The sequence below is a fragment of the Thalassophryne amazonica genome, chromosome 5, assembly GCF_902500255.1.
Source record: "Thalassophryne amazonica chromosome 5, fThaAma1.1, whole genome shotgun sequence".
Taxonomy (NCBI): Eukaryota; Metazoa; Chordata; class Actinopteri; order Batrachoidiformes; family Batrachoididae; genus Thalassophryne; species Thalassophryne amazonica.
Genome location: NC_047107.1, coordinates 7,401,614 through 7,545,792, shown reverse-complemented (window position 1 = coordinate 7,545,792; position 144,179 = coordinate 7,401,614). Strand labels below are relative to the sequence as shown.

Genomic DNA, 144,179 nt, shown 5'->3' with positions numbered 1-144,179 from the left:
GCAGTTCTCGGCATGTATAACAGCATCATTAGCATAGCAGTGAAAGGTAATCCCAAAATGCCGCAATATGTGCCTACCTCAGTAATGGGTCTCACGTCAACAGCAGGGTGTAGTGGCTTGGTTAAGGCATGCTTGGATATGTTTAACCTAATGTTTTCTATTTTCTTCTCGAAGTAATATAGGAAATCTTGTACTGTAAAAGGAGAGCGAACTACGGGTGGTTGTCCATGTATAAGTGCTGCCACCGTGTCGAACAAGAACTTTGAGTTATGCTTGTTTTTGTTGATCAAATCAGAGTAGTAGGTCTGCTTTGTAGCCAGTAGTGCGTGCTTATAGTCTAAGACAGCATCATGCCAGGCAAGGTGGGATACTTCTAATTTTGAACCACGCCATTTCTCTTCTCGACCTCTAGCCTTATGCTTGAGGTAACGCAAGTAATCATTGAAACAAGGCGACTGTTTTTTGGGGATGTCGTTTTAACAAGGGTGGCGCAATCATGTCGAGTGTAGTTTTGAGCACTGAGTTTAAATTATCCACAAGACTGTCTACTGATTGGGTATTTGCCAAACATGAAGCTAAGGTATCAGGCAGTCTAGCTTCAAGTTCAGTCATAGTTGAGGAGTTGATGCATTGCCGTAGTGATAAATGAGGTTGTTGTTTCACTAAACACGGCAGTGAAACTGTGAACCTAATAAGTAAGTGATCAGAGAACACCGATGCAAGAGGCATGATGTCAATATTCATGACAGCAATACCACGTGCGAGAACCAAATCCACAGTATTTTCACTAATGTGCGTCGACTCCTGAATGCATTCCTGAAATCCTAAAGCCTCCACAATTTCCATAAATGATTTGCAGAAGGGATCAGAAGGCTTATTTATATGAATGTTAAAGTCACAAATAATCAGAATGTTATCTGCACGAGTTGACAAGTTAGAGATGTACGCATCAAATTCATCTCAAAATTCAGAGTATGAGCCAGGGGGCCTATATACAGTGATAAAATAAAATGGCTGATTTTTATTCTTCTGACCTTGGCAATAACTAGCATCATGGGCAGAGCGGAGAATCAGATGCTCAAACGAGTTATATTTGTGACCCCCAACAGCAAATAAGCTAAACCTAGATTTATAAATAAGAACAACACCCCCGCCTTGCTTCACACCATGTGGGACGTGACTAAATGTGTATGCTAGTGGGCAGGCCTCATTTAAGGGAAGGACAGCTGTAGGTTTAAGCCAGGTTTCACATCACTCAATCATATCTAAGTGATGATCCATAATTAGATCATTAATCAACAATGGTTTTGAGGATAGTGACCACAGTGGGGTTGACAGTTGGACTGTTTGGATTTAGGGGTGGCTCCAGAGCAGCATATATAAGATGCCTGGAATTAGGTTTAGGTTTGACATATCCCACGCGGGTTATAGGTAACAGACATGAAATCTTTGATAATGCTGAAACAGCCAACGGGCCATCCTCAATTTCAACATCATCCAATGTAGTAATGGTATTAAGTTTGCAGAGCATATCCCTCTATGAGTTTTATGGACACATCTACAGAAGCAGGCCACAGTCTCAACTTGTAGAATTTTCCTCCCTGGCAGATAAACTGCACTATCACCATAATGGATTTTCTGCACTAATTTCTCCACTAAGCTAATGGATTCCACACTCACGTTTGTCATAAACCTTTCAAGGTCTCTATTCACCTGCTTCACAGCCTGCTGTAAAATCCTAATGTTACCCTCCCTGTAGAGCTCTGTCTATGGTCGCAGACAAGATGGCAGTGCCTTCCCCAGTAGGATAAAGTCCGTCCGGTATCAGCAAGCCACGGCAGCCCCACAACGAAGGCCACTTATCAATAAAACTAAAGCCTTGCTGTCTACAAAATTGTGCTAGCCACCTATTTAATGATAACCACCTATTTAACGATGAGAGGAAGAATTTGAAGCCTACCTGTAGCGGCTCGAACTATTCTTCATGGCAAACAGACGGAAGTATGGTGATGAAAAGTCAAAAGCAGTGTTTTTGACAGTCGTTGGAAAATGGAACCACACCCTTCTAATGAAAGCCATCTGCATGTACTATGAAGGGGAGACTCAGGAGTTTCTTTGTGGGACAAGCGGTGCTTGTAAAGCCGCGGTCCCACCGAATAATGAAGGATGAATAAGGAGCCACGCACCGTTTTTTTTGTTTTTTGTTTCGTGAGCTATCGTGGTAGTATAGTGGCTCAGAGTGGCTCTTATAGGCATTATCTTCGGTTAACGAGGCTCCTTTCTGAGCGTGTTGCTAATTTCAAGATGTTCAAAATTTAGCAACAACAACGTGGCGCAGTTTGTGTTCGAGTTACTGCGATGGCATAGAGGGATTTGCGTGGTGCTTACGAGTCTGCAAAAAGTCCATAATCCGTGCGCCTGGCACCTTCGCAGGACCTGAGAGGCTATTTTTGGAACAGCTCTCCTCTTGCGCATACAATTCCACCTGCTCTGTGCGCTGGACTCTATATAAAATAATTATTTTGTAGTGGATTAATCATTTTCTGCCAAACATTGGATGCTGAAAACACCTCTTCTAGAATCAGAGGACTGTTTCATCTGGACACTTTTTTTTCCGTCTCTTTCCTGCTCCATGTGGAATGTATTTTGAACAGCTTAAGGTAATTATTTTTAATGTTTTTTTATAGCTTGATAAAACAGTTCCTTGCTGTAAACGTATGTCTGTATGTTGATGTCTGTTGTATGTAAAAGTATGTTGATTTAATATCTTGTTAATGGATCACTGTGTGTGCGCACTGAGGCAGGACCTGAGAGGCTATTTTTGGAGCGGCTCTCAATTGTGCACACAATTCCACCTACTCTGTGTGCTGGACTCTACATAAAATAATTATTTTGTAGCGGATTAATCATTTTTGCCAAACATTGGATGCTGAAAACACCTCTTCTAGAATCAGCGGACTGTTTCATCTGGAAGCTTTTTTTATAGCTTGATAAAACAGTTTCTTGCTGTAAAAGTATGTCTGTATGTTGATGTCTGTTGTATGTAAAAGTATGTTGATTTAATATCTTGTTAATGGATCACATGTGCTCCGCTGTGTGACGCAGTGACTCTTCATCACGCTTCAAACGAGCATTTAGGCAGAACGCCAGCTCACAAAAGAGTGTGATATTTCAGTCAATATTGGATGAACACAAAGTTAAAATTTGGGTGACTGCGTGAAAGTGGATGTGTGTTTAAAGCCATGCCCGGAAGCGAACATTTGCAAACATCAAACAAATGTTCATAGAATGTTTGTTTACTGTTCAGCAAGTTTGCGAACGTTCATTTAATGTTTGTGATGTTTGTCTAATGTTTGCATGGAAGCAAACATTAGACAAACATGTAAGGAAACATTTGCAAAAATCAATCAAGTGTTCATAGAATGTATGCTTAATGTTCAACATTCACATAATGTTCATGTTGTATGTGTAAAGCTTGCCTCTAAATAAAAGTGTGTGTGTGTGTGTGTATATATATATATATATAATTTCACATTATAGGAAAACATTAAATATAATTTACTGCCTACAGAAAGTTAATGTTGGACTCCACTTAAATTATGTGTGCAAACATAGGTAGAATGAACAATAGGAAATAATTTAAGCAGTCTACCATGGTAACCAAGAATTTGTCGACTTGTGATTTATTCAGGCCTACTGAATATACTGTATAATTTCAAGATTACTGTAATAAACTGACAGAGCTAACTCTGAAACATGTCTTGGTGCAACTTGCATAAACATGCACTCTGTTAATTGGAATATTAATTTTTGCAAAATAATTTACATCACTACAGACTGTGATTGTCAGCTACCAAAATATGTTTTTTATGGAAACAGACTGCAATGGCAGCTTATTATCCAGACGTCCCACAGACCTGAGTTACATACATTTTGCCAAATTTAAAAAAGCATATCTTAAATAAGGAAAAATACATTAAAGGTATTAAAAATTGATTTACAAAATAATGTTTTCAACATGCATGAGCAGGAAGCATTTACATTTAAATAAAACAGCTCACAGACAATATTTTTTACTGGTCACTTCACAACTTGCAGTTCAAACATGTTTTTAAACAAACACGCTGAACATGAGATGAATAGTCACACACGTTACAGTGGCAGAAATCAACTAGATTTCACATTTCCAGAATGAACATTTGTCCAGGGTTTAGTGTTTCGCTCAGGCCTCATTTGAGGATGACTTCATGTCACAGTCGAACAGTGTTTGGTGGGAATTGTTACCACATAATTGTTACAACATATTTCTTGCTTTCTGATTCCTTTATTTAGGCTGCTTAATTCATGTTTGCAGTGAGGCATGATATTATAATTATCCAGGGTAAAACACGTACATTGTACACAGTATAATTGTAAGACCTGGATACAATCATTTCTGTATGTAAAATGCAACATAAAAATAATAATAATAATAAAAAAGCATCAGTGATCATTGTGTATAATTTCCTGTAATCACATTATACATTCAAGTATTGCCAATTAAGTTAACAAATTTGTAGCATAAGTGTTTGGTTCCTTCGTGGTTAAAGGTAAAGGCAGAGCAGGTTTATCAGCTCAGAGAAATGCTGTCTCACAAAACTACTGTAATAATTGGGTCAGAACGTCTGAAGCACTATAGTGCTTTATTTTAAAACATGTTTGACCAACATTATCAGAGGATACAATTCAAATGAATTCATTTTATTTAAAGTAGTTTGTGTACATAGATCTATTTATTATTAAATTATTTTGTTAACAATATACTTGCTGCTTCACAGTTGCTTGCAGTGCTGCTCACGCACCAGTTGGTGGCAGTAGTGCACTGAGTTGGGTTAAAACCCGCTGTTTAACAGAGCAGAAGAAGAAGACTTAGCTGAGTTACAGCACTCAACTCTGTTCTGTTTTAGCAAATAAAAGTTTGTGTTCCACAAGTTAATTTTCCTGTTCAGTCTCTATACTGTGATTAAGAGACCACTGAGAGCAGAAGAGGAGACTAACGCCGGCCGTTCGTCGACTGGGATTCCTCACAAAGAACCACCACATAGCTACCCATGAGGTAGCAGCTAGCTTCAAATGGCTGGGCCTTTGTGCCGTGATATCGATGCTGTGAATATCAAAAGAAGGTAACAGATCCTGATGTGAGCACAAATTTGTTTTAGCCAGAAATAACAAAACTTGCTTGAAGCTTGATTATGCCAGCCATAGATGAATGGGAACCAAACCAACACATTTTTGACTAGCATGGAGCTAACGTTAGCCACAGTGAGGCACAGGCCTAATTAATATTTTTACTAAAACATGAGTAAAATATATACTCTCTTTTATTAGGTGTTGACGCATTTGAAGTTTAAGTAATGTCAGTGCCCAGAAAGAGACTTTATGAAGATAAGCTTGTGATAATATTTTTGGATTATTGCTTGTTTCCCCCCAACAGCAACCATGCCGGCTGCCATAAGAGTTGTTGAATCAGTGAATCCTCCATCTGATCAGTGGGTTGAGTGTGTGCCTGCAGTTGATTCACATCAGCCAGATTATCCCGAGATTTGTACTATAATGGTTAAATAAGATTGTATAGTGTTTTGTGCCAGTAGATTCTAAAATTCATGTTCAGCAAGCAAAATATTCAAACATTTCTGGCAAGAAATACTCTGTTCTATTTGGGATATAATTTGAAAATAGAGTAAAATCTGTCAGTAATGAAGTTGTATATGCTAACTTTCCTTCCTTAAAGAAATAACTTACAGGCCCTGTTACTCAATAAACATATTTATTTATTGCTGATATAAAGTTTAAGAATTTCTTATATAAAAAATTTTGTGTCCATTGCATAATGTTTCATTTGCATAGTGTGCATACTGTCTATGGTACCATACACTTGAAACATAAGGACTTCTATGATGTACTACTGAGGTTTCCACCTTATCTGTGGTGGAAAAACTGACCTGTGCCAACAAAAAAATTAATTTTTGTAGATTCTTTTGGAATAGGCCTGAGTAAGCACCAGAATGCATTTGAGATTTCACATTTTTCTGGGGGACAACCACCAGACCCCGCCAGGGCCTTGTCAAGATCTTTCAAGTTTTTTTTTCCATAGCTCACTTTCATCACTCAGTTCATTCACAGATTTGTCCGTGCTCATGATGAAAGGCATCAACAGCATTGGCTTAATCATTTGTGAAGCATAGGAGTTAATAAAAAAGTGGGAACTTTAGGTTTAATTATTATTTCTCGAAGATTTATTCTTATTTTGTCTGAACATCTTTTGGAGTAGTGTCGGTGGTATGCCATGTAAGAAATCTTTTGTTGAAAATTTTTCATTTTATGTGCTTTTTTTTTTTTTTTTTTTGAGCATGTTTAATTCTGTAAAGATAAATTCCATCATTGTTTTTTCCATTTCAAAAGTTTCTGCATTATTTTATATGTGAATTCCATAAATACATTGCAAGTTACTATTTGAATAAAACCTGTTGAATTTTAAAACATTTATAAAGTTTGTTTTACGTCTTTTAGTTCTCAATAGTAAAAATCACAAAATTGTAGATATATTGAGCAAGAACATTGCACGAACATCATATGAACAAAAAATGAGGACACGTAATGTTAACATTTGAACGTTCTACAAATGTTCATTTAATGTTCTGGTTCAACTGTTCATATGTTTGTGAACATTTGTATAATGTTCATTGAATGTTTGCATGCAAACATTACCTGTCCTCATTTTTTGTTCATATGATGTTCATGCTATGTTTGCAAACGTTCTCATGCAAATGTTCAATGAACATTCAAAGAATGTTCAGTTTCCGGGTAGGTGGAAGATGACGCCAGTGGAGCAGCTAAGAGCAGGAGCTGTGCGGCAACACAGGTGGACAGCACGCAAAAGACCAATTTTGAAGACATAACACAAAGTTAAAAGTTGTATCATGATAACTTGTAAGCTGCGGAAGAAATGAATTTTTTATTTTTTTTTGAAAATGATCCACAGGTGTATATAATAAAACGGCCACCTCATTCTGTATGCAGAACGGCACCGCGCGCAAAAGAGCACTTTTGCAGAAGTAAACAGATGAACACAAAGTTAAAAGTGGATTAATGTTGTAAAAATGATTGTTTAAAGCCAAGGAAAAAAATGCCAGCAAGCCACGGATGGAAAGGAAGCCACTTAGAAAGAGCACAGAAGTCCATGAAAGGACAACAGCAGCGTGCATGCAAAAGAGCGATTTTGCAGAAATAAAGTTTTGTGTGTTTAAAGTGCAGAAGAAAAACCAGAGAGCCACAGAGCCAGCGAGGATCACAGAGGCGGCTCTCCAGGAACCCGTGGTTCGGGTCTAGCTGGTCTGGTGCATTACAGGTGGACAGCAGCCTGGCGCACAGCGCACAACTGTGGAACTGCTGGAATGTCTGTTTTTGGACTGCGTTTAAAAAAAAAAAGAAGGGACATCTTTAAATGCTGCTGTGAATCTGAATTGAAAACCCACACTTTGAAGGGACCAGGTGTGGGAGGGCTGGAGGTTTGGACCAAACTCATGCCTAAATGTGCGCCAACATGGCACTACATGGATTAGTGTGGCTGATGCGAGCCATTCAAGGCTGCAATGACAGGTCGGTCATGGCTCACTAGAGGCTGCTGCGCGGCACATGCGGGGTACAGAGAGTCACATAGGGGCACCTTCATAGTGGATACGTGATAGATCAAAACGTGGGTCATTCTTCGAATAATCACCCACACCCATGCGTGGCTCCTTCTTCAGCCTTCATTATTCGGTGGGACCGAGGCTTAAGAAACTACAGGGGAGAAGAGAAATGGGCGGATGGTGAAATTACCCAGGATTTGGGTCCTGTTACATATTTGGTGTCTGTTAAATGGAACTTGTGTCAAAAGACATGTGAATCAATTGTTGGAGGAAAAGAAAAAGAATGCAAATCAAGACATTGTCACTGATGTTGATGATTATTATATCCGCCAAGGATATAATATGAGCTTCGCACCGCTCATGGTACACTGAGTCCCAAACAGGAAGTGCCAGATTTCGAGTCCACAGTTGAGCAGGAAATGTCGAATGTTGAACACTTCCTGGATCAACACTTCCTAGATTGACATTAGACGGGATCTCATGGAATCTCACGGGAATTCTGTGGCAGGTTCAGACTGAAACAGGAAGTGCCAAATTTTGAGCCCACAGTGAATCAGGAAATGCCAAATGTTGAACACTTCCTGGCATGGGTGTAGGTGGGTTGCACTCACTGATCTCTATATAACACTGGGTCGCTCATTGGCCAATATTTTTGAAGCAAATCGGCCGCCATATTACCACTCCAATGTCCCGCTCCTGAACACTCTTTTCTATTGATCTTTAATGAGGCACACACAACTTTATTCTTTGTAATTTTGTTAAAAAGTACCTTCATGTGCACCTATAAACTGTGCAAATCGCCAGATCAAAGGCTGTGGACGAACATTTCACCTGTGAGTATGATTGAAATGGGAAGTAATGAACAATAATTTGAAGACTTCTATCCCTAATTCCAGCATATAGGCAAAGATAATAATAAGTGGCTTATTAACTCACCATGTGCAGCCACATGTTGTGTTTTGTGTTAGATAAACTATGTTAAGACATTTACAAGGTCTATTAGAAAAGAAACCGACAGTTTTATTTTTTTTAAAAACTATATGGATTTGAATCACGTGATTACATCAGCCAAGCTTGAACCCTCATGCGCATGCATGAGTTTTTTCACGCCTGTCGGTGACGTCATTCGCCTGTGAGCGCGCCTTGTGAAAGGAGTGGTCCAGCCCCCTCATTGGATTTTCATTGTGTGAGAAGTTGCTGAGAGACTGGCGCTGTGCTTGATCAAAATTTTTTCAAGAACTGTGAGGCACATCCGAGTGGAGACCATTCGAGAAATTCAGCTCGTTTTCAGTGTAAATTTTAATGGCTGATGAGAGATTTTGGATTGTTTCTATTGCTGTACGGACTTCCCACGGAGTGGGACGTCGCGCAGCGCTCCGAGGCGACGTCGTCATCCTGTTTCAAGCTGAAAACCTCCAAATTTAAGCCTCTGTTGACCCAGGATGTCGTGAGAACATTTTACTCTTTTCAAATCATGACAACAAAAACTACCCAAATGAACCTGATCAAAAGTTTACATACCCCTGTTCTTAATACCGTGTACTGCCTGTCTTTTGTGGTAGTTGTGGACGAGGCTCTCTGAGGGTAAATCTGCCACTGAATGTTTTGGACTTTATTTACATCAATTATGAAGAAATACAAACAATATGGCACTCTATGTTAAATCTGCATGGACAGTTCTTAAAAAGTGAGTGACTGTGCAAGAAGAGTGAGGAAAGCCACCAAGTCACCCACACAACCCAGAAGAAGTTATAGGCTTATGTGGCTGTGATTGGAGAAATTATGCACAGTGCAAGCTTTGCATTTTGTATCATCAGTTATCCATCTTCATGATGAATTGGTATAGAGGAGGATTTTCTTAAAAAGAAGACCTGAAATTTTAGCTACAAATTGCCAGAAGATACATGTGAGATGCAAGCCTGGATTTGATCTGTTTTGGTGAAAGAAAATCCTTCTGTGCTCTACTCCACTATGAAGCTAAGAGTAGTGATGCAAAATGCAAAGCTTGCACTGTGCACAATTTCTCCAACCACAGCCACATAAACCTATAACTTCTCCTGAGTTGTCTGGCTATGTTGGTGGCTTTTCCTTGTAAATCACTGCAGAGGTGTTATCAGGTTGTGAAAACAGCGTTTTCAGTTTTTGAAGTGTTTTTCAGTAGCTTTTGCATAATATATGATAGACATGTTAGATTTACACAGAAATGAAGCTGTTTTGGAGCAGATTCTACCATGTTGGATTTGCAGCCAAAGAGAGACCAGACGTCAAGGTGCCTCTCTACTGTGACTGGCTGTCACCCCCCACCAAAAAAAAACTGATTTGCAAGACTGATAGTTTTTCAAACCTGTAATCTGGGTCAGGAAAAAGTTCTGGATGGTCCTGTCTATACTTCTTTGATTCTGCTCGGACAGGACATGTTCAGATTATGGCACAATTGTAGAAATGATGGTAGTACTGTCCATTGATGTGATATTTATTGCAGCCGCCATGACAACTCCGTAAATTTGTGGCACGTCCCTGGCAAGGCTGCCTTTGACGGTTCCTGACTTGTCCTGACTGCCAAAGATAAACAGGAGCCGTAGCGTTCAAGCAGCCCCTGACAATGATTGTTACTGTATCCTTCCCTTGTTCCATTCCAGGGGTGTATGCAGTTAAGGTATTGATTAGGGCACTCCTCTGGTGCCTGGTTCCCTTGTCCTCGCCATCAAGTCTGTCATTAGCACTCTTGAGCTGCAAGTTGAAAATGTCCTTTGTTAGTCACAAGCAATTATATATATTTTCCTGTTCAGATACTGCATAATTTGAGAGGCATGGTCATAACTGGTATTCAACTCAACACCTTATTGGACAGGCCCTATATTTTTAACAAGCTGTTTATATTGCTTCCAGAATTTTCTCAATTTAGTTATCAATTAGGTATACCACACAGGTGAAAGCAGATCAGACAAAAATGATTAATCCTCTGTACCCACTGCTATTTGTGTCAAGGGCCTTCCACACCGCATGCTTTGCAAGCATCAGAGGCACCACAAATCGGTCTAAAAAGCATTATTTTCAATGAAACGCGTTGCTTTTTAGAGGCGTCTGAAGCGTCGCATCAAAAGCTGAGCTAAACCAACGCTTCTGCCGGGAGTGTGCGCATTCCTGCTTGTCAACAGGCTGACGTGGTCAAAGTTCAACCCAATCCAACTTTTGCCGCTCTGAACTGTGACAAAATTTCACACTGTCCAATAGAAACAACGTGTCGGGTCCAAACATGGAAGACTAGTGGCAGAAACCACTGATCTCTACAAAACAGAAAGGTGTCACAGGACTGCTCATTTATACAGAGCAGTTTTCTGAAGAAAAATCCTTGCAAATGTTTTTTTAAACCTCAAAATTAATTTGATTGCTGTATTAAAGCTTTTTCGTGGTTCATCGACGCACATACAACATGGCGATCACTCAGCTTTCCTCTGGGAAAAAAAAAAAATCTGAGCGAAAGTCTCCGCCTCCTTGCCGCATGCAACACGTCGGGGGTGTGGGAGGCATTGACGTGACGTGTTGCTTGATGCGTATAAAGCATGCAATTTGAAAGGACTTTTAGTTACCATATTTCCATAAATGCAACATGTTTCATAATACTGTGTAAAAAATGAAACAGCAAAACTTTAAAGTGATGAGGATCTAACAAACAGAAAACAGATTAACTCACTTCTTTGAGTGACTTTACTGGTAGGCCCGTTACTTCCAGGCACTGCTTGTAATTGGTTCAAGCCCACACTTCTGGTTTAGCTGGCCATTCTTTGGATAATCGTCTCAGCAGGGTCCACATTGTTCTCTCTCCTGGTATGTCTGGGAACCGACACTTTCAGGGACGGTCAAAGGATGCAGTGCATCAACTTTGTCATTCAGCTGTTTGATACTGTGAATGATGTCATTCTGCTTCTCCTGGAACACAAAATGTATATATATCCATATGTTAAAACCTTAATAAAGTTCTCACTTTACATTAAATCCTATGCTTCACAAATGATTAAGTCAATGCTGTTGACCTTTCATCATGAGCTCTCTTCCACAGCATGTCTTTTTCCTGGTTCTCTCCCTCAGCCCCAACCAGTCCCAGCAGAAGACTGCCCCTCCCTGAGCCTGGTTCTGCTGGAGGTTTCTTCCTGTTAAAAGGGAGTTTTTCCTTCCCACTGTCGCCAAGTGCTTGCTCACAGGGGGTCGTTTTGACCATTGGGGTTTTTCCATAATTATTGTATGGCCTTGCCTTACAATATAAAGCGCCTTGGGGAAGCTGTTTGTTTTGATTTGGCGCTATATAAATAAAATTGATTTGAATTGATGAGCACAGACAAATCTGTGAATGAACTGAGTGATGAAAGTAAGTAGGTAAGTAAGTCCCTTCGGCTGCTCCCTTGTTTGCACTCGGGGTCGCCACAGCAAATCTGAGGTGGATCTGCATGTTGAATTGGCATAGGTTTTATGCCGATGCCCTTCCTGACGCAACTCTACAGTACGTGGAGAAATGTGGCAGGCGTGGGATTTGAACCCGGAACCTTCTGCACTGAAAGCAAGCGCATTAACCACTTGGCCACCACCCCTGTCTCTAACTGAGTGATGAAAGTGGGCCATGAAAAAAAACAAAACAAAAAAAAAAATAAAAACTTGAAAGATATTGGCAAGGCCGTGCCGGGGTCTGGTGGGTGTCCCCCAGAAAAATGTGAAATCTCAAATGCATTCTGGTTAGGGCTGTAGCTATCGATTATTTTAGTAGTCAAGTATTCTATCGATTATTCTGGCAATTAATCGATAAAAAGTACTTTTGCGTTTTAAACAACATCAATAGTCCAGGGCTGTCCATAAGCAATGGCACAATGTCACTGCGCCAAAGTGTTGGCAATTTGCTGAAATGGCAATGGGATGTGCCTTCTATTTTGTTTTCTCCAATTTGTAAAAATTAACCATTTAAGGTTTTTTTTTTTAATAAAGGTTGATGACTGGGTCCCTGCGTGATTTTTTTTATCCCTCTTTCTCTTCACCAGATGCATTTCAGCTGGGGGTTGAACATGCAAGCATCGCAGTCAGTTTTTTTATTATTATTATTTTATTTAAGTTACCGTGTTTGCGAAGTGTTGTGTGTCCCAAAAACGCAAAAATTAAAAAGTCACACTCAGTGTGAGTCTGAGGGAAACACAGAAGAAAGAGTGGACTTCTGCTGTTTGCGGGGACAGAGCTGTGACTTGCCCGGTCTGAGAGCTCCTCACACTGGGCAGAGAGACGGCAGCCAGCCGCCAGGTCAATAGTCCCTCCCCACGTAGAGCAGACCGTATGTTTTTTAAAAATAGACAAACACACTGCTTTGCTTTAAATGCACAGTAAGTCTATTTCAGATGATCAGCGTGAACCATCTTTGCAGCGCCACACACAGGTCTAGCATATGTACTACAACGTTAAACGAAGCTTCGAGGCACAGAATTTGCCTCAAACACTTTTTTTGTAATCGAATTATTTGAGTTACTCGACTCATCATTTCAGCCCTAATTCTGATGCTTTCTCAGGTCTATTTACCGACCAAAAGAATCTCCAAAAAAAAATAAAATAAATAAAATAATTTTTGTTTGGACAGATCACTTTTTCCACCCCAGATAAGGTGGTAAACCTCAGTAGTATAGCATAGAAGTCCTTCTGTTTCAAGTGTATGGTACCATAGACAGTATGCACACACTATGCAAATGAAACATTATGCAAGGCACATAGAAATTGAGTTTTTATAAAAGGAATTCTGTAACTTTCTATCAGAAAGAAATAAACATGTTTATTAAGTAACAGGGCCTGTAAATTATTTCTTTAAATAAGGAAAGTTAGTATATACACAACTTCATTACTGGCAGATTTTACTGTATTTTCAAATTATATCCCAAATAGAACAGAATATTTCTTGTCAGAAATTTTGAATATTTTGCTTGCTGAATGTGAATTTTTAGAATCTACTGGCACAAGATACTGTACAATCTTATTTAACCATTATAGTACAAACCTCTGGATAAGGATCAGCCTGATGTGAATCAACTGCAGGCACGTGCTCAACCGACTGGTCAGATGGAGGATTCAGTGATTTAACAACTCTTAAGGCAGCCGGCATGGTTGCTGTTGGGGAGACAAATAATCTGAAAATATTATCATAAACTTAACTTCATAAAGTCTCTTTCTGGGCACTGACATTACTTAAACTTTAATTGCATCAACACCTAGGAAAAGACAGAGTATATATTTTAGTCATGGTCATAAAAAGTTACGTATATTTTAAATTTAGAATTTATTTAACCAAATTAGTCCCTTTGAGATCGAGACCTCTTTTATAAGTGACCTGGACAATTATAAAGTTTCAAATTCACCCAACCTGCATGTCCTTGGAAGTGAGATAGCCACCTTATCGACACCTTTATGCTTCTGGCTTAATATCAGAATAAATTAAAACATGGACAAAATATGAATTAGGCCTGTGCCTCTCTGTGGCTAACATTAGCTCCGTGCTAGTCAAAAATGTGTTGGTTTGGTTCCCATTAGTCCATGTCTGGCATAATCAAGCTTCAAGCAAGTTCTGTCTTTTCGGGCTAAAATGGGTTTGTGCTCACATCAGGGTCCATTACCTTAAAGTCTTTTGATAGTCACAGCGTCGTGATGACCGTAGGAAGGCCCCGGTGTCGTGGTCTGAGTTTGCACCGGTCTCATTTTACCACGCGCATGCGCAAATTGATTTTTTTTCGCTGTCAACTTCCGGGAGGTCTAGAATTACCATTTCTTGGGGCGATCTTCAACTGAGCAGACGTATTTTGAAACACACACTTTTGATTCAGAAAAGTTGAAGTGGGACTATATTTGTGATCGATTTATTTTTTTTTTTAATTACCATTTCTTGCGGCGATCTTCAATATGGAGGAGGAATCACTTGTTTCCGAGCCTCAAAATGAATGTCAGGAAAACGCACACCCCAAAGAAGAGCGAAACCAGCGATTTTCAACATTCAGGAAAAAAATGTCCCAACTGATAGTCTTCCTACAGACTGGGAAGTACTCCAGTGATACAGACAAAAAAAACCATCGCAACATCAGGAACCAGTCCAAGAAGCACGTTTGGGATGAAGACAGTAAGTACATATCTTTTTGTTTACTTCTTGTGGAATGGTACAATACACGAACTGTAATCCACCTGTATGATAGTATTTACCACCGACAATTGAACAACCAAGCTGTTATTAATTTGCCAATATTTTCAAGAATAATGCCTGTAGATTCTCTTAAGCAAGTACATATTGTTTATCATGGAAATATAGACCTGGAATGGACGTGCGCACCTCAATCTATTAGCGTCGCTCGGGACAGGAAGGCGCCATTACTAAGGGTGGAGATGTGCCGATCATCAGTAATAAACTGACGGCTTTTTTTGCACTAGCGTCGCTATTTCTTAATGGATTTTAATAAATGTAGGCTTTTTTAAAGCCATTTGAAAGCTCTTTCCATTGAACCTATGCATGTGTGGGTGAAAAAAAAAAAACTTATGTAAAATGCAGAAATTTGGGGAAATTATGACAAACTGTGCTGCTTTTCTCACCCTATTGTCGCTATTTGTTAACAGATTTTAATAAAAGTAGGGTTGTTTTAAAGTCCTTTAATTGCTCTTTCTAATGAACCCATACTTGTCTGGGTAGAAAAAAAATGTTTTATGTAAAGTGTGGAAAATTGGGGAAAAATATGCCATTCTGTTCATTTACTGTGATGTTTTTTTTTTCCTTTCATCATAATTCTTGATGGATTTTTATAAATGAAGCCTTGTAAGTTGTATTCAAGCTGATTAAAAGCTCTAATGAACCCATACATGCCTGGACAAAAAATCCTTATGTATTAAAATATAAATCTGAAGTATGCCTTGCCATTGTGCTCATTTACCTTGCTGCTTTTTCCACTGTAATATTATTGCTAGTCTTTTAATTGCTAGTCTTTTAATGACAACAACATATATATGAGTATAAAGTAGATATAAAGCCATTCAGAATTTATGACTTTTGACCCTCAGTCAGGGTAAAAAGTACCTCCTCCATCCCCTCCAACCACACTGTTAAAATTTAAATGCCACCTGTGACCACCATGAACACATCATATTAAACAACAATTGCAAGTATATAGACATGAATATATTTAAACATTTTTGTTTCCATATTTGTATGCATGTGAACGCAGCTTAGTGAAAAGAACTTATGGCGCTGAGTTATAGTCTCAGTATATTGATATTAAATTGCGACATAACGACTTTAAAATAGACATTTGTTTTACATAATTACATTAAGGCTCTTGTACAGTTCATTTTAGTATTCGAGAATTTGTTTTTGTAGTTGGTGCAATTGATGGTGAAGCTCTGGCTGCCTTTTTTCCCCTCATTTCGATTCTGTTTAACTGGCTCAAGGTGCTCTCTCCACCCTTAGTAACGCCGCTAGTCACGTGACGTCCATTCTAGTCTCTATTTTCATGTTGTTTATGGGCACCCCTACACCAACTTTGCCACTGATCAACTTTGTCCACATACGAGCTGGACTGCCTAACTCCGCAAGGACATAATTTCGCCATGAGCCTGTTTTCCTTTAGATTGTAGAATGAGATTGAATTTCATGTCATCTGGGTAATATATTTTAATTTATAATAAGTGTTTAATGTCATAGACATTTCAGAGATTTTGTATTGAGAATTACTAGTTTCGCTTTTAATTTATGATTATGTCTCACTCTATTTTATGATTATGTCTTTGCAGAAAAAGAGGTGTACTACATTGGCCTGAAAGGAGACTGCAGGAAGAAAGTGCTGACTGAGGTTGCCGAAGTTATCGAAGTCTTCCAGCAGTATCATTCATCACAAATGGGCGGCCACAGTGGTGTCAACAACACTTTAGCCAAGATATCCCAGTATTATTGGTGGAACGGGATGAAAGAAGATGTCCAGGAATATGTAAGCATTTAGTTTGATTTAGTTTTTTTCCACAAACTAAGTTTAAATTATCTATTATCAATGCTTGTTTCTGGGTAATATATTTCAAATTCTAATGAATATTTTATGTTCTAGACATTTCAAAGATTTTATTTAAGAATTGCTAATTTTACTTTGTGCAAGTTTGAGAATTTATTATGCTCATACTCATATGTTTAATTTGTTCCTCCTCATATGATTGGTGTCAGAGTGATGTGCATGGAAAAAAGGAACTACCAACTAGATACGTCATTGCAAATATCAATGTTTATTAGTATTCTTCTGATTTGGGTTGATTTTACTTGGGGAAGTTGTTGATGTGACTTTGTCAGAGTATGAGAGGTTATTGTACTTATGCATGTTTTATTTATATTTTTAAGGTTTCTTCATGTGATCGGTGTCAGCGATTTGAGAAGCTCAAGACCAAGCCCCCGAGTTACAAACCATCAAAGTCAGTGAGGCACTCGAACTCGTTGGAATGGATCTCATAGGTAAATATTTTTGATATAGATAATCAACGAAGATTTATGATCAGCATAGAAACTGTCAAAATCTGTGAATTTATGAAAAAAAAAAAATGGTTGTAACTCGCATCACTGTAAAGTTGAACTAAGATATAATGTGACACCCTCTCATATTATAAATAATAGTTTTTGTGTTGTGTGGGCCGCCAGAAGAGGAGGTACTGCTGGCCCACCACCAGAGGGCGCCCTGCCTGAAGTGCGGGCTTCAGGCACGAGAGGTCGCTGCCGCCACGGACACAGCCGGGGGTGACAGCTGTCACCCATCTTCACTTCATCATACTACTCCATAAACCCGGACGTCATCTCCACCTCGTTGCTGAGAAATCTTCGACCTGTTAAGGTATAACTCTCAGCCGTTATTGTGCCGAACGCACGTAATCTGTTCTTGAGACTTTTGCAGACTTACCTGGTGATTACTCGCAGCTGGAGCTGGGGTTTGCGGATTGCGGAGGAGTTGACGCTCTTCACTCCTCACATGAAACTCGATAAGTAGTCATTCAGGCGCTGCACGTTACTATGTTACTGTGTTTGAGATGGAGGTAGAATCTCCACCATTGTTGTTACTGGGTGTACACACACCCACATATTATTGTTTCTGCTACTCGCCAGCAGTACCAGATCCGACACTCGGAGACGGTGGCCACCTGGGGACTCGGGACTTGGCGGCTCCAGTATTCTCCAGGTTCGGTGGCGGAGGAAATCGTGTGGTTCCGGTTCTTCTCAGGACAGATGTCTTCTATCCTCGAGCCTGCCCACACGTCATCTTTGTGGATTGACTGTTGGCAAAATTCTGTAGTCCTCTGTATTGTGGTTGTGCTCATTCACAACAGTAAAGTGTTCATATTCGACTCTTTCATTGTCCGTTCATTTACGCCCCCTGTTGTGGGTCTGTGTCACTACACTTTCCCAACATTTTGCATAATTCGAATTTGACAAATTGTATATATATGAGACATAAAATTCTATTCTATATTTCAGGTCCCCTGCCTACTACAGACACATTGTACAAGTATGTGCTCACCTTCACAGATTATTACACCAAGTTTGTGGACTTTTTCCCCCTGAAGAACAAGTCAGCCGAGGGTGTAGCTGCGTGTCTGAAGACATTTGTTTGCAGGTAATTATTATACAGTGTGTGCATGGCAGTGGTGGGCACGGTTCCGATAATCTGATAACAGATCGAAGATAGTGTTTTCATTCTCGGCTTATCTTTATAGATATCTTTAAAAACCATTATCGGATTATCTTCCGATGAATTTTTGTCTGATAACTTTTAGACCGATAATGTAGTAAACAAAGCTGAACAGCAGCAAACATTTTTAAAATTGAAAATCAGTTGAGCACCTTACCTGATGAAAGTTTCCTAACAGATATATGGTTCCACCCTCTGCAAACAGAAGACAGGTGCTTCTATGAAGAACTACACTATCCTCTGCAGACAAAGAAAAAACTGATTTTTAAGAAAAAAAAAATAATTTTCTTTAACACCATACTGATACACTGGCAATATCACCCAAGTCATCCAGAGGCATACATTTTTAACTTATGGTTCCAATTTTAACCAAACTAATTTTGGACAAGTTATTTAAAATTACTGTCATGTCTGAAGTTTTATAAAGTGAAAATAACAGATATGTTTTAGTTTTAAAGTAATGTGCTAATTTGTAAGGTTTTAGTGTGGACATGCTGTGCCGAGCAGTGCATTATGGGTAGGATTAGTACGTTCACAACAGGACAAATGCATTTCAGACACTCTGTTCAGGCTCCACGGACAACAGCATTAAACTCTAGTGCCTAAAACTCTCGTGAATATATTCTCTGGGTTTATAGATGGTATTGTATTTGCATTTGTTAAATTCCACGCATCTTAAATGTCGCAGCAGACATGGATTATCTGGAATTTTGTTTTGGAAAGATTTCAAGGCCTCTACTGCTATCTACTGGCCAGTAGTGTTCATGGCAGTATTCGCCCTGAAGATGAGAAGACACTGTATATTTTTAATCACAAGTTAAGTTTTTTCAAACTTAATTTACAAAAACTCTCAATAGGAGACATCAAATTTTAAAAACAATACGACAAAAAAAAAAATACAAGACAGCTCTGCAGTGTTTGCACATGCACAGTGCGAGCGGTTGGATGCTTGTTGCCCCTCAGCAGCAGGAAACCCTCTCGACGGCCAACCAGAATAATATCAAACAGGTTTGATTTTCATTCGACCATACGATCAGCAATCAGGAGGTGGTCGTGAAATGTTAAACGCAGCTTGTTAGTCCACGTACAATACACAATGCAGGAAGCGCGATTAACCTGAAACTCCGTCCAAAAAATTCTCACATGAATAAAAAAAAAAAATCATCTGAACACTCTCACATTCTCTCCACATGCAAAACATGTTGTGATGACACTTCCAGGGCTCTGTAAAAATGCCTGTTTTTACAAATAAAAAATGGAATATTTTACAAAAGCACATCTGTAAACACCAACACACGACACACGTCACATTAACATGTTGGTTTACATAGTGAATGACTGAACCAATCAGTGTTTAGCAGAGGCACATTTACCCAGAATCCTTTGCGATTTGTCTGTGTTTGTTACAAAACCTCAGAATTAGTGCATTATTCAACATTAAAAGATATGTTATATTTTAACTTTGTACAAATGACAGAATTGACATTAATGGAGTTATTCTATCAGTATTCATTTTATTTATACACCAAACCATAAGTCAGTATGACTTTATTTTCCAAGACCTCCGCCTGACCGGAGCGTTGTGAGTGGTAGAGAGTTGGTCTTGGTGACTGTTCTCAGCTTGCCTCTGCACTGTAAGCTGTAAATAAGAGCTTCCAGCAGGAGGCAGGATGTTCAAACATAGAAGTGCGTGCTCATTGTTTGGGTCTGCTGTTGCTTTGATGTTTCCAGAAGCGATCGTGGTGTTAAAACTCAAATTCAGTTTATTAGTAGGTGCAAATATACTAGAAACAATACTGGAATTTATCGGTTATATGTAACTTCCGATAAATTTTTGGGTGGTTTATCTTTATCAAAGATAACTTTTCAGTTATCTGATTATCTGTTATTGAAGATAATTTTTTGGTTAGCTGTGCCCACCACTGGTGCATGGAAACTCGTTTGAGAATGTAATGGTCAAAGCAGCAAATATTTAGCTCTACTAGAAATTGGTCACTCTAGCAGTCTTGTGTTCATGGAATATTATCTTGAGACTTTTATTTACAGGTAATCAATATTTTATGTATAAAATTTGCTTAGTCCAGAATTACTATAAAATCTAGAATTGTGTTTATGCATAATTATCTCAAGACATTTGTTCACAGGTAATATTATGCATACAAGTTTGCTTGTCCAGGATTATTATAAAATGAATAGACGTGTATTTTATTTTTCTTTGTATTAATGCGATTTTTGCTTATTTGTGTCATTTTAGATGGGGTGCTCCACAGAGATTACTGTCTGACCAGGGTCGTGAGTTCGTATCCCAGATAAACAACGAGGTCTGCAAAGTTTTCAACATCAAGTGATCTGTAACCAGTGCGTATCACCCACAGATGAATGGCTTGGACGAGCAGACGAATTAAACACTGAAGGCCCAACTTGCCAAGCTGGTGAATGACCACCAGTCCGATTGGGACGCATACCTGGAAGAAGTCGCGTACTCGATTCGCACCCAGAAACAAGGCTCTACCAAGTACACCCCGTTCTTTTTGATGTTTGGTCGCCACCCTTGCCCCCCTATGGAAGTAATAAAATATCCTATGATGCATTGAGAAATCAGCAATGGATAAATTATCACAAGGCAGCTAGTCAAAGCATTTTTCAGACATGTTAAATGACCAAGACTAAATAATGTTTTTTGGAAAGATTATGCCCTACAGTTATTCAATAATACTTGTTTATATGTTTCTCATTCTCGATAACAAACTGCTTTTTTTTTGTCAGCTCGGCACTGATGATCCATCTGTTGAGCTGCCAGTGGTCGATGACATGGAGATAGAGAAAATGGTGGCCAAGAAGAGCAGCATCATGTCTTCCACGAAAGAGCATGTAAGAAAGCTAACAAAGAAATTAATTTCACCATGGACAAAGTTTTATCAATCTTTACATTTGGTTTACTTGATTTTACTTACCATAAAGGTTCAGCTGCAATCTGAGGAAGATATTTCTACCTCTGCTTCCAGAGAATGGAAAGAATCAATGTTCTAAGATGTGACTGTTGAATGTTTGTGTGTGTGTGTGTGTGTGTGTGTGTGTGTGTGTGTGTGTGTGTGTGTGTGTGTGTGTGTGTGTGTGTGTGTGTGTGTGTGTGTGTATATATATATATATATTAAGCACCATGAACAAGATGACATATAGAACAAGAAGATATATATGTGTGTGTGTGTGTGTGTGTGTGTGTGTGTGTGTGTGTGTGTGTGTGTGTGTGTGTGTGTGTGTGTGTGTGTGTATATATATATATATATTAAGCATCACGAACAAGATGACATATAGAACAAGAAGATATATATGTGTGTGTGTGTGTGTGTGTGTGTCTGATACAGGTGCTTAAGAATGTTGACAGAGCACAGGAGAAGCAGAAAGAGCACTTTGCCCGACGAAAATCCAAAGGTGTAAAATCTTTCACGTTCAGCGTTGGAGACACCGTCCTTCGTCGTGTAATGAAGAACCTGAGCCGCAAGGGGGGAAAGACTGAACCTTTGTGGACTGGTCCCTACAGGTATGTTGTTGAAACTTATTTGGAAAAAGAGGATACAGTGAAATGTTTACTATTTTTACTATTTACTTCTGTTTTTAGTCTAATTTAACAGTAACGTGTTCACGATTTTTATTGATGGATTTCTTCTATTTTGTATTCCTGAAAATAAATGTTTAGGTCACATTGCAAAATGCAATTATTATGTGTCTGGATTATTTTAATACCAGTTCATTTACTGTGTTTTTAGTCTATTTTATTTGGCAAATTTCATCACTCATGCCTAATTGAACAGTAACATTTTCACTATTTTTATTATTGTATTTCTTCTATTTTGTATTTCTGAACAAAATCGATTATTTAGTTCAGATTGGAAAATGTTATGTTTAAGTTCACATTAATTTTTTACAGCATCCTGGAGATCGATTCAAACCAGAGAGTCCAGCTTAAGCCCTTTGCTCCAGACTTCAAACAGACAGCTGGCTCGATGATGAGCAGATAGACCACGCCCAGGCAATGTTAGCCGAAAGTTTCCCCGCAATCAGTGGATTTCAAGCAATCTGTGTTTTTGAGCCAGCTGCAAGCCAGAATGTCGGCAAGCTGAACACAGACTTCGTCCAGGTTCTCAACATATCTCGAAATCACTGGGTCACCCTGAGCAATCTTGGCCAAGCTGATCACAACGTGATCGTGATTTATGACTCTTTGAACAGTTCTCTCCCCCTTGATTCCAGGGGTAAGGTTTTGAGGCAGATTGCATGCATGATTCATGCAAAAGAGCCACACGTGTGTATTCGGTGGGTAGACATAAAGAGACAGACTGGCTCGGATGACTGCGGTCTCTTCGCAATTGCATGTGCCACTGCTCTTTGCCACGGCCTTGCGCCACAAGACTGTGACTGGGACCAGCATATGATGCGCCAACATCTCGCTGTTTCAGACAAGATGTCCTGCTCCCCTTCCCTGATGCCCCGAAGCCCCGTACCCACCAGTCCTTCACACCATGAATATTTTGACATCTTCTGTCATTGCCACATGCCATATGACCCAAAACGCTTCATGGTGCAATGTGACCTGTGCGATGACTGGTTTCACCGACAATGTGAAACAGTGCCCAGAATAGTGCAGAAAAACACCCCATTCTTCTGCAAGGGATGTCGCCCTCAGGGACACAAACTTCTCGCGGATGATTTTGTCGATAGACTTTAGATATTTTTTATGTTCCCTGTTTTGTAATATGTTTTTTTGGTAATTTTTTTTTTTGCAATTTTTTTTGTAAACTTGGTATTTATATAATGTGCAATGATTCCTTGGTAGGGTGAATAGGGTGAATTTGATTTTATTATTATATGTGTAGTTGAAATCATTTGTATATGCAGCCTCAAATGTTTTGAAATTTGTATATAGCTTGGTGTTCATGCGAGTTTTATTGTTTCTTGTTGCTATTAGTAAATGTGTGAATCAATCAATCAATCAATCAATTTTTTTATATAGCGCCAAATCACAACAAACAGTTGCCCCAAGGCGCTTTATATTGTAAGGCAAGGCCATACAATAATTATGTAAAACCCCAACGGTCAAAACGACCCCTGTGAGCAAGCACTTGGCTACAGTGGGAAGGAAAAATAAAGATAATATGAATAAAGATAATAAAAAATTTATCCCACTCTGATTTTGTTCTTCTATCAAGGATAATAAACTTTAAATCAAGTTTCTCATTATTAAGGGATCCAAAATGATTTCATGCCTGGCTGGTTAATTAGAATAGATTTTTGCAGATCAAATCCTAAGCAAAATATCACATTGTGTGATAAATTCAGACCTGCATGCTGCCAAACTAATCAGTGTGATAATCAACTCAATATTCATTTATATATGAAACTGAAGGCTCCATTTGGGTATCAAACACAACAATAAATCTCCTATTATAATGCTATGGTAAATCCAGACTTGCCTGGTAAAATCAGACCAAGCTGATAAAATCAGTCTGGTTAACTAATCAGTGAGACAATCAATTCAAAATTTGTTTATTTATGAAGTTGAAGGATCCATTTGGGGATCAAACACAAAAATAAATTTGTTGTTCTGGTAAATTCAGAATTGCCTGGTAAATTTATACCAGCCTGGTAAAATCAGACCAAGCTGGTAAAATCAGTCTGGTTAACTAATCAGTGAGATAATCAATTCAAAATTTGTTTATTTATGAAGTTGAAGGATCCATTTGGGGATCAAACACAAAAATAAATTTTTTGTTCTGGTAAATTCAGACTTACCTGGTAAATTTATACCAACCTGGTAAAATCAGACCAACCTGGTAAAATCAGACCAACCTGGTAAAATCAGACTGGTTACTCATTATACTGAGTTATACAAATCATTTTTACAGTGTTAATGGGTTCATTTCAAATACAGAAATCCCATACTATGTTGCCCTGGTAAGTTCAGACTGGTATATATAGTCTAAGCTGGTAAATTCAGACTTGCAGGCTGGAAATTTCAGAATAGCTAGGTAACTAGTAACCAGAATTATAATGGTTAAATCAATAAGCATCAATATAAAGTGACAGGATTTACTTGTGGTTCCAAAAAATTATTTAATATATTTGCTTGGCAAATTTGGCCCAGGGTCAATAACACACAAGTCTCAATATACCAAGATGGTAAAATCAGACTGGTGGTAAGTTCAGACTGTGGCTGCTACAGTCTCATTTTACCTGGTAAATTCAGAGTGGTGGTAATCTCAGACCGTGACACCGGCATTTGAAGCTAGCTGCTAACTCGTGGTAGCTTTGTGTTGGTTTTCTGTGATCCAGTCGATGATCTTCCAGCGTTAGTCTCCTCTTCTGCTCTCAGTGGTCAAAGTATAGAGACTAAACAGGCAAATTAACGTCTTGAACATAAACTTTTATTTGCCAAAAGAGAAAGGAGAGCATGCAGCGCTGTTAGTTAGCTAAGTCTTCTGCTAAACCATCATCATCATCATCATCATCTTCTTCTTCTTCTTCTTCTTCTTCTAATAGATTCTGGCAGGCTATACGCTGGCGTAGCATAATGCTGCCCCCCACAGTTAATAGTTAAATACTTTATCTTATGTTAGTAAGTCTTCTTCTTCTTCTCTTCTTTGTTAAACAGCGGGTTTTAACCCAACTCGGTGCACTACTGCCACCAACTGTTTGGTGGAGAGCACTGCAAGCTTCTTTTTTTTTTTGTCTATGAGCTGTTTCATTTAAATGTCAATGTTTCCTGCTCATGCATGTTGAAAACATCATTTTGTAAATCAATTTTTAATAACTTTAATGTATTTTCCTTATTTCCAAAAATGCTAAAGATATGCTTTTAGAAAATTTGGCAAAATGTATGTAACTCAGTTCTGTGGGACTTCTGGATAATAAGCTGCCATTGCAATCTGTTTCCATAAAAAACATATTTTTGGTAGCTGACAATCACAGTCTGTAGTGACGTAAATTATTTTGCAAAAATTAATATACCAATTAACAGAGTGCATGTTAATGCAAGTTGCCCCAAGACATGTTTCTGAGTTAGCTCTGTCAGTTTATCACAGTAATCTTGAAATTCTATATTCAGTAGGCCTGAATAAATCATAAATCAACAAATTATTGGTTACCATGGTAGCCAGAGTGTTTAAATAATTTCCCATTGTTCATTCTACCTATGTTTGCACACATAATTTAAATGTAGTCCAACATTAACTTTCTGTAGGCAGTAAATGATATTTAATGTTTTCCTGTAATATGAAATTTTACAAACTTATATATATAGAATATATATACTTTTATTTAGAGGCAAGCGTTACACATACTACATGAACATTATGTGAATGTTCACAATCACACTGAACATTAAGCATACATTCTATAAACATTTGATTGATTTTTTGCAAATGTTTGCTTACGTTTGTCTAATGTTTGCTTCCATGCAGACATTAGACAAACATCACAAACATTATATGAACGTTCGCAAACTTGCTGAACAGTAAATGAACATTCTATGAACGTTCAGTTGATGTTCGCAAATTTTCGCTTCCATGCAAACATTAGACAAACATCACAAACATTACATGAACATTTGCAAACTTGCTGAACAGTAAACAAACCTTCTATGAACGTTTGTTTGACGTTTGCAAATGTTCGCTTCCGGGTGGGTGGTTCCAGAGCAGCATATATGATGCCTGGAATTAGGTTTAGGTTTGAGACATTCCACATGGGTTATAGGTAACAGACATGAAATCTTTGATAATGCTGGAACAGCCAACGGGCCATCCTCAGTTTCAAAATCATCCAATGTAGTAATGGTATTAAGTTTGCAGAGCATATCCCTCTATGATTTTTATGGACACATCTACAGAAGCAGGCCACAGTCTCAACTTGTAGAACTTCCCTCCTTGGCAGATAAACTGCACTATCAACATAATGGATTTTCTGCACTAATTTCTCCACTAAGCTAATGGATTCAACACTCACATTTGTCATAAACCTTGCAAGGTCTCTATTCACCTGCTTCACGGCCTGCCGTAAAATCCTAATGTTACCCTCCCTGTAGAGCTCTGTCTATGGTCGCAGACAAGATGGCAGTGCCTTCCCCAGTAGGGTAAAGGCTGTCCGGCATCAGCAAGCCACGGCAGCCCCAGAACGAAGGCCACTTATCAATAAAACTAAAGCCTTGCTGTCTATAAAATTGTGCTAGCCACCTATTTAATGATAACCACCTATTTAACGATGAGAGGAAGAATTTGAAGCCTACCTGTAGCGGCTCGAACTATTCTTCATGGCAAACAGACGGAAGTATGGTGATGAAAAGTCAAAAGCAGTGTTTTTGACAGTCGTTGGAAAATGGAACCACACCCTTCTAATGAAAGCCATCTGCATGTACTATGAAGGGTAGACTCAGGAGTTTCTTTGTGGGACAAGCGGTGCTTGTAAAGCCGCGGTCCCACTGAATAATGAAGGATGAAGAAGGAGCCACGCACCCTGTTTTTTTTTGTTTTTTTTGTTTCGTGAGCTATCGTGGTAGTATAGTGGCTCAGAGTGGCTCTTAGAGGCATTATCTTCGGTTAACGAGGCTCCTCTCTGAGCATGGTGCTAATTTCAAGATGTTCAAAATTTAGCAACAACAGCGTGGCGGTTTGTGTTCGAGTTACTGTGACGGCTTAGAGGCATTTGCATGGTGCTTACGAGTCTGCAAAAAGTCCATTATCCCTACGCCTGGCACCGTCGCAGGACCTGAGAGGCTATTTTTGGAACAGCTCTCCTCTTGCGCACACAATTCCACCTGCTCTGTGCGCTGGACTCTATATAAAATAATTATTTTGTAGCGGATTAATCATTTTCTGCCAAACATTGGAATGCTGAAAACACCTCTTCTAGAATCAGCAGACTGTTTCATCTGGAAGCTTTTTTCCCCTCTCTTTCCTGCTCCATGTGGAATGTATTTTGAACAGCTTAAGATAATTATTTTTAATGTTTTTTATAGCTTGATAAAACAGTTCCTTGCTGTAAAAGTATGTCTGTATGTTGATGTCTGTTGTATGTAAAAGTATGTTGATTTAATATCTTGTTAATGGATCACATGTGCTCCGCTGTGTGTGCGCACTGACTCAGTGACTCATCATCACGCTTCAAACGAGCATTTAGGCAGAACGCCAGCTCACAAAAGAGTGATATTTCAGTCAATATTGGACGAACACAAAGTTTAAATTTGGGTGACTGCGTGAAAGTGGATGTGTGTTTAAAGCCATGGACGATAATAACTCCAGTGGAGCAGCTAAGATCAGGAGCTGTGCGGCAACACAGGTGAACAGCACACAAAAGACTGATTTTGAAGACATAACACGAAGTTAAAAGTTGTATCATGATAACTTGTAAGCTGCGGAAGAAATATTTTTTCTTTTGCGAAAGAAATTTTTCTTTTTTGAAAATGATCCACAGGTGTATATAATAAAATGTCCACCTCTTTTGGGAAAGTGTAGTGACATGGACCCACAACAGGGGGAATAAATGAACGGACCATGAAAGAGTCGAATATGAACACTTTACTGTTGTCAATGAGCACAACCACAATACAGAGGAATACAGAATTTTGCAAACAGTCAGTCCACAAAGGTGACGTGTGGGCAGGCTCGAGGATAGAAGACCACCACACGACCAACCACATGATTTCCCGAGTCCCCAGGTGGCCACCGTCTCCGAATGTCGGATCTGGTACTGCTGGCGAGGAGCAGAAACAATAAGATGTGGGTGTGTGCACACCCAGTAACAACAATGGTGGAGATTCCACCTCCACCTCTCACACACACTCGTGCAGCTCCTGTCTCAAACACTTATCTGGCTGGAGTGTGAAGCGAAGCTGTCGCTGATTATGCCAATCTCCCAGATAAGGCACTCCACAGGAAAACAGCTGTAAAACGAGTTCAAACTAAGACACAGTTAGTTTTAAGGCTGAGAATATTACCTTCACAGGTTGATGATATCTCGGCAACGAGGTGGAGATGACGTGCGGTTTTTATGGAGTGGTATGATGAAGTGTAGATGGGTGACAGCTGTCATGAGATAATGAGTGACAGCTGTCACCCCCGGCTGTGTCCGTGGCGGCAGCGCCCTCTCGTGCCTGAAGCCCGCACTTCAGGCAGGGCGCCCTCTGGTGGTGGGCCAGCAGTACCTCCTCTTCTGGCAGCCCACACAACAGGAACCCCCCCTCAACGGGCGCCTCCTGGTGCCCGACCAGGTTTATCCGGGTGACGGCGGTAGAAATCGGCCAGGAGGGCCGGGTCCAGTATGAAGCTCCTCTTTACCCAGGAGCGTTCTTCCGGTCCATACCCCTCCCAGTCCACCAAATACTGGAACCCCCGGCCCATTCGACGGACGTCCAGGAGCCGGCGCACTGTCCAAGCCGGCTTCCCGTCAATGATCCAGGCAGGAGGCGGCGCCGGACCGGGAGCACAGAGGGGTGAGGTGTGGTGTGGTTTCAGTCTGGACACATGGAAAACAGGATGGATCCGCAGTGAAGCTGGGAGTTGGAGCTTCACTGCGGCAGGGCTGAGGATCTTAAGGATTTTAAATGGTCCGATGTACCTGTCCTTCAACTTAGGGGAGTCCAATTGGAGGGGGATGTCCTTCGTTGATAACGACACCTCCTGCCCGGGCTGGTATGCAGGGGCCGGGGACCGCCGGCGGTCTGCATGGGTCTTAGCCCTCATCCGGGCCTTCAACAAGGCAGAACGGGCAGTGCGCCACACCCGACGGCACCTCAGCAGGTGGGGCTGGACCGAGGGCACACCGACCTCTCCCTCCACCACGGGAAACAATGGGGGCTGGTACCCCAGCCACACCTCAAACGGGGAGAGGCCGGTGGCAGAAGACACCTGGCTGTTATGTGCATACTCGATCCAGGCCAGATGGTTACTCCAGGCCGTCGGGTGCGCGGATGTCACACAGCGGAGGGTCTGTTCCAACTCTTGGTTGGCCCGTTCTGCCTCTCCGTTCGTCTGTGGGTGGTACCCGGACGAGAGGCTCACGGTGGCCCCCAGTTCTCTGCAGAAACTCCTCCAGACTTGAGAGGAAAACTGGGGACCACGATCTGAGGCTACGTCAGTTGGTATCCCATGCACACGGACGACGTGGCGGACCAGGAGGTCTGCTGTCTCCTGGGCCGTTGGGAGTTTCGGGAGGGCCACGAAGTGGGCCGCCTTGGAGAATCGGTCCACTATCGTGAGGATGGTGGTGTTGCCCTGGGACGGCGGGAGGCCCATGACGAAATCCAGGCCGATATGGGACCAGGGGCGATGAGGCACAGGAAGCAGCTGGAGAAGTCCTTGGGACCTTTTGTGGTCTGCCTTGCCCCTGGCACAGGTGCTGCAGGCCTGGATATACTCCCGGACGTCGGCCTCCATAGACGCCCACCAGAAGCGCTGCCAGACAACTGCCACGGTTCTTCGCACCCCTGGATGACAGGAGAGCTTGGAACCGTGACAGAAATCCAAGACTGCAGCTCTGGCCTCTGGTGGGACGTAAAGTCGGTTCTTCGGTCCAGTTCCAGGATCCGGGCTCCGTGCCAGGGCCTCCCGGACGGTCTTCTCCACGTCCCAGGTGAGGGTGGCCACGATAGTGGACTCTGGAATGATGGGCTCCGGTGGATCCGACAGCTCAGTTTTGACTTCGTCTTCGTGTACCCGGGACAAGGCATCCGATCTCTGGTTCTTGGTCCCGGGGCGATAGGTGATCCGGAAGTCAAAACGTCCGAAGAACAGTGACCAGAGGGCTTGCCTGGGGTTCAGCAGCTTGGCAGTCCTGATATACTCCAGGTTCCGATGGTCAGTGAAAACCGTGAACGGCACAGACGCTCCCTCCAACAGGTGTCTCCACTCCTCAAGAGCCTCTTTCACCGCAAGGAGTTCTCGGTTGCCGAGGTCATAGTTCCGTTCAGTCGGGGTCAACCTGCGAGAAAAGTAGGCACATGGGTGAAGAACCTTATCGGTCTCTCCGCTCTGGGATAGCACGGCTCCTATCCCTGAGTCAGAGGCGTCCACTTCAACCACAAACTGGCGGCTAGGGTCGGGCTGCACTAGAACTGGTGCAGTCGAGAACCGTCGTTTCAACACCTTGAACGCGGCTTTGCACCGATCCGACCAGGTGAAGGGGACTTTTGGAGAGGTCAGGGCTGTCAGGGGACTACCTACCTGACTGTAGCCCTAAATGAACCTCCTGTAGAAATTTGCAAAGCCGAGGAACTGTTGCAGCTTCGTACGGCTTGTTGGTTGGGGCCAATCTCTCACCGCCGCAACCTCGGCCGGATCAGGGGTGACGGAGTTGGAGGAGATGATAAACCCCAGGAAGGACAAAGAAGTACGGTGGAACTCGCACTTCTCGCCCTTCACAAACAGCCGGTTCTCCAACAACCACTGCAGGACCTGACGTACATGCTGGACATGAGTCTCAGGGTCCGGAGAAAAGATGAGTATATCGTCCAGATATACGAAGACGAATCGGTGCAGAAAGTCCCGCAAGACTTCATTAACCAAAGCTTGGAACGTCGCGGGGGCGTTAGTGAGGCCGAACGGCATGACCAGGTACTCAAAATGACCTAATGGGGTGTTAAATGCCGTCTTCCCCTTGTCTCTCTTCCGGACCCGAACCAGGTGATACGCATTCCTAAGATCCAACTTTGTAAAGATTTTGGCTCTATGCAGGGGGGTGAACACGGAATCAACAAGGGCAACGGGTATCGATTGCGAACCGTAATCTCATTCAGCCCCCTGTAATCAATGCATGGACGGAGTCCGCCATCTTTCTTGCCCACAAAAAAGAAACCTGCACCCATCGGGGAGGTGGAATTCCGGATCAGCCCAGCAGCTAATGAGTCCCGGATGTAGGTCTCCATTGATTCGCGCTCAGGTCGTGAGAGGTTGTACAGCCTTGCTGGACAGGAACTCCACGCCTGGAATCAAATCAATGGCACAATCGTACGGATGGTGCGGGGGAAGGGTGAGTGCCAGATCCTTGCTGAAGCCGTCAGCAAGATCGTGGTACTCAACCGGCACCGCCGTCAGATTGGGAGGGACTTTGACCTCCTCTTTAGCCTGTAAACCGGGAGGAACCCAGGAACCTAAACACATCCGATGGCAGGTTTCGCTCCACTGAACCACCACCCCAGATGGCCAATCAATCCAGGGATTGTGTTTCAACATCCACGGGAAGCCCAAAATCACTCGGGAGGTAGAAGGAGTCACAAAAACTCGATCTCCTCCCGATGATTTCCAGACACCACCAGAGTTACAGGTTGTGTCTTGTGCGTGATCAAAGGGAGAAAGGTGCCATCCAGTGCCCGCACCTGCAATGGCGAAGGAAGCGCCACCAGAGGGAGCCCTACCTCCCTAGCCCATCTGCTGTCTAGCAGATTCCCTTCTGACCCCGTGTCCACCAGTGCTGGGGCTTGAAGGGTTAAATCCCCGCTCAGGATTGTAACTGAGAGTCGTGTGGAAATATGTGTGTGTCCCACATGAATGTCTTGGCCCACCCTAAGCCCAGTTTCTAGGGGCGGGCGTTGGTGTTTAAACCGCTTGGGGCAGTCTCTCTGCTGGTGCTCACTCGAGCCGCAGACAAAGCACTCCCCGCGGCCCAGCCTCCTCTATCTTTTAAATGTGGCCCTGCTCGTGTCCATAGCTTCGTCAGCAGGGGGGGCTGTTGCCACACAGAGCGCTGAGGCTGTGGAGCGTGAGGAGGGTGGAACCTTTTCAGACCCGGAAGGGAGAGGGACGGCGCGTGCCCGGCCACGTCCTTCGTCTCGCTCCCGACGGCGTTCCTCCAACTGATTGTCTAACCGTGTAACGAGATCAATAAGCCCATCTAAATCCTGCGGTTCTTCCTTCGTTACCAGGTGCTCCTTCAGGACCGACGACTGTCCGTTTATGAAGGCGGTGCGAAGCACAATGTTATTCCAGCCGGACCTCGCAGCCGTGATGCAGAAGTCAACTGCATATTCGACTGCATATTCGGCTGCGCTCCGGCGCCCCTGTCTCATTGACAGCAGCACTGTTGAAGCAGTCTCTCCTCTGTTAGGATGATCAAAAACTGTTCTGAACTCCCTCACAAACCCAGTATAAATGGTAAGGAGCCATGACTTTTGCTCCCAAAGCGCCGTAGCCCAAGCGCATGCCTCACCACGAAGCAAGTTAATTACATAAGCCACCTTACTGGCGTCAGACGCATACATTATGGGTCGTTGTGCAAAGACGAGCGAACATTGCATAAGGAAGTCCGCGCACGTCTCCCCACAACCTCTGTACGGCTCTGGGGGACTTATGTATGCTTCAGGGGATGGTGGTGGGGGGGGGGTCGTTGAACGACCAGTGGAACGTCTTTATTCTGCACTGGGTCGGCAGGAGGAGGAGCTGCAGCAGCGCCCTGAGTGCGCGCTTCCACCTGTGCAGTGAGAGCCTCCATCCTGCCATTAAGGATGACGTTTTGCTCCGTCATCAGATCCAACCGAGCGGTAAAGGCGGTGAGGATTTGCTGCAACTCACCAATCACGCCTCCTGCAGATGCCTGTGCACCCTGCTCTTCCATTGGCTGTTCAACAGATGGGTGACGCCCCTCGGGATCCATGACATTGGCCAAGATATCCTGTTGGGAAAGTGTAGTGACACGGACCCACAACAGGGGGCGTAAATGAACGGACAATGAAAGAGTCGAATATGAACACTTTACTGTTGTGAATGAGCACAACCACAATACAGAGGAATACAGAATTTTTCAAACAGTCAATCCACAAAGATGATGTGTGGGCAGGCTCGAGGATAGAAGACGTCTGTCCTGAGAAGAACCGGAACCACACGATTTCCTCCGCCACCGAACCCGGAGAATACTGGAGCCGCCAAGTCCCGAGTCCCCAGGTGGCCACCTTCTCCGAATGTTGGATCTGGTACTGCTGGCGAGGAGCAGAAACAATAAGATGTGGGTGTGTGCACACCCAGTAACAACAATGGTGGAGATTCCACCTCCACCTCTCACACACACTCGTGCAGCTCCTGTCTCAAACACTTATCTGGCTGGGGTGTGAAGCGAAGCCGTCGCTGATTACGCCAATCTCCCAGATAAGGCACTCCACAGGACAACAGCTGTAAAACGAGTTCAGACTAAGACAGTTAGTTTTAAGGCTGAGAATATTACCTTCACAGGTCGATGATATCTCAGCAACGAGGTGGAGATGACGTCCGCTTTTTATGGAGTGGTATGATGAAGTGTAGATGGGTGACAGCTGTCATGAGGTAATGAGTGACAGCTGGTTTGACAATAAACAAGCTATGTGGAATCTTACGGGAATTCAGTGGGAGGTTGAGACTGAAACAGGAAGTGCCAAATTTTGAGCCCACAGTGAATCAGGAAATGCCAAATATTGAACATGGCATGGGTGTAGGTGGGTTGCACTCACTGATCTCTATATAACACTGGATCGCTCATTGGCCAATATTTTTGAAGCAAATCGGCCGCCATATTACCACTCCAATGTCCCGCTCCTGAACACTCTTTTCTGTTGATCTTTAATGAGGCACACACAACTTTATTCTTTGTAATTTTGTTAAAAAGTACCTTCATGTGCACCTATAAACTGCAATTCGCCAGATCAAAGGCTGTGGACGAACATTTCACCTGTGAGTATGATTGAAATGGGAAGTAATGAACAATAATTTGAAGACTTCTATCCCTAATTCCAGCATATAGGCAAAGATAATAATAATAAGTGGCTTATTAACTCAACATGTGCAGCCACCTGTTGTGTTTTGTGTTAGATAAACTATGTTAAGACATTTATTAGGTCTCACCTAACTCCCACCTCCGGGAGAGCTTCTCCCAGATCTGGGGGAGGTTAGAGACATGGAGTCTGAGTGGTCTCTCCACCTCCATTGTCGGTGTGACTCGGAACCACAGAATCTCATCTCTGCTGTTTGCAGACGATGTGGTTCTGTTGGATTCATCAAATCAGGACCTTCTGCGTGCACTGGGGTGGTTTGCAGCCGAGTGTGAAGCGTCTGGGATGAAAATCAGCACCTCCAAATCCGAGGCCATGGTTCTTGACCGGAAAAGGTGCTTTGCCCTCTTCAGGTCGGTGGAGTGTCCTTGCCTCAAGTGGAGGAGTTTAAGTATCTCAGGGTCTTGTTCACAAGCGAGGGACATATGGAGCGTGAGATCAACAGACGGATCGGTGCAGCGTCTGCAGTGATGCGGTTGCTGTATCGGACCATCGTGGTGAAGAGAGAGCTGAGCAGGGGGGCAAAGCTCTCGATTTACCTATCAATCTATGTTCCAACCCTCACCTATGGTCATGAGATTTGCATCATGACCGAAAGAACGAGATCGCGAGTACAAGCAGCCGAGATGACTTTCCTCCGCAGGGTGGCTGGGCACTCCCTTAGAGATAGGGTGAGGAGCTCGGTCACTCAGGAGGAGCTCGGGGTTGAGCCGCTGCTCCTTCACGTCGAAAGGAGCCAGCTGAGGTGGCTCGGGCAACTTTTCCAGATGCCCCCTGGACGCCTCGCTGGAGAGGTGTTCCGGGCACATCCCATTGGGAGGAGACCTCGGGGAAGACTCAGGACATGCTGGAGGGACTACATCTCTCGGCTGGCTTGGGAACGCCTCAGGGTACCCCAGAGGAGCTGGGGGAGGTGTGTTTGGATCGGGAGGTCTGGGCGGCTTTGCTTGAGCTGCTGCCCCGCGACCAGACTCCGGATAAAGCGGAAGAAAATGGATGGATGGATATTAGGTCTACTTGTGCATAGTTTTGGAGCTTTAGGCGCTGTTACTATGAGCTTTATGACTTATATTAGGCTGAAGCTCATAGAGCTGTGTGTAATAAATGTTGTCACTGCAGGGAAAACCAACTCTCCTGTAGCTTGTTTTATTATTTTAGTGCAACCACTATTTCTGTATTATCCATCATGACCTTTGTTATCCATCCACTTTTGTTCATGATATGGTACCAACACACACACACACACACACACACACACACACATATATATATATATATATATATATATATATATATATATATATATATGCAAGGGCATAGGTTTGGTCTCAGCTTTGGTAGCGACAATACCCCCCCCCGGCCCCCCTGCCCACCACCACCACCCCCTAACCCACTCATACCATTAGACGCACAAGTACAGCATAATACATAACATATGACGACATAATGCTGAATAATTTAACACTTTATTTACATTATTAAGTGTGTAGGCAAACAAACAAATAGCTTAAATAACAAAATTGCACAAACAAACAAAAAAAATACTTGTGGAGCTAAAAAAAAAAAAAAAAAAAAAAAAAGTTTTTGCAACCAAGATGTATAATCTATTCTCTTCATCAATAATGCAGTTGTAGGTATCTGGCAACATAATTTGCCAAAAAAAAAAAAAGATTTCCAATGATATATATGGTGTATTACGGTAAACGTAAGCCTGTGATGTCATAACGCAAAGGAAAAACATGGAGATTTCACACTAGTGCGCCGCTGAAAAAAAACAAAAAACTAGTGCGCCGCTGATTCTCATTACCGTAAGTTCTCATATAAGCCCTCACTCTGAAAAATTTGACAGCAAGCCAAGAACCCGTTCTTTCCAACAGTGCGTTCGGTGACTTTTGAAACAAGGGAAAGTATGAAAAAGAGCGCAAAAGTGACAGAAAAGTACAGAGACAGACAGCAAACATAAATGTAGTAATTTTTGAGGAAAAGGCAGGATGTTAGTGTCATTTGTGAAGGTGTGTGTGGGTGTGCAGTTTATTGTAAGTGTGGCGCACAGCATTGTTCGCAAGCCCTCCACCCCGCCCTTCTTGTTTTTCTGCACCGGAGCAGTGTTGCCAGATATGAAATATGAAACTATCGTACCAAAACCTCAAAATTATCGTATTTTGGGAGAAATTATCGTACACAAACAAAACGCATACAACGTAGCTATTTTAGCTTATTTTTTTTTAATTTACAAAGAATTTTATGTCACATTTTTAAACAGTAATTATAGTAATGGGGAAACTATGGCACAAAAACAACGCAAATGCACTACCAGACTGTGAAGTAACACAAACATGTTAATTACCAGACTAGAAACATTTTTTTTTTCTGTGAAGGGACACAAACGTGTTAATTACCAGACTAGAAAGAGTCGAATTCAACCTCAAGGTCGCTGTTGTCATCCGATGCCATGGCCACTTGTGCAGATTTTGTTGAACACAGAAAAAATGTTGACACCTCCATAAGGAACTTGAACTTTTTTTTATTTTTCTTGTATATCTCTTTGCTCTTGTGTTTTGTTTGTTTGTTATTGCATTTGTTGAAATAAAGTTTCGAAAAAAAAAAGATGGCTGGGGAATCTCCCTGTCACGGCAGAGATTGGATGGAACTCATTACTCTGTATGAGAGGGGGCGGGCTTTCAAATGACGGTCGTCGAAAGCCAGCAGCAGCCCTGTGATGCCGACTGAGTGCAACGCCTGCAAAATGATTCTTGGGTGTCAGAGAGAGATGTGTGTTTGGCCAACCAACTGAAATTATCGTACATATTGGATTTTTTCCCATTATTGATCGTACATCGTACAGAGGGCACAACTATCGTACAAATACGATAATTATCGTACATCTGGCAACACTGCACCGGAGCCACCCATCCTCTCTGCTCCGGGACCTCCCACTTTACAAATGAAGCACTGCCTGCCACGAGATGCACTTTGTTTACGTCCATGTGAGAAGAACGTGAGCTAATGAAATTGCAACATGGTAACCCTGTCACTCTGGCACGTCGAAAACACAAAACATGACGACTAAAATTATAGTATCGAGTTCGCAAAAAAATAGTGAATGATTTTGTTATATAAACAAAAATGCTAAATATTGGTAGGGACTATTTTGCCATCCCAAAATATTGGTTGTGACTTGTCCCTATGGTCCATATGCAAACCTACGCCCCTGTATATATATATATATATATATATATATATATATATATATATATATATATATATATATATATATATATATATATATATATATATATACAGGCTCGGACTGGTAATCTGTGATTTTGGGCATTTGCCCGGTGGGCCGCTGCACGTTTAGACATGCGTGGGCCGGCCCTCCCATATTTATAGAGATTATGGAAATATACAGTGTTCTCGAACCGCGCGCTGCTGTCAGCACGAGGAAAGCTGAAGCTACAGCATTTAATCAGTGCAGCTGCAGAACCACTTCCTGAATTTGTGTCAAAATAAAAGTTCTGTAGTGTTTCATACATGGCGCAGTCTTATTCTAGGTTTCAGTTTTGTTTCCGTTTGATCACACAACGGAGACGTACGTCGAGCACAATGATTGACATGACCAACATCCAGTGACAATTGGAGAAGCATACAGGGTGGCCAATCAGATTGCAAGAAGAGCAGGCGGACGCTCCCGCCCCTGTGAATGGACTGACTCCTCGGCGCCTGGACTTCTCTCCGCTCTCCTACTGATTACAAGGTTGGAATCGTTTCTTTTATCCTAATTAACTGTGCTTTACTTTTGTTAATCTTTAAATGCAACAGCTACGGACTTCAGCTCCTTAATTTGCTGCTGTGTGAATCCTAGCAGTGGTTACACATTACCTCTCTCTCTCTCTCTCTCTCTCTCTCTCTCACACTCACACACACACTTTGGAGAAACAAAAACTTTTTTCCGCTTGTGTGCTGCTTTTGCTTCCGTTTTGTCAGACCCGGCGCCAGAAAAAAAAAAAATATTAAGGCGGCGATAAGTTTATCATCACCCCCCCAAAAAAAGTGCGCACCGGAGGAGACGTGCGCTCCTGTAAAGCTCGTGTATTTACGCTGCACCATTGTAAGAGACTGACTAAGAGTGAAGAGTGATGACAGTATTTTTTTAAATTATAGACGCTCGGTCAAGTAATCTCCTGCATTCCACACAGAGCCAGTGTTCTGTCGAGATGAGGTCCGCCATCTTTCGACACTCTGAGCTGTGACGTACCTTTGCATTGTCCAATAGGAATGACGCGTCGGGCCAAAACACGGAAGACTCGTGGCAGAAACCACTGATCTCTACAAAATGGATTGGACCAATCCGATTGGTGCAGAAACCACTGATCTGTACAAAACATTAACCTGTGACAGGACTGCTCATTTATAGAGCAGTTTTCTGAAGAAAAATCATTGGAAATGTTTTTTGTTGTTGTTACCTCAAAATTTCTGATTATGTAATTAATGTTGTGTGGGCCGCCAGAAGAGGAGGTACTGCTGGCCCACCACCAGAGGGCGCCCTGCCTGAAGTGCGGGCTTCAGGCACGAGAGGGCGCTGCCGCCTACAGGAACAGCCGAGGTGACAGCTGTCACTCATCAACTATGACAGCTGTCACCGATCATCTGCATCTCACCCGGGATAAAAGCAGGATGACACCTCCACCACATCGCCGAGATATCGACTTCTGTGAGAGGTAATATTCTCTGCCAGCATTTAGTGATTTCCAGAGCTATTGTGTTGCAGCTGTCAATCAATCAATCAATCAACTTTTTTCTTATATAGCGCCAAATCACAACAAACAGTTGCCCCAAGGCGCTCCAAACCAGCGCTGTCAACCAGAGGACCGGCGTGGGTCACGACTGTTTCGTCCTTCGTCTCGTCAGATAAGTGGTTAAACAGACGCTGCACGAGTGTGTGTTAAAGGTGGAGGTGGAATTCCCACCATTATTGTTAGGGGGTGTATGCACACCCACACTTGACTGTCTTTGTTTTCCGCCAGCAGTACCAGATCCAACACGCTGAGACGGTGGCCACCTGGGGACTTCGGGACTTGGCGGCTCCAGTATCCTTCGGGTTCGGTGGCGGTGGAAATCGTGTGGTTCCAGTTCGTCTCCAGACGGGCGTCTCCTATCGTCGAGCCTGCCCACACGACACCTTCATTAATTGACTTGTATCCATTCTGTAATCTGCTGTGTGTGGTTGTGACATTCACAACAGTAAAGTGTTCTAATTTAACTCCCTCTATTGTCCGTTCATTTACGCCCCCTGTTGTGGGTCCGTGTCACTACACTTTCCCAACAGGATATCTCGGCCAGCGTCATGGACTCCGAGGGGCGTCACCCAGCTGTTGAACGACCAATGGGAGAGCAGGGAGCGCAGGCGTCTGCAGGAGGCGTGATTGGTGAGCTGCAGCACATTCTCACCGCCTTTACGGCTCGGTTGGATCAAATGACCGAGCAAAACATCCTCCTGAACCGCAGGGTGGAGGCTCTCTCCGCGCAGGTGGCGGCGAGCGCTCAGGGCGCTGCTGCAGCTCCTCCTCCTGCCGACCCTGTGCAGGATATGAATGTTCCAGTGGTGGTTCAGCAACCCCTCCCACCATCCCCTGAAGCATACATAAGCCCCCCTGAGCCGTATGGAGGTTGTGTGGAGACGTGCGCGGACTTTCTCATGCAGTGTTCGCTCGTCTTCGCACAACGTCCCGTCATGTACGCGTCAGATGCTAGTAAAGTAGCTTATGTGATTAATCTGCTTCGGGGAGAGGCACGCGCTTGGGCTACGGCGCTTTGGGAGCAAAATTCACGGCTCCTTCACACGTACACTGGGTTTGTGAGGGAGTTCAAGACTGTGTTTGATCACCCTAACAGGGGAGAGACTGCTTCGACTGTGTTGCTGTCAATGAGACAGGGACGCCGGAGCGCAGCCGCTTATGCAGTCGAGTTCCGCATCGCGGCTGCAAGGTCCGGCTGGAATAACGCTGCGCTCCGCGCCGCCTTTGTAAACAGACTGTCATCGGTCCTGAAGGAGCACCTGGTGGCCAAGGATGAACCGCGGGAATTAGATGGGCTTATCAATCTTGTTATACGGTTAGACAATCGGTTGGAAGAACGCCGTCGGGAACGAGATGAAGGGCGTGGCCGGGCGCGCGCCATCCCTCTTCCTTCCGGGTCCGAAAAAGGTCTGCCCTTCCCACGCTCCCTGGCCTCTACGTCCCGTGTGGCGACAGCTCCACCTGCTGACGAAGCTATGGCCACGAGCAGGGCCACATTTAGACCACCGAATAGACAGAGGAGGCTTCCCCGCGGGGCGTATTTTGTTTGCGGCTCAATTGAGCACCAATTGAGTAATTGCCCCGAACGGTTAAACACCAATGCCCGCCCCTAGAAACTGGGCTTAGGGTGGGCCAAGAAATTCACGTGGGACACACACACATTTCCATACGGCTCCCAGTTACAATCCTTAGCGGGGATTTAACCCTTCAGGCCCCAGCACTGGTAGACACAGGGTCAGAAGGGAATCTGCTAGACAGCAGATGGGCCAGGGAGGTAGGGCTCCCTCTGGTGGCGCTTCCTTCACCATTGCAGGTGCGAGCACTAGATGGCACCCTACTCCCTTTAATCACACACAGGACACTACCAGTAACTCTGGTAGTGTCAGGGAGGAGATTGAGTTTTTTGTGACTCCCTCTACCTCCCGTGTGATTCTGGGGTTCCCCTGGATGCTAAAACACAATCCCCGGATTGATTGGCCGTCCAGGGTGGTGGTACAGTGGAGCGAGACCTGCCATCGGGTGTGTTTGGGATCCTCGGTTCCTCCCGGTTCCCAGGCTAAGGAGCAGGTCAAAGTTTCCCCCAATCTGTGGGCGGTGCCGGTTGAGTACCACGATCTTGCTGACGTTTTTAGCAAGGATCGGGCACTCACCCTTCCCCCGCACCGTCCGTACGATTGTGCCATCGATTTGATGCCAGGCGTGGAGTTCCCGTCCAGCAGGCTGTACAACCTCTCCCGAACTGAGCGCGATTCGATGGAGACCTACATCCGGGACTCCTTAGCTGCCGGGCTGATCCGGAACTCCACCTCCCCGATGGGAGCAGGTTTCTTTTTTGTGGGCAAAAAAGATGGCGGTCTTCGTCCATGCATTGATTACCGGGGGCTGAATGAGATCACGGTTCGCAACCGATACCCGTTGCCTTTGTTGGATTCGGTGTTCACCCCCCTGCATGGAGCCAAAATCTTCACAAAGCTGGATCTTAGGAACGCATACCACCTAGTTCGGGTCCGGAAGGGAGACGAATGGAAGACGGCATTCAACACCCCATTAGGTCATTTTGAGTACCTGGTCATGCCGTTCGGCCTGACAAACGCCCCTGCGACGTTCCAAGCTTTGGTTAACGACGTCTTGCGGGACTTCCTGCACCGATTCGTCTTCGTATATCTGGACGATATACTCATTTTTTCTCCGGATCCTGAGACCCATGTACGGCATGTACGTCAGGTCCTGCAGCGGTGGTTGGAGAATCGGCTGTTTGTGAAGGGCGAGAAGTGTGAGTTTCACCGCACCTCTTTGTCCTTCCTGGGGTTTATCATCTCCTCCAACTCCGTCGCCCCGGATCCGGCCAAGGTCGCAGCGGTGAGAGACTGGCCCCAACCAACGAGCCGTAGGAAGCTGCAACAGTTCCTCGGCTTCCCAAATTTTTACAGGAGGTTCATTAAGGGGTATAGTCAGGTAGTTAGCCCCCTGACAGTCCTGACCTCACCAAAAGTTCCCTTCACCTGGTCGGATCTGTGCGATGCCGTGTTCAGGGAGTTGAAACAGCGCTTCTCGACTGCACCCGTCTTGGTGCAGCCCGATCCTAGTCGCCAGTTTGTGGTTGAAGTGGACGCCTCTGACTCAGGGATAGGAGCCATGCTATCCCTCATCGCCCCTGGTCCCACATTGGTCTGGATTTCGTCACGGGCCTCCAAGGCGGGTTCTCCAAGGCGGCCCACTTCATGGCCCTCCCGAAGCTCCCATCGGCCCAGGAGACGGCGGATCTCCTGGTCCACCATGTCGTCCGGCTGCATGGGATACCAACAGACATCGTTTCGGATCGCGGTCCCCAGTTCTCCTCGCAGGTGTGGAGGAGTTTCTGCCGGGAACTGGGGGCCACCGTGAGCCTCTCGTCTGGGTATCACCCTCAGACTAACGGACAGGCTGAACGGGCCAATCAAGAGTTGGAGCAGGCCCTGCGTTGTACAAAATCCGCACACCCGACGGCTTGGAGTGAACACCTGGCCTGGATCGAGTACGTGTATAACAGCCAAGTGTCCTCTGCCACCGGCCTCTCCCCGTTTGAGGTGTGTCTGGGGTACCAACCCCCTTTGTTTCCTGTGGTGGAGGGAGAGGTCGGTGTGCCCTCGGTCCAGGCCCACCTGCGGAGATGCCGTCGCGTGTGGCGCACCGCCCGTTCAGGCCTTGTTGAGGGCCCGGACGAGGGCAAAAGCCCATGCAGACTGTCGACGGTCCCCGGCCCCCGCATACCAGCCTGGGCAGGAGGTATGGCTATCTACCAAGGACATACCTCTCCAAGTGGCTTCCCCGAAGTTGAACGATCGCTACATAGGGCCGTTCCGCATCCTCAAGGTCCTCAGTCCCTCCGCAGTGAGGCTCCAACTCCCGGCCTCACTGGGGATCCATCCAGTTTTTCACGTCTCCAGGTTGAAACCACATCACACCTCACCCCTCTGTGCACCCGGTCCGGCGCCGGCTCCCCGTCGATGATACGGGCAGGAGGCGGCGCCGGACAGTACGCCGGCTCTTGGATGTCCGTCGACTGGGCCGGGGCTTTCAATATTTGGTGGACTGGGAAGGGTATGGACCCGAAGAACGCTCCTGGGTGAAGAGGAGCTTCATCCTGGACCCGGCCCTCCTGGTCGATTTTTACCGACGCCACCCGGACAAGCGTGGTCGGGCGCCAGGAGGCGCCCATTGGGGGGGGGTCCTGTTGTGTGGGCCGCCAGAAGAGGAGGTACTGCTGGCCCACCACCAGAGGGCGCCCTGCCTGAAGTGCGGGCTTCAGGCTCGAGAGGGCGCTACCGCCTACAGGAACAGCCGAGGTGACAGCTGTCACTCATCAACTATGACAGCTGTCACCGATCATCTGCATCTCACCTGGGATAAAAGCAGGATGACACCTCCACCACATCACCGAGATATCGACTTCTGTGAGAGGTAATATTCTCTGCCAGCATTCAGTGATTTCCAGAGCTATTGTGTTGCAGCTGTCAACCAGAGGACCGGCGTGGGTCACGACTGTTTCGTCCTTCGTCTCGTCAGATAAGTGGTTAAACAGACGCTGCACGAGTGTGTGTTAAAGGTGGTGGTGGAATTCCCACCATTATTGTTATGGGGTGTACGCACACCCACACTTGACTGTCTTTGTTTTCCGCCAGCAGTACCAGATCCAACACGCTGAGACGGTGGCCACCTGGGGACTTCGGGACTTGGCGGCTCCAGTATCCTTCGGGTTCGGTGGCGGTGGAAATCGTGTGGTTCCAGTTCGTCTCCAGACGGGTGTCTCCTATCGTCGAGCCTGCCCACACGACACCTTCATTAATTGACTTGTATCCATTCTGTAATCTGCTGTTATGTGGGCCGCTGAAGAGGAGGTACTGCTGGCCCACCACCACCAGAGGGCGCCCTGCTTGGAGTGCGGGCTCCAAGCACGAGAGGGCGCCAGACCCAGAAGAAGTGACAGCTGTCACTCATCGCACCAGCTGTCACTCATCATCATCACCATAAAGGCCGGACTGCAACTCCACCTCCTCGCCGAGAAATCGACTACCATTGAAAAGGTAATTTCTCTGCTGACAGACACTTTGTGTGTATAACCTGAACTTCTGTTGCAGCCGTTTTCCTGGAGTGCTGCCTTGTCTGAGAGATTGGCGTTTGGTGTGACAGCGACGGCTTCGCCTCACATCCCAACCCAGATAAGTGGTTAAACCAGGAGCTGCACGAGTGTGTGATTGGAGGTGGAGGTGTTCCCTCCTAACTGTGTATGGACTGGGGATTACTGAGTGTGCGGACTCACACTCATACATCTTATCTCTGCTTTCTGCCAGCAGTACCAGGGTCGACAGCCGAAGACAGAGGCCACTTGGGGACTCTGGACGTGGCGGCTCCGGTGTTCTTCAGACCGTTGGTGGTGGAAGCCGTGTGGGACGTGGCTTCTCTCTCGTCGGGGGTCTTCTATCTTCTAGCCTGCCCACACGTCACCTGGTGTTAATTGACTGTGCAAATTTCTGTAAATTTAGTTGTGTATTATCACAACATTAAATTGTTACTTTTTGGCTTACTCATTGTCCGTTCCTTTGCGGCCCCTGTTGTGGGTCCGTGCTACGACACCTTCCCAACAGGATTTCTCGGCCATCGTCATGGATTCCGAGGGGCATCAACCCGAGCTTGAACAGCCAATGGAAGAGCCAGGAGCGCAGGCGTCAGCGGGAGGTGTGTTGAGTGAGCTGCAGCAAATCTTAACCGCCTTCACAGCTCGGCCGGATTTAGTGGCCGAGCAGAATGTTCTCCTTAACCGGAGGGTGGAGGCTCTCACCGCCAGGGTGGAAGCGCGCGATCAGGGTGCTGCTGCAGCCACTCCTCTGGCTGGTCCTGGGCCTGTAACAGACGTTCCACTGGTCGTTCAACGACCCCCCCCCACCGTCCCCTGAAGCATACATAAGCCCTCCGGAACTGTACGGAGGCTGTGTTGAGACGTGGGCAGATTTCCTCATGCAGTGTTCGCTCGTCTTTTCACAGCGTCCTGTCATGTACGAGTCAGACGCCAGCCGGGTGGCTTATGTTATTAGTCTGCTTTGAGGAGAGGCACGCGCCTGGGCTACGGTGCTTTGGGAGCAGAATTCACGGCTCCTAACGTCTTATGCTGAGTTTATACGGGAGTTCAAACAAGTTTTTGACCATCCCAACAGAGGCGAGACCGCTTCGAGCGTGCTGCTGTCAATGAGACAGGGGCGTCGCAGCGCAGCCGAGTATGCAGTCGACATCCGCATCGCGACAGCGAGGTCCAGCTGGAATACCGTTGCGCTCCGCGCCGCCTTCGTAAATGGACTGTCTCTGGTCCTGAAGGAGCACCTGCTGGCTAAGGAGGAACCGCGGGATTTTGACGGGCTTGTCGATTTGGTTATACGCTTAGACAACCGTTTGAATGAGCATCGTCGGGAGCAGGCCGGGGGGCGTGACCGGGCACGAGCCGTCCCTCCCCCTTCCGGTTCCGAAAGGGTGACGTCGTCCCCACGCTTCACTGCCAGAGAGCTCCGTGTGGCTACAGCTCCCCCTGCTGAGGAGGCTATGGACACGAGCAGGGCCAAAATAAAAACAAACATCAGACAAAGGAGGCTGGCCCGCGGGGAATGTTTTGTCTGCGGCTCTTGTGAGCATATGCAGAAGGACTGCCCCAAAACGGTCAAACTACAACGCCCGTCCTTAGAAACTGGGCTAAGGGTGGGCCATAACACGCACGCGGGGAAACCCCGCAAATCTGCACGAATCCCAGTAACAATCCTTTGTGGGGATTTAACCCTTCACGCCCCAGCACTGGTAGACACGGGGTCGGAAGGGAATCTGCTGGATAGCGGATGGGCAAAGGAAGTAGGGCTCCCCCTGGTGGCTCTGCCGGCACCATTGCAGTTGCGAGCACTAGATGGCACCCTGCTTCCATTAATTACACATCAGACACAGCCAGTGACCTTGGTTGTGTCTGGAAATCACAGGGAGGAGATCGTGTTCCATGTAACACCTTCAACTTCAACTTTTTTCTTATATATAGCGCCAAATCACAACAAACAGTTGCCCCAGGGCGCTCAACCCTTCTACCTATATATATATATATATATATATATATATATATATATATATATATATATATATATGTAGTCATTTAAATTTTGTCAAAATATGTAATTGCCTTTAATGTTACCAGGATGCCCCCTCGTGGCGCCTGGAACGCGTTTTGTACTATGATCAAGGTGAAATGACAGTGAAAGTGTGTGTTTAGGAGTGTGTTCATGGTGTTTAGGTGGGTGTATAGTATTTGTTCATTGGGGGTATGGACGGGTGGGTGTGCGTGTTTGGGGGTGGATTCGTCGGGCCAATAGTCCAGAGGAAAAATGCCAGGGCCTAAATTTGTTCCCAGTCCGACCCTGTATATATATATATATATAAGCTTGTTGATGATTCCACAAAACTTGTATAAACATTGATTAAAGAATGATAATTTTTAGAATTGAGTATTTGTCCCAGTGAGATATGAGTAAGTGAGAATAGAAGGGAAGAAAGTGTCAAAGTAATAAAAGAAAGAAACAAAATAAACTGAATAGCTAATCATGGCAGGCATAGATTAGGAGGGTCCAAGCTTACATTATCTGAAGAACAATAAGTAAATGAGAGAATCAGCTCAGTTATTACTTGAAATTGTTGACATTCTAATAAACTGTCTATGTGTGGTCCATAAGTTTGGAGTGGTAAGATGGCCGCTAGTTTACTTCAGCAGATTGTACGGAGTGTGTGGGCTAGTACAGATCAGTGGTTGCGCTGGACTCCTCTGAAATCTGATTGGACACCCCAGGTGTCACCCAGATGATTGACATGTCACTGCACCGCACATCTGGTTGAAAATAGCACTGGTACCACAGTCTCTTATACAAAGAGACTGGTAGCGTGTTTTTGAACACATGGCTGTGATTGGTCCATCTGATACGTAGGCCACTATTGACTATCACGTCACGCTCTGTGATTGGCTGTGGCTTAACCACCGAAAAGTTGTTTCCACTCCTCCACAGACTGTGGTACCAGTGCTACGTTGTAAACAAAGGCTGCAGCCAATCAGAGAGCGGTGTGTCTCAGCCAATCAGCAAAATGTCAGAATCTACTGTACAGGTCCCTCCTGTACAGTAGTTGGTGCTGTGTTCCACAAAAAAGTTCGAATCCACCTTAGTAGAAGAAGAAAAATGTTTGAGCCAGTTTTGAATTTGAACACACTGTTTGAACCACAGACTCCTAGTTACAGTATATTGGCAAGAAAACAGATGTTTTCTAATGTCTAAAATTATCTTCCTTAAACCCAACTGATAGCAAATCTCTACAACTTGGTATGAATTTTATTTAGAATATAAAATACAGCTTCCTGATGGAGTGGTGTAGAGGAGGTTTTTCTTAAAAAGAAGACCTGAAAGTTCAACTAATTTGGCCATATTGTGCAGCCCTACTGTGAAGTAGCTGAAAAGTTAGAATATGAATTAACATCAACATGAAAAAAAATGCTTAAAGTGGCAGGGGTTAAGAGGGGCATAGTTGGGGGGTCTGTGGGGCAAAGCCCCCAAAAAGCTGAACATTTTTAGCCATGCATATGCTCCCCAGAAGCATTTACTGGAAAAAAGTTTGAAAGACCAAAATTACATGGTGAGGACTCATTTCCAGGCATGAGAGATGGAAATAAAGGAAATGCTTAAAATGGCGGCGATTAAGATGACCGTAGTTGGGGGTCTGGGGGCTGTTTATGGGGGGCTTTTGCCATGCCTAGACTTTGGATGTGATCTGGATCCGGATTCTGCATCAACTTTCAATTCATAGGCTTTTAAGGATTATGTCAGAGCTACTTCATGGATTATCATCAAATTTGCACCACAGATAGATATTAATCAATCAATCAATCAATTTTTTTTTATATATAGCGCCAAATCACAACAAACAGTTGCCCCAAGGCGCTTTATATTGTAAGGCAAGGCCATACAATAATTATGTAAAACCCCAACGGTCAAAACGACCCCCTGTGAGCAAGCACTTGGCTACAGTGGGAAGGAAAAACTCCCTTTTAACAGGAAGAAACCTCCAGCAGAACCAGGCTCAGGGAGGGGCAGTCTTCTGCTGGGACTGGTTGGGGCTGAGGGAGAGAACCAGGAAAAAGACATGCTGTGGAGGGGAGCAGAGATCGATCACTAATGATTAAATGCAGAGTGGTGCATACAAAGCAAAAAGAGAAAGAAACAGTGCATCATGGGAACCCCCCAGCAGTCTACGTCTATAGCAGCATAACTAAGGGATGGTTCAGGGTCACCTGATCCAGCACTAACTATAAGCTTTAGCAAAAAGGAAAGTTTTAAGCCTAATCTTAAAAGTAGAGAGGGTGTCTGTCTCCCTGATCTGAATTGGGAGCTGGTTCCACAGGAGAGGAGCCTGAAAGCTGAAGGCTCTGCCTCCCATTCTACTCTTACAAACCCTAGGAACTACAAGTAAGCCTGCAGTCTGAGAGCGAAGCGCTCTATTGGGGTGATATGGTACTACGAGGTCCCTAAGATAAGATGGGACCTGATTATTCAAAACCTTATAAGTAAGAAGAAGAATTTTAAATTCTATTCTAGAATTAACAGGAAGCCAATGAAGAGAGGCCAATATGGGTGAGATATGCTCTCTCCTTCTAGTCCCCGTTAGTACTCTAGCTGCAGCATTTTGAATTAACTGAAGGCTTTTTAGGGAACTTTTAGGACAACCTGATAATAATGAATTACAATAGTCCAGCCTAGAGGAAATACATGCATGAATTAGTTTTTCAGCATCACTCTGAGACAAGACCTTTCTAATTTTAGAGATATTGCGTAAATGCAAAAAAGCAGTCCTACATATTTGTTTAATATGCGCTTTGAATGACATATCCTGATCAAAAATGACTCCAAGATTTCTCACAGTATTACTAGAGGTCAGGGTAATGCCATCCAGAGTAAGGATCTGGTTAGACACCATGTTTCTAAGATTTGTGGGGCCAAGTACAATAACTTCAGTTTTATCTGAGTTTAAAAGCAGGAAATTAGAGGTCATCCATGTCTTTATGTCTGTAAGACAATCCTGCAGTTTAGCTAATTGGTGTGTATCCTCTGGCTTCATGGATAGATAAAGCTGGGTATCATCTGCGTAACAATGAAAATTTAAGCAATACTGTCTAATAATACTGCCTAAGGGAAGCATGTATAAAGTGAATAAAATTGGTCCTAGCACAGAACCTTGTGGAACTCCATAATTAACTTTAGTCTGTGAAGAAGATTCCCCATTTACATGAACAAATTGTAATCTATTAGACAAATATGATTCAAACCACCGCAGCGCAGTGCCTTTAATACCTATGGCATGCTCTAATCTCTGTAATAAAATTTTATGGTCAACAGTATCAAAAGCAGCACTGAGGTCTAACAGAACAAGCACAGAGATGAGTCCACTGTCCGAGGCCATAAGAAGATCATTTGTAACCTTCACTAATGCTGTTTCTGTACTATGATGAATTCTAAAACCTGACTGAAACTCTTCAAATAGACCATTCCTCTGCAGATGATCAGTTAGCTGTTTTACAACTACCCTTTCAAGAATTTTTGAGAGAAAAGGAAGGTTGGAGATTGGCCTATAATTAGCTAAGATAGCTGGGTCAAGTGATGGCTTTTTAAGTAATGGTTACTCAACCCCTCCTTAAGCCCACCCCTATGACATGTCACAGCCAATCAGTTATTACAGATTATTTAAACGTGAGTTGTGTTGCTGCGTTTGACACCGTTGATCATCAGATTCTACTTGATAGGCTAGAAAAGTGTTTCTGGATTACTGGAACTGCTCTTACGTGGTTGACGTCTTATCTGTCTGGTCAGTCCCACTGTGTTTTGTGCAACGACACTACCTCTGATTTTAGGGGCATGAAGTTCGGGGTTCCGCAGGGATCCGTTCTGGGTCCCCTGCTTTTTTCCCTGTATATGGCACCCCTTGGGAACATTTTGCGGCATTTTGGGGTTGCTTTTCATTGCTGTGCTGATGACACTCAGTTGTATATGCCAATAGCTGCTGGAAATCCTGTCCACATAAAATCTTTACAGGACTGTCTCGCAGCAGTGAGAAGTTGGATGTCTAACAACTTTCTACTTTTGAACTCTGATAAGACTGAAATGATGGTTCTTGGTCCAGCAAGACATCGGCATCAATTTGATCAGCTAGCGCTTAACCTAGGTTCATGTGTTATACATCATACTGACAAGGTGAGGAACCTTGGGGTAATTTTTGATCCTACGTTGTCCTTTGACTTCCACATTAGGGACATTACAAGTCCCTGACTGACTGCTTTTTTTTCATCTAAGAAATATAGCAAACATTCGTCCCATCTTGGTTGATGCTGAGACTCTGATTCATGCTTTTGTTTCTTCTAGATTGGACTATTGTAATGCTTTGTTTTCTGGTTTACCACAGTCCAGCATCAGGGGTCTTCAATTGGTTCAAAATGCTGCTGCCAGACTTCTGACACGAAGCAAAAGGTTTGACCATATTACGCCGGTTCTGGCATCCCTTCATTGGCTTCTGATCTCTTTGAGATTGGATTTTAAAGTATTACTATTGGCCTATAAAATTGTTCATGGACTGGCACCCTCCTATCTGGCCAGCCTGGTTGAGTCCTATGTGCCGGTTAGGGCTCTGCGTTCACAGGGTGCAGGACTATTGTGTGTCCCGAGGGTGAAGAAAATGGGTTACAGAGCTTTTTATCACCGTGCCCCAGCTCTGTGGAATGATCTGCCTGCGCTGATACGACAGTCGGACTCTGTGGAGACTTTTAAAGCCAGGCCGAAGACACATTTGTTCTCCCTGTTTTATCATTAGTGTTTTATATGATTGTGTCTTTTTTTATTTATTTATTTTATTTCTTTTACCTTTTTATGGTTAAAATTTTTTTGTGTTTTAATCTTATTTCATTTTACTCTGCTTTTAAATGTTTGTGAAGCGCCTTGAGGCAATTACTCGTGATTTGGAGCTATATAAATTAATAAATTATTATTATTACATTACAAACCTGTTTCGGACGTGCAGCAGCCAGGAGAGGTAATTATCTCAGATTATTTATTTATTTATTTATTTTGTTTGTGATGTTAATACAGATTATTTAAAAGCAAGTTGTGTAAATAAAATTGGTATGTCTGCTCTGTGTTTAGACAAAATCTGCGCGGACATTACAAACCTGTTTCAGACGTTCGCCAGACGGGAGAGGTAATTATCTCCGATTATTTATTTATTTATTTGTGATGTTATTACAGATTATTTAAAAGCGAGTTGTTTAAATAAAGTTGGTATGTCTGCTCTGTGTTTAGAGAAATCTACGTGGACATTACAAACCTGTTTCAGACGTTCGCCAGACGGGAGAGGTAATTATCTCCGATTATTTATTTATTTATTTGTGATGTTATTACAGATTATTTAAAAGCGAGTTGTTTAAATAAAGTTGGTATGTCTGCTCTGTGTTTAGAGAAATCTACGTGGACATTACAAACCTGTTTCAGACGTGTGCCAGACGGGAGAGGTAATTATCTCCGATTATTTATTTATTTATTTATTTGCGATGTAATTACAGATTATTTAAAAGCGAGTTGTGTAAATAAATCGTATATCTGCTTTGTGTTTTAGAGAAATCTACACAGAAATTACAAACCTGTTTTGGACGTGTGCCAGCCGGGGAGTTAATTATCTCACGTTATTTATTTGTTTATTTATTTATTTTTTAGCATTTGAGGAGTGCATATAATTCTCTCTCTCTCTCTCTCTCTCTCTCTTTTTTCTCTGTCTTCACTTTTAGAATTCAAGCCTGAAGAAGAGGTGCTCGGTAAATTACCCTCCGTTCATAAAAACTTTCTTTCTAATGAAAAGGGAACTTGTGTAATAATTATTTTATTTTCTATCATACCTAATAATTATTTTACTTTTCGGTACTGATTCAGCAACCCCGAACAACGTTCCTGAACAACTTAACAGAGCCGGTAAGCAATAATATTTATTGTTTAAGTCTGTATAAGGTTGCATACTCTATCTTCTTCTTCTTTGTCTTTCGGCTGTTCCCGTTAGGGGTCGCCACAGCAGATCAATCGTTTCCATCTCACCCTGTCCTCTGTATCTTCCTCTGTCACACCAGCCACCTGCATGTCCTCTCTCAGCACATCCATGAACCTCCTCTTTGGTCTCCCTCTTCTCCTCCTGCCTGGTGGCTCCATCCTCAGCATCCTTCTCCCTATATACCCTGGGTCCCTCCTCTGCACATGTCCAAACCATCTCAATCTCGCCTCTCTGACTTTGTCTCCAAACCGTCCCACCTGAGCTGTCCCTCTAATATGTTCATTCCTAATCTTGTCCATTCTTGTCACTCCCAAAGAGAATCTCAACATCTTCAGCTCTGCCACCTCCAGCTCTGCCTCCTGTCTTTTTGTTAGTGCCACTGTCTCTAAACCATACAACATAGCTGGTCTCACTACTGTTTTGTAAACTTTCCCCTTCACTCTTGCTGATATTCTTCGGTCACAAATCACTCCTGCCACCTTTCTCCACCCACTCCACCCTGCCTGGACTCTCTTCTTCACCTCTCTACCACACTCTCCATTACTTTGAACAGTTGACCCCAAATATTTAAACTCATCTACTTTCACCACTTCTACTCCTTGTAACTGCACTATTCCACTGGGCTCCCTCTCATTCACACACATGTACTCAGTCTTGCTTCTACTGACTTTCATTCCCCTTCTCTCCAAAGCATATCTCCACTTCTCCAGACTAGACTCAACTTGCTCTCTACTCTCACTACAGATCACAATGTCATCTGCAAACATCATAATCCATGGAGACTCCTGTCTGATCTCATCTGTCAACCTGTCCATCACCACTGCAAACAAGAAAGGACTCAGAGCTGATCCTTGGTGTAATCCCACCTCCACCTTGAATGAGTCTGTCATTCCGACTGCGCATCTCACCGCTGTCACACTATTCTTGTACATGTCCTGCACTACCCTAACATACTTCTCTGCCACTTCAGACTTCCTCATACAATGCCACAACTCTTCTCTTGGCACCCTATCATAAGCTTTTTCTAAGTCCACAAACACACAATGTAACTCTTTCTGTCCTTCTCTGTACTTTTCCAACAGTATTCTCAGAGCAAACATTGCATCTGTAGTGCTCTTTCTCGGCATGAAACCATATTGCTGCTCACAGATCTTCACCTGTTTTCTAAGCCTAGCTTCTACTACTCTTTCCCATAACTTCATGCTGTGGCTGAGCAGCTTTATGCCTCTGTAGTTACTGCAGCTCTGCACATCACCCTTGTTCTTGAAAATAGGAACCAGCACACTTCGTCTCCACTCCTCAGGCATCCTCTCACTTTCCAAGATTTTATTAAACAATCTGGTTAGAAACTCTACTGCCATCTCTCCTAGACATTTCCATGCCTCCATTGGAATGTCATCTGGACCAACTGCCTTTCCACTCTTCATCCTCTTCATAGCAGCCCTCACTTCTTCCTTGCTAATCTCTTTTACTTCCTGATTTACTCTCACCACATCATCCAGCCTTTTCTCTCGCTCATTTTCTTTATTCATCAACTCTTCAAAATATTCCCTCCACCTTCTCAGCACACACTCCTCACTTGTCGGCACATTACCATGTGCATCTTTTACCACCCTAACCTGCTGCACATCCTTTCCAGCTCTGTCCCTTTGTCTGGCCAATCGGTACAAGTCCTTTTCTCCTTCCTTACTATTCAACTTCTTGTACAGCTTGCAATATGCCTTTTCCTTTGCTTTTGCCACTTCTCTTCTCGCCTTACGCCGCATCTCCTTGTACTCCTGTCTACTTTCTTCATCTCTCCAACTATCCCAAAACCTTTTCGCCAACCTCTTTCTCCTTATGCTTTCCTGGACCTCTTCATTCCACCACCAAGTCTCCTTGTCTTCCTTCCACTGTCCAGTACCCTGCCCTAGCTGTCTCCCTCACCACATCTGCAGTACTTTTCCAGTTGTCCAAAATTACTTCCCCTCCAACTAGTGCTTCTCTCACCTGCTCGCTAAATTTCACACAACAGTCTTCCTCCTTCAGCTTCCACCATCTGATCCTTTGTTGAGCTCTCACTCTCTTCTTCTTCTTTACCTCTAAAGTCATCCTACAAACAACCATCCTATGCTGTCTAGTGACACTCTCTCCTGCTACCACCTTACAGTCTGTGATTTCTTTTAGCTTGCATCTCTTATAAAGAATGTAGTCCACCTGTGTGCACCTTCCTCCACTCTTATATGTTACCCTGTGCTCCTCCCTTTTATTAAAGTAGGTATTCACCACAGCCATTTCCATCCTTTTTGCAAAATCAACTACCATCTGTCCTTCCCCATTCCTATCCTTGATACCATAGCTACCCATTACTTCCTCATCACCTCTGTTTCCTTCACCAACATGCCCATTGAAGTGTGCTCCTATCACCACTCTTTCATGCTTGGGCACACCCTCCACCACCTCATCTAACACACTCCAGAAATCTTCTTTCTCCTTCATCTCACAACCTACCTGTGGGGCATATGCACTGATGATATTCATCATCACCCCTTCAATTTCCAACTTCACACTCATCACCCTGTCAGACACTCGCTTAACCTCCAACACACTTTTAACATACTCTTCCTTTAAAATGACCCCAACACCATTTCTGTTCCTGTCCTCACCATGGTACAACAACTTGTACCCAACGCCGATGCTCCTGCTCTTACTTCCTTTCCACTTGGTCTCTTGCACACACAATATGTCTACCTTTCTCCTCTCCATCATATCAGCCAGCTCACTCCCTTTACCAGTCATACTACCAACATTCAAAGTCCCCACTTTCATTTCCACCCTTCTAGTTTTCTTCTTCTCCCGCTGTTCGTGGCAACGTTTTCCTCCTCTTCTTCGTCGTCTTCGCCCAGCAGTAGCCCAGTTTCCACCGGCATCCTGTTGGGCAATAGCACCGGTGGCGGACGTTGTTAACCCGGGCCGCGACCGATCCGGTATGGGAATTCGATTCTGAGTCTGCATAGTTGGGTTGGCTTGTTTTATGCCGGATGCCCTTCGTGACGCAACCCTCCTCATTTATCAGGGCTTGGGGCTGGCACTCAGAATGTACTGGCTGCACACCCCATGTGGCTGAGTTATAAGGTTGCATACTCTATACTTATAAAAATTCACATACGAGGTCTGTCCGTAAAGTATAGGTCCTTTTTATTTTTTTCAAAAACTATATGGATTTCATTCATATGTTTTTACGTCAGACATGCTTGAACCCTCGTGCGCATGCGTGAGTTTTTCCACGCCTGTCGGTGACGTCATTCACCTGTGAGCACTCCTTGTGGGAGGAGTCGTCCAGCCCCTCGTCGGAATTCCTTTGTCTGAGAAGTTGCTGAGAGACTGGCGCTTTGTTTGATCAAAATTTTTTCTAAACCTGTGAGACACATCGAAGTGGACATGGTTCGAAAAATTAAGCTGGTCTTCAGTGAAAATTTTAACAGCTGATGAGAGATTTTGAGGTGATACTGTCGCTTTAAGGACTTTTCACGGTGCGAGACGTCGCGCAGCGCTCTCAGGCGGCGTCATCAGCCTGTTTCAAGCTTAAAACCTCCACATTTCAGACTCTATTGATCCAGGACGTTGTGAGAGAACAGAGAAGTTTCAGAAGAAGTCGGTTTCAGCATTTTATCCGGATATTCCACTGTTAAAGGAGATTTTTTTAATGAAAGACGTGCGGGCAGATTGCAGCGTCGGCTCGCAGCCGCCGCGACGCTCCGCCACAGGAAAAACACCTCTGTTGGAAGCCTTGAGGACACGTTGGAACATCTCCAGCTGATAAACAATTTCTCATATACTCACTCCACTGAAAGCCATCAAAAGCCAACTGGATTTTACAAATGGTTATCATCACGGAGGTGTTTCTCCTGTGCCGCCGCGCCGCGTTGGCCCGTCCGCACGTCTTTCATTAAAAAAATCTCCTTTAACAGTGGAATATCCGGATAAAATGCTGAAACCGACTTCTTCTGAAACTTCTCTGTTCTCTCACGACGTCCTGGATCAATAGAGCCTGAAATGTAGAGGTTTTAAGCTTGAAACAGGCTGATGATGCCGCCTGAGAGCGCTGCACGACGTCTCGCACTGTGAAAAGTCCTTAAAGCGACAGAATCACCTCAAAATCTCTCATCAGCTGTTAAAATTTTCACTGAAAACCAGCTTAATTTTTCGAACCATGTCCACTTCGATGTGTCTCACAGGTTTAGAAAAAATTTTGATCAAACAAAGCGCCAGTCTCTCAGCAACTTCTCAGACAAAGGAATTCCGACGAGGGGCTGGACGACTCCTCCCACAAGGAGTGCTCACAGGCGAATGACGTCACCGACAGGCGTGGAAAAACTCACGCATGCGCACGAGGGTGCAAGCATGTCTGACGTAAAAACATATGAATGAAATCCATATAGTTTTTGAAAAAAATAAAAAGGACCTATACTTTACGGACAGCCCTCGTACATGTCTGTGTTACAGAACCAGTGCAGACCTCTCCTTCAGTCGAACCTTCAGGGGGGTGAAGGCAGCCGTTGACACCCGAGGATAGATCCCTACCTGCATTCTTTGGTGAGTATTTGCAAAAGCATTCTGTAGAAATGACATGTAATTAAGCGATAATTTATTCATAACGTAAAATCTGTATATTTCAGCCAGGAGACGTCGAGCAGCTCCCAGAGAAGGAGGAGACCTGTTGACCGTCGCCCCAACAACCTCCAGATCCAGACCTGCATCATTCAATTAGTTGACCTCGTTTAGTACATTCATCACAGCTGAACTGGTATTAACTCACATACAGAGGGATACTGATTTTTCATTGTTTTTCAATATGTCAGAGGACAGTCAAGATAGGTCACCCGAATCAGGAGTGAATCCTTATCTCACCACCTTAATTTCAGAAATAAATAATGCTTTAAATGATACGTGTCAGCTTGGAGATCCCCTACATGAGTCACCAGAGAGAACACCTACAAACACTGTATTAATCAGGCCGAATTCCAAAACAGTATACATTTGACCCCTTTAACAGAAACGCAAAATGGTTTAAACCCGCCTTCACCCGAATCAGAAGTGAATACTTATCTCACTGCCTTAATTTCAGAAATAAATAATGCCTTAAATGATACATGTCATCCTGGAGACATGAGTCACCAGAGAGAACACCCCCGCATCGTATTAAATAGGCCGAATTCCAAAACCAAATATGTCTGACACAGTTAACGGAGGCATTAAACGGCTTAGCCCAGCCCGTCAAAACTGGCCTGGACAGCAAAATACCAAGAGCCTCCTCACCAACCCCCCTTCCAATCACCACGGTTTCCTCATTGAGGGGAGAAGACAAGAGACCAGGAACGTCATCACTTCTGTGCAGTGGATTAGAATCACACCATCAGAGCAGAGATCGTGCAGGAGGGGCACCTGTCATGAGCGGAGCAGGGAGAAATCTTGTTACAACAACCAGAAACAGGTTTAATAACGTGGATATCCGGCAAATGTTAAATTTCCCTGCAACAGGTGATACCCCAGACTTTGCGCAGTTTTGCAACGGTGACCACCTTTCAAAGCTCTGTTGAAAGAGCGCTGTCATATGCCAGGGAGGGTGACATTGTACAGGCAGAAATTAGAGGTGAAAGTCTCCACAATCAGGGGACTTTTATCAGGACATGTGATGCCGATGGTGATTTGGCTGGGTTCCAAAATCTTCTCGAGCGCCTTGTTCAGTCAAACACAAATGTGTTATCTGACAGCTTGCTCGAATCGGTTGTTCAAGTTGTGCATAATCCCACTGGTGGGGATTATAAGAGTAAAATAACAGAATTCTCAATGATGAGCTGATAGTGAAAAAGGCCCGGTGTCTCAACATTGTGTGTAATGTTGATAATTAGCTATGTTTTGCAATAAATCTCATCCAATTATTAAACCGACATCTCACTACCCAGGAAGCCACCGCCAGGGCGTACGAGTTACAAAGTTCCATTGGATTATCGACGAGCACACCCGTGTCATTTGACCACCTTGGAAAATTTGAATTGGCTCTCGATTGCAAAATTGTGGTGTTTTTTTAGAGCTGACGGGGAAAGAAAGCTATCCAAATTCCAGACAGCGCAGATTAATCACTCCCCTGAAAAACCAGCATTTCTATTTCTTTTCAAAAACCATTATTATGGTATCATGAACCTGAAACAGTTCCTGGGGGGTGAAATATTTCTGTGATTTTTGCTTTACCGGATATCAGTATCAGCGGGGGCACTCCTGCTCGCGGCGCTGCGGTGTATGCGAGACCCCTGACTGTGGAGACAATGATAAACACCCTATTTCCTGCGCTAATTGTAACAAGAACTGTCGGTCTGAGCTGTGCTATGTCAGCATAAAGAACCGAGGTTGCGACCTGTCGCAGGTAAATCTGTAAGCCTGTGTGATTGCAGGAAAATATGTCTTAAATGCAGAAGAGAGTATTATGTACTCTTCTCTAAAAAAAAAGCAGCCCTCACATCTGTAAGCACTCATCATGTCCGATATGCGGTGAAAAGCTTGAGGAGACAGACGAGCCCCATTTGTGCTATATGACACCAGTCAAACCAGCAGAGTCTTATTCTGACAAATACATGTTTAATGACTTTGAAACATTTATGAATGATGTCGGAGAACACGTCCGGTTTTACGTCAGCACCCAGAAGATGACTGGCCGCATCTGGAAAGCATGGGGGACTGATTGCGTTGCTGAATTGTTTTAACATTTTAGAGCAAAGAAATTCGAGGACCACATCTTCATGGCACACAATTCTAAAGGATTCGACGGTTATCTCCTTCTGCAATATTTAATCAGTCAGGGTACCACTCCTGAACTGATTATGACAGGGAGTAAACCTCTGCAAATGTCCGATCGGGCGTTCAGGCAGAAGTACCTTAATTAGCTGTCATTTTTAACTATGCGCCTCGCTCAAATGCCGAAAGCTACGGCCGAAGTTGTGGCAGGTATGCGGAAAGGTTACTTTCCGCACCTGTTCCGCTCAGCAAAAAATTTGGATTATATCGGTCCATATCCTGATCCCGCTGCATATGGCGTGGCAAATATGTCTGAGACAGAAAAATGGTAATTTGTTTAGTGATACAAAACCAGACAGAACGCCGTTTTCGATTTTAAAGTGGAGGCGATGATGTACTGCGATAATGACACTACAATTCTCGCAGCAGCATGCACTAAATTTATGAAGGAATTTGTCAGTGAAACGCGTGGACCCTTTCAGCTGCGCTACAATTGCCTCAGCCTGTATAAAAGTTTTTAAAACAAACTTTCTTCCATCTAATACTTTGGCCTTACCGTCAGCCGACAATTACCGCCAACAGTATAAAAGAGTTTCAGACAGTTTGATTCTATGGCTAGAATGGGAAATGGAGAACCAAAATATTACAATTGCTCACGCACTGAACCAGGGTGAGAAAAAGCTGGGGGCATATACCATTAATGGTTATGAGGAGGTTAACGGCATGAAAAATGTCTGGGAATTCCTTGGTTGCTTTTATCACGGTTGTCCAACCTGTTTTCTGGCCCATGAAAAAAATCCTCTTCTGAACACCACATTCGGTCAGCTGTACGCGGTGTCAGATGAAATTAGCAGCTTTGTGGGCGATGGAGGGTGGTGTCAGTCTTACCATTATCTGGGAGCACGAATGGAATAACATGAAAAAAATAAATAATCAGACAGTCTGACAATTTCTCCAGCAGTACCGAGCCCCGAAATCCCTCGAACCAAGAGACGCTTTGTCCGGGGGACAGACACCTCAGGTCAGGGTGAACAGATTCATTATGTTGATGTGATGTCATTGTACCCTTACGTTAACGTAAATTTCGCATACCCCACAGGACATCCGAAAATCATCGTCAGGGATTTCCAAGATCCTCGTTCATATTTCGGTCTCATCAAAGGTAGCGTGCACCCACCGCGCGGGTTACATTTCCCCGTTCTTCCTTACGGGACGCCTCAGGGAAAGCAAGTCTTTCCTTTTTCTTGCCTGTGTGCTGATCTCAACAACCAAGATGAATCATGCACACACAGTGATCAGGATAGAGCTTTGAACGGGACGTGGCCGACCCCTGAAATTCACAAAACTTTGGATAAAGGTTACACTGTGGCAGAGATTAACGAGGTCTGGCATTTCAAAACTAAAAGCGATAATATATTTGTGGGGTACATAAACATGTTTTTAAAACATAAACAGGAAGCATCTGGATATCCACCGTAATCTGATAAAGACTCTGAGAGCAGGGAGAAATATGTCGAGGACTACTGGATCAATCAAAAAAATCCGATTGGAACCAGGGGGAAATTTTCCTCAACCCTGCAAAAAGACAAATGGCAAAATTATGTCTGAATTCCTTCTGGAGGAGATTCGCTCAGAGGAATAATCTCACACAAACCAAAGTCTTTAGGAACGCTGAGGAATTTTTCAGGTTTCTATTCTCCAACCAGTATGACATCACCTATTTTTCATTTCTGAATAATAATGTGGCTATGGTCCAGTGGCGGTATGGGTCACAATACATAGCTCGTCCGGGTAAAGCAGATAATATATTGCGGCATTCACCACATCATATGTGCGCTTGACTCTGTATGGATTTATGAAAAGGTGGCGACCACAGAGAGGATCCTGTACTATGATACAGATAGCCTGATCTATGTCTGCAGGGATGGTGAAACCCCGTTACCCACCGGTAATTTTCTCGGACAGTTAACAGATGAGTTTGGTGGGGACACTATTGTTGAATTTGCGGCAGTGTGACCGAAAAGTTACGCGTATAAAACCTTGAGTGGAAAAACTGTTATGCGCATGAAAGGGATCACACAAACTCATGCTAGCTGTCAAAAAATAAACTTTGACAGCGTCAAAGACTTGATCGAGGGTTATGTAAAAGATCCTACCAACGGGTCCATGACCATAGTGCCACAGCAGGGTATCAAACGTCATAAAAACGGCTTCAAGCTGATAAATGCGTCATTCCAGAAAACCTGGAAAGTCGTGTATGACAAACGACGTCTTTTGCCTGACGGTCTGACTGAACCCTTTGGATATTGAAAAGCATGTCTGATTTTGGAGAGCCTTGTTGTGTGAGCCGCCAGAAGAGGAGGTACTGCTGGCCCACCACCAGAGGGCGCCCTGCCTGAAGTGCGGGCTTCAGGCACGAGAGGGCGCTGCCGCCTCACAAGAACAGCCGAGGTGACAGCTGTCACTCATCAACTATGACAGCTGTCACCGATCATCTGCACTTCACCCCAGATAAAAGCAGGATGACACCTCCACCACGTCGCCGAAATATCGTTCTTCTAAGGAGGTAATATTCTCAGCCATAAACTAAACTGTATCTTAGTCTGAACTCTTTTTGCAGCCGCTTACCTGTGGAGCCTTGTCCGCTGATTGGTGGTTTGTGAGAGTGCCGACGTCTTCGCCTCTCACTCTTTCCAGATAAGTGCTGAAACAGGAGCTGCACGAGTGTGTGATTTGAGGTGGAGGTGGAATTCCCACCGTTGTTGTTACTGGGTGTACACACACCCACACTTGACTGTCTTTGCTCTTCGCCAGCAGTACCAGATCCGACACGCGGAGACGGTGGCCACCTGGGGGACTCGGGACCTGGCGGCTCCAGCATCCTTCGGGTTCGGTGGCGGAGGAAATCGTGTGGTTCCGGTTCTTCTTTAGACGGACGTCTCCTATCATCGAGCCTGCCCACACGACACCTTTATCCATTGACTTTGTATCATTCTATAATCTGCTGTGTATGTTTGTGGCATTCACAACAGTAAAGTGTTCAAATTTGACTCCTTCTATTGTCCATTCATTTGTGCCCCCTGTTGTGGGTCCGTGTCACTACACTTTCACAACAGGATATCTCGGCCAGTGTCATGGACTCCGAGGGGCGTCACCCAGCGATTGAACGGCCAATGGGAGAGCAGGGTGCACAGGCGTCTGCAGGAGGCGTGATTGGTGAGTTGCAGCACATCCTCACTGCCTTTACGGCTCGGTTGGATCAGATGACCGAGCAAAACATCCTCCTGAACCGCAGGGTGGAGGCTCTCTCCGCACAGGTTGCAGCGAGCGCTCAGGGCGCTGCTGCGGCTCCTCCTCCTGCCGACCCTGTGCAAGATATGAATGTTCCAGTGGTCGTTCAACAACCCCTCCCACCATCCCCTGAAGCATACATAAGCCCCCCAGAGCCATACGGAGGTTGTGTGGAGACGTGCGCGGACTTGTTCGCTCATCTTTGCACAACGTCCCGTCATGTACGCGTTTGACGCCAGCAAGGTGGCTTATGTTATTAACTTGCTTCGTGGTGAGGCACACGCTTGGGCTACAGCGCTTTGGGAGCAAAACTCACGGCTCCTTACCTCTTATACTGGGTTTGTGAGGGAGTTCAGAACAGTGTTTGATCACCCTAACAGAGGACAGACCACTTCAACAATGCTGCTGTCAATGCGACAGGGGCGCTGGCGCGCAGCCCAATATGCAGTCGACGTCCGCATCGCGGCTGCGAGGTCCGGCTGGAATAACGTTGCACTCCGCGCCGCCTTCATAAACGGACTGTCGTCGGTCCTGAAGGAGCATCTGGTAGCTAAGGAAGAACCGCGGGATTTAGATGGGCTTATCGATCTCGTTATACGGTTAGACAATCGGTTGGAGGAACGCCGTCGGGAGCGAGGCGAAGGACGTGGCCGGGCACACGCCGTCCCTCTCCCTTCCGGGTTCAAAAAGGTTCCGCCCTCCCCACGCTCCACAGCCGCAGCGCTCCGTGGGGCAACAGCTCCCCCTGCTGACATTGCTAGGGAAACGCACAGGGCCAAAATGAGAACAGCTGACAGAATGAGGAGGCTGGTCCGCGGGGAGTGTTTTCTCTGCAGCTCAAAAGAGCACATACAGAAAACTGCCCCAAACGGCCAAAACAGCAACACCCGGCCTTAGAGACTGGGCTAAGGGGGGGTCATAACATTCACGTGGGACACACACATATTGCCACACGACTCCCAGTTACAATCCTGAGTGGGGATTTAACCCTTCAAGCCCCAGCACTGGTGGACACGGGGTCCGAAGGGAATCTGCTAGACAGCAGATGGGCAAGGGAGGTAGGGCTCCCTCTGGTGGCGCTTCCTTCGCCATTGCAGGTGCGGGCACTAGATGGCACCCTTCTCCCTTTAATCATGCACAAGACACAACCTGTAACTCTGGTGGTGTCTGGGAATCATCAGGAGGAGATCGAGTTTTTTGTGACTCCTTCTACCTCCCGCGTGATTTTGGGCTTCCCGTGGATGTTGAAACACAATCCCCGGATTGATTGGCCATCTGGGGTGGTGCTTCAGTGGAGCGAAACCTGCCATCGGGCGTGTTTAGGATCCTCGGTTCCTCCCGGTTTACATGCTAAGGAGGAGGTCAAGGTCCCTCCCAATCTGACGGCGGTGCCGGTTGAGTACCACGACCTTGCTGATGTCTTCAGCAAGGATCTGGCACTCGCCCTTCCCCCGCACCGTCCGTACGATTGTGCCATTGATCTGATTCCAGGCGTTGAGTTCCCGTCCAGCAGGCTGTACAACCTCTCACGACCTGAGCGCGAATCAATGGAGACCTACATCCGGGACTCATTAGCTGCCGGGCTGATCCGGAATGCTACCTCCCCGATGGGTGCAGGTTTCTTTTTTGTGGGCAAGAAAGATGGCGGACTCCGTCCATGCATTGATTACAGGGGGCTGAATGAAATCACGGTTCGCAACCGATACCTGTTGCCGTTGTTAGATTCCGTGTTCACCCCCCTGCATGGAGCCAAAATCTTTACTAAGCTGGATCTTAGGAATGCGTATCACCTGGTTCGGATCCGGAAGGGAGATGAATGGAAGACGGCATTTAACACCTGGTCATGCCATTTGGCCTCACCAACGCCCCCGCGACGTTCCAAGCCTTGGTTAACGACGTCTTGCGGGACTTCCTGCACCGATTCGTCTTCGTATATCTGGACGATATACTCATCTTTTCTCCGGATCCTGAGACCCATGTCCAGCATGTACGTCTGGTCCTGCAGCGGTTGTTGGAGAACCGGCTGTTTGTGAAGGGCGAGAAGTGTGAGTTTCACCACACCTCTTTGTCCTTCCTGGGGTTTATCATCTCCTCCAACTCCGTCGCCCCTGATCCGGCCAAGGTCGCGGCGGTGAGAGACTGGCCCCAACCTACGAGCCGTAGGAAGCTGCAACAGTTCCTCGGCTTCGCCAATTTTTACAGGAGGTTCATTAAGGGGTATAGTCAGGTAGTTAGCCCCCTGACAGCCCTGACCTCTCCAAAAGTCCCCTTCACCTGGTCGGATCGGTGCGAAGCCACGTTCAGGGAGTTAAAACAGCGCTTCTCGACTGCACCCGTCTTGGTGCAGCACGATCCCAGTCGCCAGTTTGTGGTTGAAGTGAACGCCTCTGACTCAGGGATAGGAGCCGTGCTATCCCAGAGTGGAGAGACCGATAAGGTTCTTCACCCATGTGCCTATTTCTCCCGCAGGTTGACCCCAGCAGAACGGAACTATGATGTGGGCAATCGAGAACTCCTAGCGGTGAAAGAGGCTCTTGAGGAGTGGAGACACCTGCTGGAGGGAGCGTCTGTGCCATTCACGGTTTTCACTGACCACCGGAACCTGGAGTATATCAGGACCGCCAGGCGGCTGAACCCCAGGCAAGCCCGCTGGTCACTGTTCTTCGGCCGTTTTGACTTCCGAATCACCTACCGCCCCGGGACCAAGAACCAGAGGTCGGATGCCTTGTCCCGGGTGCATGAACATGAAGTCAAAACCGAACTGTCAGATCCACCGGAACCCATCATACCGGAGTCCACTATCGTGGCCACCCTTACCTGGGACGTGGAGAAGACCATCCGGGAGGCCCTGGCACGGAGCCCAGATCCCGGAACAGGGCCAAAGAACAGACTATACGTCCCACCAGAAGCCAGGGCTGCCGTCCTGAACTTCTGTCATGGGTCCAAGCTCTCCTGCCACCCAGGGGTGCGTAGGACCGTGGCAGTGGTCCGGCAGCGCTTCTGGTGGGCGTCCCTGGAGGCTGACATCCGGGCTTACATCCAGGCCTGCACCACCTGTGCCAGGGGCAAGGCGGACCACCAAAAGGCACAGGGACTCCTTCAGCCGCTTCCTGTGCCTCATCGCCCCTGGTCGCACATTGGTCTGGATTTCGTCACGGGCCTCCCACCATCCCGGGGGCACACCACCATCCTCACGATAGTGGACCGGTTCTCCAAGGCAGCCCACTTCGTGGCCCTCCCGAAGCTCCTGTCGGCCCAGGAGACAGCGGATCTCCTGGTCCACCATGTTGTACGTCTGCATGGGATACCAACAGACATCGTCTCAGATCGTGGTCCCCAGTTTTCCTCGCAGGTTTGGAGAAGTTTCTGCCGGGAGCTGGGGGCCACCGTGAGCCTCTTGTCTGGGTATCACCCTCAGACCAATGGACAGGCTGAATGGGCTAACCAAGAGGTGGAGCAGGCCCTGCGATGTACCACATCCGCACACCCGACGGCTTGGAGTGAACACCTGGCCTGGATCGAGTATGCGCATAACAGCCAAGTGTCCTCTGCCACCGTCCTCTCCCCATTCGAGGTGTGTCTGGGGTACCAGCTCCCTTTGTTTCCTGTGGTGGAGGGAGAGGTCGGTGTACCCTCGGTCCAGGCCCACCTGCGGAGATGCCGTCGGGTGTGGCGCACCGCCCGTTCGGCCTTGTTGAGGGCCCGGACGAGGGCTAAGACCCATGCAGACCGTCGATGGTCCCCGGCCCCTGCATATCAGCAGGAGGTGTGGCTATCCACAATGGACATTCCCCTCCAGGTGGATTCCCCCAAACTGAAGGACCGGTACATCGGGCCCTTCAAGATCCTCAAGGTCCTCAGTCCCGCTGCAGTGAGGCTCCAACTCCCGGCCTCACTGCGGATTCATCCAGTATTCCACGTTTCAAGGTTGAAACCACGTCTCACCTCACCCCTCTGTGCACCCGGTCCGGCGCCGCCTCCTGCCCGTATCATCGACGGGAAGCCAGCTTGGACAGTGCGCCGGCTCCTGGACGTCCGTCGAATGGGCCGGGGTTTCCAATATTTGGTGGACTGGGAGGGGTATGGACCCGAAGAACGCTCCTAGGTGAAGAGGAGCTTCATCCTGGGCCCGGCCCTCCTGGCCGATTTTTACCGTCGCCACCTGGACAAGCCTGGTCGGGCGCCAGGAGGCGCCCGTTTGGGGGGGGGGGTCCTGTTGTGTGGGCCGCCAGAAGAGGAGGTACTGCTGGCCCACCACCAGAGGGTGCCCTGCCTGAAGTGCGGGCTTCAGGCACGAGAGGGCACTGCCGCCTCACAGGAACAGCCGAGGTGACAGCTGTCACTCATCAATTATGACAGCTGTCACCGATCATCTGCACTTCACCCCAGATAAAAGCAGGATGACACCTCCACCATGTCGCCGAGATATCGTTCTTCTAAGGAGGTAATATTCTCAGCCATAAACTAAACTGTATCTTAGTCTGAACTCTTTTTGCAGCCGCTTTCCTGTGGAGCCTTGTCCGCTGATTGGTGGTTTGTGAGAGTGCCGACATCTTCGCCTCTCACTCTTTCCAGATAAGTGCTGAAACAGGAGCTGCACAAGTGTGTGATTTGAGGTGGAGGTGGAATTCCCACCGTTGTTGTTACTGGGTGTACACACACCCACACTTGACTGTCTTTGCTCTTCGCCAGCAGTACTAGATCCGACACGCGGAGACAGTGGCCACCTGGGGGACTCAGGACCTGGCGGCTCCAGTATCCTTCGGGTTCTGTGGCGGAGGAAATCGTGTGGTTCCGGTTCTTCTTTAGACGGACGTCTCCTATCGTCGAGCCTGCCCACACGACACCTTTATCCATTGACTTTGTATCATTCTATAATCTGCTGTGTATGGTTGTGGCATTCACAACAGTAAAGTGTTCAAATTTGACTCCTTCTATTGTCCGTTCATTTGCGCCCCCTGTTGTGGGTCCGTGTCACTACACTTTCACAACAAGCCTATCCTGTTTGACCCAAGATTGCAGACGCCTTTCTGATGCCTCGTAATAGGACCAAGTGGATCAGGAAAAACTGTTTTTGTTAAATCATTATTGGAGAACTGTGATCATGTAATGAAAGATGTGCCGGAAAATATTGTATGGATTTACACCTCATTCCAACCCATGTACTCTGAACTGAGGGCGAAGAATAAACACATCAAATTTGTGCAAGGTCTGCCTGATTCTTTCGAAGACGAAAGGCTTTTTCCTTCTGGTCAGTCTCACCTGATAATATTGGACGATCTCATTTTTCAGGCAGCTGATGACCCCGAAGTTGTGGGAGTATTTACACAATTGGGGGAATTTATTTATAACGGGCGGGCTGTTAAGGGTTCCCATGCAATCGATCTCATGAAATACCTCAGCTCTTCCTTGAAAAAATCCAACCCTCCAACAGGCTGGGACTGTTTTCTTACTGTTTCAAATTATTATAATATTCCTGTGACCTGCATTTCAAACCCTGCAGCCTACGAAGAACTGTAGAAATAAAAAAAAAAAGCCAAAGTATATCGCCGGATGAGTCACCTCTTGCAACCAAATCCCCCAGCAAGAAGAAAAGAAAGGTGAAGCCGATCATTTGGGAACAATTTCCCGCATAAACACTGCTTTCTTAGGCTAACTGGATCAGCAACATGGTCAGAGATACCCAGGCGCCAGTGACACTTCCAGCATGAAAGAAGATCACAGAGTTTCCAAATAAAAGAAGCAGACCTTGTTATTGTATTAATCATTTATTTAGTATATAATTTGTTGTTATACAGCATGTTTCTCACCACAATAAAAATCTTTACAAAAGTAACAGTCTACAGCAATTTCATTCAGTATAAATTGTAACAGGTTTTAAACGCATGAAAACAACATGAACACTGGTTACACGAGCTCTTACAGCCTGTTCTGGTACATTGCTGATATTCCTTCACCAATTCAAAAACCATATCGTCATTCTTAAGAGTGTTGCGGATGTATAAAGACAGTACAGCTTTGTAGGACAGCCCGCAGGCTCTTTTAGATAAATAAAAGACACAGTGTTGCCCGCACACATCTGACATTTCATGTTGTAGCTGTCTGTTATGATAGAAAATCTTTGTAATCCCGGGTTGATTTTCCAAATACTGTAGGATACCTTTGGGGTACAGGTTGAAATCTGGGCTAAATCCGAAGGAATCAAAAAACGTAGCTCCACCATCTTTTTCAACAGTGATCGCCAGCCAGTGTTCACCTGGTAAATGCCTCGGGTGGGTATTTACTATGAAAAAAGCAGGCGGTTTCGCTTTGATGCGATCTAATTCATCACAAGCCAACACTCCTCTGAAAATGTTTCCTGCTAAAAGCCTCATCATGGCCTCCGACTCGAGGGTGTTCATGATTCAGTAAAAATCGACCAACACTTGCCATTTGGAGTTAATTTCCAGAATGGAGTCATAGCACACATAGACCGCTAGCGTTATCGTATGCGGGGTCGCCACTCTGAAAAGCATTTCCAGCCTTAGACTGCCAGTAGAAACCGGTGACAATACCCCCGTATCCTCCTCCGGACTCAGGTTAAAGGCGTACAAGGCGTATCCAAGTGGGAAATCGTCACGAGTTATATAGAGAGGAAGATCCTTCAAATGTCTCCCTGTGGCTGTATACAAATTATAAAAGTCTCTGACAGAGATCCCGTTGTTAAATTGCGGTTGGAAGGTTTAGAAGGCACCTGTCTCCCATTTTGGCTTAGAGACAGATATTCCACATCGTAGTTTCGGAAGTTAAATGGGGATAAATCCCTTTTTCCGCTGAAAGCATTGTGGTTCATCATACCCAAGACGATGTATTTCGGCATGACCCCCAGAAACAGATTTTCCTGATTGCAAATTCTGGAATTATGAGGGATAACATACGAGGTCTGTCAATAAATTAATGGTCCTTTTTATTTTTTTCAAAAACTATATGGATTTCATTCATATGTTTTTACGTCAGACATGCTTGAACCCTCGTGCGCATGCGTGAGTTTTTCCACGCCTGTCGGTTACGTCATTCGTCTGTGAGCACGCCTTGGGAAGGAGTGGTCCCGCCCCCTCATCAGATTTTCATTGTCTGGAAATGGTGGAATGAAAAGGACTTTTTTTCCATCAGAATTTTTTCAGAAGCTGTTAGAGATTGGCACCTGGAAACCATTCGAAAAATTTATCTGGCTTTCGGTGAAACTTTTACAGGCTTCACAGAGAATAAGGACTGTTACTACAGCTTTAAGGACTGCTTTAAGGACGGTCGGCGCACCGCACTCCGAGCTGTGATGACGAGGCACAAACCACCAGATCATTTCTAAACGGATGGCTCTGTGGATAAGAGACCGTCGTGTGCTCTTTCTCTGGTTATCACAAGAGCTGGACATCAGCCATTTTCCGGCAGATTTCACTTTTAACAAGAGATTTTGTCATGGAAATCCGCGCAGAGGCTTCACGCGTCGCAACCGATTCGCTGATGGAGCGAGACAAAGGAACACCTCCGTTTCGGAGTGCCAGGGGACAAGTTGGGACATGCCTATCTCGGCTTTCAGTGATTACCAGACGAGTGAGTATAAGAGAAATTGTGGAGAGCTGGACATTTCCCAACTTGTCCTCTAACACTCCGAAACAGAGGTGTTCCTTTGTCTCGCTTCATCAGTGAATCGGTCGTGATGCACGAAGCCTCCGTGTGGCTTAACCAGAGAAAGAGCACACGACGGTCTCGTATCCACAGAGCCATCCGTTTAGAAATGATCTGGTGGTTTGTGCCTCATCGTCGCAGCTCGGAGCGCGGCGCGCCGACCGTCCTTAAAGCAGTATATATATATATATATATATATATATATATATATATATATATATATATATATATATATATATATATATATATATATATATATATATATATATATATATATATATACGAGGTCTATTAGAAAAGTATCCGACCTTATTATTTTTTTCAAAAACCATATGGATTTGAATCACGTGTAATTGCATCAGACAAGCTTGAACCCTCGTGCACATGCATGAGTTTTTCCATGCCTGTCGGTTGCGTCATTCGCCTGTGAGCAGGCTTTGAGTGAGGAGTGGTCCACCCCCTCGTCAGATTTTCATTGTCAGGAAATGACGGAATGATTTGGGCTTTTTTTCCATCAGAATTTTTTCAGAAACTGTTAGAGACTGGCAGCTGGAAACCATTAGAAAAATTTATCTGGCTTTCGGTGAAAATGTTACGGGCTTGGTTACCACCACGATGCGCGAAGCCTCCGCTCCTCTTTCCATGACAAAAACTCCTGTAACAGTGGAATATGCCGTTCATTTCCAAACTGGATGTTGTGTTTTATCCGGGACGTCGTCTGACTAGCACAGGAATTGTGAAAAGACGTGGACATCAGCACTTTTTCGGCACATTGAGACAGACGTGCGGAGGAATTCCGCGCGTCGCAGCGGTGCCGCATGGCGCACAGCAACGCCGTGATGAAGCCTCACGAGACATGTTCTGGCATGTCCAGGCACATCCACAATTTCTCGGATAATCACTCGATGGAAAAACCACCAACAGCTGTCTGAACGCCATCTCAAAGCCGTCCTGTGAGACCAAAACGGAGGTGGTTTGTCTCGCTCCAGTAGTGAATCCATCGTGACGCGTGAAGCCTCCGCTCGGCTTTCCATGACAAAATCTCTTGTTAAAAGTGAAATCTGCCGGAAAATGGTTGATGTCCAGCTCTTGTGATAACCAGAGAAATGGCACACGATGGTCACGGATCCAGACAGCCATCCGTTTAGAAATGAAATGGTCGTTCAGCCTGTTGATGGCGGCTTCGGAGCGTGGCGCGCCCCACAGCTGCTGGGGGCCATCCTTAAGCATCCTTAAAAACCATACCTTTGAGAACAATAACTTATAAAATGCTGTATTGCATTGCACATTCCCTACAGTTAATCTTAGTTTCTACAATTGAGTTCATAATGCTCACGTTTTTGATTTGATTTAAGCCACTCCTTTAAGGGACTTTTGAAAGCTTTAAAGCTTGGGGCCTCTCTCACTGTACAGTGGGGTAAAAAAAAGTATTTAGTCAGTCTCTGATTGTGCAAGTTCTGTTGTGAAAGTGTCGTGACACGGACCCACAACAGGGGGCATTAATGAACGGACAATGGATAAGCCAAAAAGTAACAATTTAATGTTGTGAATAACACAACGATGTATAGACAATAACAATATAGTGACTGTCAATCATACACCAGGTGACGTGTGGGCAGGCTCGACGATAGAAGACGCCTGGCGAGAGAAAAGCCGGATCCACACAGCTTCCACCGCCAACGGAGCTGAAGAACACTGGAGCCGCCAAGCCCTGCGCCCCAGGTGGCCGCTGTCTTCAGCAGTCAGACCTGGTACTGCTGGCAGAGAACAGAGACAGTCCAGATGAGTGTGAGGTCGCACACTCAGTAATCCCACAGTCTGTATTCAGTAAAGGAGGGAGAACCTCCACCTCCAATCACACACTCGTGCAGCTCCTGTCTAACCACTTATCTGGTTGGAGTGTGAAGCGAAGCCGTCGCTGATCACACCAAACGCCAATCCCACAGATAAGGCAAACACCACAGGATAACGGCTGCAAAAGAAGTTCAGACTATTACACAATGTTTTTGTTCAGCAGAGAAAATTACCTGACTGGTAGTTGATTTCTCGGCGAGGAGGTGGAGTTGCAGTCCGGCCTTTGTAGTGGTGGTGATGGGTGACAGCTGGTGTTGATAGGTGACAGCTGTCACTTCCAGCGGCTCCGATGCCCCCTCGTGCTTGGAGCCCGCACTCCAAGCAGGGCGCCATCTGGTGGTGGTGGGCCAGCAGTACCTCCTCTTCAGCGGCCCACACAACAAGTTCTCCTACTTAGAAAGATGAGAGAGGTCTGTAATTTTCATCATAGATACACTTCAATTATGAGAGACAAAATGAGAAAAAAAATCTTGGAAATCACATTGTAGGATTTTTAAAGAATTTAATTGTAAATTATTGTGGAAAATAAGTATTTGGTCAGCTGCAAACAAGCAAGATTTCTGGCTCTCACAGACCTGTAACCTCTTCTTTAAGAAGCTCTTCTGTCCTCCACCTGTTACCTGCATTAATGGCACCTGTTGGAACTCATTATCTGTGTAAAAGACACCTGGGGGTGGAAACATCATGCTTTGGGGCTGTTTTTCTGCAAAGGGGACAGGATGACTGATCCATGTTAAGGGAAGAATGAACGGGGCCATGTATCTTGAGATTTTTAAGCCAAAACCTCCTTCCATCAGTGAGAGCATTGAAGATGCAACGTGGCTGGGTCTTCCAGCATGACAGTGATCCCAAACACACCACTCAGGCAACAAAGGAGTGGCTCCGTAAAAAGCATTTCAAGGTCCTGGAGTGACCGAGCCAGTCTCCAGACGCAACCCCATAGAAAATTTGTTGAGGGAGTTGAAAGACTGTGTTGCCCAGTGACAGCCCCAAAACATCACTGCTCTAGAGGAGATCTGCATGTAGGAATGGGCCAAAATACCAGCTACAGTGTGTGCAAACCTAGTGAAGACTTACAGGAAATGTTTGACCTCTGTCATTGCCAACAAAGATGTTACAAAATATTGAGTTGAACTTTTGCTATTGACCACATACTTATTTTCCACCATGGGTTACAATTACATTCTTTAAAAATCCTACAATGTGATTTTCTGGATTTTTTTTCTCATTTTGTCTCTCATAGTTGAAGTGCACCTATGATGAAAATTACAGACCTCTCTCATCTTTCTAAGTAGGAGAACTTGCACAATCAGGGACTGACAAAATACTTTTTTACCCCACTGTAGTTGGCAAAGTGTCCCATTGGACGCTGCCTTTGTAGGGCAGAACATTTTGTGCAAAAGCTGTTTTTTTTTTTCCCACACAGACACTTCACAGTCCCCTCTACTCAGCTCTGGTGACCCTTGGACCAATTGTTCTATATTTAATATAATTTGCAAGAAGTGGAAGAGCCAACCCATGTAAAGTTTTATACGTATATTAGACAAGCATTTTTAAATTTTATAAAATTTTCAAAACTAAATAAGTTATACTTTGTTAAATTTTTACATTGATGATACGAAAATGGTCTTTTATCTAAAATTTTCAGTGCACTTTCATAAAACCTTTTAATCAGTTTTAGAATTGTCACACCTGTGAGAGACCAGATGGTTATGCAGTAACATGAGAAAAAAATCATACAGTGCAAGAACATCATAACCGCTTGATCTGTCATTGACCTCCTTATTTGGAAGTTAAACACATTGTATTTGATTATTTTAGTCATCATTTTAATATGATTTTTAAAGGAGAGTGTCGAGTCCGGCAACACTCCCAAATATTTGAATTCTTTAACTAACTGCAGTTCATCATCTCCATTGTACACATTGGAGCGCTCAATATTGGAAGCCTTTTTTGAAAAATACATACAGACATGATCTGTTAAGCCAATTTAAAATATACTTTAGGGCTGAAATAAGATTTTGAGCTGCTGCCTCAGGTGATCTTGCACTTGTGTAGATTACCGCATCATTAGCCTAAAGTTGTATATCCACATCCTCACAAACATTTGGTAGGTCATTAATGAATAATGAAAATAAAATGGGCCCCAAGATAGATCCTTGGGGGACTCCTATTGCACAATCTAATTAGGGGGATTTAATACCATTAACCACAGTGGCTTGTTTTCTGTTTGATAAATAAGATGCCATCCATTTTATGGCATGCTCACAAAAATTAAAAGATTGCAACTTTAATAATAAAATATTTTGATTCACTAAATCAAATGCTTTAAGTAAATCTAAGAAAACTGCACCTACACAATTGTTTTTATCCAAATGACTTTTCACTTTTTCCATAAACATTGTTATGGCAGTCTCAGTTGAACAGTGGTGGACACAGTTCCGATAAGCCGAAAACTGATAATGATCGAAGACAATGTTTTCATTATCGGATTATCTTTTCAGTTTGAAAACCATTATCGGACTAATTATCTTCCAATAAGTTTTTGTCCAATAATTTTTAGACCGTTAACATGGTAAACAAAGCTGAACAGCTACAAACGCTTATAAATTTTTAAGTCAGTTGAGCACCTACATGTTAATTGTTTTGTAGCAGATATGTAGTTCTACTCTCTGCAAAAAGAGGAGAGCTGCTTCTATAAGAAATCGCTGTATCTTCTGCAGGTAAAGGAGAACTGGTCACCAAAAAAGAAGAAGAAAAAACTCATTTTTTTAACCCCATACTGATACAACAGCAATATCACCCAAGTCATCCAGAGGCATACATTTGTAACTTATGGTTCAAATTTTAACAAAACTAATTTCGGACAAGTTATTTAAATTAATGTCATGTCTGAAGTTTTATAAAGTGAAAATATCAGATATATGTTTTAGTTTTAAAGTAATGCGCTAATTTTTAAGGTTTTAGTGTGGACATGCTGTGTCAAATCAAATCAAATCAAATCAATTTTATTTATATAGCGCCAAATCACAACAAACAGTTGCCCCAAGACGCTTTATATTGTAAGGCAAGGCCATACAACAATTACGTAAAAACCCCAAAGGTCAAAACGACCCCCTGTGAGCAAGCACTTGGCGACAGTGGGAAGGAAAAACTCCCTTTTAACAGGAAGAAACCTCCAGCAGAACCAGGCTCAGGGAGGGGCAGTCTTCTGCTGGGACTGGTTGGGGCTGAGGGAGAGAACCAGGAAAAAGACATGCTGTGGAGGGGAGCAGAGATCAATCACTAATGATTAAATGCAGAGTGGTGCATACAGAGCAAAAAGAGAAAGAAACACTCAGTGCATCATGGGAACCCCCCAGCAGTCTAAGTCTATAGCAGCATACGTAAGGGATGGTTCAGGGTCACCTGATCCAGCCCTAACTATAAGCTTTAGCAAAAAGGAAAGTTTTAAGCCTAATCTTAAAAGTAGAGAGGGTGTCTGTCTCCCTGATCCGAATTGCGAGCTGGTTCCACAGGAGAGGAGCCTGAAAGCTGAAGGCTCTGCCTCCCATTCTACTCTTACAAACCCTAGGAACTACAAGTAAGCCTGCAGTCTGAGAGCGAAGTGCTCTATTGGGGTGATATGGTACTATAAGGTCCCTAAGATAAGAAGGGACCTGATTATTCAAAACCTTATAAGTAAGAAGAAGAATTTTAAATTCTATTCTAGAATTAACAGGAAGCCAATGAAGAGAGGCCAATATGGGTGAGATATGCTCTCTCCTTCTAGTCCCCGTCAGTACTCTAGCTGCAGCATTTTGAATTAACTGAAGGCTTTTCAGGGAACTTTTAGGACAACCTGATAATAATGAATTACAATAGTCCAGCCTAGAGGAAATAAATGCATGAATTAGTTTTTCAGCATCACTCTGAGACAAGACCTTTCTAATTTTAGAGATATTGCGTAAATGCAAAAAAGCAGTCTTACATATTTCTTTAATATGCGCTTTGAATGACATATCCTGATCAAAAATGACTCCAAGATTTCTCACAGTATTACTAGAGGTCAGGGTAATGCCATCCAGAATAAGGATCTGGTTAGACACCATGTTTCTAAGATTTGTGGGGCCACGTACAATAACTTCAGTTTTATCTGAGTTTAAAAGCAGGAAATTAGAGGTCATCCATGTCCTTATGTCTGTAAGACAATCCTGCAGTTTAGCTAATTGGTGTGTGTCCTCTGGCTTCATGGATAGATAAAGCTGGGTATCATCTGCGTAACAATGAAAATTTAAGCAATGCCGTCTTATAATACTGCCTAAGGGAAGCATGTATAAAGTGAATAAAGTTGGTCCTAGCACAGAACCTTGTGGAACTCCATAATTAACCTTAGTCTGTGAAGAATATTCCCCATTTACATGAACAAATTGTAATCTATTAGATAAATATGATTCAAACCACCGCAGCGCAGTGCCTTTAATACCTATGGCATGCTCTAATCTCTGTAATAAAAGTTTATGGTCAACAGTATCAAAAGCAGCACTGAGGTCTAACAGAACAAGCACAGAGATGAGTCCACTGTCTGAGGCCATAAGAAGATCATTTGTAACCTTCACTAATGCTGTTTCTGTACTATGATGAATTCTAAAACCTGACTGAAACTCTTCAAATAGACCATTCCTCTGCAGATGATCAGTTAGCTGTTTTACAACTACCCTTTCAAGAATTTTTGAGAGAAAAGGAAGGTTGGAGATTGGCCTATAATTAGCTAAGACAGCAGGGTCAAGTGATGGCTTTTTAAGTAATGGTTTAATTACTGCCACCTTAAAAGCCTGTGGTACATAGCCAACTAATAAAGATATATTGATCATATTTAAGATCGAAGCATTAAATAATGGTAGGGCTTCCTTGAGCAGCCTGGTAGGAATGGGGTCCAATAGACATGTTGATGGTTTGGATGAAGTAACTAATGAAAATAACTCAGACAGAACAATCTGAGAGAAAGAGTCTAACCAAATACCGGCATCACTGAAAGCAGCCAAAGATAACGATACGTCTTTGGGATGGTTATGAGTAATTTTTTCTCTAATAGTTAAAATTTTATTAGCAAAGAAAGTCATGAAGTCATTAGTAGTTAAAGGAATACTCGGCTCAGTAGAGCTCTGACTCTTTGTCAGCCTGGCTACAGTGCTGAAAAGAAACCTGGGGTTGTTCTTATTTTCTTCAATTAGTGATGAGTAGTAAGATGTCCTAGCTTTACGGAGGGCTTTTTTTTATAGAGCAACAGACTCTTTTTCCAGGCTAAGTGAAGATCTTCTAAATTAGTGAGACGCCATTTCCTCTCCAACTTACGGGTTATCTGCTTTAAGCTGCGAGTTTGTGAGTTATACCACGGAGTCAGGCACTTCTGATTTAAAGCTCTCTTTTTCAGAGGAGCTACAGCATCCAAAGTTGTCTTCAATGAGGATGTAAAACTATTGACGAGATACTCTATCTCACTTACAGAGTTTAGGTAGCTACTCTGCACTGTGTTGGTATATGGCATTAGGGAACGTAAAGAAGGAAACATATCCTTAAACCTAGTTACAGCGCTTTCTGTTGTGTGGGCCGCTGAAGAGGAGGTACTGCTGGCCCACCACCACCAGAGGGCACCCTGCCTGGAGTGCGGGCTCCAGGCACCAGAGGGCGCTGCCATCTCACAGGAGCAGCCGGGGTGACAGCTGTCACCTACGACAGCTGTTACCAATCATCTGATCCGCAGTGGTATATCTGCAAGACGTCATCTCCACTTCTCGGCTGAGATATCGCTCTACCAAGGAGGTAACGATCTCAGCTGACTGTGTTGATTCTCTGACAGGAATATCTATTGCTTGTGTGTTTTGGACAGCAGATATTCTGTTTCTTTTTTCGACGAGAGGTGGAGGTGGCATTCCCACCATACGTGTTGCTGGGTGCACACGCACCCACATCTAACTGTTTTTGTTCCTCGCCAGCAGTACCAGATCCGACAAGCGGAGGCAGTGGCCACCTGGGTGTTCGGGACTTGGCGGCTCCAGTATTCCCGGGGTTTGGTGGCGGAGGAAATCGTGTGGTTCCGGTTCTGCTTTGGACGGACGTCTCTTATCTTTGAGCCTGCCCACACGTCACCCTTGTAATTGACTGACTGTTAAATTTCACATTCGCCGTGTTGGTTGTGTTTTTTCACAACAGTAAAGTGTTGTTATTTGACTTCCTTCATTGTCCGTTCATTTGCGCCCCTGTTGTGGGTCCTTGTTCCTACACTTTCACAACACTTTCTGAAAGACTTCTAGTGTAATGAAACTTATTCCCCACTGCTGGGTAGTCCATCAGAGTAAATGTAAATGTTATTAAGAAATGATCAGACAGAAGGGAGTTTTCAAGGAATACTGTTAAGTCTTCAATTTCCATACCATAAGTCAGAACAAGATCTAAGATATGATTAAAGTGGTGGGTGGACTCATTTACATTTTGAGCAAAGCCAATTGAGTCTAATAATAGATTAAATGCAGTGTTGAGGCTGTCATTCTCAGCATCTGTGTGGATGTTAAAATCACCCACTATAATTATCTTATCTGAGCTAAGCACTAAGTCAGACAAAAGTTCTGAAAATTCACAGAGAAACTCACAGTAACGACCAGGAGGACGATAGATAATAACAAATAAAACTGGTTTTTGGGACTTCCAATTTGGATGGACAAGACTAAGAGTCAAGCTTTCAAATGAATTAAAGCTCTGTCTGGGTTTTTGATTAATTAATAAGCTGGAATGGAAGATTGCTGCTAATCCTCCGCCTCGGCCCGTGCTACGAGCATTCTGGCAGTTAGTGTGACTCGGGGGTGTTGACTCATTTAAACTAACATATTCGTCCTGCTGTAACCAGGTTTCTGTAAGGCAGAATAAATCAATATGTTGATCAATTATTATATCATTTACTAACAGGGACTTAGAAGAGAGAGACCTAATGTTTAATAGACCACATTTAACTGTTTTAGTCTGTGGTGCAGTTGAAGGTGCTATATTATTTTTTCTTTTTGAATTTTTATGCTTAAATAGATCTTTGCTGGTTATTGGTGGTCTGGGAGCAGGCCCCGTCTCTGCGGGGATGGGGTAATGAGGGGATGGCAGGGGGAGAGAAGCTGCAGATCGGTGTGTAAGACTACACACCTCTGGGTATTGGATAAGCTCAGTACGTTCACGACATGAAAAATGCATTTGAGACACTCTGATCAGGCTCCACAGATAACAGCATTAAACTCTAGTGCCTAAAACTCTTGTGAATATATTCTCTGGGTTTATAGACATTGTGTTTGCATTTATTAAATTCCACGCATCTTAAACGTAGCAAAGTAGCAGTAGACACAGATTATCTGGAATTTTGTTTTGGCAAGTCTCTACTGCCATCTACTAGCCAGTAGCATTCATGGCAGTATTCAAACTGAAGCTGGGCTGATATTTTCAATCACTGTACTCGGTTTCAGTTCAAACTGTACCACAGAACCGCACGGTGTAAAAGTTCAGAGCCCCCGATTTATGTTCTCACACACATTGTACATTCAAAAAACACACGTCGGACTCGTGTTTCCAGAAGCAAAACATAAACAGAAGCTTTTTTTTTTTTACAAAAACTCTTGATGGGAGACATCAAAGTTTAAAACAAAACAAAACAAAAAAACACCATTACAAGACAGGTCTGCGGTGTTTGCACAGGCATAGTGCGAGAGGTGAGATGTATACTATATCCATGTATACTAAACGATGCAGGATGTGTGATTAACCTGAAATTCGGTGCGATCCAAAAAATTCTTACACCAATGAAAAATCAACTGAAAAAGGACCAAAACTCGCACTGGCACCAGTAGATCATGGCAGTGTTATATTTATTTTGATACCGGTTATATCAGACAGTTATCTAATTACAACTTTTTTTGAAAATGCCTTTTTTTGGCATATTTTACAAAAGCACATTTATCTGTAAACACCAACACACGACACACCTCACGTTATTGTGTTGGTTGACATAACCAATCAGTGTTAGCGGAGGCACATTTTACCCAGAATGCCATCTGTCTGTGTTTGTTACAAAACTTCAGAATTAGTGCATTATTCAACATTAAAAGATATATGTTACATCTTAACTTTGCACAAATGACAGAATTGACATTAATGGAGTTATTCTATCAGTATTCATTTTATATACACCAAATCATAACTCAAATCATAACTGCTTTATTTTCAAAGACTTCGGCCTGACGGCAGTGTTGTGATTGAGTAGAGAGTTGAGCTTTGTGGCTCCTCTCAGCTGTGTTTGTGCTGGAAGCCATGTAGTAAATTGGAGCAGCAGGGGCTAGGACACTCAAAGACAGAAGTGCTGACTCATTGTTTGGGTCTGTTGTTGCCTTTGATGGTTTCAGAAGCAATCATGGTGTTAAAACTCAAAATCAGCTTGTTAGTAGTTGCAAGTCTACCAGAGACAATATTGGAATTTATCGGTTATCTGTAACTTATGATACATTTTTGGGTGGTTTATCATTTTAACTTTATCAAAGATAACTTTTCAGTTATCGGATTATCTGTTATCACAGTTAATTTTTTGGTTATCTGTGCCCACCACTGCAGTTGAATGATACGAGTAAGTACGAAAACCAAATTGCATGGGATGCAGAGTAGTTTGTCCACTTTGTAGATGTTGAATCAATTGCTTGGTGACCCACTTTTCAAGGACTTTAGAAAAGACTGACAGTATGCTGATTGGTGTGTAGTTATTATTTTTGTCACCCACCTTAACGATCGGTGTAAATGTGGCCATCTTCCATGTCTGTGGTACAGTGAAATGCTCAGCTGACAAATTTATTAAATGCGTAACTGTATGTGCTGGAGCCATTTTATGTGTTTTTAGGAATCCAGCATCAAAGCCATGATGGTCTTTAGCTTTGGACTCCTTCATGGCATTTATAATCTTTAGAGTTTCAACCTCTGATATTGGTTCTATATTAAATGTTTGACTGTGTCCTGGATTGTTGTAGGTTATTTCAGGCGATTTGAAACATGCTGCCATCAATTCAAAAGAGCGTAGAAATGATTAATTCAGCTGGTTATTAATTTTCAATTCCAAATCATTTCCATCTTTCTTTTTTTGCCTCACTAAAAGTTTATTAATATTTAATATATAATAATATAAATAATATAATATTTGTTTTCCATTTCCATTTGCGTTTTGCATTATTGTGATACCAAATTTGCTTTTGCAGGTACGTATTAGGTGATCTTCCATTAGGTCATCTTCCATGACCTAATGGCCATGGAAGATTCCAGTAAATTTTGGAGGTGATCCAGATCCAGATTCTGGATCATGTTTTACTTTATGTTGGCTTTTACTGTTAGCAGGATTCCGTCAAAACTACTGCACAGATTTTGAAATTTTCATCAGATACATATTATGCCAAGGAAGACTCCATTTAAATTTCGGAAGTGATCTAGTTCGGATCCACAATCTGAATTAAGATTTCACTTTATATAGGCTTTGAAGGATTACGTCAAATCTACTTCACAGATTCTCACCAAATTTGCACCACAGATACATTATTAATGCATGGAAGACTCCACTCAATTTTAGAGGTGATCTGGATCTGGAATGGCAGGCATCAGAAATCTCTGATTGCTCTTTTTTTATTTATCTGTCTGTCTTTTATGAGGATTACATCAAAACTACTGCATGGATTTTGATGAAATTTTCAACACCGGTGCATATTAGGCCATGGAAGAATCCAATAAATTTTGGAAGTAATTCAGATTCTGGATCAAGTTTCACTTTTATAGGATTTGAAGGATTACTGTTAGCAGGATTACATTAAAAACTACTGCACAGATTTTGACAAAATTTACAGCACATAACATATTAGACCAAGGAAGATGCCTTTAAATTTTTGGAAGTGATCCAGATCTGGATGCAGAATCTGGATCAAGATTTCCCTTTATATAAGCTTTGAAGGATAACTTCAAAACTACTTCACGGATTCTCATCAAATTTGCACCACAGATAGATATTACGGCATGGAAGACTCCATTGACTTTTGGAGGTAATCTTCCAGATTGCGATCCGGATTTTGGGTCAAGATTTCCCTTTATGTAGGCTTTGAAGGATTACTTCAAAACTACTTCACAGATTCTCACCAAATTTGCATCACAGATACATATTACAGCATGGAAGACTCCATTAAATTTTGGAATTCAACTGGATCCAGTTCTGGATTCTGGGTCAAGTTTCACTTCATAGGCTTGTAAGAATTAGGTCAAAACTGCTTCACGGATTCTCACCAAATTTGCACCACAGATAGATATTAGGGCATGGAAGACTCCACTGAATTTTGGAGGTGATCTGGGTCTGGATCTGGATTCTGGAACAAGATTTACTTTTATGTAGCCTTTGAAAGATTACTTTAAAAACTGCTTCACAGATTCTCACGAAATTTGCACCACACATAGATATTAGGGCATGGAAGACTCCATTGATTTTTGGAGGTAATCTTGATCTGGATTCCGATCCGGATTTTGGGTCAATATTTCATGATAGATGTTAGGCTTTGAAGGATTACTTCAAAACTACTTCACGGATTCTCACCAATTTTGCACCACAGAAAGACATTTGGCCATGGAAGATTCCAGTAAATTTTTGGAGGTGATCCAGATCTGAATTCTGGATCATATTTTACTTTATATAGGCTTTGAAGGATTACTGTTAGCAGGATTACATCAAAAACTACTGCACAGATTTTGATGAAATTTTCTACAGATACATATTAACATATTACGCCAAGGAAGACTCCAATAAATTTTTGGAAGTGATCCAGATCCAGAATCTGGATCAAGATTTCCCTTTATATAGGCTTTGAAGGATTGCATCAAAACTACTTCATGGATTCTCACCAAATTTGCACCACAGATAGATATTAGGGCATGGAAAACTGGAAAAATTTTGGAGATGATCCAGATCTGGATTGGCAAATGTCATAAATCTCTGATTGCTCTTGTTTATTTATTTATCTGTCTGTCTGTTAGCAGGATTATGTCAAAACTACTGCACGGATTGTACGGAGCATGTGGCCCAATGAGATATACAGCGTTATATATAGATCGGTGTTTACGGTGTGTTTTGGGTCGTTGTGAACTTTGAGCCCTCCCAGCATGCACCACGCAACCTCGATGCTGAACTGGCTCATTGATGAGGGACATTAGATAGAGAGTAAAATTGAAAATTTTATTTGAAACTGGTGTGCGACGTTTGTTCCACTAATTTGAAAATCACAGGGTTATTCTATCGAATTTTAGAGGTGGATGTAGTTTTTTCACTTTCATCTTTTTTTCTCTTCTTTTTTTTTCTTTTACTGTCTTTTTCCATTCTTTCGCTCTCTTTTTTATGTGACGATGGGGATGAGAAAAACTGGTCCATACTCCAACACAGTAGGTGGCGGTAATGCACCTATATGAGCGTTTTTTAACCACCCCACCACAAACCCCGAAGACGAAGAATATTAGAATATTGACTTGTTTTTGGCGAGTCAGGAGGGCAGTTTGAAGTTCTTTAGATCACTCACTTTAAGCCTTTTTAACCGCACTGAAAGACGTGAAGTCACCGTTTGTTGTTATTAACCATTTTGCCATACATGGCAGTTACTGCTGTTGATATCGGGAGTATTTACGTGAAGACGGGACGTTAGCTAAGCGATGCTAACTGTATCTTTCAAGCCAGTATAGCTCAAAGGAGTCTGTGAAAGATGGCGAGTGTGCACGAAAGTTTATATTTCAACCCCATGATGACAAATGGAGTGGTGCACGCGAACGTGTTTGGTATCAAAGACTGGGTGAGTCCGTATAAGATCTGCGTTCTGTCTTTGCTGCACGAGATGACCGCGACCAAGATCCCGCTACCGGAGAGGAGGAGGCTCAACAAACTCATCCTGCCCCTGCTGCTGGTAGGTTCGAGGCTCAACAAACTCATCCTGCTCCTGCTGCAGGTAGGTTCGAGGCTCAACAAACTCATCCTGCTCCTGCTGCTGGTAGGTTCGAGGCTCAACAAACTCATCCTGCTCCTGCTGCAGGTAGGTTCGAGGCTCAACAAACTCATCGTATAGCCCGGCAGCAGGGGCAGGATGAGTTTGTGGAGCTTCGAACCTAAAATACGAAATGGGGCGAAATGGAGCTTGATAATCACTGAATGGAGCAGACTGACTCCAAATATGATTAAATAAGATTCAATTAAGTACTTTTATTTAATTATTTTTAAGCAAAATGGGGACTGATAACGAAACAGGAGTAAAATGTACTGAGCGCATCTCACAAAAAAACAAAAGCCAAACAATTAAATAAAAGTACTTATTTGGAGTCAGTCTGGTTCACTCTGCTCCATTTTGTTAGATTTTACCCCCATTTCGTGATTATCAGTTCCTGTTTCGCTCCATTTCATATTTGAGTATGGCCCCTTGCTGCAGGTAGGTTCGAGGATCGATGAATTCGTGTTGCCGCTGCTACACATGGCTGTCATCATCTGCACAATACACACACCAAAACAAAACCAGTACACACACCAAATCTGCTCTGCTGGCAAAATGTAAGTCCCTTTTCTGTTGTTTATGAATTAATAAAATATCAAATGACAAGGATCTATTTTAACTGTTGAATGGTATGTTCCAGCTTTTACCTCATGAAATATTCGTGCCATTGAACTCATAAACATTCATTATTTGTATACTAGAAACACCACAAAGCAAGACAACAGTGTACAATGTTGTGTGGCCGGTCTACTGAGAGGAAACTCCGTTGAGTGAGTGAGTGAGAGAGAGAATGTTTGCCATGTCAATAAAGCGCAGTTGAAATTGAATTGAGAGAGAGGGAGATATAAACCACCGTAATCCCAAAACAGGTGTGGGTTATGTCAGCTGGATATGAGACTCTTTAAACTCATTCTGTTGCAGAGAGTATGTAATCTTGCTTTGATATTTTATTCTGCACTTGCTTCAAGTGTCTCACTGGTGCATCTTATTTATTCAGGGTCCAGATCTGAGTCTTGGCCAGTTTCTTAAGACTGTACAGGAATCCTGCCCTCAGACTGCTTATACTGTCAAACTCAGGTAAGATTTTCATTGGATTGGATTATATGTTTTTGTGCTGCAAGAATTTTCCATATAGATGCTTGATTGTGAATTAATTAGCACAGTGAGGCATTAAGCCTGCCCACAGTTTCTATTGCACATTAGGTCAAAACTGGAACATTTTTTTTTCCTTTTTTGGACATGTTGTAGAATATGTAAATTCAAACATTATGTCCCATGAAGGCCCTGAGGTTCTTACTTGCAAATGCCAGTGTCGCTGACTGAACAGTCCCCCTAAAAATTGGTCCCCCCGATGACACGGTTCATGGATTATCACCTCCTTTCTGCTTCAAACTGCACTCCAGTCATCATCTATCTCAGCGACTGATATCTGAAGCTTTTGTACCACAATCATTTCCACATAAATTCAGCATTATTTCATCATAGAAGGCGGCAGAAGTGATCAGTGTGCCGCTGCAAAACAAGCAGCTCGCTGTTGCGTTCACTGCACGTTGGACATTTCAGAGCTTCACGGAATTGCACCTTGTTTCTGCTTAAAACTGACTTCAGAATGATTTAAGAGGTTTTCCCTTTATCATCTGATGGTTAATAATCCCATTAATCCATTTGATTGCTTTGGGTGAAGAAACACCGTCTCAAACGTGCTGCTGTGGTTCCAAATGACGCATGCGCAGATGCAACACGTGGACGATTTTTAGGGGCTGACCATTCGGTCTGCAACATCGTGACCTCTGAAAATGGATATGCTGCTATCAGTTTCAATTCAATTTAATTTATTTATATTGCAACATAACTCATACTGAGGTGTTGCACATGGTTGTGGTCTAACCTTACCAACCTCCCTGAGCAAGAACATAGGCAACAGCAGTAAGGAAAAACTTCCTCATCGCTTTTTATGAGGGGATGTAGCGTTCAGCATGTCAGTCTGTCTGTTTTTGCTTGACCAATTTCATTCATATAAGAGTCTACAACCCCAATTCCAATGTAGTTGGGACGTTGTGTAAAATATAAATAAAAACAGAATACAGTGATTTTCAAATCCTCTCCAACCTATATTCATTTGAATACACCACAGAGACAATATACACTCAACAAAAATATAAACGCAACACTTGGTTTTGCTCCCATTTTGTACGAGATGAACTCAAAGATCTAAAACTTTTTCCACATACACAATATCACCATTTCCCTCAAATATTGTTTACAAACCAGTCTAAATCTGTGATAGTGAGCACTTCTTCTTCTTCTTTGCTGAGATAATCCATCCCACCTCACAGGTGTGCCATACCAAGATGCTGATTAGACACCATGATTAGTGCACTTAGACTGTCCACAATAAAAGGCCACTCTGAAAGGTGCAGTTTTGTTTTATTGGGGGGGATACCAGTCAGTATCTGGTGTGACCACCATTTGCCTCATGCAGTGCAACACATCTCCTTTGCGTAGAGTTGATCAGGTTGTCAATTGTGGCCTGTGGAATGTTGGTCCACTCCTCTTCAATGGCTGTGCGAAGTTGCTGGATATTGGCAGGAACTGGTACACGCTGTCGTATACGCCGGTCCAGAGCATCCCAAACATGCTCAACGACATGTCCAGTGAGTATACCGGCCATGCAAGAACTGGGACATTTTCAGCTTCCAAGAATTGTGTACAGATCCTTGCAACATGGGACTGTGCATTATCCTGCTGCAACATGAGGTGATGTTCTTGGATGTATGGCACAACAATGGGCCTCAGGATCTCGTCACAGTATCTCTGTGCATTCAAAATGCCATCAATAAAATGCACCTGTGTTCTTCGTCCATAACAGACGCCTGCCCATACCATAACCCCACCGCCACCATAGGCCACTCGATCCACAACATTGACATCAGAAAACCGCTCACCCACACAACGCCACACACATTGTCTGCAATCTGTCCTGAATAGTGTGAACCGGGATTCATTCGTGAAGAGAACACCTCTCCAACGTGCCAAACACCAGCGAATGTGAGCATTTGCCCAGTCAAGTCGGTTACGACGACGAACTGGAGTCAGGTCGAGACCCCGATGAGGACGACGAGCATGCAGATGAGCTTCCGTGAGACGGTTTCTGTCAGTTTGTGCAGAAATTCTTTGGTTATGCAAACCGATTGTTTCAGCAGCTGTCCGAGTGGCTGGTCTCAGACGATCTTGGAGGTGAACATGCTGAATGTGGATGTCCTGGGCTGGTGTGGTTACATGTGGTCTGTGGTTGTGAGGCTGGTTGGATGTACTGCCAAATTCTCTGAAACGCCTTTGGAGATGGCTTATGATAGAGAAATGAACATTCAATACACGAGCAACAGCTCTGGTTGACATTCCTGCTGTCAGCATGCCAATTGCACGCTCCCTCAAATCTTGCGACATCTGTGGCATTGTGCTGTGTGATAAAACTGCACCTTTCAGAGTGGCCTTTTATTGTGGGCAGTCTAAGGCACACCTGTGCACTAATCATGGTGTCTAATCAGCATCTTGATATGGCACACCTGTGAGGTGGGATGGATTATCTCAGCAAAGAAGTGCTCACTATCAGATTTAGACTGGTTTGTGAACAATGTTTGAGGGAAATGATGATATTGTGTATGTGGAAAAAGTTTTAGATCTTTGAGTTCATCTCATACAAAATGGGAGCAAAACCAAAAGTGTTGCGTTTATATTTTTGTTGAGTGTATTTAATGTTCAAACTGATAAACTTTATTGTTTTTGTGCAAATATTTGCTCATTTTGAAATGGATGCCTGCAACACGTTTCAAAAAAGCTGGGACAGTGGAATGTTTACCACTGTTACATTACCTTTCCTTCTAACAACACTCAATAAGTGTTTGGGAACTGAGGACACTAATTGTTGAGGCTTTGTAGGTGGAATTCTTTCCCATTCTTGCTTGATGTACGACTTCAGTTGTTCAACAGTCCGGGGTCTCTGTTGTCGTATTTTGCGCTTCATAATGCGCCACACATTTTCAGTGGGCGACAGGTCTGGACTGCAGACAGGCCAGTCTAGTACCCGCACTCTTTTACTACGAAGCCACACTGTTGTAACACATGCAGAATGTGGCTTGGCATTGCTGAAATAAACAGGGATGTCCCTGAAAAAGATGTTGCTTGGATGGCAGCATGTGTTGCTCCAAAACCTGGATGTACCTTTCAGTATTGATAGTACCATCACAGATGTGTAAAGCCCAGGTTACACATAGACGGTTTTGTCCGCGGGTAGTACGTAGACCGAAGTTCGCGGTAGTTCCGGCTGTTTTTGTGGTGGAAAGGGGCGGTGCAATTCGCCGGCGTTTTGAGCGCCGTACTAGCCGCAAATACGTAGATAAAACGCCGCTAAATCCACCGAATAAAGCGGAGTTTTGACGCCGTAGCATCCGGCACACGTCAGGCAACGGGGGTTAATACTCAGTTCTATCCTTTACAATCGCAGGTTAAGACGCGTGTGAGAACGGCGGTGTTCTGCTGCCGCTGATAATGCCCTGTGTAACGCTGGATTTATCCAGGCAAATCCTGCGTTACTCCAGGAACTTTTGCTTATAGGCACTGCCCCCAAAGTATAATAGGCTGAAGCAGCTGTCAGTGCAGGGGGAGGGAGTGACAGGGAGCTCATCTCTCAGCCTTTTCTTTTCTCTCCTTTTCCCCTCCTCAACGTGTTGCTCGTTTCCACCACAGGGCTACCCTCTGCTTCTGAACCAGACCTCTTGGTAAGTCCTTGCCGCTGCCAATTTTATTTTAGGAGGTATACTGGAGCTTCTCTGCAAAAATATCTGGAGCTGGCCGCGAGTGAGAGACCTGCATGCAGCGCGCTAGCGTTTTTATACTGACCGCCGCCTATCTGCCATTTGGAACGCCGTTAACCGGGAGGTGGCATTTAGAACAGCGTACTGTCCGCTAGCGCCGCCGTTTTGTCTTCCTCTGTCACTGGTTAAAATGCCTTTGAGGACGCCGATGTGGGCTCTATCGCCGTTTTACACGCCGTTGGTTAGGGATACAACGCCGGCCGCCAATTACGGCGGTGTAAACTGCGGCACTACAGGAAGGGGCGGGATGACACGGCGATTAAAAAGTATCAAACGCTGTTGTTCGCGTTGTCGCCATCGTCAGGCCACTTCTCCGGGAGCGCTCCCGGAATTATTCGACATGTTGAATAATTTTTTCGACGATTCCTGGTGAAGCCGGAACCGAACCACGCCCCCGTGCGCCGGCGTTATATACTGCGTTTGATCCCTAAAATGGCCCGGAGGGGGCAAAATCTCTGCTGGGACGCTTCCGGGAGAGTTTACTGTCTATGTGTAAACGGGGCTTAAGTTGTCCATCACAGATGCTGGCTTTTGAACTTAGCGCCGGTAACAATCTGGATGGTCCTTTTCCTCTTTTGTCCGGAGGACATGGCATCCATGATTTCCAAAATCAATTTGAAATGTGGACTCATCAGACCACAGCACACTTTTCCACTTTGAGTCTGTCCATTTCAAATGAGCTCGGGCCCAGAGAAGGCGGTGGCATTTCTGGATGTTGTTGATGTAGATTGATGTTAGAGTTTTAACTTGCACTTGTCGATGTAGCGACGAACTGTGTTAACAGATAATGGTTTCTGAAGTATTCCTGAGCCCACGCGGTAAGATCCTTTACACAATGATGTCGATTTTTAATGCAGTGCCGCCTGAGAGATCGAAGGTCACGGGCATTAAATGTTGGTTTTACGCCTTGCCGCTTACGTGTAGAAAGTTCTCCAGATTATCTGAATCTTCTGATTATATTATGGACTGTAGATGATGGAATCCCTAAATTCCTTGCAGTTGAACATTGAGAAACATTGTGCTTAAAGTGTTGGACTTTTTTTTTTTTTTAATGCAGTTGTTCACAAAGTGGTGATCCTCACCCCATCTTTGCTTGTGAATGGCTCTGTCTTTTGGGGATGCTCCTTTTATACCATCATTTGTTTCCAATTAACCTGTTCACCTATGGAATGTTCCAAACAGCTGTTCTTTGAGCATTCATCAACTTTCCCAGTCTTTTGTTGTCGCTGTCCCAGCTTTTTTGAGATGTGTTGCAGGCATCCATTTCAAAATGAGTAAATATTTGCACAAAAACAACAAAGTTTATCAGTTTGAACATTAAATATCTTGTCTTTGTGGTGTATTCAGTTGAATATAGGTTGAAGAGGATTAGCAAATCATTGTGTTCTGTGTTTATTTTGATTTTACACAACGTCCCACTTCATTGGAATTGTGGTTGTACTTGTATGATCCCCCACACCAGTGGATTCCAGTGACCTTGGGGTCAGTTTCAAGGTCACAGCAAGATAGTCAAGATATTGCCATTGCCACCCTTGTTAGTTAAGGATGCGACTGATCCGATCCAGTATTGAGCTTGGCTTCTGATATGACGTAATTCACGTATCAGAAAATATCGATCCAACCTGCAATGTTTTCCGATACCGTAGATGAGCCACTGTGAAACCTCTCAACTGCTACTGCTCTCTGCTTTGTTTGCTGTCGAGTATGAGGAGGGGAGGGGGAGGTTTCTTAGAATGCCTTGTGATTGGAGAGCGGTGTCAACTCAGAACATGGCGGCATTTTGGGTTCAGCTGCGCTGAACTACTGAATGAACCTTAAATGTTTTCAACATTTTTTTAAAATCATTTAACAACTATCAAAATAAATATAAAAATAGCTGCTGCTCTGTAACTTCGTGTCATGCAATGACGTGCGTGACAGTTTTGAAGTTCTCTGTCTCTGGATTATGCTTTATTATGGACTAATTTGATTCTCAACAAGCTTTTCTTTCTACAATCATCACCTCCAAATCAAAGGTAAGCTGTACATTTTCCTCTTTTACTGACTTTGTGCTGTAAATGTGCAGACTTTTCTGATCCATTTATCAGCATGCGCGCTAATATAATATGATGGGAGACAAAGGACTAAAAGCAGAAACGTGTCAAATCACAGCATTTTGTGTATGATTTAATAGCTGCACATCAGGCTTCAGGTCCCAGTCTGAACACCATTTGAAACAAATAAACGGTCAGACTTTTAATCACAATTACTCCTGCCCCACTTTCCACAAATTGGTGTGTGTCAGTGCTGAACTTTAATTTGTACCTCTGTTACTGTGCACATCCAGACTGCTCTGGGTTTTTAATGGAAATAACATTGTGATCGGATGAGACATTTATCCTGTGTGAGCCATATGTATGTAAGGGATTAGTTACAGTCAGGAGGCACCGAACATCTACACGGAATCCTGAATCGGGACTCATTTAATTATCGGGTCAAAAATTCCTCAGAATTTTTTTTTTTTTTTTTTGGCATATGTATTTGATCCATTATCAAAATACATGCATGCATGCATGTAATGTGTGATCAGGGCTGAAGGAGTGAAGGCAGCAAAGTGTCAAGTCACAGCCTTTCACTGTGTTTGATTTAATAGGTGCACGTCAGACTGTGGCTCTGAGTCTGAGCATGGTGTGAAAAAAGTAGATGGTTGGGCTTTTAATCACAGAAATGACTCCAGTCCCACATGCGAGGGTTTTATTGGAAATACTGTACACTGCGATCGGACGGGACATTTTATCCGATGTGAGTGAAAAATCTGTTGTATAAAATCCATTATATACTGCGTTTATTACATGAAAAACATTTGGATTTTTTTGGCCAGTGACTGTGAATATCTGGTTTATACGATGATGGTTAAGTGAGTTTTACTATACATAAATTTACCTCTCAAAACTTTGACGATATCGGCTTCCATCCCACACAGCTGACTTTATTTTCCAAAATTTTTCTTCCGTTCGGATCTGAAGGGAGTCTGTACATCTTGAAGCCCTTGCTGTTTCTATTTGTGCCTCCAAATGCATTTTCAGCAAATAAATAAATAAAATAGCCAGATTTACATGCAGACACATTAACAGCGAATACTATTTTGAACCCAAGATGGCACCATGAGTCACGTGACCGATTTTTTTTTTTTTTTTTTTTTTCCCCTCGACTCCTCATGTCATCACTTTCTCTATCAAGGCACTCCATGGTTTCTGAAGCCAAGCTGTTTGAGAGAGCTCTCTTCCGCAGTGTTCAAAGCCACGGGTGACGGCAAATTTCCGCCCGGGTCTCGGGTTCAAATTGTCTGTTCGTTGAACACGGATTTTCTGAAAAATTAGCTGAATTGTTGCTCAAAATGATGGAGACGGAGAGAGAGAGAATGAATGAGACAGGCGGAGAGAGCGAATGAGAGAGAGAGGACTTAATTTTTTATTTTTACTCTGAACACTTGTTTGTGATTTCACTGATTAATATCCCTTTGAGCAGGTGGAATCAGTTAATCAGTGAAATCACCTGGTGGAATCAGTGGCTGCAAAGAGAACCTGCACCCTCTTGGCCCTTTCTGGAACAAGTTGCCCACCCCTGATTTAGACTGTCCTTGGCTAAATGTTGTGGAGTTATAGAATAAAAACAGCAAGAATGACAAAGGATAATTTCAGTTTGTATGGGGTCAAAAGATAAAGTTGTTCCAATTTTTGTAAAAAGTAATGCATATTATGCACTGGGTCTCAGCATGGTTTGAAAAAAAATAAACGTCTGGACTTTTAATAAAGGAAATACGTTATGTGTTTTAACCATTTGTGCTGTTTTTAAGAGGATGCCTCTGTTGTTGACTGTGTCGTAGGCTGTTGTAAGGTTTACGAAGGTGGTTCCTGTTATTTGTTTTGTTTCATATCTGTCTTCTGTGAATTGGTTTAGGTTCAGTGCCTGGTCACAACAGGAGCGTCCAGGCCTGAAACCTGCTTGTTCTGGTGTAAGTTTTCTGATATGCGGTCTTTCATATAATTTGTATGTTGAGCATAGAAGGACATTATACAATAGTTTTTGGACTGGTTGTGGAGAGGGATGCTCGACTTGAAATTTGATTTTCTGCTATAAGCCTGTTGCATAAGCATAGGGGATGGTGTTAGGACCATTATTTTCAAATACCCATTCTACTATATGGTAATGTTCGAACTGGGCAACTCAGACTCACTTTATTGTCACTCAACCCTTACAGGCAGAATAGCGGGGGATATAAGGTTAACATCGTGCGTTTTTGGTATGAAAACATGAACCCTGGCACTTGTAGAGTGACCCCAGGTGAGCATTTCTGGATAAGGAAACAAGTTGGCAGAGCCCCCTGGTGGTGTCTTTGGGAACTAATGTTTTGCCAACTAACCGTATTCATGAACACATCCTAATATTGGGATAACTTTTACATTTCTTAATATAGAATCAGGAAACTTGGAAAAATTTTGAAAGGAGAACAGGGTAAATATAATAAAAGTATTAAAAATTTCATAAGAGCCCCCTGGTGACCAGATATGTAAGCAGTGCTGGTGTCATTGCTCCATATTGTGTATTATCTGAAAGTGTAAACTTTACAATATTGGATGAAAAGCAAATTGTAGAAAAGAGAATGACGTAAAGGTGAACTAGCTTAAACCAAAACAAACTCTTTGGGAATATTTGCAAGTGATCTATGTTTGAAAACAGCTGCCTTCACACTGGCAGAGTGATGTGCATTTGAGCTTTGCTTTGCTGCATGTACACATGCCACGGCATGATTTCTTACAGTTGCAATGTATCAGCTCATAGCACATTTCATGGAAGGGTGGTCCATTTTGGCAACCATTGAGATGAGGGTGCATCCCATTCCCAGCCAAAGTCAGAAGGGCTTGGCAGTTTTGCGTCCAGCTGCAATGACTGACCCCACACGTGCAGCTTGGAAGACTGCTCTCAAGGCTATTTGAGTGCAGCTTCTGTGGGAGGAATGCCTTCTACAGCCTTTGATTTCTTTTAGAACATGTGCTGACGTGCTTCGTTGACACTGGAGGTGTCAGCAGTGCGGTCATACCACAGCGCAACAAATCTCTGAATAAGAGCCAGTAGATCATCTGTCAACTGAAGTTGTGGATTTGCAAGAGACAAGAAAGCATCTGTGACCTCTGGAAATGCAATCCAAGTTTCCCATGCACTCTTCTTGCCTCTTCCAGCAAAGAAAGATGTTACATCACAGCCAGTTAGTGCATGGAAAAATGGCAGAGCCTTTGCTTTGGTTGATGACAGGGCAGTGGCATTCTCATGTACAGCAATGTATCTTTGGGACTTTCCATTACCAAATGATATCCACAATTCAGAGGTGGCAAACTGGTCGAAAAATGCCACAGCTAGTACAACAACATCACTGTCTGCTGTTCTAATGAGGATACTCTGGTGACCCTTGTTGGAAGAATCCTTGGCATGCAACATGTGTCTGCTTCTTCCTGCGTACAGGGCTGAAGATTTGACATGTCTGTCACAGCAGCATTGCAAGTCACATGTTCCTTCAAAGTGCAGACAACTTGTCTGTTTTGCATGTGAATGCCTGCAGCATGTTCAGCTCGAAGTACAAACAGCTCAGACTTGTCATTATTCCGGAGGAAACTGCCAGTTTCCTGGAATTTGTGTGGTGAGAGTTACTTTCCTGCATACACCATTGCCTCTTTTCTCCCTGGTTGAGTTCTTCAGACTCTGTGGCTTGTAGATATCAAACACATCGACCCTTTCAACATCCTTCAGGATGTTCTCAATGTGGGGCACAAAGACCTGTGTGACATAGTCTGAGAATGTCTTTGACACTGTTGGGGTTAGAGTGTGCACCACCATTGCGCCATCAAGCATGACTGCTGTAACCTTAGGGACTGTGTGGTCAGAGTTTGAAAGGCTTTCCAGAGGAACCAACAAGTCAGACTTCTTTCCTGATCTCATCTCCCCTGACTTTGATAGAGATGGTGGCCATGGTTGGTTCTCATATTTGAAGAACTCTCTCCTCTCGAGATTGGCAGGCAATGTGTAGTCTAGAGAATAAGACACAGTCATCCTTCAATGCAGATACCTGATTTTTTTTTTTTTTTTTTTTTTTTTTTTTTTCTTTCAACTGACGTTGACTTTCAGAGAACAGTGACAACTTGTTCTTCTTGATGGGCTAAGTAATTGACTTTGCTTGAGTTGTGATCTGTTCAGCTACGAATGTCTCAAACTGACGTTGTCCTAGCTCATACATCTCTTTGATACTTTCTGCAGCTGATTGGCTTGTGACAGCTTTGCTGTCAAGAGTTAACAAATCCTTGCTGTCTTCCAGTAAAGGACTTCCAAGATCCTCAATGACCCTCTTGAGAGCATTTACTTCCTTTACAAAGGAATTCTGCATGCTAGCTGTCTGCTCATGATGTTTACCATTGCTGGATTTCTCTGATTTGTTCGCAAAGTCACAAATAAGCCTACTGACCTCTGGACCACCTATCACCCAATGTCTCAGAGCTGAAGGATTGTTTGTCAAGCCCACAGCACCACCTTCTCCTTTTATCACAGCATTTTCTTGTTCGTGTGCCTGGTCTAATGCCATTGCAGAGAACTTGTGATCTGTTTTCTGGACTACAAATCCGCCTTCAGAGAACTCAAAAAAAAAAAAAAAAAAAAAACAGCAGGATGAGACTGTTGTAGGCCTGTTGTACTGTATATTTTGAACTTCATGCCAATGAAGAAATACACTACACATGCAAAAATGTCTATGGCCTCATTGCATGCTCATTATTTTATTTGCTGCCTTGGGACCTTTGTAATGCTACATAACTTTCATATATAGTATTGTTAAGTTATATTTATCTATATATATATGGGATAAGATTGTTTGATATTGAAATGTGAATAATTGTACGATTGGTGAAATTTGGCCACCAGGGGGCTTATATGAAATTTCCAACACTTTGATGATAGTTTCCCTGTTGTTCTCTTGAAGTCTGCCAAGTTTCAGAATTTTAGATTAATAAATTTAAAAGTTATCCCAATATTAGGATGTGCTTATGATTACGGTTAAGCGGCAAAATATTAGTTCTCACAGTCACCACCAGGGGGCTCTGCCAACTTGTTTCCATATCCAGAAATGCTCACCTGGGGTCACTCTACAAGTGTGCCAGGTTTCATGTTTTCATACCAAAAACGCACGAAATGATGTCCACACCAGCCTTACATTAGCATTACAATGCAGTTTCTCCAGGTCTTGGTGTAGTTAACTAAGACTAGTGACAATTTAACCTAACCCTAATCTAAACTTTTTCCATTGTACAATGTATGCACTCCCTGTGGCCATAGAATATATATACAAGGCACAGGGTCGGCAGCAGCAGCAGTGTTACAGCATTAAGAAAAGTGACAATGTGCATGTAGTGCAATGTTCACAGTTCTGTGGTGGATGTTGAACCGTTCAACAGTCTGACAGCATTCGGGTAGAAGCCGTTTTTCAATCTGGATGTTTTTGGATCCTGCGCAGCCTCCTTCCAGAGGGAAGGGGTGTGAACAGATTGTGCCCAGGGTGGGTGGAGTCTCGGAGGATGCAGGTAGCTCTGTCTCTACATCTGGAGCTGTAGATGTCCCCAATGGGCGGTAAGCTGCATCCGATGGTCCTCTGTGCAGGTTTCACCACCCACTTCTTCTCCGCCACCTTGTAGCCACCATACCACACAGGGAGGCAGCAGGACAGGACACTCTCTACTGCACAGCTGTAGAAGGCCCTGAGGACCTCGTTGTTCAGTCCGGCCCTTCCCAATTTCCTCAAAAAATAGAGGCATTGTTGGCTTTCTTGATGACAGCCGTGCTGTTGGTGTGCCAGGTGAAAGTGTTGGAGAGGTGGATTCCAAGGTATCTGATGGAGGTGACATTCTCCACCACTGCTCTGTTGATGTAGAGGAGGAGGAGGTGGTGGGGCCTGACCTGCAGAAGTCAACATCTATCTCCTTGGTCTTCTGGGTGTTGAGGATGAGGTTGTTGTCTCTGCACCACCGTGACAGATTTTCCACTTCTCACCTGTACGCTGTCTCATCCCCTTGGCTGATGAGCTCAATCACCGCTGTATCGTCTGCAAACTTAACAAGATTATTCTTGTGCTGGGCTCTGCAGTCGAAGGTCATCAATGTGTACAGCAGTGGACTGAGCACACAACCCTGGGGTGAGCCAGTGTTCAGGATGATGGTGGAGGATGAGGTGGTGTTGATCTTGACACTCTGTGGCCTCCCGGTCAGAAAGTCCAGGACCCAGTTGCACAGTGCTGAGGGGGCTCCTAGTTCAGCCAGCTTGGAAACCAGTTTCTGTGGGATGATGGTGTTAAATGCAGAAGTGAAGTCCAGGAACAGCAGCCTTGCATAGGAGTCCTTGTTCTCTGTGTTGGAGAGGGCCTGATGCACCACGGTGGAGATGGCATCAGCTGTGGACCAGTTTTGTCTGTATGCATACTGGTGCTTGCCTACAGTTACATCGATGGTCTGCTTCAGGCGCCTCATCACCAGCCTCTCAAAGCACTTTGTGGTGATGGGGTGAATGCAACTGGCCTATAGTCATTGAGGCAGGATGGTGGAGAGGTCTTTGGCACAGGGATGATCCTTGATGTCTTGAGGCATGGCAGAACTCTGGCCTGGGACAGTGAGATGTTGAATGTATTTTCCAGAACCTCAGACAGCTGGTGTGCACAGTCTTTTTGGACCCTCCCTGGTAGTCCGTCAGTGCCCGGGGCCTTTCGGAGGTTGATCCGTTGCAGCACGTCCGTCACCTCAGCTGTAGTGATGTCGCTGACTCGGGGGGGTCTTTGCCGGAGGGAGGGATTTGGGAGGGGGTGGTGGTGTTGGATGCCTCAAAACGCACATTAAAGGTGTTCAGAGTGTCCGGCAGTGCTAGGTCTGTAGAGCACTGTGCTATGCTGTTTTTGTTGTCCGTGATGCATTTGATGCTCCTCCACATGCTCTGTGGGTCATTGGATTGGAGGTGACCTTGAACCTCGAGGGCATATGTGGACTTTTTATTCCCACCGAAAGGTTCCTTCTGGCTGCTCTGAGTGCTGCTGCATCGCTGTCTTTGAATGCAGCATCACAAATTTTCAGCAGGGAGCGCACCTTTCCGGTCATCCAAGGTTTCTGGTTTGGCCTGATGGTGATGGTCTTGGAGGTGGTCACATTGTCCATGCAGCTCCGGATGTAGCAGTGCACAGTCGATGAGTATTCCTCCAGGTCCACACTGATCCTTGTTGTTGCAGCCGCTCTGAACATTTGCCAGACGGTGGTCTCAAAGCAATCTTGAAGCATGGACACAGCACCAGTTGGCCTCACAGAGATGGTCTTTGTGATGGTGTCCCTGCTTTTCGACACTGGACTGTAAGCAGGAAGCATGAGGAGTGAGATGTGGTCTGAGGTGCCGAGATGGGGGCAGGGGGCTGCTCTGTAAACTCCACGTATATTAGTATACACTTTGTTCAGTGTGTTTTCCCCTCATGTGGCTATGTTTACTTGCTGGTGGAACTTGCGGAGAATATCTTGCAGGTTTACATGGTTGAAGTCCCCTGTTACTATATACAGCGCATCTGGATGTTTATTTTGATGCAAGCTGATGGAGTTATGTAGCTGCTTCAGAGCGTCATTAGCATTAGCTCGTGGGGGGACGAAGACGGCACAGTAAACACTGCTGTAAATTCCTGCAGCAGATAGTGAAGGCGGCATTTTACTATAAGATATTCTACAGCTTCGGAGTAGTGTCTTTTAACCTCAGAACAGTTTGTGCACCAACCTTTGTTAATGTAGATGCACAGCCCTCCTCCTGCTGGTTTTACCGGAGTGCTGCTGGTCTCTGTCCGCACGGTGGAGTATCAGCTCTTGTAGCTCGATGACAGAGTCCAGCATGTTGTTAAGCCATGTGTCTGTCAGGATATAAACACTACAGCTCTGCATGTCCCACTGATATAATCTGTCGTAGCAAGTCCATTTTGTTATCCGGCGCAAGGACGTTGGATAGAAATAGTGACGGGATAGCCGGTCTTCCGCCGTTAACATTTACCCCGTTTCCACCCACGTGCACAGCGCTTCCTTTTGGGTCTAAGCCGGCTCCTGCTACGACTTGCTGTCAGGATCGTCAATCTGCCGAGCATTGCCTTTAGGTCCGGGTGGATTCGGACATGTCGGCAATTGTTGTTTAGCTCAAGCAGATCTTTGGAGCTGTATTTTATGCTCACTGTGTTACTTGGAACACTAGAGCTGCTAAAACCGCTAAAACTACTATATTTGCTAAGGACTACACAGAGAGCTAGAGAAGCCGCTGGGTCGCTGCGCACCGCCATCTTGAAAATTAGGTAATATTTTGTACATTATTCATCTCAAACCACTCTGTACATACCCCTTTGAGAACTGCACCCCCAGAAATAATGCTGTTTTCATTGACGCTTCCTCAGATCAACAAAGACAAAACACAACTGATAAAAGTACTTTGCTGATATTTCAATAAGTGCTGATAATAACAGAATGCTTCAGCAGACACACGTACACCAGACGTGACAACAGCACCCCACTGGGAAATTCAGCCTTCTCCACATAATCCACACCCACTGTCTTTCTAGCTTGTGATCTTGTAACAGATGTTTTCACAGCCATTGCTCACTTGGGAACATGGGGGTGAATTGGGGGGGGGGGGGTAATTTCCCATGAAATCCATTTTTACAAAATAACTCCTCACCCTAGCTAAAGTATACCTCAAATGACAACTTTACTTTGTTATTCACACTCTAATATTGAGGAAAATATATGAAGTTATTAATTTTGATATCACAATATTTAAAATTACTGATACACATTGACTCTTGTCCTTTGTTTTCTCCGTAGGATCCATGAAATGGCTGATGGGGAGCTGAAAGACATGGAATACTTCTTTTCCACCCTTCCTACTCCTTTTGCTGCTTTTGATTCTGAGGCTTATAAAACTAGTGTTGTGGGTTAGTGCACATCCTGGAAGCTTTGCTGGAAATCCTGAAGCTTTGCCATTAGTAATACTCCTTCTTTCTTTGGCCTCACCTGTGTTTTAGGGCTTTTTATGAGACACATGCTCCTGGCCTACAACAAGCTGTCCTTCAGTCGGGTATACAAGCTGTACAAGTCCCTGCAGCAGTACTACCACAGTCATTATGCCAAGCCTGCCGACGGCCAGGGGGCTCTGCAGACGCTAGCTGCAGGCGACTCTGACATGGACCTGACCAGTATGGAGGATACTGTAGGAGATCGAATGGACAAAGAAGAGCTGGATGTGACGCTGTATGACTGTGAGCTTCGGTGTGTAGTCGCACAATATCCACATCACCAGTTTGTGCAGTGGTCCGTGCTGTTGCCACAAGTGTTGGGGCCTTTCTGGGTGGAATTTGTCTCCCTGTGTCTTGAGGGCAGCAGGGGGGTTTCCTACTACAATCCAAAGACAAGCAAACAAGTCACTCTAATAGGGCAGCGCAGTCTCGTTGAACCCTGCGTGATAGATATTGCGGGATTTGACCACTTATGGGGACAACCCATCCCATTGCGGAATATATACACAGCACTAGAAGCACTCAGAGAGTGCAAACCTCCACCAAGGCCATGGGGTCACTGACGCCATAACATCTACACGCCGTGGAATCATGACCAAGCTTTTCTCTTCTACCTGTAAAGCCCAGAGACTGGTCAAATGACCCATCTACCTCCAAGATCTCCTGTGGAGAGCTACTTCTGTTATGTAAACAAGGAAGTCTCAGAACACCTCAGGGGAGGGGTGTTTGCATAATTGCTGTCTGTAGCTGCTGCTGACTATTGTATTCCTGTATCCCTCAAATCTTGCTGACACCCTTCCATTTTTGTAAAGTCAGGTAAGATTCCATTCCTTATTATTTCCCTTTTTTCATATTTCATTTCAAACAAGAAGGTGGAAAGTACAAAAAAAGTATTTTTCCTTTTTCTGTTCATGCGTTGTGCTTGTTGTTTTATTCGACAGCCTCCATTTAGTTTCTGAGTGCGGGCCTCATTTGTTTTCATAGGCTCCACTTTTCCCTGCACCCGAGTGTACACAAGTGCAAGACAGTATTCTGCTTCTATGTCTTTTTATGTAGATAGCTTTATCTGACTTTATTTGGAAACAGAGGAGAGTGTATTGGAAAAATAGTTAGTTGATATCATTTGACTGTTCACTCACAATTTCACTTTTTTTCACTCCACAGATGAGGATATTGCTCTGCAGCCGGAAAAGAGAGCTCGGTTGGAGCCTGACCTGACAGAGACGGTGAAAGACGGCACAGTGTGGCGTAAAGAAAAAGTGGGGAGGCCTCTCCATTTCACCCCAATGGAAGCTTACGCCGCAGATGGAGAGCCAATGGCAGAGGCCCGACGTAACATCTCCAGTCGCCTTCAGAGCTTCCTGTGTCTCATCACACATACCATGCTCCGAAACATTCACGATTGGACAATTCAGCATGCGCAGCAAACAGGGGATGCTAATTGGTTCATGGCCCTCCCTACCAAACAAAGTGTGGCGTGGATGTTATGGACCAGATGGTGCGAGACTACACTGTCCGCGCAGGAACACGGTGCTGGTCAGTTGCTGTGTTTTACAACATGGTTGATATGGCAGCCCTGAATGCGCATGTGCTATACCAAGCATACACCGGGAAAAAGGAGAGACGGGTGGACTTCCTGGTGGAAATATGTGGAAATATATGGTTCACTTTTCTTTTTTGGCTTCATATTTCATGACTTTTCATCATTTGAAGGGACCAACAGAGTAAGCATGAAATATGCACAATGACATGTTTTCAACGTCCTGTTCCAATATGTACATCGGTGATCCTTTGGGGTCAATTTGACCGCAAGCTAATTTGCCTGTGTGAAACATAAGATACACTAATATTGTACATATTATGGATCATATTATTATTGAAATAGTATGGGTACATATACATATATTATTAATTTTGTATTATTAATTTTTTAATTTAGTAATAGTCATACAGTGTGGGGGTGGGGCAAAAGCATAAAAACTTGCACAACAGCCCTGGTCTAAATAATTTCTTAGCTGCTCTATGCTCTCTCTTTCTGAGTGCTCTGAAAATGAACTCAAGGGAAAGGTTATCTATCACTGAAGTTCTGACAGAACTTCTTGACCATGAAAGTGATATAGAGGAGGATGTGTCTGAGACAGAGAATAATATAGAGAATGATTTTGAGGATGACCCTGATTATGAGATGGAAGATAAGGATGAGGATGAGGTTGACACTCCTGTTCCTCCGATTGTCTTGGAAGGGTGTCAGCAAGATTTGAGGGATACAGGAGGGTTAATAAAAACTTTACCCTGGGGGAGAGATGAAATTGTTTTCTGAATTGTATTAAAATGTACCAATTGTATTGAAATGTACCAAAAAACACACCAAAAGAAAACTTTGTTGGATTTTATTGAAATGTACCAAAAAACCAAAATATATACAATATTTATTTAATAACAGTGTAGTCCTGCACCATTTGGTCCATAACATCCACGCCACACTTTGTTTTGTTGTAAAGCGTGACCGTGTTTGGCTTCCTTTTGGTGGTATTCTCAGTCTCAACCACGCTGTGCATGCTGCTGAGGATGTAAACCACCTTCCTTCGTTTGGGTGCATAAACTGAGTGTGGCACCAGTGGTTGAAAACACCTGAGTGGTGAATTCATTGTGGTCCATCTGTTTCGTGGAGGGAGGAATTTCCCTGCGGATCTTGTTGACGGTGCCGAGTAGGGTGGTTTTCCGGCTGTGCAGTCTTTGTGCCAGTGACAGCGAGGTGAAGAAATTGTCTGTGGTTACATTTCTGTCCTTGTCCAGGAACAGTTCCATCAGCCTCATCACCACATTTTCTGACAGTCTCTCCGCCCTGGAACAACTGGGGTCCTTGCCAAGATATGGGAAGACGTTACAGATGTACTTGGACTTCAAGTCGCAGGCCACCCAAAACTTAATCCCAAAGGAAACAGCAGCGAGTCTTTGACGGGTAAAGCTGTTCGTCAATGTTGATGTGTCGACCGGTGTTGTATGAGGATTTGGAAGCAAAAGACCTCCATACACCAGAAATTGCAGCAAATTTATCGGTCTTTGCTTGCTCGCTGCGAGTGGACCTGTCATCAAAGCGCATATGTCGCATGATGTCCTTGAAGCGGTTTCGGGCCATAATTCCAATGATGTGTGGGTTTCCCAGGTTTGCCGACCAGTAGTCATTGAGTGAGGGAACCTTGGTAAGCCAATGCAGGATGAGGATGGCAATGAATGCCATTAGTTCAGGGAGGGCCATGAACCAATCAGCATCCCCTGTTTGCTGTGCATGCTGAATTGTCCACTCTTGAATATTTCGGAGCATGGTATGTGTGATTAGACACAGGAAGCTCTGAAGGCGACTGGAGATGTTATGTCGGGCCTCTGCCGTTGGCTCTCCATCTGCGGCGTAAGCTTCCATTGGGGTGAAATGGAGAGGCCTCCCCACTTTTTCTTTACGCCACACTGTGCCGTCTTTCGCCGTCTCTGTCAGGTCAGGCTCCAACCGAGCTCTCTTTTCCGGCTGCAGAGCAATATCCTCATCTGTGGAGTGAAAAAAAGTGAAATTGTGAGTGATTGGACAGTCAAATGATATCACAAATGCACTAACTATTTTTCCAATACACTCTCCTCTGTTTCCAAATAAAGTCAGATAAATCTATCTACATAAAAAGACACATAGAAGCAGAACACTGTCTTGCACTTTTGTACAAACGGGTGCAGGGAAAAGTGGAGCCTATGAAAACAAATGAGGCCCGCACTCAGAAACTAAATGGAGGCTGTCGAATAAAACAACAAGCACAACGCACGAACAGAAAAAGGAAAAATACTTTTTTTGTACTTTCCACCTTCTTGTTTCAAATCAAATCAATTTCATTTATATAGCGCCAAATCACAACAAACAGTTGCTCCAAGGCGCTTCATATTGCAAGGCAAAGCCATACAATAATTACAGAAAAACCCCAACTGTCAAAACGACCTCCTGTGAGCAAGCACTTGGCGACAGTGGGAAGGAAAAACTCCCTTTTAACAGGAAGAAAACTCCAGCAGAACCAGGCTCAGGGAGGGGCAATCTTCTGCTGGGACTGGTTGGGGCTGAGAGAGAGAACCAGGAGAAAGACATGCTGTGGAGGGGAGCAGAGATCAATCACTAATGATTAAATGCAGAGTGGTGCATACAGAGCAAAAGGAGAAAGAAACACTCAGTGCATCATGGGAACCCCCCAGCAGTCTAAGTCTATAGCAGCATAACTAAGGGATGGTTCAGGGTCACCTGATCCAGTCCTAACTATAAGCTTTAGCAAAAAGGAAAGTTTTAAGCCTAATCTTAAAAGTAGAGAGGGTGTCTGTCTCCCTGATCCGAATTGGGAGCTGGTTCCAGAGGAGAGGAGCCTGAAAGCTGAAGGCTCTGCCTCCCATTCTACTCTTACAAACCCTAGGAACTACAAGTAAGCCTGCAGTCTGAGAGCGAAGCGCTCTATTGGGGTGATATGGTACTATGAGGTCCCTAAGATAAGATGGGACCTGATTATTCAAAACCTTATAAGTAAGAAGAAGAATTTTAAATTCTATTCTAGAATTAACAGGAAGCCAATGAAGAGAGGCCAATATGGGTGAGATATGCTCTCTCCTTCTAGTCCCTGTCAGTACTCTAGCTGCAGCATTTTGAATTAACTGAAGGCTTTTCAGGGAACTTTTAGGACAACCTGATAATAATGAATTACAGTAGTCCAGCCTAGAGGAAATAAATGCATGAATTAGTTTTTCAGCATCACTCTGAGACAAGACCTTTCTAATTTTAGAGATATTGCGCAAATGCAAAAAAACAGTCCTACATATTTGTTTAAAATGCGCATTGAATGACACATCCTGATCAAAAATGATTCCAAGATTTCTCACAGTATTACTAGAGGTCAGGGTAATGCCATCCAGAGTAAGGATCTGGTTAGACACCATGTTTCTAAGATTTGTGGGGCCAAGTACAATAACTTCAGTTTTATCTGAGTTTAAAAGCAGGAAATTAGAGGTCATCCATGTCTTTATGTCTGTAAGACAATCCTGCAGTTTAGCTAATTGGTGTGTGTCCTCTGGCTTCATGGATAGATAAAGCTGGGTATCATCTGCGTAACAATGAAAATTTAAGCAATACTGTCTAATAATACTGCCTAAGGGAAGCATGTATAAAGTGAATAAAATTGGTCCTAGCACAGAACCTTGTGGAACTCCATAATTAACCTTAGTCTGTGAAGAAGATTCCCCATTTACATGAACAAATTGTAATCTATTAGATAAATATGATTCAAACCACCACAGCGCAGTGCCTTTAATACCTATGACATGCTCTAATCTCTGTAATAAAATTTTATGGTCAACAGTATCAAAAGCAGCACTGAGGTCTAACAGAACAAGCACAGAGATGAGTCCACTGTCTGAGGCCATAAGAAGATCATTTGTAACCTTCACTAATGCTGTTTCTGTACTATGATGAATTCTAAACCCTGACTGAAACTCTTCAAATAGACCATTCCTCTGCAGATGATCAGTTAGCTGTTTTACAACTACCCTTTCAAGAATTTTTGAGAGAAAAGGAAGGTTGGAGATTGGCCTATAATTAGCTAAGATAGCTGGGTCAAGTGATGGCTTTTTAAGTAATGGTTTAATTACTGCCACCTTAAAAGCCTGTGGTACATAGCCAACTAATAGAGTTTGATCATATTTAAGATCGAAGCATTAAATAATGGTAGGGCTTCCTTGAGCAGCCTGGTAGGAATGGGGTCTAATAGACATGTTGATGGTTTGGATGAAGTAACTAGTGAAAATAACTCAGAGTTAAAATTTTATTAGCAAAGAAAGTCATGAAGTCATTACTAGTTAAAGGAATACTCGGCTCAATAGAGCTCTGACTCTTTGTCAGCCTGGCTACAGTGCTGAAAAGAAACCTGGGGTTGTTCTTATTTTCTTCAATTAGTGATGAGTAGTAAGATGTCCTAGCTTTACGGAGGGCTTTTTTATAGAGCAACAGACTCTTTTTCCAGGCTAAGTAAAGATCTTCTAAATTAGTGAGACACCATTTCCTCTCCAACTTACGGGTTATCTGCTTTAAGCTGCAAGTTTGTGAGTTATACCACGGAGTCAGGCACTTCTGATTTAAGGCTCTCTTTTTCAGAGGAGCTACAGCATCCAAAGTTGTCCTCAATGAGGATATAAAACTATTGACGAGATAATCTATCTCAGTCACAGAGTTTAGGTAGCTACTCTGCCCTGTGTTGGTATATGGCATTGGAGAACATAAAGAAGGAATCATATCCTTAAACCTAGTTACAGCGCTTTCTGAAAGACTTATTCCCCACTGCTGGGTAGTCCATCAGAGTAAATGTAAATGTTATTAAGAAATGATCAGACAGAAGGGGGTTTTCAGGGAATACTGTTAAGTCTTCAATTTCCATACCATAAGTCAGAACAAGATCTAAGGTATGATTAAAGTGGTGGGTGGACTCATTTACATTTGAGCAAAGCCAATTGAGTCTAACAATAGATTAAATGCAGTGTTGAGACTGTCATTCTCAGCATCTGTGTGGATGTTAAAATCGCCCACTATAATTATCTTATCTGAGCTAAGCACTAAGTCAGACAAAAGGTCTGAAAATTCACAGAGAAACTCACAGTGATGACCAGGAGGACGATAGATAACAACAAATAAAACTGGTTTTTGGGACTTCCAATTTGGATGGACAAGACTAAGAGACAAGCTTTCAAATGAATTAAAGCTCTGTCTGGGTTTTTGGTTAATTAATAAGCTGGAGTGGAAGATTTGTGCTTTTCCTCCGCCTCGGCCCGTGCTACGAGCGTTTCTGGCAGTTAGTGTGACTCGGGGGTGTTGACTCATTTAAACTAACATATTCATCCTGCTGTAACCAGGTTTCTGTAAGGCAGAATAAATCAATATGTTGATCAATTATTATATCATTTACTAACAGGGACTTAGAAGAGAGAGATCTAATGTTTAATAGACCACATTTAACTGTTTTAGTCTGTGGTGCAGTTGAAGGTGCTATATTATTTTTTCTTTTTGAATTTTTATGCTTAAATAGATTTTTGCTGGTTATTGGTGGTCTGGGAGCAGGCACCGTCTCTACGGGGATGGGGTAATGAGGGGATGGCAGGGGGAGAGAAGCTGCAGAGAGGTGTGTAAGACTACAACTCTGCTTCCTGGTCCCAACCCTGGATAGTCATGGTTTGGAGGATTTAAGAAAATTGGCCAGATTTCTAGAAATGAGAGCTGCTCCATCCAAAGTGGGATGGATGCCGTCTCTCCTAACAAGACCAGGTTTTCCCCAGAAGCTTTGCCAATTATCTATGAAGCCCACCTCATTGTTTGAAATGAAATATGAAAAAAGGGAAATAATAAGGAATGGAATCTTACCTGACTTTCCAAAAATGGAAGGGTGTCAGCAAGATTTGAGGGATACAGGAATACAGTAGAGTCAGCAGCAGCTGCAGACAGCAATTATGCAAACACCCCTCCCCTGAGGTGTTCTGAGACTTCCTTGTTTACATAACAGAAGTAGCTCTCCACAGGGGATCTTGGTCATTTGACCATCCTGTGGGCCTTTAGAGGTAGATTGGTCATTTGACCAGTCCTTGGTCTTCCAAGTGTTAAACCTATTTAAGTCTAACAATGATGTTTGCTCATTCGTAACAAAAGTTTCATCTGCTGTGACTGCATAGCATGTATCCGTAGCGCTTGGCATCACAGTTTATTGCAACTTGCACCTTTCCCAGAAGCTACTGTCATCTGAGCACTGATATTGATATTGCATGTGCTTACAGACAAAAGAAAATAAGAGACAAAATTCAATTTATTATTCAACTAAACTGCAAATATATGAATTTTCTAACATTTATGAAACACTTCTCTAAACAAGGCCATAGGGTCACTGACCCTAAAGAGATTCCCTTTTTGGCACAGTAATCTATTCAACAATTCAGTGTTACAACCAAAACTATGATACATACACTTTTCTTTCCTTTATATTTGACATCCTTGACCATGAAAACATACCACTAGAACTTGGAATCACTTTTATGTCTTTATTAGTTCAAAAGTTATTGTATAAACTATTTTTCGGTAATGGCGGTTTTCTTCTGGATCTAGCTCCATAACATTTGAAGCTACATCAAATCTGATGACACCTTACTGAATCAGTACAGATTCAGCTACAATTTGGTGTTAGTTATGCATTTCTAGCTTCATTTGTCACGTCACACTGACACATTTTCTATTTTCCCTATATTTTTGCATATTCTGGATCATCAGATCCGGAATCCGGATCCGATCATCACCAAACTTTGTTGTTTGATAGAACATTTGACTATGTTACACCCTAATGTTTTTCAAACCTTTCTGCCTTGTTTTTGTGGAGTTAGAAACTAGAATGTCAAACTCCCGCAATCGTGAAGAATCCTTTAAAAAGTTCCTGGATCCGGATCATGATCCGGATCGCCACTAAAATTTAATCAGTTGTTCCTCTTGTCATTTCCAACCACTCCACAAAATTTAATCGAAATCCGTTCAAAACTTTCTGAGTTATCCTGCTGACAGACAGACAAACAAACAAACGTGACCGAAAACATAACCTCCTTGGCGGAGGTAATAACTTCACACGGGAAAATGGTGCACTATTTTGTTTTCAGCTGCAGTCACCGAAGCAGTCACAAAAAGTGCAGTTTTGGTTCCCAGTGGAGAAGGGAAGATGAGGCAGATGGGAGACGTCGTGCCAGTAAGTGTTAGCTTGCACAGCTAACCAGAGTAGCTGTGTTCGCTCACCTGCACAATTGCCTCAACACGTTTGCGCTCCGGGTCATAAACAGACCGCAACACGTCTGCTTTCCACTACATTGTCATTTTTTCTTTGCATTTCACTTTGTTTGCTTGTAATTTGCCCAAAAACTCAAGAGAATGTGCCGTGTTTCTGTCCTTGAAAGTAGAGACATTCATCATATTTTGCCCCTTTAGTGCCCACCCTCATACGAGACTGTGCTACCCAATTAGGACTAGAATCAGTGTTTGGGGGGGTTACTCACTTAGTGCAGCCAGTTCAGGGTTTGAACCTCCAGTTAGCTAGTTTGTTTGTTTGTTTGTGTTGGGCAAATATGGTTTTCCGTTTACAACCCCTGGCAATAATTATGGAATCACTGGCCTCGGAGGATGTTCATTCAGTTGTTTAATTTTGTAGAAAAAAAAAAAGCAGATCACAGACATGTCACAAAACTAAAGTCATTTTAAATCGCAACTTTCTGGCTTCAAGAAACACTATAAGAAATCAGGAAAAAAAAAAATGTGGCAGTCAGTAACGGTTACTTGTTTAGACCAAGCAGAGGGGAAAAAATATGGACTCACTCAATTCTGAGGAATAAATTATGGAATCACCCTGTAAATTTTCATCCCCAAAACTAACACCTGCCTCAAATCAGATCTGCTCGTTAGTCTGCATCTAAAAATTAGTGATCACACCTTGGAGAGCTGTTGCACCAAGTGGACTGACATGAATCATGGCTCCAACATGAGAGATGTCAGTTGAAACAAAGGAGAGGATTATCAAACTCTTAAAAGGGGGTAAATCATCACGCAGTGTTGCAAAAGATTGTTGTTCACAGTCAGCTGTGTCTAAACTCTGGACCAAATACAAACAACATGGGAAGGCTGTTAAAGGCAAACATACTGATAGACCAAGGAAGACATCAAAGCGTCAAGACAGAAAACTTAAAGCAATATGTCTCAACAAAACAAATGAGGAATGAATGGGAGGAAACTGGAGTCAACGTCTGTGACTGAACTGTAAGAAACCGCCTAAAGGAAATGGGATTTACATACAGAAAAGCTAAACGAAGCCATCATTAACACCTAAACAGAAAAAAAGGTTACAATGGACTAAGGAAAAGCAACCGTGGACTGTGGATGACTGGATGAAAGTCATATTCAGTGATGAATCTCGAATCTGCATTGGGCAAGGTGATGATGCTGGAACTTTTGTTTGGTTCCGTTCCAGTGAGATTTATAAAGATGACTGCCTGAAGAGAACATGTAAATTTCCACAGTCATTGATGATATGGGGCTGCATGTCAGGTAAAGGCACTGGGGAGATGGCTGTCATTACATCATCAATAAATGCACAAGTTTATGTTGATATTTTGGACACTTTTCTTATCCCATCAATTGAAAGGATGTTTGGGGATGATGAAATCATTTTTCAAGATGATAATGCATCTTGCCATAGATCAAAAACTGTGAAAACATTCCTTGCAAAAAGGCACATAGGGTCAATGTCATGGCCTTCAAATAGTCCGGATCTTAATCCAACTGAAAATCTTTGGTGGAAGTCCATGACAAGGCTCCAACCTGCAAAGCTGATCTGGCAACAGCAATCAGAGAAAGTTGGAGCCAGATTGTGGAGCCAGATTGATGAAGAGTACTGTTTGTCACTCATTAAGTCCATGCCTCAGAGACTGCAAGCTGTTATAAAAGCCAGAGGTGGTGCAACAAAATACTAGTGATGTGTTGGAGCGTTCTTTTGTTTTTCATGATTCCATAATTTTTTCCTCAGAATTGAGTGATTCCATATTTTTTTCCCTCTGCTTGGTCTAAAAAAGTAACCGTTACTGACTGCCACAATTTTTTTTCCTGATGTCTTACAGTGTTTCTTAAAGCCAGAAAGTTGCCATTTGAATGACTTTAGTTTTGTGTCATGTCTGTGATCTGCTTTTTTTCTACAAAATTAAACAACTGAATGAACATCCTCCGAGGCCGGTGATTCCATAATTTTTGCCAGGGGTTGTAGCAAGTATTGTATTTTACAGAGTATGAGTTTAGTAGTTTAGGAGGTCCTGTGGCGTGTACTCCATTGCAACTTTTATACTGAAAAGTCAGGACTTTGTTATTAATTGATATAATAACTATTTCCATAGGGCTATCCCAGGAATCAAAGCACTCTAGTAAATAAACTCCAATAATAAAACAATGAATGTCAATAATCAAAAGTACACAACAATGTCAAACATCCAAAATTAAAGAGCTGATAATGTAGAAAAATGTGCAACTCATACTCCGGAGAATCCAGTGCGCACTTTTTATTTATTTTAATGCCCAGTTCCAGTAGAATAAGTCTGCTTTGAATGTTGTTTAACCTTTTTGGAAACCGCATGGTGACAGAAGAGAAAATGAACTAGTTGTTCCAGTCTTAGAACTATATGATTTTTTTTTTTTTTTTTTTTTTTACTTTTAAGACTTTCATTACTTAATTCCAGTCTTGTTTTAAAAAAAAAAAAGACAGCTAAAAACACAAAACAGTTATATGTCAAGTCTGGCAGAGCAGCACAGACACCTCTGGTCTTAATATTTTCAGTGTTTGTAAGATGACTGTTCACAGCAGGTATTTGTGTTTTATTTTACTGTTTCAGAAATGACAATAGTCCAAACAAAGGGCCCCTGTCACAAAAGCAAGCAGAGTACTTTCTTGCAAGACAGGTAAGTGTGAAGCCCCACAGTAGTCTGTCATTTGTCTGTGGCTGTATTGCTGCTGTACAATGGATTTGATTGATGTTATTAACATCACTTTTGAGTCAGTGGGAAACAGTCGGGTCTGTATTGGGACAGTGACATTTATAATTTTGCCTCTGTGCACCACCACACTGCCCATGACGGGATGGTATATGCAGGTGCTGGCCTCCATTTAATAAGCAGTAGTCACATTTCTGAGTGACAAGTTCTCGCTACAGCTGAATGCAGTTTTTACTTAAACATCTGACCCCCCCCCAAAAAAACAAATTTCCTCCGTGCTCCTCCAACATGCCGCACTGGGCACTGTATCATTACTATAGCAACCAATGTGGATCATAGCTAAATGAAGATTGCTCCATGGAGAAAAAGATAAGGAGAAAAAAGGCATGTACATGTACCAAGGTTTCATAAGCACAAAAACGTGGCGTACGTCCTTCTCCACGCTAATGTTCAGATTTATCAAAAGTGAAATGGCCTCAGAAATATGCAGTGTCCCACATCAAGTTGATGGCTGACGTGCGTATGTTTCTACAGCTACACGTAGCGGCGATGCTGGGAAACTTAATAATGTGAAAAACACAAAGTCATCAGAGTGATATTCACATCAGAGGCACACTTAATTAACACACCTCATGTTTGCAGTTATAAGAGTGGATATAAAAGCATGCGTAAATTGATGAAGAAAATGGTATTACAATGGCTGTGTTAGCGTTGTTAAAGGGCCGTGCAAATGGTGCAATCTGACGTGAGCGTGTATTCAGGGAATGTGAAGATTTACTTGCAAATGACGATAATTGGGTCATAAGCCAATTTTGTTTATTGAGGTCAGAGTTACTGGAGTAGTGTACAGAGCTGCAGCTGGCCCAGAGTGCAATATGGCGAGGAGCCAAGGGTTGTCTGTGCCCACACAGGTGCTGACCACGGTGGGGTTCCTGGCAACGGGCATTCCAGCAGCAGCTGGCCGATTGGTCAGGAATGTGCCAGTCAACCTTGCTCTGAGCCATGCCAGCTGTGTGGAGCACAATCATCCGAATGTCATCCAGGTACATCACATTCCAACATTACATCGCAATTTGCAGCAAGAGCCGGTTTCCCTAAAGTAATCGGGGCTATTGACTGCACACATATTGCTATAAAGCAGTAGTGGGCAGTATGTTGAGGGCTACGCGCGTAGGACGGAAGAAATTAAACATGTTTTATTTTCTTCAGCGTACAGCACAGCATGGAGCCTTCACGCGAGTACACGTAGCGCGTGCTACTGTCCGCTATTGTGAACCCGCCCACGCTGCAACACGGTACTGTACGCCATTTCACATCTCCCTGTTGTTCTTCAGGAGCTATAAATACTGCAAGATCGTTGCTTCACTTTATCATACTGGACTCATGATATGAGGACTGTTCACTGTGTTGTCGTTTCATAAAATCTCTCTCTCTCTCTCTCTCTCTCTGTCTAATCAGAGCTGTGACTCTTTAAAATAAACGCACACTCGCTGCATGTCGGTGCGATCATCAAACGCCCAAATCGAACAGTCTGATCAAAGCTGAAAAGAGCTGTGACTCTTTAAAATAAACACGCACTCGCTGCATTAAAAAAAAAATAATAATAATGTTAAATGACTGTTTTTGAGCACCACACTGTGCAGTAGAGAACAGAGTGCACTTCCACAGAGGCAGAAAATAGCACTGAACTGGTGCGGCATGGCACACGCGACTGTGTGCACACATTAAAACGCGAACACACGCAGCTGCAAGTATGAACGAAGACTGAAAAAGGCTGAGTACGTGCGTATTTCGGGTGTATTTAAATGAAACACAACACCGCAATGAGCAGCTCTACGAATACCCCACTGTGACAGGTGCTTAAGAGCAACATGAGACTTTTCTAAACTGATAAAACCAACTGAGCTACAAAAACGCAATAAATCAATAGCACTAACAACACTGTTAAACTAACTTAAACCACAATAACATTTAAAACCTCAAAACCACAAACTCCCATTGTATATTGCAGTACAGCATCCATTGTTTATTGGTTAGCTAAAATTGCTAATTTCTCCAAAAATACTTGTCCTATCAACCTTCTGTTTTCACAGCGTTCATCCTTGATCCCAAATACATAAGCATGGCAAACAGCAAATGTCAGCTCTCCCCGGGTTTTTGCAAGATCAAAACCACACACACACACACACACACACACACACAGAGGCCACTTGGCTATTTTAATATAGATGAGAGCATTTTTTAAATCCACATATAAAATCATCTTTTCATCTGTTAAAATTCACCAGAATATCTTCTTTAAAGTGTGGAAAAGTTCAAAATTTTGCCCTTATTGGAGGGAGGACACCCCCTCCCCCTCATAGTCAACCACCATTCGTTTTCCTTTCTGACTCTTCTCATCCCTGTAATATATGCCAGCAAAATTGACCTGTTTCATTGTCAGAGGGCTGTCAGGTTGGCTAAGAAGGAAGAAAAGCACCTTACCCAATTTGTGCAGTTTGGTGCTCTGGTCTACACAAAAGCATGGCTTTCTGCTCCACATTCTGTTGAACCTCCTACAAATGATCTGCAGCTCTGGAAAATTCTCAAAAGATAACAGCTTATTGATCCAAATATCAGTGCAGCTGAAAGAAAGGTCCTTGAGAACCACCTTTGGTACTAGTCTAATGAGCTGATTGGATTAGATCTTTTTGACAACAAGCTTCCTCCTTCAGAAAAGTTGGTGCTCTGCAAAGGACTGACCAGGGAATTTGAGAAATGCGAAGTCAGAGGGAATACAGCACTTCTGGAAGATCAATCAATCAATCAATCAACTTTTTTCTTATATAGCACCAAATCACAACAAACAGTTGCCCCAAGGCGCTCTATATTGTAAGGCAAGGCCATACAATAATTAGGAAAAACCCCAACGGTCAAAACGACCCCCTATGAGCAAGCACTTGGCTACAGTGGGAAGGAAAAACTCCCTTTTAACAGGAAGAAACCTCCAGCAGAACCAGGCTCAGGGAGGGGCAGTCTTCTGCTGAGACTGGTTGGGGCTGAGGGAAAGAACCAGGAAAAAGACATGCTGTGAAGAGGGGCAGAGATCGATCACTAATGATTAAATGCAGAGTGATGCATACGGAGCAAAAAGAGAAAGAAACAGTGCATCATGGGAACCCCCCCACAGTCTACGTCTAAAGCAGCATAACCAAGGGATGGTCCAGGGTCACCTGATCCAGCCCTAACTATAAGCCTTAGCGAAAAGGAAAGTTTTAAGCCTAATCTTAAAAGTAGAGAGGGTATCTGTCTCCCTGATCTGAATTGGGAGCTGGTTCCACAGGAGAGGAGCCTGAAAGCTGAAGGCTCTGCCTCCCATTCTACTCTTACAAACCCTAGGAACTACAAGTAAGCCTGCAGTCTGAGAGTGAAGCGCTCTAATGGGGTAATATGGTACTACGAGGTCCCTAAGATAAGATGGGACCTGATTATTCAAAACCTTATAAGTAAGAAGAAGAATTTTAAATTCTATTCTAGAATTAACAGGAAGCCAATGAAGAGAGGCCAACACGGGTGAGATATGCTCTCTCCTGCTAGTCCCCGTCAGTACTCTAGCTGCAGCATTCTGAACCAACTGAAGGCTTTTTAGGGAACTTTTAGGACAACCTGATAATAATGAATTACAATAGTCCAGCCTAGAGGAAATAAATGCATGAATTAATTTTTCAGCATCACTCTGAGACAAGACCTTTCTGATTTTAGAGATATTGCGTAAATGCAAAAAGGCAGTCCTACATATTTGTTTAATATGCGCTTTGAATGACATATCCTGATCAAAAATGACTCCAAGATTTCTCACAGTATTACTAGAGATCAGGGAAATGCCATCCAGAGTAACGATCTGGTTAGACACCATGCTTCTAAGATTTGTGGGGCCAAGTACAATAACTTCAGTTTTATCTGAGTTTAAAAGCAGGAAATTAGAGGTCATCCATGTCTTTATGTCTGTAAGACAATCCTGCAGTTTAGCTAATTGGTGTGTATCCTCTGGCTTCATGGATAGATAAAGCTGGGTATCATCTGCGTAACAATGAAAATTTAAGCAATACCGTCTAATAATACTGCCTAAGGGAAGCATGTATAAAGTGAATAAAATTGGTCCTAGCACAGAACCTTGTGGAACTCCATAATTAACTTTAGTCTGTGAAGAAGATTCCCCATTTACATGAACAAACTGTAATCTATTAGACAAATATGATTCAAACCACCGCAGCGCAGTGCCTTTAATACCTATGACATGCTCTAATCTCTGTAATAAAATTTTATGGTCAACAGTATCAAAAGCAGCACTGAGGTCCAACAAAACAAGCACAGAGATAAGTCCACTGTCCGAAGCCATAAGAAGATCATTTGTAACCTTCACTAATGCTGTTTCTGTACTATGATGAATTCTAAAACCTGACTGAAACTCTTCAAATAGACCATTCCTCTGCAGGTGATCAGTTAGCTGTTTTACAACTACCCTCTCAAGAATCTTTGAGAGAAAAGGAAGGTTGGAGATTGGCCTATAATTAGCTAAGATAGCTGGGTCAAGTGATGGCTTTTTAAGTAATGGTTTAATTACTGCCACCTTAAAGGCCTGTGGTACATAACCAACTAACAAAGATAGATTGATCATATTTAAGATTGAAGCATTGAATAATGGTAGGACTTCCTTGAGCAGCCTGGCAGGAATGGGGTCTAATAAACATGTTGATGGTTTGGATGAAGTAACTAATGAAAATAACTCAGACAGAACAATCGGAGAGAAAGAGTCTAACCAAATACCGGCATCACTGAAAGCAGCCAAAGATAACGATACATCTTTGGGATGGTTATGAGTAATTTTTTCTCTAATAGTCAAAATTTTGTTAGCAAAGAAAGTCATGAAGTCATTACTAGTTAAAGTTAATGGAATACTCAGCTCAATAGAGCTCTGACTCTTTGTCAGCCTGGCTATAGTGCTGAAAAGAAACCTGGGTTGTTCTTATTTTCTTCAATTAGTGATGAGTAGAAAGATGTCCTAGCTTTACGGAGGGCTTTTTTATAGAGCAACAAACTCTTTTTCCAGGCTAAGTGAAGATCTTCTAAATTAGTGAGACGCCATTTCCTCTCCAACTTACGGGTTATCTGCTTTAAGCTACGAGTTTGTGAGTTATACCACGGAGTCAGACACTTCTGATTTAAAGCTCTCTTTTTCAGAGGAGCTACAGCATCCAAGGTTGTCTTCAATGAGGATGTAAAACTATTGACGAGATACTCTAACTCCCTTACAGAGTTTAGGTAGCTACTCTGCTCTGTGTTGGTATATGACATTAGAGAACATAAAGAAGGAATCATATCCTTAAACCTAGTTACAGCGCTTTCTGAAAGACTTCTAGTGTAATGAAACTTATTCCCCACTGCAGGGTAGTCCATCAGGGTAAATGTAAATGTTATTAAAAAATGATCAGACAGAAGGGAGTTTTCAGGGAATACTGTTAAGTCTTCTATTTCCATACCATAAGTCAGAACAAGATCTAAGATATGATTAAAGTGGTGGGTGGACTCATTTACTTTTTGAGCAAAGCCAATAGAGTCTAATAATAGATTAAATGCAGTGTTGAGGCTGTCATTCTCAGCATCTGTGTGGATGTTAAAATCGCCCACTATAATTATCTTATCTGAGCTAAGCACTAAGTCAGACAAAAGGTCTGAAAATTCACAGAGAAACTCACAGTGATGACCAGGTGGACGATAGATAATAACAAATAAAACTGGTTTTTGAGACTTCCAATTTGGATGGACAAGACTAAGAGACAAGCTTTCAAATGAATTAAAGCTCTGTCTAGGTTTTTGATTAATTAATAAGCTGGAATGGAAGATTGCTGCTAATCCTCCGCCCCGGCCCGTGCTACGAGCATTCTGACAGTTAGTGTGACTCGGGGGTGTTGACTCATTTAAACTAACATATTCATCCTGCTGTAACCAGGTTTCTGTTAGGCAGAATAAATCAATACGTTGATCAATTATTATATCATTTACCAACAGGGACTTAGAAGAGAGAGACCTAATGTTTAATAGACCACATTTAACTGTTTTAGTCTGTGGTGCAATTGAAGGTGCTATATTATTTTTTCTTTTTGAATTTTTATGCTTAAATAGATTTTTGCTGATTATTGGTGGCCTGGGAGCAGGCACCGTCTCCACGGGGACGGGGCAACGAGGGGACGGCAGGGGGAGAGAAGCTGCAGAGAGGTGTATAAGACCACAGCTCTGCCTCCTGGTCCCAACGCTGGACAGTCACAGTTTGGAGGATCCAAGAAAATTGGCCAGATTTCTAGAAATGAGAGCTGCTCCATCCAAAGTGGGATGGATGCCGTCTCTCCTAACAAGACCAGGTTTTCCCCAGAAGCTTTGCCAATTATCAATGAAGCCCACCTCATTTTTTGGACACCACTCAGACAGCCAGCAATTCAAGGAGAACATGCGGCTAAACATGTCACTCCCGGTCTGATTGGGGAGGGGCCCAGAGAAAACAACAGAGTCCGACATTGTTTTTGCAAAGTTACACACCGATTTAATGTTAATTTTAGTGACCTCCGATTGGCGTAACCGAGTGTCATTACTGCCGACGTGAATTACAATCTTACCATATTTACGCTTAGCCTTAGCCAGCAATTTCAAATGTCCTTCGATGTCGCCTGCTCTGGCCCCCGGAAGATAATTGACAATGGTTGCTGGTGTCGCTAACTTCACATTTCTCAAAACAGTCGCCAATAACCAGAGTTTGATCCTCGGCGAGTGTATCGTCGAGTGGGGAAAAACGGTTAGAGATGTGAACGGGTTGACGGTGTACACGGGGCTTCTGTTTAGGGCTACGCTTCCTCCTCACAGTCACCCAGTCAGCCTGCTTTCCCGACTGCCCGGGATCTGCCAGGGGGTAACTAACGGCGGCTAAGCTACCTTGGTCCGCACCGACTACAGGGGCCTGCCAAGCTGTAGAATTTTCCACGGTGCGGAGCCGAGTCTCCAATTCGCCCAGCCTGGCCTCCAAAGCTACGAATAAGCTGCACTTATTACAAGTACCGTTACTGCTAAAGGAGGCCGAGGAATAACTAAACATTTCACACCCAGAGCAGAAAAGTACGGGAGAGACAGGAGAAGCCGCCATGCTAAATCGGCTAAGAGCTAGTAGCTACGCAACCTAGCGGATTCCTAAAAACACACAAAGTGAATAATGTGTAAATAATTTAGAGGTGATTCAGCAGAAGGAGTGCCTTAATTAAGGCACCAAACAGGCCATGAAGCAGCACAGGTAACGCACAACAACAGCGAACGCACGACAACGGTGCTAAAATAAAATAAAAATCGACTAAACACTCTGTGGAGCAGCACAGGTAACGCACGACAACAGTGCTAAAAAAAATAAAAACGAAAGCGTTAGCAAGCTAGTTAGCTTGCCAACGCTTTCTGAGTTATGGAAACAAACGCATGTAATGGACAACATGTTGAGGCCAGAAAATGATTGTGTTCATTGGGATGTGAATCATACAACAACTCACGATTCAATTCAATTCCGATTCTTGGGGTGACGATTCGATTCAGAATCGATTTTCTATTCAAAGAGCTCTGAGAAATAGTTATATTACTTAAAAAATGTTTATGTTTAAGAAAATGCAGCTTTACAAGGTTAATCAAGTGATTCTACATGTAAATTTACTTATCTGCTTTGCTCGTTCGGAGTTGGCTGGCAGTTTAGCGAAGCGCTGGTCCGTAGTCGGCAGTAGTCGGCTCCCCTCTTTTAGCTCCAGGTGATAGCGTAGCATGTGGGCTTGCGGATTTGAAGTGTTTCCGAAGTACTTGACTTTCATTTTGCAGATTCTGCACACTACATAAGTCATGTCAAGCTCCTTCTTACGCAGCAAATAATAAAATCCAAAATGCGCCCAAACATTTACCTTCAGCAAAGACGGTGCTGGCTGAATTAGCTCTTCGTCCGCCATGCTAAGCTACAGCCACTGAACTCTGCAGCGCACGAGTGTTTGAAGCACGCCGGACGCTGTAGTACGGAAGCCGTTGCCTGGCAAACAGTACACGCAGCGAGTAAGCAAGATTATGTTTAAAAAAATGCTTTTAAAAAATCGATTCTTGGACATTTTGGATCGATTCAGAATCGTAATAAATAAGAATCGCGATTCGGACATGTATCGATTTTTTTTTTTTTTTTTTTCCGACACCCCTAGTGTTCATCTTTATATATTGAACAATAAGTAGTTATTGTGACAGGCCGAACCACCACCATTTATTTACCACCTGTGTAGTGCTGGTGCACCAATCGGACCAGTCTGTAGTTGTCTGCATCTTCTGAAATTCCAAGCTGTGCATTCAGGTGGTCTTGGACTTTGTTAAACACCTCTTTTCTCAGGCCTACCTCCTGAAAAATGATGAGAACAAGGCGCTGAAGCCTGCTGCGCTGCAGGAAGAGCTCAACAACATGCTGAAGTTTAACCCAGACTTTGCTGAGGCGGTGAGCGTTTTAACATGTCATTTTTTTCATGTTTACTCTTGGTTTCAGTCTAAGTGGCTTTTCTTTCTCCTCAGCATTACCTGAACTATTTGAACAGCATGCGGGTTCAGGACATCTTCCTGTCGGCACACAGTCTCTTGCATTATTTTGACCGCCTCATCTTGTCCGGGAATGAGGGAAAGAGCAACGGTGATGATGGCTACGGGCGAAGTCTCCGCTACGCTGCTCTTAACCTCGCAAGTTTGCACTGTCGCTTCGGCCACTCGTGAGTACCAGCGCTGGTGGACCTGTGAGTATACAGACAGATTGTTAAACAGAGCAAGTCGGTGACTCGTCCCTTTGCCTTCAGTCAGCAGGCTGCTCTGGCTCTACAAGAAGCTATCCGCATTGCCCAGGAGTCCAATGACCACGTGTGCTTGCAGCACTGCCTGGTAGAAGCTACCTTATTAGTTTCACTGTTGTTGTGAAGAAGCTTGGTGTGACGTCCCAGTCTTTTTTGTGCTCTTCTTCAGAGTTGGCTCTACACACTGGAGCAGATGAAGGGATCAGATAGCACATTGCTAACTGAGGATTCTGTGAAAATGGCTGCTCATTTCTGCCTGCCAGTGAGTCTGCATCATTTGCTTCCGGCAGTTACCAGAGAGCTGTTCATGATGTGAATGTTCTTTACAGCCAGCCCATGTTACCATTAAGATGAACAAAAATCAGCTCATTACCTAACAAGCAATCTTTCAAACAGGCAAGCCAACTATAGATAACCACACTGCAAAAGTGCAGAATCTTATCACGTACGTATATTTGTCTAATTTCTAAAGCCCGACTGATATATTGGTTGTAATAATTTGCTTTTCACAAGCGTTTCTGTATTGGCCTTACTTTACTGATATGAAAACATTTATCAAATAAAGTATGAGGATGAACCATACAGTTGGTCCAGCAGAGGCGCTCCAGTGGTGTTGTTTATAATGCTGTCAAGCATGACTGGGACCCCCATCACTCCTCTGTCACAGTGGCTTCAAGAGACAGAGGCAGTGTCCAGCTGCCATTCATTTTCAATCAGAGTGGGTATTTTACAGCAACAACAGACAGACAGCTGGTCACTATGCAACAAGCTAGACGGAGTCAAAATAGACTAGAAGTCTATTATATGAACATGCTGAGTGACGCAACATAGCGACTGAAGGCAGTATGACCTGCAGTACCATTCAAAAGTTTGGACACACTTTCCCATTCTGTTGTAGGTGAATATGCATCCAACAGACAACCAAGTGTACATTGGTTGGTTGTTTGGCTATATCGGAATTGTAAATATATACATATTTTTATTTTTTAACTCCCTAATATATGTATCCCCCCCCCCCCCCCCCCAAAAAAAAAAAAAAATACATATTGGTTGGGCTCTACTAATGTCTCATCAAAAATGTAATCTACACTTAATTTGTACATTGTGTAAGTTACTAATTTTAGGAAGTGTTACAACTTTTAGAAATAACAGAGCAGTTCAACAATCTTACAGCCAGTTTAAAAACCTTATTTCATCTCATGTGTCTCAAAACATGTTTCTAAGACTCTTTTACTGAGCAAGATTTTAAAGACATGCCACACATCTAAAAATAAGTTCTTAAGTGACTTCATTGTTTGTGTCTGAACTTAAGTGTAGTTGAGATATTTAGCTAAAAATAATAAAAAAAATATCTATGCTTGTTGTGTTCCTCACGCTCATTGGTAATCCTTTCTTTTGTAGTATTTGGCGTCTCTGGGTATTCAGTCTTTGGTCAGGCAAGGGTCAACACAGGGCAAGACGGCACACAAACTGATGGATGCCCTGAAAGACACGGGTGTTCTGGACTGGAAGCACAGTCTGTCCGAGCTGATAGAAATCAACTTGGCTCAGACGACGTCTATATGGAGGATGTATGGAAAGAGGTCAGACTTCCACTTGACACCTAAATTTCCTTCCATTTCACACCTTTACCTCACTTATGTTAAGTTAGCGCCACCATCTCCAACATCAGTGTGACACTTAGTTTAGTCAGTGATCTGTTATACTCCAATTTGAATTCATTTTTTTTAAACTCACACTCTTAAGCCTATAATGCAGCATGTATTGTTTTTTATACATACGTTTCTTGGGTAAGGCATGATAGGGTTAACACATTAGCACTCTTCCGGGAGTGTCCTCACCAGGACTACAGCACCACAAGAATGGGTCACAAAAAATTGTAAAAAATGTGCAAGGAAGACAAGAAAAAAATTAAATGAGAATTTCATAAACTGTGTAAATAGACTGAAGTCAATGAAACTTAGTGGAAATGTCAGATTTATTAATTCATTTTCTAAACATGCTTATTCCAATTAAGGGTCTATAATTGTGCACGTCAGAGGCTCGGCGAAGCGCCCACAATGCAGCTGTCACCTACATAATACACAGATTATGACATATTAACCATCTAACTCTGTCAGAGGAATGACTGTGGAACTGTTTCACCAGCCCACAACACCATAAATATACATGTGAACTCACCTCCGGTACAGCCTTAAGCCCCTTTCACATCAGGGCTGCTCCCAGTTGCGTTGTGCGTCATCATGACGACGCCACATGGAAGCAACCTAGTGCCGAGACGATGCAGCTCAGTGCCACAACAGCGCGAGGGGCGCGAACAAAAATTAAACATGTTTAATTTTTGTTTGCGTCCTCTGCTCAATGCAGAATTAAGTGGTTTCAGCGCAAGTCAGAGCAACAGGACAGAAGTCAGAGCAACAGGACAGTACTCAGCGTGACTGAAAGACACACTCACAATACAACGTTACCCAACGCCAATTTATGATTCCTGCTGTGTTCCATTGTTCCCGCAGTATAAATCACACAGGATTGTTTTTATACCATGTACACAATGCAGTAAAAACTACACGCTCAAAAAAGTGCACAGAAAAAAAAAATGCTGATTGCAGCTGCAGCTACTTCTCTGTGTGGAGCTGTCTGGTGAAGAGAGGCACTGTGAAGCAGCTTCTTCTCTCACAAATGTGTTTGTTCCTTGTTCTTCCCTCAGATTCTCTCATTACTGTTAAAAAAGGACATAAGTTCTGCTCACAGACTGACTGCCAGAGACAGGACATGTCCACATCAAGTATAACTCCAGGCATCTCCACATTTACTCACGGACGGTTCACATCACGGGCGCGCACATCTCGCGGTCAAAGGAGGAATAATAAACTATAACAGAACTCAGAGTGCAGACCTTGCAGCTCAGCACAAGAACAAATATAAACTAGAAGAGAAATCAGAGTTCACAGTCTGTCTGCAGCCAAACTGTGCACTCTGATTCCTCTGTGCAGAGAACCTGCAGGCTGCATCGTCACCTCCTCTGTGCCCTCCTGCTGCGCGCACCTGACGCAGACATTCCTGCGTCGTCATGACGCAACTGGGAGCAGCCCTGTTGTGAAAGGGGCTTTAGATGCGTTTCACAGTGTAGGGTGGACAACGGCCAGGGAAGCCCCCTCTTGCCTCAGCTGCACCGTTTGCTGGTGACACCGGTTCAAAAATGCTCCATCCACCATGCCGTATGTCCCATGTCAGGTGCAGTCTTATGGCAAAAACAAACGTCTTGCTCTTGAAGATATAGATATGCAAAAATTTAGAAAGAAAGTAATTAGGACTTCATAAATTGAGTAAGATGCAGTGGAAATAATAATAAATAATAATTTTTAAAAACTACTGTGGACATATGGTGCATCCATAAAGTATTCACAGCGCTTCACTTTTTCCACATATTGTTACAGCCTTATTCCAAAATGGATAAAGAAAAAATTTTTCCTCAAAATTCTACACACAATATCCCATAATGACATTGTGAATGATGTTGTATTCACATCCTTTTCTGTGAAGCTCAAAATTGAGCTGAGGTGCATCCTGTTTCCACTGATCATCCTTGAGATGTTTCTACAGCTTAATTGGAGTCCATCTGGGTTAAATTCAGTTGATTGGACATGATTTGGAAAGACACACACTACATATAAGGTCAGCAGAGCAATGGAGCTTCTGTAATTCTTTTTCTGAGGTGAGTGAGTAATCTTAAATAAATTGTGGTGTTAGTGCACCACTGTTTATCGTGAACATTATCTTATGTTTGGTCTTGTTGGATTTGTGAGAATCTACTGAATCTACTGGTACCTTGTTTCCCATGTAACAATAAGAAATATACTCAAAACCTGGATTAATCTTTTTAGTCACATAGCACTACTATTATTCTGAACACTACTGTACATGTCCACCCTTAGTCTCCTATTCCTACTATTTTTGCCATTGTAAGTTAATCTCCCTCCAAACAATGCTCTTACCCTCTGGTTTGGAAAGATTGATACTGATGTCTATGTTTTCATTTGTCACAGCTTTTTTTTGGCCAACCTATCCACCTTCTCATTTGTTGGGATACCGATATGCACTGGAACCCACATCAGTGTTATCTCAACCCCTTTCCTTGCCACATCACTAATCGTAAAAAGAATGTGTAAATGAGGTCATGCCCACTCCTGGATGGACTTGTTCCAATGCTATTGATAGCTGACACAGGGTCAGTTCAATGTGCATAAGTAGTGTGTGTGTGTGTGTGTGTGTGTGTGTGTGTCACTTTAATGTCACCCCAGGGCACAAGGTTTCTATTTGGTTAAGGTCTCAGGATTGGGCTGGCCACTCCATAACATTAATGTTGTTGGTCTGGAACCATGTTGGTGCTCATTTGCTGGTGTGATTGGGGTTGTTGTCATTGAAACGCCCATTTCAAGGGCATTTCCTCCTTGGCGTAAGGCAACATGACTTCAAGTATTTTGATTTATTCAAACTGGTTCATGACACCCTAGTATGAGAAACGTCCCCATATCATGATGGTTGCGCCACCATGCTTCACCGTCTTTGCAATGTAATGTGGCTTGAATTCTCCAAAGAAACAGACACAGTAAATGGGCTGCATTTATATAGCGCTTTTCTGTCTGCATCAGATGCCCAAAGTGCTTTACAAATAATGCTTCATATTCAACCCGATGTGAGGGTGCTGCCATACAAGGTACTCACTACACACCAGGAGCAACTAGAGAATTAAGGACCTTGCCCAAGGACCCTTAGTGATTTTCTGGTCATGCTGGGATTTGAACCAAGGATCTTCTGATCTCAAGCTCCATCAAAAGCCATCTGCAAGCGGGTCTGTTGGTCCTGGACCCACTCATGAGCAAAGCCACCCACAGGATCCTGAACTCGATCGAACAAAGTCAACTGGTAGTCTCTGCTCCTGACCAAACATCAGCAGAAAGGAGACTCACCAGTTGCCTGATATGGAGTACTGTTATAAGCATACAGAATCTGTGGCAAACAGGAACCCCAGTCATGCTTCCAAGACACAGGCAGCGTATGCAACAAATCATGAAGCGTTCTGTTAAATTGCTTACATTGCCAATTCCAAGCTGGGTGGTATGGTGTTGTACCGGACTTCTCTATGCCATTAAAAACCACACAACTGCTGAATCGATACTCTCAAAACCCGTCCCTGATCACAGTGTATCTGAGCTGGAACCTCAAACCTCGAGAACCACTCTAACCAAAACTTAAGCTACCATAGCAGCTCCTTGATCACGTGTTGGACTGCCCACGTGTACTTACTGAAGATGTCAGTCATCACAAGAACGTCTTCTACTCCACCATGGCTAGGCTCTAAAATGGTAAAATCAATGGCAAGAATCTCATTAGGCCGGAATGCCAACAGGTGTCCCATAGGGCCATGAGCCGCTGGTTGACTCACATGCCTCTAAGGTCCCCATGCCCTTGATGAACCTCAGTCAACACGTCTACTTTTAAAGCCACAGGCAACACCAACTGCAACACAGCCCCAGCTGCATTGGGCCTAAACACCTGACGGTACAAAACATCATACCTCTACACCAACCGTTCCCACTGCCAAAGCAGCACCTAGGCTGACCGCGACACCCGTTTCCGCGCCTCCTTATCAGGACCACTTTTATGTTCCCAGAACCCCAAAGCTTCCTGAATAACTGAGTCAGCCTGCTGCAGCACAGCCAGGTCAGATGAAAGATGATGTTGCAAGACTGCAACAACAGCTTGCATTACGTCTACCTTATTCCCCTGACAAATCTGCTGCAAAGGCTCCAGAAGCCATGCACCACTAACCATTACCTGGAAGTCCTGCCCCCCAGGAGGGTGCTGACAGGAGAGAGCATCAGCGTTTTTATTGCTGTGACCTGAGCAATACTTGCTCAGTGGCCCCTGCTTTGCGGATGACAAATGACTCAACAGATTGTTGTCAGTATACACAATGCACCTATGGCCCAACAGGCACTCCCTGAACTTCTCAGTCATTGCCCACTTGAGCGGCAAAAACTCCAACTTCATGGAGCTGTAATTCATCATGTTATGCTCAGCGGGCCTTAACCCATAAATCCTGTTTCTGGGACAACACTGCAGAGGTAACTTTGGCTTTCAGTGCCTCAAAGCTATGGCCACACTCCTCTGTCCAATGACCCAAGCCCGGTTGATCCGCTTCACCCCAGCCAACTCAGCTACTGACTTAAGCAAGGGTGTTGCCAACCTTGCAAAACCCTCTACAAACTGGCGGTAGTAGCTGGCAAAGCCCAAAAGAAGACCACAGTTCCAAAAGTGTGGCCGGAGCCGGCCAGTGGGCAACCACCTCCACTTTACCAGGGTCGGTGGCAACACCCTTATCGGAGATGACATACCCCACGTAATGCACTTCCTGCTGGAAAACGGCACACTTCTTGAGTTTCATCTCTAGCCCCTCGTGCTGCAAATGCTCCTGCACCACCCACAATCTGTCCAGATGTTGTTCAATGGTAGAGGAAAAAAAAACACATCGTCATTCAAATACAACAATAAAGACAGACATTGCTGGCCACCAAAAATCAATCAATCAATCAATTTTTTTTTTATATAGCGCCAAATCACAACAAACAGTTGCCGCAAGGCGCTTTATATTGTAAGGCAAGGCCATACAATAATTATGTAAAACCCCAACGGTCAAAACGACCCCCTGTGAGCAAGCACTTGGCTACAGTGGGAAGGAAAAACTCCCTTTTAACAGGAAGAATCCTCCAGCAGAACCAGGCTCAGGGAGGGGCAGTCTTCTGCTGGGACTGGTTGGGGCTGAGGGAGAGAACCAGGAAAAAGACATGCTGTGGAGGGGAGCAGAGATCGATCACTAATGATTAAATGCAGAGTGGTGCATACAGAGCAAAAAGAGAAAGAAACAGTGCATCATGGGAACCCCCCAGCAGTCTACGTCTATAGCAGCATAACTAAGGGATGGTTCAGGGTCACCTGATCCAGCCCTAACTATAAGCTTTAGCAAAAAGGAAAGTTTTAAGCCTAATCTTAAAAGTAGAGAGGGTGTCTGTCTCCCTGATCTGAATTGGGAGCTGGTTCCACAGGAGAGGAGCCTGAAAGCTGAAGGCTCTGCCTCCCATTCTACTCTTACAAACCCTAGGAACTACAAGTAAGCCTGCAGTCTGAGAGCGAAGCGCTCTATTGGGATGATATGGTACTACGAGGTCCCTAAGATAAGATGGGACCTGATTATTCAAACCTTATAAGTAAGAAGAAGAATTTTAAATTCTGTTCTAGAATTAACAGGAAGCCAATGAAGAGAGGGCCAATATGGATGAGATATGCTCTCTCCTTCTAGTCCCCGTCAGTACTCTAGCTGCAGCATTTTGAATTAACTGAAGGCTTTTTAGGGAACTTTTAGGACAACCTGATAATAATGAATTACAATAGTCCAGCCTAGAGGAAATAAATGCATGAATTAGTTTTTCAGCATCACTCTGAGACAAGACCTTTCTGATTTTAGAGATATTGCATAAATGCAAAAAAGCAGTCCTACATATTTGTTTAATATGCGCTTTGAATGACATATCTTGATCAAAAATGACTCCAAGATTTCTCACAGTATTACTAGAGGTCAGGGTAATGCCATCCAGAGTAAGGATCTGGTTAGACACCATGTTTCTAAGATTTGTGGGGCCAAGTACAATAACTTCAGTTTTATCTAAGTTTAAAAGCAGGAAATTAGAGGTCATCCATGCCTTTATGTCTGTAAGACAATCCTGCAGTTTAGCTAATTGGTGTGTGTCCTCTGGCTTCATGGATAGATAAAGCTGGGTATCATCTGCGTAACAATGAAAATTTAAGCAATACCGTCTAATAATACTACCTAAGGGAAGCATGTATAAAGTGAATAAAATTGGTCCTAGCACAGAACCTTGTGGAACTCCATAATTAACTTTAGTCTGTGAAGAAGATTCCCCATTTACATGAACAAATTGTAATCTATTAGACAAATATGATTCATACCACCGCAGCGCAGTGCCTTTAATACCTATGGCATGCTCTAATCTCTGTAATAACATTTTATGGTCAACAGTATCAAAAGCAGCACTGAGGTCTAACAGAACAAGCACAGAGATGAGTCCACTGTCCGAGGCCATAAGAAGATCATTTGTAACCTTCACTAATGCTGTTTCTGTACTATGATGAATTCTAAAACCTGACTGAAACTCTTCAAATAGACCATTCCTCTGCAGATGATCAGTTAGCTGTTTTACAACTACCCTTTCAAGAATTTTTGAGAGAAAAGGAAGGTTGGAGATTGGCCTATAATTAGCTAAGATAGCTGGGTCAAGTGATGGCTTTTAAGTAATGGTTTAATTACTGCCACCTTAAAAGCCTGTGGTACATAGCCAACTAACAAAGATAGATTGATCATATTTAAGATCGAAGCATTAAATAATGGTAGGACTTCCTTGAGCAGCCTGGTAGGAATGCATCCTCTGCATCAATCTCTGAAAGTTACCAGGAGCATTGCAAAGCCCAAAGGGCATACGGTTCCTCTCAAACAGACTGAAAGGCATGCAAAAGGCCGTCTTGGGATGATTAGCCTCGGCCACAGGAACCTGGTTATACCCACTTGCCAGATCCATAATGGAGAACCAGTGAGCCCCAGGGAGTGCATCCAAGGACTCATCAATCTGCAGCAAAGGAAAGGCATCATTCCTGGTTTTTCCATTCAGGAGCCTGTAGTCAACACACATACGCAAACTGCCATCCTTCTTCTTTTTAATCAGCACAAAAGGAGAGATATAGGGACTGCTACTCTCCCTAATAACATGTGCAACAAGCAGCTGATTGATGTGATCTTTAACCACCTCAATTCTCCGGTACCGCTGTTGCACTGGAACATCATCCAGAAGTGGAATCTCATGCGATATTAGGTCAGTACAACCCAGATCCCCATGTTGGACTGAAAAGACAGAACTAAACTGACCCAGCAGTGCTCTCACCTCACCTTGTACCTCCAAAGGTAAGTGACCCAACTCCAAGGCTGCGATCTGATCCTGCACTGATGGAGAAACAGACTGCGAGGTCTGCAACCCCTGTAGGCAAACTCAAAACCTGCATGTCCTGGCAAGTGCCAACCATAGCCTGGTGACATAGCCACACATCCACTTAGCAACACACACATCAATGAGCCCGCAGCTGTGGCTGGCACCTACCTGTTCTCACAGGAACGTGGAAGAGAACATGCCCGACAAACACCTCTAGCCGATCTCCAAAAAAAATGAGAGAAAGAAAAACGCACTTTGCCTTCTTTTATGTGAGCACTCTCATGCACTTATTGGCTGAACTCAACCCGCCAACTGAAAATCATTCATCCTGCTACACTTGCATCTCCTACACAGAATGTAGTCCACCTGGGTGCACCTTCCTCCACTCTTGTATGCCACCCTGTCCCTTTTTCTTAAAAGTACCACACCACAGCCATTTCCATCCTTCTTGGAAAATTAACTACCGTCTGTCCTTCCATGTTCCTGTCCTTGATACCATATCTACCTATTACTTCCTCATCACTTCTGTTCCCTTCACCAACATGAGTCTTCTCCTATCACCACTCATTCATGCTTGGGCACACTCTCCACCCCCTCATCTAACTCACTACATAAATCTTCCTTCTACATCTCGCAATCTACCTGTGGGGCATATGCACTGATGATTTTCATCATCACCCCTTCAATTTGAACTTCACACTCATCACCCTGTCAGACACTCACTTAACCTCCAACACACTCTTAACATACTCTTCCTATAAAATGACCCCAACACATTTCACTTCCAATCCTCACCATGATACAACAGCTTGAACCCGCTGCCTGTGCTCCTGCTCTTACTTCCCTCCACTTGGTCTCCTGCACACACAATATGTCTACCTTTCTCCTCTCAGGCACATCAGCCAGCTCTCCCCCTTTTCAGTCATACTGCCAACATTCAAAGTCCTGACTCTCACTTCCACCCTTCTAGTTTTCCTCTTCTCCTACTGTCTGTGTCTGAATAACTTCAATGTTGTTGAAAAATACATGACTCAGAGGTTTGAGCATGACCAGTGTTTCTCCTGAGCCGTTCCTGTAACCTGTTATGTCTTGCACAGCACCATGGCACTGCAGCAGGCGCAGCTGCTTCTTAACATGAGCAGTCTGGAGCCAGTCAATTTTGGGGTGCAGCAAAACAACACGGAAACCTTTGCTGTGGTTCTCTGTCACCTGGCGGAGCTACATGCTGAGCAGGTAATACAGCTGATTTGATCTCCACTGGTCCTGTGGGCTCACCATTGTGGCATGGTAACAAATATTGACCTGGTTTATTTCCTGGCTTGTAGGAGCACCAGCTTGGTGCTGAATGTATAATTTTTTTTCTTCTGTGTGTGTTGGCTTTTTTCACAGGGCCTTTACGGTGCAGCTGAAGAAATTCTCCAGCATTTAAAAGAACAGTTTCCACCTCACACTCAGCATGCTAAGGTGCTTCTCAGACTTCATCCGTTAATCACTACACACCTTCTAAATGATTATTTTCATCATTCATTTGTTTAAATTGGTAAATTTGCCATTTAAGTTTCAAGTCTGATACTAGGGCTGCACAATTTGAAGTAGTAGTCATATTGCCATTATTGTAGAAGACATTTCAATTGTGATATGGTAAATGTATGTTTTGTTTTTTGTAATTTGTCAGGTCCGTAAAGATTAAAGTAGTGATGTTTTTGTAATTTTACTTCTGTACGCCACCATAATGGAGTTGAAATAAAACGGTCAAGATGTTCTTGCAATGTCGACTTTCAGTTTTAGTTCAAGGGGTTTGCCTTAGACTGTATATATACTGGACAGAGCCTGCGTGATGTCATCCATTGGTTCTCTGTAGACACCCGGAACAGCTGAAATGAAAAAAATCTTGATTAGGATGGGATGTTTCAGAAGTCATGGGCAGGGTATTAGGCTGTTCCTGACCAGATTTTCAGCAAGCAGCATCATCCTTGCTAGTCTTGTATCCCCACCACTAGTAGTGACACTTTTGTTGAAGGAAATTTGAAACTGCTGGCTAAGGCTAAGCGTAAATTTGGTAAGATTGTAATTCACGTCGGCAGTAATGACACCCGGTTACGCCAATCGGAGGTCACTAAAATTAACATTGAATCGGTGTGTAACTTTACAAAAACAATGTCGGACTCTGTAGTTTTCTCTGGGCCCCTCCCCAATCGGACCGAGAGTGACATGTTTAGCCGCATGTTCTCCTTGAATTGCTGGCTGTCTGAGTGGTGTCCAAAAAATGAGGTGGGCTTCATAGATAATTGGCAAAGCTTCTGGGGAAAACCTGGTCTTGTTAGGAGAGACGGCATCCATCCCACTTTGGATGGAGCAGCTCTTATTTCTAGAAATCTGGCCAATTTTCTTAAATCCTCCAAACCGTGACTATCCAGGGTTGGGACCAGGAAGCAGAGTTGTAGTCTTACACACCTCTCTGCAGCTTCTCTCCCCCTGCCATCCCCTCATTTCTTTGCTAATAAAATTTTAACTATTAGAGAAAAAATTACTCATAACCATCCCAAAGACGTATCGTTATCTTTGGCTGCTTTCAGTGATGCCGGTATTTGGTTAGACTCTTTCTCTCAGATTGTTCTGTCTGAGTTATTTTCATTAGTTACTTCATCCAAGCCATCAACATGTCTATTAGACCCCATTCCTACCAGGCTGCTCAAGGAAGCCCTACCATTATTTAATGCTTTGATCTTAAATATGATCAATCTATCTTTATTAGTTGGCTATGTACCGCAGGCTTTTAAGGTGGCAGTAATTAAACCATTACTTAAAAAGCCATCACTTGACCCAGCTATCTTAGCTAATTATAGGCCAATCTCCAACCTTCCTTTTCTCTCAAAAATTCTTGAAAGGGTAGTTGTAAAACAGCTAACTGATCATCTGCAGAGGAATGGTCTATTTGAAGAGTTTCAGTCAGGTTTTAGAATTCATCATAGTACAGAAACAGCATTAGTGAAGGTTACAAATGCTCTTCTTATGGCCTCAGACAGTGGACTCATCTCTATGCTTGTTCTGTTAGACCTCAGTGCTGCTTTTGATACTGTTGACCATAAAATGTTATTACAGAGATTAGAGCATGCCATAGGTATTAAAGGCACTGCGCTGCGGTGGTTTGAATCATATTTATCTAATAGATTACAAGTTGTTCATGTAAATGGGGAATCTTCTTCACAGACTAAGGTTAATTATGGAGTTCCACAAGGTTCCACAAGGACCAATTTTATTCACTTTATACATGCTTCCCTTAGGCAGTATTATTATACGGCATTGCTTAAATTTTCATTGTTACGCAGATGATACCCATCTTTATCTATCCATGAAGCCAGAGGACACACACCAATTAGCTAAACTGCAGGATTGTCTTACAGACATAAAGACATGGATGACCTCTAATTTCCTGCTTTTAAACTCAGATAAAACTGAAGTTATTGTACTTGGCCCCACAAATCTTAGAAACATGGTGTCTAACCAGATCCTTACTCTGGATGGCATTACCCTGACCTCTAGTAATACTGTGAGAAATCTTGGAGTCATTTTTGATCAGGATATGTCCTTCAATGCGCATATTAAGCAAATATGTAGGACTGCTTTCTTGCATTTACACAATATCTCTAAAATTAGAAAGGTCTTATCTCAGAGTGATGCTGAAAAACTAATTCATGCATTTATTTCCTCTAGGCTGGACTATTGTAATTCATTATTATCAGGTTGTCCTAAAAGTTCCCTGAAAAGCCTTCAGTTAATTCAAAATGCTGCAGCTAGAGTACTAACAGGGACTAGAAGGAGAGAGCATATCTCACCCATATTGGCCTCTCTTCATTGGCTTCCTGTTAATTCTAGAATAGAATTTAAAATTCTTCTTCTTACTTATAAGGTTTTGAATAATCAGGTCCCATCTTATCTTAGGGACCTCATAGTACCATATCACCCCAATAGAGCGCTTCGCTCTCAGAGTGCAGGCTTACTTGTAGTTCCTAGGGTTTGTAAGAGTATAATGGGAGGCAGAGCCTTCAGCTTTCAGGCTCCTCTCCTGTGGAACCAGCTCCCAATTCAGATCAGGGAGACAGACACCCTCTCTACTTTTAAGATTAGGCTTAAAACTTTCCTTTTTGCTAAAGCTTATAGTTAGGGCTGGATCAGGTGCCCCTGAACCATTCCTTAGTTATGCTGCTATAGACTTAGACTGCTGGGGGGTTCCCATGATGCACTGTTTCTTTCTCTTTTTGCTCTGTATGCACCACTCTGCATTTAATCATTAGTGATTGATCTCTGCTCCCCTCCACAGCATGTCTTTTTCTTGGTTCTCTCCCTCAGCCCCAACCAGTCCCAGCAGAAGACTGCCCCTCCCTGAGCCTGGTTCTGCTGGAGTTTTCTTCCTGTTAAAAGGGAGTTTTTCCTTCCCACTGTCGCCAAGTGCTTGCTCACAGGGGGTTGTTTTGACTGTTGGGGATTTACGTAATTATTGTATGGCCTTGCCTTACAATATAAAGCGCCTTGGGGCAACTGTTTGTTGTGATTTGGCACTATATAAATAAAATTGCTGAATTGATGATGATGACATTAGGGATGCACCAATCCCAATACCAGTATCGGCCTGATCCAGTATTCATTTACTCGTACTTTTAATCATAAAATGTCCCTGATGCTCTGTGACTCGATACCCCTTTACAGCAGCGTAATGTCAACCTCTCAGTATGGGATTTTTCAACCACACGTTCTGAAATTTCTGGACTATAAGCAGCTATTTTTTTCATACGTTGTGAACACTGAGGCTTAAACAATGATGCAACTAATTTATGGGTTATTACAGGCTTTCATGTAATTTACTTATAAGTCGAAATACGTCTGTCAGTGTTGTCCATTAATTGGCTGAAAGCCGCGGGCCATCATGCGGAGAAAATTCACACAGATTATAAATAAAAAAATAATCCACATAAAGCCTCCTGCGTTTGGAACACAACATCTGAAAATACTTTAATTCCTCGTGTGGCTGAAAAAAAGTTCCTCCGTGAGTTTGGCACTTTACGCCAGTTCCTCTGTCAGAACTCAGATCAGGGTTTCAGCAGTGGAAATTGTGATTGAAATTGGTGAGTTTCAGCCCTTGGTGTGGGTGTTCAGCCTGATAGGAGACTGGCTCGGTCTGCTACAGTTTTAATCCGTGCGGAAGCGGAATGTCTGTGGCGCTACGTTCTGACCCTCCGCTCGCCTCCACGAGCTGCATTTGTGCCAGAAGTTGAGTCACTGCTCCTCGTTAACTGCTCAGTTAGCACAGGCTATTCTGTCTGAAAGCAAGGAAATTATCCCATGATCCACAAAGATAAATAAAATAAAATAAAATAATGTTAAAATAACTCAGTTTTGCTTAATGGTAATGTGGAGAGTGAAAGCGTGTTTTGCTCAGTGTCACACATTGTAGATAAAAACAGAAACAGAAATAATGCAGAGAAGCTCTTTTCATCAAAAAGAATGTGCCCCTCACATTTTCAAAACAGGCTTTTAGTCCTCACAGACATAAATAAAGTTATTGATGGACAGTTTCAGTTCAGTTCCTGGTGTTTTATATTTTGTAGTGCTGAAGTCCACAGGTTACATTTCAGTGAGATGTCTAGCAGTGTCATGTTTGTTAAGAAACACACGATTAATGTTAAAGGACAATTTGCTGTAATCAAAAAGTGAACTTACATGATTTAAGTGAAATATTTGTAAATAAAAACAAAGCTAATGATATGGTTAGCAGTTACAGTCAAAAGTAAGGAAAAACTGATGAATAAAACATTTTCAGAGTCATCATAAAACTGTAACGCTATCATTAAGTGTTTGTATTGGTACTCGGTATCGACGAGTACTCATACTCGTACTTGTACTCAGTCTGGAAAAAGTGGTATCAGTGCATCCCTACTTCACATGTGACTCTTGAACTCCCCAGTCTCAGCAGCAATGCCTCAAACAGAGAGAAAAAGAGCACAATCAATTGGACATAACTAACAGCACCGAAGGCATTAGTTTCATGAGAAATAGATCAACAGAGAATCAGAGAGGTACTAATATAGTCGCCGGCAACTAGCCTTATGCTAACAAACCCGAATTTAGATATAATGAGGCGGAGACCTTCTCCGTTGACTCAGGTGAGGATTATCACTAGGATTGTGAGGGAGTGTCAGTTACGATTGTGGCCATGTAGTGTATTTCTTTGGACATGATCCCGCAGGCAGGAGCCTGAATGTTGAGGACCACAGGGGCTGGAAAAGACCCAGGACAAGCCCACATTACACCTGGCTGAAGCCAATAGGCTGTTACTTTTGAGAGATGAGGATGGACTAGATTGTGTGCCTGGTTAGCTGCCATTCACGACCCCTGTTCCATAATGTGGTGGAGTCAGAAAGGTGTGGTATCAGCACCTGACCTGACCTGATAGTCACTAAATTTGTGGATTCATTGACTGTTTCATCTCTTGAATGAGGAAAAAAACTATTGTACATCTATTAAATCATTCCAATTTGTTCATAGATTCATTTGTCTTTTTTCATTCTTGTTTACTTTGCATGTAAAAGTGATGTCTGCCAGAACAAAGGAGAGATTAATTTTGATAGAAGAAATAAACTTTAAGGTTTTTTTTGTTTCTCTCCTTTGACTTCCAATTTAGCTCTGGATGCAGTGTGATTTGAAAATCCAGTTTGAAAAGCACATGCATGATGGGAAATTCCATTTAGCCGAACCACAAGTCACAGCCATTTCTGCCTTAAACAAAACTGAGGGTCTCTACAGGTAAACTCAACACAAAAACATTGACTTCCGATCTTGACACCTGTTTCAGATATTGTATGTTGCTCAGATGGTGTATTTACTGACAGGAAAGCTCAAGTTCTGAAGGCTCTCAGACAGACTTCGGAGGCATCCCGTATTTTACAGAGACTCCAGGTGCACTGTGAGAAAACCAAATGCACAGAGATGCTTATCAGGTACATACAGATTTTTATTTTATAAATCTTCATGGTTCCAATACTGAAACTCCAGCTATGTGTGTGCAAACACAGCAGCAGTTAGTCCAATGAACTTTTAATACTCACTGTAATCAAAAGTTTGGACAACAGTGCAGTTGATCGATAACAGGAAATGCAAAGAGAAACTTCGTAGACTTTAGAAATTGAAATTTTGATAAAATTGAAAATTTTGATAAAACAGATAATTTCTACAGTACACCAACAAAAAGAAGATAGAATGGACAGCAAAACATTTCTGGCAACACCACAGATTGTATACATCTGTTTGCATGCAAAGGATACAAAATTCAGTATGTTGGGGAAACGATAAAAGAGTTCAATCAGAGGGTTTGTAATTGCTAATTAGAAAATGCTAACCAAGGATTCAGATGGACTTTAATGAGCTGTCTCAGAGAAAATCATGCAGGGGTGGCTGGATGACTAACTCCGATTTTGATGAAATTTTCACCATATACCCTTCAAGTAGATCAATTAGGAATGGCAAAATCAGTCAAAATTTTACTTGAATTTTGGTCAGTTCAAAACTTGATGTCAAAATGGCCTCAGATTAAAAATATAGTAAAAATGGCCAGCTTTGACATATCCATTCTCAATTCTCAAGGGGTAGATAGAAAAAGTGAGTATGATTCCTCATACGGAGTGCCGATACCTGATACTGGTATCAGCATCGGTGCATCCCTAATACAGGTGCTGGTCACATAATTAGAATATCATGAAAAAGTTGATTTATTTCAGTAATTCCATTCAGAAAGTGAAACTTGTATATTATATTCATTCATTACACACAGACTGATATATTTCAAGTGTTTATTTCTTTTAACTTCGATGATTATAACTGACGACTAATGAAAACCCCAAATTCAGTATCTCAGAAAATGAGAATACGAATTGTGAAAAGGCTGAATACTGAAGACACTTGGTGTCACACTCTAATCAGATAATTAACTCCAAACACCTGCAAAGACCTTTAACTCGTGTCTCAGTCTAGTTCTGTAGGCTACACAATCATGGGGAAGACTGCTGACTTCACGTCTTGCCTGGGCTAAAGACAAAAAGGACTGGACTGCTGCTGAGTGCTCCAAAGTTATGTTCTCTGATCAAAGTCAATTTTGCATTTTCTTTGGAAATCAAGGTCCCAGAGTCTGGAGGAAGAGAGGAGAGGTACAGATTCCACGTTGCTTGAGGTCCAGTGTAAAGTTTCCACAGTCAGTGATGGTTTGGGGTGCTATGTCATCTACTGGTGTTGGTCCACTGTGTTTTCTGAGGTCCAAGGTCAATGTGGCCGTCTACCGGGAACTTGTAGAGAACTTCATGCTTCCTGCTGCTGACCAACTTTATGGAGATGCAGATTTCATTTTCCAACAGGATTTGGCACCTGCACACAGTGCCAAAGCTACCAATACCTGGTTTAAGGACCATGGTATCCCTGTTCTTAATTGGCCAGCAAACTTGTCTGACCTTAACCCCACAGAAAATCTGTGGGGTATTGTGAAGAGGAAGATGCAACACGCCAGACCCAACAATGCAATGCCCAAAAATAACCAAGACTCCGGAGGGTTAAACACTAACATTGTACGTGTGCTGATGGAAGGTCATTAGCTGTGCTAACACTCACACTTGTGTGCCAAAACAAATACTTCAGGTTTCAACGGTAACTCAGAAGATTGCATGAAAGACATAAAGAACAGTAACAGCAATGACTGTAAACCACATAACATGCGAGAAACAGCATTAACTGGTAGTTTTTTCAGCAAACATACTAACCAGTGCATGGTGGGAAAATCCCAGCTTCTGCTACCCCAGCGCACTACATTGTTAAACTGCAACAAAGAAATACTATAAGTGTGTTTTGTTTACAGTGTAAGAAATGAACGATGGACTTGCTGTGTGTGTAAACAGGGTGATGCTTTCCAGTGCTGAGCTCCACTGGGAGTCCTCTGGTTTCTCCACCGCTCTCCCTCTCCTCCTGCAGGCTTTGGCTCTGGCTCGACAGCACCACCTACAGGCCCTGGCCTCAGAGACCCTCCTTCACTTGGCCTTCACTCAGGTCAGCCACAACAGGGCATCCTGCTTCACTTACTCTCCTGCATGCAAACTGCCACAGTCTCTTGTTCCCAGGGGCATGTCAGTAATGTTCTGACTCAGGCTGCTATTCCAGAGCAGGGGTGCCCAGCCTTTTTTGAACAGAGATCTACTTTTAAAGTTGACAGTGTATGGAGATCTACCAAGTCATATCGAACGCCACAGTATAGCCACAATTTATTGTGCACTAATACAGTAACACAATTTTCTGGCACAATATAATGTTTTAACAATAATAATGTATTGTGCATGGTGCAAAGAATAAGCACAAGTAGGCCTAGGACTGGCCCGAAAGAAAGCGGATCAGTTGTAACTTGCTTCATTTCTGAGGTCATGTGGAACAAATCGTGATAAAAATCGCAGAAAACATGGAGAATCACCAGGAAAATACAAACTGTCATGTAATTTTGTAACTTTTAACCATTTCACAAGATTTCAACTACGCTATTGATGAGGCCATGGTCTGGCATGGTCCCGCATGCACACCCCCCCCCAACCCTATAAGTTTGGCAACATTAGAAAGCTTAGAATGTCTAGATTATACAGTAGTGTTCAGAATAATAGTAGTGCTATATAACTAAAAAGATTAATCCAGGTTTTGATTATATTTCTTATTGTTACATGGGAAACAAGGTACCAGTAGATTCAGTAGATTCTCACAAATCCAACAAGACCAAGCATTCATGATATGCACACTCTTAAGGCTATGAAGTTGGGCTATTATTAAAAAAAAAGTAGAGGTCATTGTCTTGTTGAAACACCCATTTCAAGGGCATGTCCTCTTCAGCATAAGGCAACATGACCTCTTCAAGTATTTTGACATATCCAAACTGATCCATGATACCTGGTATGCGATATATAAGCCCAACACCATAGTAGGAGAAACATGCCCATATCATGATGCTTGCACCACCATGCTTCACTGTCTTCACTGTGAACTGTGGCTTGAATTCAGAGTTTGGGCGTCGTCTCACAAACTGTCTGCAGCCCTTGGACCCAAAAAGAACAATTTTACTCTTATCAGTCCACAAAATATTCCTCCATTTCTCTTTAGGCCAGTTGATGTGTTCTTTGGCAAATTGTAACCTTTTCTGCACGTCTTTTATTTAACAGAGGGACTTTACGGGGGATTCTTGCAAATAAATTAGCTTCACACAGGCGTCTTCTAACTGTCACAGCACTTAAAGGTAACTCCAGACTGTCTTTGATCATCCTGGAGCTGATCAATGGGTGAGCCTTTGCCATTCTGGTTATTATTCTATCCATTTTGATGGTGGTTTTCCATTTTCTTCCACACGTCTCTTTTTTTTGTCCATTTTAAAGCATTTGAGATCATTGTAGATGAACAGCCTATAATTTTTTGCACCTGCATATAAGTTTTCCCCCTCCAATCAACTTTTTAATCAAACTATGCTGCTCTTCTGAACAATGTCTTGAATGTCCCATTTTCCTCAGGCTTTCAAAGAGAAAAGCATGTTCAACAGGTGCTGGCTTCATCCTTACATAGGGGACACCTGATTCACACCTGTTTGTTCCACAAAATTGACGAAGTCACTGACTGAATGCCACACTACTATTATTGTGAACACCCCCTTTTCTACTTTTTTTTACTAATAGCCCAATTTCATAGCCTTAACAGTGTGCATATCATGAATGCTTGGTCTTGTTGGATTTGTGAGAATCTACTGAATCTACTGGTACCTTGTTTCCCATGTAACAATAAGAAATATACTCAAAACCTGGATTAATCTTTTTAGTCACATAGCACTACTACAACCCCTGGCAAAAATTATGGAATCACCGGCCTCGGAGGATGTTCATTCAGTTGTTTAATTTTGTAGAAAAAAGCAGATCACAGACATAACACAAAACTAAAGTAATTTCAAATGGCAACTTTCTGGCTTTAAGAAATCAGGAAAAAAAAAAAATGTGGCAGTCAGTAACGGTTACTTTTTTAGACCAAGCAGAGGGAAAAAAATATGGAATCACTCAATTCTGAGGAAAAAATTATGGAATCATGAAAAACAAAAGAACGCTCCAACACATCACTAGTATTTTGTTGCACCACCTCTGGCTTTTATAACAGCTTGCAGTCTCTGAGGCATGGACTTAATGAGTGACAAACAGTACTCTTCATCAATCTGGCTCCAACTTTCTCTGATTGCTGTTGCCAGATCAGCTTTGCAGGTTGGAGCCTTGTCATGGACCATTTTCTTCAACTTCCACCAAAGATTTTCAATTGGATTAAGATCCGGACTATTTGCAGGCCATGACATTGACCCTATGTGTCTTTTTGCAAGGAATGTTTTCACAGTTTTTGCTCTATGGCAAGATGCATTAAAATGATTTCATCATCCCCAAACATCCTTTCAATTGATGGGATAAGAAAAGTGTCCAAAATATCAACGTAAACTTGTGCATTTATTGATGATGTAATGACAGCCATCTCCCCAGTGCCTTTACCTGACATGCAGCCCCATATCATCAATGACTGTGGAATTTTTTTCTTCAGGCAGTCATCTTTATAAATCTCATTGGAACGGCACCAAACAAAAGTTCCAGCATCATCACCTTGCCCAGTGCAGATTTGAGATTCATCACTGAATATGACTTTCATCCAGTCATCCACAGTCCACGATTGCTTTTCCTTAGCCCATTGTAACCTTGTTTCTTTCTGTTTAGGTGTTAATGATGGCTTTCGTTTAGCTTTTCTGTATGTAAATCCCATTTCCTTCAAGCGGTTTCTTACAGTTCAGTCACAGACGTTGACTCCAGTTTCCTCCAGTTTCCTCCCATTCGTTCCTCATTTGTTTTGTTGTGCATTTTCGATTTTTGAGACATATTGCTTTAACTTTTCTGTCTTGACGCTTTGATGTCTTCCTTGGTCTACCAGTATGTTTGCCTTTAACAACCTTCCCATGTTGTTTGTATTTGGTCCAGAGTTTAGACACAGCTGACTGTGAACAACCAACATCTTTTGCAACATTGCGTGATGATTTACCCTCTTTTAAGAGTTTGATAATCCTCTCCTTTGTTTCAATTGACATCTCTCGTGTTGGAGCCATGATTCAGGGTGATTCCATAATTTATTCCTCAGAATTAAGTGAGTCCATATTTTTTTCCCTCTGCTTGGTCTAAAAAAGTAACCGTTACTGACTGCCACAATTATTTTTCCTGATTTCTTATAGTGTTTCTTAAAGCCATAAAGTTGCCATTTGAAATTACTTTAGTTTTGTGTCATGTCTGTGATCTGCTTTTTTTTCTACAAAATTAAACTGAATGAACATCCTCTGAGGCCGGTGATTCCATAATTATTGCCAGGGGTTGTATTATTCTGAACACTACTGTATAATCTAGACATCCTAAGCTTTCTAATGTTACCAGATTTATAGGGTTGGGGGGGTGCATGCGGGACCATGCCAGACCATGGCCTCATCAATAGCGTAGTTGAAATCTTGTGAAATGGTTAAAAGTTACAAAATTACCTGACAGTTTGTATTTTCCTGGTGATTCTGCATTTTTTCTGCGATTTTCATCACAATTTGTTCCACATGACCTCAGAAATTAAGCAAGTTACAACTGACCCTCTTTCCCCCACAGTATGTGCCTTGTTTATAATCACGTGAACCTATTTAAAATGTCTTAATTATTATGAATATGATGACACATTATGCCATTCTTTTTTCATTACAAACATAAAAAAGAACATTTATGTGAAATTCAAAGATTTCCCTTCACTTCCCCATATTTCAGAGATTTGCCCAAATTGTGTGTGTGTGTGTGTGTGTGATCTTGAATAAAGGGTTTTCCGTTTTTCGTGCCGAGATGTTACAGAGATCAGGGTTGATCTGGTCTTGGAGAGCAGGTATGCATGCGTTTGTCTCATTCTCTCCAAGCTTTGGTTCCACGTTGGCTTGAGAAGCCCAGACGTGAAGAGTGGTGAGGGTCTGCACCTGTCCTTGGTCTGGGCTGACTTTGTTTCCACTCGTCTGTGCAGATGATGCTGGGGGTTCCTGAGCAGGGTCTGAGCATTTTGCATGAAGCCATTGAGCCGGTTCTGGCCCACAGTGCAGTTATGGATAAAGGCCGCGCCCTGCTGCTGATGGCCCGCTGTCAGATGGCCGTAGGCGGACTCAGGCCACATGAGCAACCACAAGCAGGTAACCGCTTGGCCCCTCCCAACAACCATGATGGAGGTGACATTTCACTTTCCTTTAAACAGTTTCTTGAAATTCCAAAAATTCCAAGTTTGACAAACTTAAACTGTTGGAGCTTCACTTTACACTCTGCGGTTTGTGGTCTTCTCCTCGCAGCCTTGGATGCAGCTGTTTTAGCCCTTGACACGCTAAGCGAGGCTGAAGCCTACTTCTCCAAGCTCAACTGTAAGGAGCGGCTGCGGGACGTGCACTACCTGCAGGCTCAGCTCCACCACTCTCTGGGCCAAAGCTCCCAGTGCAACAAAAGTGCCATGCTCTTCCGCCTGCTGGACCAGGAGCTGCAGTCTCCAGCACCGCCAGCCTCCATGCGACTGTAGGCGCTGCACAAACACGTGATGATAAACCGTCCTGTCAAAAACACACAAAGGTCAGGAAAGATGGAATTGTTCCTCTTTCCACGTCATTAAACACATTCAGCACTTCTGCTGCCTGTGGGTTTTTTTTTTTTTTTTTTTTTTTTAGTGAAGATGTGGAAGATGATATCAGTGAGTGTGACGCGTGGGATTCGATATGTCTTTGGCCACTTTGTAAAACAAGATTTCTGTCTGATTTTGGTGTTGTGTAACTTCTGTTGAATCAATGTGGTTTTGTTCCTCTGTTTCATTCCCCATGAAATTACAAAACTGACCTTTGACCTGCATTTTGCTGTGCATGAATGTTCATGCTCATAGATGTTGATTCACTGCCATCTGTTGCCGTGGTTTGTAATTGTTAAAGATGGGTCCATTTGTTTTCATCTTGAATGCTTGTCGGAATTCCTGCTGCTCTCCACTAGATGGCCCTCCTGGCCTTTATTTTCTGAACAGGAGATTGGCTCTCACCTCAGAGGTGTTTTTGATGTAAGGACTCAGAACAGTGCTGAAATGATCCACGAACCATTAAAGTAACCAGTTCTTAGAGTTGTTTTGCACTAAAAAGGCAGACTTTGTCTTTTTTTTTTATATATCTTTGGTTTGCAAAGTTATTTGGTTGAAGTGAGTCATTAAAATAGTGCTCAGCAATATTTGAACTGCTTTCTTACATTTTATAGTCCAGTAGATTAACCATAAATCCTAGTGAGTTGTCAGTCCTTCATGGATGTTCTGTTGACTGACATTTGTTTGGTTCCATCACTGCTGCAGATGCGTTAAGGTAGTTGAAGGTCGTTTTTGATGAATGAGGGTAATATCACAGCTACAAGATGAATGAATGAGATGAAGCAGGAATGCAGCAGAGGAGGAGCATATATAATATATATCATATTTCAGGCCCTTGACATAAAATTCTGCTTGAAGCGGTGTATCCTTATATCATTTATTATGATGTTTGTTGCAGCCAACAACAACAACAAAAAAAAGTGATGTGCACAGTCAGTTTTCAGTGTTACCCACATGGACAATAATTTACTTCATTGAAACCTTTTGCACAGTTTATATTAAAACAAATCAAATCAAATAAATTTTATTTATATAGCGCCAAATCACAACAAACAGTTGCCCCAAGGCGCTTTATATTGTAAGGCAAGGCCATACAATAATTACGTAAAAACCCCAAAGGTCAAAACGACCCCCTGTGAGCAAGCACTTGGCGACAGTGGGAAGGAAAAACTCCCTTTTAACAGGAAGAAACCTCCAGCAGAACCAGGCTCAGGGAGGGGCAGTCTTCTGCTGGGACTGGTTGGGGCTGAGGGAGAGAACCAG

The 144,179-nt window shown here is 43.4% G+C and overlaps 1 protein-coding gene and 2 long non-coding RNA genes across 6 annotated transcripts; 2 read left to right on the top strand and 1 right to left on the bottom strand.

Annotated features, from left to right (window-relative positions):
• Positions 1–17,105: 17,105 nt before the first annotated feature.
• LOC117510032 lies at positions 17,106–20,707 on the top strand. The gene is made up of 3 exons (XR_004560594.1): positions 17,106–17,160; positions 18,172–18,310; positions 20,640–20,707. It is a non-coding gene; the product is annotated as an uncharacterized LOC117510032 (long non-coding RNA).
• A 62,480-nt stretch (positions 20,708–83,187) lies between these two features.
• On the top strand, positions 83,188–143,401 carry anapc5 (anaphase promoting complex subunit 5). Of its 4 annotated transcripts, none has more exons than XM_034169696.1 (17): positions 83,188–83,763; positions 84,713–84,792; positions 99,488–99,597; positions 99,688–99,931; positions 111,136–111,202; positions 119,661–119,762; positions 119,837–120,027; positions 120,112–120,193; positions 120,275–120,367; positions 121,507–121,688; positions 130,262–130,397; positions 130,554–130,628; positions 135,844–135,965; positions 136,052–136,159; positions 138,101–138,248; positions 142,281–142,479; positions 142,597–143,401. In XM_034169696.1, exons 1-17 carry the CDS (start codon positions 83,440–83,442, stop codon positions 142,815–142,817), a joined length of 2,484 nt encoding a protein of 827 aa, XP_034025587.1. In that variant the 5' UTR covers positions 83,188–83,439; the 3' UTR covers positions 142,818–143,401. The 4 variants fall into 4 exon arrangements, with proteins under 4 accessions (XP_034025587.1, XP_034025588.1, XP_034025589.1 ...); XM_034169697.1 differs by having other exon boundaries at positions 83,189–83,763; positions 142,281–142,443; positions 142,597–143,400; XM_034169698.1 differs by having other exon boundaries at positions 83,189–83,637; positions 142,597–143,399.
• LOC117510084 lies at positions 113,166–120,955 on the bottom strand. The gene is made up of 3 exons (XR_004560610.1): positions 120,787–120,955; positions 118,218–118,223; positions 113,166–113,176 (listed from the first exon to the last, which is right to left on the bottom strand). It is a non-coding gene; the product is annotated as an uncharacterized LOC117510084 (long non-coding RNA).
• Positions 143,402–144,179: the final 778 nt, after the last annotated feature.

Bases quoted from the DNA above. Each gene is read 5' to 3' on its own strand.
- anapc5 (XM_034169696.1), top strand. From the start codon at position 83,440: ATGGCGAGTGTGCACGAAAGTTTATATTTCAACCCCATGATGACAAAT. The intron at 121,689-130,261 runs GTCAGACTTCCA...TGTCTTGCACAG, and splicing joins TGGAGGATGTATGGAAAGAG to CACCATGGCACTGCAGCAGG. The intron at 138,249-142,280 runs GTCAGCCACAAC...TCGTCTGTGCAG, and splicing joins TTCACTTGGCCTTCACTCAG to ATGATGCTGGGGGTTCCTGA.